General features: G+C 37.2%; 4 protein-coding genes, 1 long non-coding RNA gene and 2 other non-coding genes across 20 annotated transcripts; 4 read left to right on the top strand and 3 right to left on the bottom strand.

Annotated features, from left to right (window-relative positions):
- The first annotated feature begins 19575 nt into the window (after positions 1-19575).
- Positions 19576-23564, top strand: LOC131939721 (heat shock 70 kDa protein cognate 4). Its single transcript, XM_059298195.1, has 9 exons — positions 19576-19729; positions 20397-20611; positions 20718-20923; positions 21143-21295; positions 21402-21674; positions 21787-22069; positions 22256-22458; positions 22670-23074; positions 23182-23564. Exons 2-9 carry the CDS (start codon positions 20407-20409, stop codon positions 23398-23400), a joined length of 1947 nt encoding a protein of 648 aa, XP_059154178.1. The 5' UTR covers positions 19576-19729; positions 20397-20406; the 3' UTR covers positions 23401-23564.
- On the top strand, positions 20951-21051 carry LOC131939901 (small nucleolar RNA SNORD14). Its single transcript, XR_009386494.1, has one exon. It is a non-coding gene; the product is annotated as a small nucleolar RNA SNORD14 (small nucleolar RNA).
- Positions 22498-22598, top strand: LOC131939905 (small nucleolar RNA SNORD14). The gene has a single exon (XR_009386495.1). It is a non-coding gene; the product is annotated as a small nucleolar RNA SNORD14 (small nucleolar RNA).
- A 1139-nt stretch (positions 23565-24703) lies between the features above and the next one.
- LOC131939703 (UBX domain-containing protein 4) lies at positions 24704-39158 on the bottom strand. Of its 3 annotated transcripts, none has more exons than XM_059298176.1 (14): positions 39071-39158; positions 34859-34950; positions 34606-34711; positions 34233-34261; positions 33631-33749; positions 32913-33012; positions 32519-32615; positions 31839-31893; positions 31246-31415; positions 28885-29007; positions 27734-27836; positions 26827-26949; positions 26199-26398; positions 24704-24961 (listed from the first exon to the last, which is right to left on the bottom strand). In XM_059298176.1, the coding sequence occupies exons 2-14, from the start codon at positions 34938-34940 to the stop codon at positions 24829-24831; spliced, it is 1440 nt and encodes a 479-aa protein (XP_059154159.1). In that variant the 5' UTR covers positions 34941-34950; positions 39071-39158; the 3' UTR covers positions 24704-24828. The 3 variants fall into 3 exon arrangements, with proteins under 3 accessions (XP_059154159.1, XP_059154166.1, XP_059154149.1); XM_059298183.1 differs by having other exon boundaries at positions 39098-39116; XM_059298166.1 differs by having other exon boundaries at positions 38953-39111.
- A 3985-nt stretch (positions 39159-43143) lies between these two features.
- Positions 43144-99915, bottom strand: LOC131939691 (uncharacterized). Its single transcript, XM_059298155.1, has 12 exons — positions 99843-99915; positions 95799-95910; positions 60884-61218; positions 59351-60485; positions 57710-57976; positions 56128-56995; positions 55533-55709; positions 51414-51654; positions 51204-51285; positions 50774-50908; positions 50156-50336; positions 43144-49222 (listed from the first exon to the last, which is right to left on the bottom strand). The coding sequence occupies exons 3-12, from the start codon at positions 61099-61101 to the stop codon at positions 48813-48815; spliced, it is 3714 nt and encodes a 1237-aa protein (XP_059154138.1). The 5' UTR covers positions 61102-61218; positions 95799-95910; positions 99843-99915; the 3' UTR covers positions 43144-48812.
- Positions 99916-111181: 11266 nt separating this feature from the next.
- Positions 111182-129758, bottom strand: LOC131939676 (NK-tumor recognition protein). 2 transcript variants are annotated; one of them, XM_059298145.1, is made up of 23 exons: positions 129717-129758; positions 125128-125203; positions 124890-124964; positions 124698-124805; positions 124413-124457; positions 124205-124292; positions 123842-123871; positions 123557-123702; positions 123146-123326; positions 122659-122832; positions 122461-122548; positions 122134-122354; positions 121384-121484; positions 121113-121296; positions 120255-121022; positions 119737-119823; positions 119452-119630; positions 119010-119212; positions 118844-118903; positions 118521-118618; positions 115795-117156; positions 115324-115380; positions 111182-115205 (listed from the first exon to the last, which is right to left on the bottom strand). In XM_059298145.1, the coding sequence occupies exons 2-23, from the start codon at positions 125186-125188 to the stop codon at positions 115073-115075; spliced, it is 4449 nt and encodes a 1482-aa protein (XP_059154128.1). In that variant the 5' UTR covers positions 125189-125203; positions 129717-129758; the 3' UTR covers positions 111182-115072. The 2 variants fall into 2 exon arrangements, with proteins under 2 accessions (XP_059154128.1, XP_059154120.1); XM_059298137.1 differs by having other exon boundaries at positions 129652-129745.
- A 2576-nt stretch (positions 129759-132334) lies between these two features.
- Positions 132335-140678, top strand: LOC131939649 (uncharacterized). Of its 11 annotated transcripts, none has more exons than XR_009386452.1 (5): positions 132335-132466; positions 139387-139504; positions 139672-139814; positions 140150-140214; positions 140529-140678. It is a non-coding gene; the product is annotated as an uncharacterized LOC131939649 (long non-coding RNA). The 11 variants fall into 11 exon arrangements; XR_009386444.1 differs by lacking the exon at positions 132335-132466 and adding an exon at positions 132481-132650; XR_009386446.1 differs by lacking the exon at positions 132335-132466 and adding an exon at positions 132482-132659.
- Positions 140679-144179: the final 3501 nt, after the last annotated feature.

Raw genomic sequence — 144179 nt, 5'->3', positions numbered from 1 at the left:
CTAGTTCACGAACAACCAAACTAGGACAGGACATTATTAAAAATTATTTTAAACAACTTTTGGCTAACTTTTTTAACCCTATAATTATATAATACTACGTCAAGAGGTATGCTTCACTGAAATGAAGATTTGTTTCTTCGATCATTCAAGTGTTATTTTAACTTCGCAACAGAGCTAAAAGAATAGCTCTCTTGTACGTCCGAAAAGGTAAAAACGTAATTAATCTTATTATAGCTCTCTTGCACGTCCGCACCCTCAGATCTTATAAGCAGGTCTACTCGAACAGATCGAGGCGTTTCAACGCCAATTCGACACGTTGATCACCTGGCGTCGAACTCCTATCAGGTGTGTTTGGCCATCACTGTCTAGACCAGATGTACTACATAGACCGGTGTGTTGAGTACCACCAAGTGCTTGATTTGTCTACAGTTGACACCGCACTCTGAAAATTTGGGTATATCAACCCAGCTCTATCGGTGTGTTTTGGTTGTTCGGATATTTGGAAAGTTGTCGTCGTGTGGTACGCTTTGTGTTTAATTCCAAAACGGCACTACACGACGGCAAATCTACAAACATTCAAGCGGCCTCAACATATCGATAGGGTTTTTTTTTTGTTTATAAACCAGTAATTTCTCGGAGGTCCGCGCATCATACCCCACAATGCTAAGCGTTGCTAGGGTTTTATTTACGCAAGCGCAACAAGTTATACAACGATTGCTTGTTTGTTTACACACGTTTATACATTTGTAAATAAATCTTGCCTACACGCGAGAAAAAAAAATTTAAACTTTTTTACTTTCTCGTATATACGAAGTATAGAGAAAGTATTGTAATCGTGCACAAAAATCACTTGAAATGTTAACAATTTTCACCGTATTACACCTCAGTCCTTCATCACATCCGAAGTATAGAGGACTTATTTTAATCGGGCAAAAATTATCAATCCAGATTTATCAAAATTAAGAGGTTTTATGCGTAATCCAGTCTGAAAAACTGGGCTTTGCAATTCTGTCCGTATGTCTGTGTGTCTGTGTGTGTCCGTGTGTAAACACGATTACTTGAGTACCGTTATAGCTAGGTTGATGAAATTTCATATATAAGTATTTTATCAAAATCGTAGATCCGTATCAACTTTTGAGCGATTTCCGATAACCGGAAGTGGTACTTTTCCTACTTTGAATTTTTCAAAAGCCTATAACTTGAGTACTATTTCAGATAGATAAATGAAATTTCACATGTAAGTAAAAGATCTAATTCTCTACCTTCTGTTAAATTTTGATTAATTTCCGTTGACCGGAAGTAGTAATTTACGCTACTTCCGATTTCTCAAAAAACTAATGTAAATTTTTAAAGTACTAATAATATTGCGCGCTATTGTGCACTTTTTTATTTGGCGTTCACTAGTTCACTTGGCGTGCAATTATTTTGTCTACGAGATTTTATTCTATTTTAAAACTTTAAGTATTTAAAATGGATTAAAAATCATGTCAATAGCCCGAGTTCCCATCCCCTGTTGTTTTATATAAGAATATTCGAGAAAGTTTAGGGGAGATCACTCCCGGTTTATTTTTTTACTTAACAGCTTTCCTCAAACCTCTTTTTTGTGAAGTTTGGCCCAATAGTGAAAATCTTATGATAATGTTACTTATTTTACCATTTAATACATTAGTTGTACAAGAAGATATGTTTAGTGTGGTTGGAACAAATGTTTTGTTACTGGGTAAAATAATTTAATGTCTACCAACTGATGCCCTTACATTTAGGTGCTGTAACCTAACCTTCAGGTATAAAAAAGGTGAAACACTACAACTAGAAATTATCTAATTAAACCAAGAAAATAAAAACAGCTAGTATATGATTTATTTTTATTTTTTTAAATAAAATGTAAGCGTCTTATTTTGAAAATATCTGTTCTTAAAGGGATGCTACTCATTTGTTGAAAGACGAAAACATTAATATTTGAATTACCTCCCCTTGACGTCTTAGATTATTTTTGAAACAATTTTTGACCGTTTTTGATCATCTAAACTCGCTTCTCTAGGTTTTTTTTTTTTTTTTTTTTTTTTTTTTTTTATAAGCCATTGTAACCGTTAGGCTTTAAGTTAGTTTACGGTTGATATTATAGGCTAGAGTTTTTGTTATATTTGTGAATGAAGTAAAAATGCTAAATATATTATTAAACGTGAGGGGGTTGGTTTTATCATTATGTATTACACAGTATTGTTTGGGGAAATCGTGTTGCGCATTGTTACAAATCACTGCCTTTGGTATTTTTTTTCTCTAAATTTTTCTAAAATGTCTGCATGTGTCTGTCAAGGTAAAATGAGGAATAGCTGACACTCCTGACTGACACTGACACACTGATTCTGTAACACAATACAACGCTGTGTCCGTGGAACAAGCAATGTTTTTCTTTTTTTTTAAATTATGTAATTCCCAAAATCTACTTTTTAAAATTCAAATATTTCAGCAACAAATAATAATATCGTGAAACCAGGGTGGGAGGGAATAGAAATGTAATGTTATGTGATGTGTTGGTTCATAGAATTGTAATGTTATGTGATGTGTTGGTTTATAGAAATGTAATGTTATGTGATGTGTTGCTTCATATAAATGTAATGTTATGTGATGTGTTGGTTTATGGAAATGTAATGTTATGTTCATATAAATGTAATGTTATGTGATGTGTTGGTCCATAGAAATGTAATGTTATGTGATATGCTGGTTCATAGAAATGGAATGTTATCTGATGTGTTGGCCCATAGAATTGTAATGTTATCTTATGTGTTGGCCCATAGAAATGTAATGTTATGTTCATAGAAATGTAATGTTATGTGATGTGTTGGTTCATAGAAATGTAATGTTATGTGATGTGTTGGTTTATAGAAATGTAATGTTATGTGATGTGTTGGTCCATAGAAATGTAATGTTATGTGATGTGTTGGTCCATAGAAATGTAATGTTATGTGATGTGTTTGTCCATAGAAATAATGTCAAATGGATAGGAGGTAAGGGTGGATTTCCAATCACTTGGTTATAATTCGTGTTGATGTTACAGTATTACAATTTAGGATTAGATGGGACTTAATTATGTAACGGTATGTTTAATCGTAGTTTATCATTATGTGCGTTCTATTCGTACATTTCTTTTAATTTGTTCCATTAGAACCTTCTAGAACTAGCACATGACCTCTAACAACAAACGACGAGGGATAAATATAAAGGCCGATTCTAGTCGGAATAAGATACACATGCGATACGCATGCGCAATGGAGAGAAACTACGACTTAGCGGCGATGTTTTCGATGGTACTGCGCATGCGTGTGTTTACAACCGCAGAACCCTAACACCAACCCTAATCCTATCCCTAACCCTAATCCTATCCCTAATCCTAACCCTAGCCCTAATCCTAACCCTAGCCCTAATCCTATCCCTAACCCTAGCCCTAATCCTATCCCTAACCCTACCCCTAACCCTCATTCTAGCCCTAACCCTAGCCATAGGTCACTGCGCATGCGCAGAACTATCTTTTGCCGAAACATCTTATTCCGAGTAGACACTTCGAAATATAAAAGAGAAACTACTAGAAAGTGGGAAAAGAATGGGGAAACTGAGAATGTTGGGTAAGCATCTAAAATAGAAACGGGAATTCCCTTTTGAAGTCACCGAAAAGCCGATCACGCAAAAGAAAATGCGAAAGAAATTTATAACGCAGTTAAATTTAGATCTAATTGGTTAAACTTTTGAAAATAAATATTAAAATATATGATAAATATTAGAATTGATATTTATATCAGTAGGTCTGTTCGTAAGTACCATTTTTAATGTAAAATCAAATCAGCTGACTCATCCGCTCAACTTCCGTCAGAAGAAAGGTGTGACGTTGTTGACGGTGTGTAAAATTATTTTTTTTAAACAGGAAGGTGTTTTTTTTTACAAGCTTTTATTTAACTCACTTCCTCGTCAGTCGACAGTCGACAGTCTGTCTGTCTAGACGGAAACGCAGGAGTGAAAATTCGGACAGTTCTACTTGACCGACACGATTCACAGTTGGCACATGGGTCAAGACATGAAGACAATGCAATCTGAAACTAAATTTGACTTAATTGGATGCCTAATTGATTTTTTATGAATTAATTAAAATTTGGACCGAATTAGTAGGCATGTCTAGCCAACCACACCACACGCGTCATCAATAGCTGCGCCATCACGACCACGTAATGGCTGCGTTCAAAAACCATTGCGCGCCTACTGAACGTGATATTCAGAAGGCGCGCAATGGTTTTTAGTCATGTAACTCTATTGTAGATAAAACATGTAAAGTACTGAAAAAAAAATTCATAAAAAACGTTTTAATAACAAGCTTTTATGTAATGATGCACTAAAAAGTAGAAAATAAATTATAGACTACTATTTAAATAACTATAAAGAAAAGCGTGGGTGTCTTCCTTAACATTAGTAAAGGTATCCAATAGATACTAAAGTGACCCACGCTTTTCTTTATAGTTATTTAAATAGTAGTCTATAATTTATTTTCTACTTTTTAGTGCATCATTACATAAAAGCTTGTTATTAAAACGTTTTTTATGAATTTTTTTTCTAGAATGTAATGATCTTGTTTCCTGGACAGCTACATGCAGCTGAGAGTGGGTGGGTGGTTAAGTCGGTAGTGCGGATGACTCACACCGTAATGGTACGAAAATAGCATGTCTGCAACAGCTGTTTAAATACGTCTGCGACAGCAACTTCAATCGTAAACTGTAGGAAAGGAAAGTTTACTCGGTGTTTTGGTGTGGGTAGGGGGTTGGTAGGGTAACAGTAACTGGTCTGTAATGTTGCTGGTGTGGCTTACAGAACATATTTGTAATGGTCAGCGAAAGATGGATGGCAGAGAACGAAAAATAATTATGTGCGCCCCCCCCCCCCTCCCCGCAGAGTTTCTTCCAGGCATCTCTTCGGGGGGGGGGGGGGGGCTTTGCCCGAACGAAATGACATTTATATAATTTATATAGAAAATATATACTTTTAACAGTGTCCGCCCCCCCCCCCCCGAAGAAAGTCTTCCGCCCTCCCCCCCCCCCCCGAAAATTTCAAGTGCCCCCCCCCCCCCCGGGGAAAAAAGTCTGGAAGAAACACTCCCCCCCCCCCCCCCCGACATGCGGGAGGACTGTCTGGCCATCTTAAGACATCCACACCATCTTGGGTCAGACAACGGATATCGTCGGTGTGGGTTGTGCGATGTCAGACTAACTTTGATGGTGTGTACTCGTCACACACCACACCACAGTGTATTCCAACATGACAACATCATTCCTTCAGTAAACAAATATGTATTGCCTATGAGCTGCTAAACTATTTGTTGATGAACTTTTTTACTCATGTGTTAAATTATGTGTTAATTAGCTTTAATGTACTAAGTACAATTGAAGGAAGCATAAACTAAGACGTGTGGTGTGTGGGGGGGGGGGGAGGGGGTTATGTAGAGTCTCGATGTAGAGTCTCGCCATTGTTAAACTAATTAGTTGGATCAAGCACGTTCCAAAGTGTTTGTCTTGGCAAGAATTGCGCATCGACAATTATCTGGCAATTATCCCCCTCTCCCCCCCCCCCCCACCACCACCCACTCAAGCCCCACCCCGAGTTATGCAACAGCTATCTTGTGAGGGCAACACATCCTAGTTACTGTAAACATTCAATAACTGTCAGGTGACTAGAGAGCTGTTGATATGAAGAGAGCCTTTATACATGTGTTATTTGTTTGAATAACACACTACACACATACACGCACACGGGGCGTGACTTGATGTTCTAGGTCCTTCTGCCACTGCTACAGCGGGGTGACGTCACCAGTCAATGCTTGATATCGTTTAAATGCCAACCTGCTGTCAACCCAAAGTTACAGCTTACAAGATAACACAACACTCATTTCTGAGACGAGGCGTGACCATTGGGAAGAGTGGGGGGGGGCAGTGTTTCTTTTAGGGTTTTTTTTCTCCCGAGGGGGGGGGGTAGCATTTGAATTTCTTCAGGGGGTAGGGCAGACACTGGTAAAAATATATTTTCGAAATAAATTATATTTTGTTCGGGGGGGGGGGGGTATTTGACATCGATTTTTCAGACAGAGAAACATCAAACTTAATCTGGTGCCATGACTCTGCTGTCACTGCGCCGACAGTTGTAGTTGTGGTCCCAACAACAGCATTGCTCGCGATGTAAACTCCCCCTGAAGTTAGCAACACGCCTGCGCGCGAGGGTGGCGCCCCTTCTACTCCCCCCTTGTAACGCCTCTGTTAAAATAAACGGTATAATAATAATGACTAATCAACACGTTTACAAATAATATTTTCATAACCGTTTATTTTGGAAGCAAACTATTTGTTTAATAAGAAATATAATAATCTAAAAGAAATCAGTGCGTTATTTAATAAGCTAAGTTATAATAGTCGATCTGGAGTCCACTGATTATAATTAGCAGTATTATTCAACAGTTTTTGTATTTTCTTTAAGCACGGGTTTAACGAGACTCACAACAAATGAGTGGAGCTGTATGGAATGTACACGTCGGCTACAAAATTCTTCCTTTTTGTCTTGAATGCCAACTTTTTAAAGTGCTGAGATTTTCTCTGGGAAAATATGTGGAACTCAATTTCGCTGCTTACATTTTTTCTTTTTTTTTTTGAAACGATGAATCTTAAAGTTCAAGTCAGTTGAACATAGAATCACCGAGATTGTAAAATATTGTAAATAATATTCTGATATGTTTAGACCTAAATAGTGAAAAAAATAATGTTGATTGTGTGATTCTGGTCAGGTCTAATGTATCGATATTTAAAAAATGTGATAGCTGCTTATATTTTGTAGCACCACATATGGTGTCAAGTGTAGTCTAGTGTAGAGATGATCAATGAGGTCAGCACACGAATTACTGCACATTATGTTTATGGTAATGAAGTTATGACTTTACACAAACTACTGCACATTATGTTTATGGTACTGAAGTTATGATTTCACACAAAGTTCTGTACATTATGTTTATGGTACTGAAGTTATAATTTCACACAAAGTACTGCACATTATGTTTATGGTACTGAAGTTATGATTTCACACAAAGTACTGCACATTATGTTTATGGTACTGAAGTTATCATTTCACACAAACTTCTGCACATTATGTTTATGGTACTGAAGTTATGATTTCACACAAAGTACTGTACATTATGTTTATGGTACTGAAGTTATGATTTCACACAAAGTACTGTACATTATGTTTATGGTACTGAAGTTATGATTTCACACAAAGGACTGTACATTATGTCTACCATTCAGAAGTTATGTTCCCACAAAAACTGTTGCCAAAATTACGATGGTAGGATGTGCCATTGTGTATTTGTTTAAAACGGATGTGTTTGTTTTAAAATAAATGTGTTCGTTTTAAAATAATGTGTTCGTTGTTTTTTTTTAAATGTGTTTGTTAAAATAAATGTTTTTTTTTTAACAAAATGTGTTGGCAGTATTTAATTTAGACATTGATTTTTCTCAAGGGAACAACTTCTAATAAATCTTTTCTATAAAACGTTGTATACTTTCCTATTTCTTCGGACGGGACAGTGGCGTAGCTACCGTAAAGCTAGCGTAAGCAAGGCATAGGAGGGGCCCAAGGCAAATAGGGGCCTTTTTTCAAAAGTTTGAGGGGGGAGGGGTTGCAAATCGAAAGTCTGAGGGGGGGGGGGTGCGAATCGAAAGTCTGAGGGGGGTGCAAATCGAAAGTTTGTCCCCGGTCGCCGGGAAGGGTTGCTACGCCTCTGAGGGGCCCACTAACACTTTTTGCATAGGGGCCCAAAAATCCTAGCTACGCCACTGGGACGGGGGTGCGAGGGGGAGTGGGATGTCCTCGTTGGAGGACAGTGCCTACCCGAAGAGTTGCCAAAAAGAAACGCTGTATTTGTCTAATATAAATGCCATTGAAATATTTAGAACAGTGCCCTTGCGGGGTGAGAAGATCCATATCGATTCTATTTTTTTCTGGCAACATCGGCCAATTTCTTAATAGCTGCAGGGGCAGGGTGTGTGTAGGCTGGGTGAAATAGGTCAGTGGTCAGTACACGCGTTTGGCACGGGGTTACAAGGTTAACCTTTTGACCACAACTAGCCCGAGGGTCAAGTTTTCTACCTCACCACAGAAAAATGTACCACGTGTTGCCGATTACACACCAAAGCTGTGTCAAAGTACTGTACAAACACACGTGAGGGCTAGTAACACACGTAACCTACACGTGAAGGCTGGTAACACACGTAGCCTACATGTGAGGGCTGGTAACACACGTAGCCTTCATGTGAGGGCTGGTAACACACGTAGCCTACACAATTGAGAGCTGGTAACACACGTAGCCTACATGTGAGGGCTGGTAACACACGTAGCCTTCATGTGAGGGCTGGTAACACACGTAGCCTACACAATTGAGAGCTGGTAACACACGTAGCCTACACAATTGAGAGCTGGTAACACACGTAGCCTACACAATTGAGAGCTGGTAACACTCATACTTGTGAGAGCTGGTAACACATACGTGTGGGCTGGTAACACACATACTTGTGGGGTGATAAAACACATACGTGTGAGGGCTGGTAACACATTCACATGAGAGCTCACAATACATCACGTGTGTGATGAAAACACAGACAGGTTACATGTGTGAGCGGATAGCACACATACATGTGTTTGCCGCCTACACAAAGTTCTATATGCGTGGTGTTACGTACCCCCTTCTCTAATCCTTTCGAACTAGTCAGGGGATCGTAAACAAGAAGAAGAAAATAAAAATAAATAAAAGCCAACTTCAGTAATCTCTATTTATTCGCCACAAAATACAACATCTAACATTAACCCGCCACCACATGGAACACAATAGGAAAAATACACAACTATCTACAACAACTAAAGTACTTAGTACGACTACCCTACTTGTCCCTAACCGTCTAGCCTAGCCTAAGTCTAAAACATGTCGTGGCTTTCCACTAGCTCACAGAGACGACCCCATGTCTGTCTCCCCTAAACCTAGCTATCCGAGACGTCCGTCCGTCTCCGTGTGTGTCCCCCGAGAGTCTGTGTCGAGTGTGTCCTAGTCTCCTGTCTACCCTCCTAATGTACTCAAGTCGTCCCAGACTAGTGTGGGAACCTTGTTAATCGAGCCTGACCCCAAGGTCAGGTCAGGTCAGGACATGACCGTCCATCTCGGCCCTGTGCGATCTGGAAGGTTTTCCCAGCCGTAAAACACGAGTTCTTGGCCACGTTAATAGCTCGGACCCCAAGACACCAGGTATGCACCGCCCACAGCGTGGTAACCAATCCGGTGTGGCCGTCACGGCCCAAAGGTTCTCACGGCCAGCACTGGTCAGCCTCTGACCACCGCCAGGTTGATGGATGAGCGTGAGATCGCTACCCCAACATACGGGTCAGCCCAGGTTAAACACCAGGTGGTCGTAACACCCCCACCCTTCAAGAAATTAATTCGCCACCACATGGTGAATTAATTGAACCTCTCTTACTAGACAACCATACCAATCTCACAATTCCTCAAAAGTCCCAGAATAAACCTAAATGGGACTAAATCCATTTAACATAATCATTACTAAAAAGATAAGAAACGTGGATGATTTAGTCACAATAACAAGTTTGACTAAATACCCCAAACACAATGTCATCAAACATAGACATCAAAGTAAATAAAACAGCAAATCTGCAACACATGTGTCACTGTCGCAAATAATGCTAAGATTGAAAACCAACAGTCTTCGTTTTACTGATAGTTACGTCATCAGTCAACAAAACCTGTCAATACAATTAAAAACTGTCACGAATTCATCATCATGTAAAACATCAATAACACATTTTTTTTTTTTTTTTACAAGACATGTAAAAGGTACATTCTTTAAGCCTGAAAACAGTTCATTTTGATTAGAACACTTGCATCCTGGGAAAACATGAAACAGTCTATCTTGGAAACAGTTCTAATAGGTTTGAAACAAATTAGTTTTCCGTCTTTCGGGTCATCATGAGTCCGTTACCATAAAACTTAAGCCGAACTTTATACCGGCGCAGCACAATTTTAGTGACGGAGTTATTGTCCGTCCACAACAACAACAACTCGCACATGTGGCGTGGTTTCACAGGACTACTTGCACTAATGTAGCCATGTTTTGACACGATGTTAATCCTGAACATCGAGTCACACAAAAAGGGAACGATTACACGCCCTGTCTCCGTGAAAGCGATGGGGTGTGCGCTCGCTTGTACGCACCCTCGGTTGATAGAAGTAGCGTGACCCGCTGAGGTCACCGTCTCCGGGTTGTTGGTCTTGACCGGGTCGGTCAGAGAACCGTAAATCACCTCCGTGATAAGGGGAGGGAAGCCTGAGTTAGGCTCAACTCCTAAACAAGAGGTAACAACTACGCTTGTCACCGACGTTGACAAAAGATTCGTCGTCTCCTCAAACTCGGGATGTAGAACACCATCCGCGTGACCTCCAGGTGAGGTCATGGCCTCCAGGTTGCTGGTCTTGACCGGGTCGGTCAGAGAACAATAAATCACCTCCGAGATAAGGGGAGGGAAGCCTGAGTTAGGCTCATTTCCTAAACAAAAGGTAACGACTTTGCTCGTCACCGCTGACAAAAGATTCACCGTCTCCTCGATCTCTGGATGTAGAACACCATCCACGTGACCTCCAGGTGAGGTCATGGCCTCCAGGTTGCTGGACTTGGTCGGGGAGAAATCAAACACTGCTGTGATAATGGGAGGACAGCCCGTGTTAGGCTCACCTCCAAGACAATGGGTAACGATTTCGTCCGTTACTGCGGCTGGCAGAAGATTCGTTGACTCGTCTATCTCTGGATGTAGAACACCATCCACGTGACCTCCAGTTAAGGTCATGACGCCTTCAAGACCACAAGTAGTAAGGTCTTGATCAAATACAGTTACTGGTTCAGGTTCAGACGAGGACAGCCTGTTCTCATGGGTATTCACTCTCTCGGTGGTTTCCGTGATTTCAGCGGTGGTTGTAACCACTGGTTCTGATATTGACTGCCCCTTTTCATGACTGGTCAACAACAGAGTGGTTTCCGTGATATCATCGGTGGTTGTATCCACTGGGTCAGATATTGACAGCCCCTTTTCATGACTGGTCAACACCAGAGTGGTTGCCGTGATTTTATCTAAACCAATAACTTGCTGAATGCCTTCAGTACTTGTCGGCACACAACTCTCAACTCGTAAGCTATCAGCACGTTTTGACGTTTGTGCTGGTCCTGCTAGGTTAGAGTCGACTTCAGGGACTGAGCCAAAGCTAGTGGCAGCCTTAGTCTGAGACTGACAAAACTCACTACCTACTCTATCAGACAACGAACTATCTTCATTTCTATACCGATCCTCGGAAACTACTACACTAGCCTGAGAGAAAACAGAGACAGATTCTGGAAAGTCAAACAACCCACTAAGCTGCGCCTCTTCCCATAGCCTAAGTAAATCCCGTTCCCTCCTGATCTCTAATAGTTTAACTTCATGTCCGAACAGTTTCTCTAAACTTTTAATGTTAATTTCCTTCCAAGATTCTGACATGAATATATCCCTCCTGATCTCTAACAACTTATCCTCTTTTCCTCTCGCGATCTCTAACAACTTAGCTTGATACTTCCTCTCAATTTCTTCAACCCTAAAACGTCCTATCTCATAATATTCTATCGAGTCTAGACACTCCTCCTCTAATCTACCTGTATTTACCAACTCAACACAAATATGATCTCGTAGAACTCTATCTCTATCCGAGACATCAACCTCTAGTCCTAGCTCCTCAACTAGACGCAACAACTCTACGCGACAAAACCTGTCTAAAACTTCTAGAGTTGGACACTCCATAAAACTCATTACGTCCATGATTCACACTTACGGAACTTATCCAGCTAAATGGTGGCGGTTAACTACAAAAAATATGGCTCACAACAAACACTTTAACTTAAACATTAAAAGTACGGCTATCACCTTTGACACTTTAAACAGGTAGACACCAGCTATACTGGGCCAACCAAACTAAGATATCCAGCTACACTGGATCACAAACGATTCACTCACGTATACTGGGAATTGACCCTCCAGCTATACTGAGCAAACCAAACAAAAATTACGAATTTATTCACGTACCTGGGAATGACCCTCCAGCTGTACTGAATAAACCCGAACACTCCAGTTCCACTGGATCAAACAAAAATATTCGAGTATACTGGGCATTAATCCCTCCAGCTATACTGAATCAACCAAAAAAAATTCCAGCTCTACTGGACCAACATAAAAATCAAGCAAAATAAACTCAGTGTCAATACAAAGGTGATAAGCTCGCTACTTACTCAATGTTTGGAAAACTCTCCTGATTCCGTGAACTTTACTCTCACTACTCATAAAACTTAAAACTAAAACACAAGCTCGTGAGCCCCCAACTGAAAATGGCATCAAAAGAAACTATTCAACTCGTTGTCTGTCCTATCCCGGACGAGCCCCCAATTGTTACGTACCCCCTTCTCTAATCCTTTCGAACTAGTCAGGGGATCGTAAACAAGAAGAAGAAAATAAAAATAAATAAAAGCCAACTTCAGTAATCTCTATTTATTCGCCACAAAATACAACATCTAACATTAACCCGCCACCACATGGAACACAATAGGAAAAATACACAACTATCTACAACAACTAAAGTACTTAGTACGACTACCCTACTTGTCCCTAACCGTCTAGCCTAGCCTAAGTCTAAAACATGTCGTGGCTTTCCACTAGCTCACAGAGACGACCCCATGTCTGTCTCCCCTAAACCTAGCTATCCGAGACGTCCGTCCGTCTCCGTGTGTGTCCCCCGAGAGTCTGTGTCGAGTGTGTCCTAGTCTCCTGTCTACCCTCCTAATGTACTCAAGTCGTCCCAGACTAGTGTGGGAACCTTGTTAATCGAGCCTGACCCCAAGGTCAGGTCAGGTCAGGACATGACCGTCCATCTCGGCCCTGTGCGATCTGGAAGGTTTTCCCAGCCGTAAAACACGAGTTCTTGGCCACGTTAATAGCTCGGACCCCAAGACACCAGGTATGCACCGCCCACAGCGTGGTAACCAATCCGGTGTGGCCGTCACGGCCCAAAGGTTCTCACGGCCAGCACTGGTCAGCCTCTGACCACCGCCAGGTTGATGGATGAGCGTGAGATCGCTACCCCAACATACGGGTCAGCCCAGGTTAAACACCAGGTGGTGAACTTTACTCTCACTACTCATAAAACTTAAAACTAAAACACAAGCTCGTGAGCCCCCAACTGAAAATGGCATCAAAAGAAACTATTCAACTCGTTGTCTGTCCTATCCCGGACTCTAGCCACCAATTGTTACGGAATCGGAAACGAGAAGAAGAAAAATAAAAATAAATAAAAGCCAACTTCAGTAATCTCTATTTATTCGCCACAAAATACAACATCTAACATTAACCCGCCACCACATGGAACACAATAGGAAAAATACACAACTATCTACAACAACTAAAGTACTTAGTACGACTACCCTACTTGTCCCTAACCGTCTAGCCTAGCCTAAGTCTAAAACATGTCGTGGCTTTCCACTAGCTCACAGAGACGACCCCATGTCTGTCTCCCCTAAACCTAGCTATCCGAGACGTCCGTCCGTCTCCGTGTGTGTCCCCCGAGAGTCTGTGTCGAGTGTGTCCTAGTCTCCTGTCTACCCTCCTAATGTACTCAAGTCGTCCCAGACTAGTGTGGGAACCTTGTTAATCGAGCCTGACCCCAAGGTCAGGTCAGGTCAGGACATGACCGTCCATCTCGGCCCTGTGCGATCTGGAAGGTTTTCCCAGCCGTAAAACACGAGTTCTTGGCCACGTTAATAGCTCGGACCCCAAGACACCAGGTATGCACCGCCCACAGCGTGGTAACCAATCCGGTGTGGCCGTCACGGCCCAAAGGTTCTCACGGCCAGCACTGGTCAGCCTCTGACCACCGCCAGGTTGATGGATGAGCGTGAGATCGCTACCCCAACATACGGGTCAGCCCAGGTTAAACACCAGGTGGTGAACTTTACTCTCACTACTCATAAAACTTAAAACTAAAACACAAGCTCGTGAGCCCCCAACTGAAAATGGCATCAAAAGAAACTATTCAACTCGTTGTCTGTCCTATCCCGGACTCTAGCCACCAATTGTTACGGAATCGGAAACGAGAAGAAGAAAAATAAAAATAAATAAAAGCCAACTTCAGTAATCTCTATTTATTCGCCACAAAATACAACATCTAACATTAACCCGCCACCACATGGAACACAATAGGAAAAATACACAACTATCTACAACAACTAAAGTACTTAGTACGACTACCCTACTTGTCCCTAACCGTCTAGCCTAGCCTAAGTCTAAAACATGTCGTGGCTTTCCACTAGCTCACAGAGACGACCCCATGTCTGTCTCCCCTAAACCTAGCTATCCGAGACGTCCGTCCGTCTCCGTGTGTGTCCCCCGAGAGTCTGTGTCGAGTGTGTCCTAGTCTCCTGTCTACCCTCCTAATGTACTCAAGTCGTCCCAGACTAGTGTGGGAACCTTGTTAATCGAGCCTGACCCCAAGGTCAGGTCAGGTCAGGACATGACCGTCCATCTCGGCCCTGTGCGATCTGGAAGGTTTTCCCAGCCGTAAAACACGAGTTCTTGGCCACGTTAATAGCTCGGACCCCAAGACACCAGGTATGCACCGCCCACAGCGTGGTAACCAATCCGGTGTGGCCGTCACGGCCCAAAGGTTCTCACGGCCAGCACTGGTCAGCCTCTGACCACCGCCAGGTTGATGGATGAGCGTGAGATCGCTACCCCAACATACGGGTCAGCCCAGGTTAAACACCAGGTGGTCGTAACAGTGGTCTAATATTTTCGGCAACACATGAGTGTCGTTACATATTTTAAACTAACACAGTGTTATCTCCATTACTTGACTATTAACACATTACGTATAAGGATATCTCTCAGCTTAGTCACTTAAGACCAACAAATGACCACAATGAATTATGTTACCCTCGTATGGCAGTAGATTATAACATATAATTCGGTATTGTACATACAAAAGTTGGACTACATGAGTACAGTAAAACCTATGTACACACAAAAGTTGGACTACATGAGTACAGTAAAACCTATGTACACACAAAAGTTGGACTACATGAGTACAGTAAAACCTATGTCTAGACGACACGTGTGAAAAAAAAATTATGGTACAAATAATTTATTTTTAAATCAAAGTTTGGCCTATTTTTCCTTTTGGCACACTGGGATTAGATCCACGGCCCAGTAGTACAGACCCCTGATCTCAGTAGCGTAGCGAGGGGGGGGGGGGGCGGGGACATATGTCCCCGGGCGCCGACCTTAGGGGGCGCCAAAATGGGTTGGAAAAATAAATTGAAAGGTTGAGGGGGGTGCAAATCAAAAGTTTGAGGGGGGGGGGGGTGCAAATCGAAATCTCGAGGGGGGGGGGGGTGCAAATCGAAAAGTTTGTCCCCGGGCGCCGGGAAGGGTCGCTACGCCTCTGCCTGATCTACACCGACTAGCTATTCAGACCCAATCTATTAATGGCATTGTGTATTTAGAGTCAACAACATACAACACATGCGTTTGAATTTTAGACACGTATTTTCCTTTGTTTTATACCATTGAGATGAGATATATAGTATGCATACACGTATTCTATATTAGAGTATCAACAGATTCCATGCTAATATATATATATATATATATATATATATATATATATATATATATATATATATATATATATATATATATATATATATATATATATATATATATATATATATATATATATATATATATACTTTTTTTCTGTGACTTTTTTTTCTCTGCATTCGAGTTCCATACCCTAGATATGTGCTGCAACATTTTGGGTTCTTATTGATTGGCCACATACCCGATCAGCTAGCTACAGCCGATAACGTTACACGGGCTTTGTATACACGTGTTCGGTTAAGGGTAATAAATAATGAATTAGATGATTACGGTAAAAAACATTTAAAGTTTGAACAATCAACGGTGGGCATGTTTAAGTGGAGAAACTGGTTTTTTTTCCCACGTTTTCTTTAACTTGCTTTCTCTGTGTGTTTATTTATTTATTTGTTTGTCTTTCCAATCCAATCTTGCGATCGAAATTTCTGGCACTTCCCAGTTAGCTAGCGCGCTGAAATTTTCAGGGAAGCTTTCTTTTGGATGACCATTGAATATTCAATTGTTATTATTACTAAATTGATCAATGGAAACATTTTATTGAGCAGTTTAGACCGCTATATAATCTATATATATAATTCTCCTCTGCTAGCCATTACAAAAAAAACCAGCGACGCGTACCTCGCGCGCAGTGAAGCGAACGATCACATGTCGCCACAGGCTTAGGGGCAGAGAATTTAGCTTGAACCGAGTTTAAACTTACAGGAGGTAGGCCAGTTTGGGGGAGACGATATGGTCGAGTGGTTGGGCACACGATTGCTATCCCACTCGACACGGGTTCAAATCTATGTGTTCTAGTCAGTAACGTATTCAAACAACGTGTTTTTTACGAGTTGTCTTTTTACGAGTTGTCTTTTTACGAGTTGTCTTCGTTTACCCAAAAAAAGTGAAAAGATAAAATCGATAGCAAGATTTTAATGCAAACAAACAGACAAAGACTAAAAAGTAGAAAATAATAATCATTAAAAAAGTTTTAAAAAACCCACGTTTTCTGATTGAACTAAAAAGTAGAAAATAAATGCTATAGGCCCTACATCACAATAATGCAAGCGATCACTCTACTATAAGCGAGCAAAAACGTGGGGCGCCGTGATTTTCTTACAGTTTCTAATACTGTTGACTCTCTACAAGCTCCCTAATAAAAGTCAATAGTATTATCTAATCAATAGTAATATTACTTCTACTTCGGCGCCCCACGTTTTTGATCGCTTATAGTAGAGTGATCGCTTGCATTATTGTGATGTAGGGCCTATAGCATTTATTTTCTACTTTTTAGTTCAATCAGAAAACGTGGGTTTTTTAAAACTTTTTTAATGATTATTATTTCTCGATAAGTTTTCTAGGAAATGAGCTGATCGCTATCTCAACTATCCGTGTTTAGATGTTTGGCCATTTGCCAAAAATAAAACATGAACCCAGTACACTTGCATCGACAGCCTACAAGGATAGAAAACAAAATCAATGATCACATTCAAGCGGTCTGTTGTTGGGTTGGTTTGTCTCTGGCTTCTCTCAGAGGCACAAACCTTCCACCGACAAAGCACATTTTATAAATGCTTGATTTTAATAGAAACTATATTCTTAAACCACAATAGTTGCTGCCATCCCCCCCTCCTCCCCCAACATGTCGTTGCACATCAATTACATTCCCTACACACTGAGCAGCTATGACGACACGAACACACCATCCCATGTCATTGTTCACCTCCCAGCCACGCGCTTTATTTTATTGACCTAGTTTATGACACGCGAGGGTTTCCCGCCTTTAATTCTGTACACAAAGGCGACAGAACATATTTCTGCTAGGGCTTAGTCATGGTTGATGTCGGAAATGTACATACTACTTAAACTTAAAGCCTTTTTCGATACACCGCCCCGTTACAAAAATAGATGTAAGAATTAGGTTAATCGGTTGTATGATTTAAAGAAAGTAAAATTATGTGCATATTATACACACCATGGCGCGCAAAAATAGTGACAAGTAAGGACATGTATTGTTGTAGGTCGTCTTTTGAGAACCCCTCGGTCTCTTCCAAGAAAAATAACAGGCTAAAGTCCTTTTTAAAAAATAAATCTTTTTCTAAAAGGGGTCGGCTTGCTGTTAATAAAGGGGAGATATTTTTTGTGGGTTTTCACGATATTATATCATACGTTTGCGCTTTCATCGTTCCCCATCACATTGCTTGATCTAGAATAAATGGAACGGAAATTGATATTTTCACAATTTTTGTCTTCAAGTTTTGAAAAGTACTACATCTAATTGTAGGCATATTCTAAGGTTAATTCTCCCTCCTCCCCAGCGTACCCCTGAGCTCATTGTCACGGTTTCTAACTTGAGGCTAGACAAACAACATTAAAGCTTAGCAGGGGCGTAGCGAGGGGCGGGGGGTGCGGACCGCACCGGGTGACACCATTTAGGGGGGTGACACCAAGGCAAAAAATAGCAAAATATATAGAGAAAAACTTGAGGGGGGGGGGGTGCAAATCGAAAGTTTAAGGGGGGGGGGTGCACATCAAAAACTTGAGGGGGGGGGGGGTGCAAATCGAAAACTTGAAAGTTTGTCCCCGGGAAGGGTCGCAACGCATCTGGAGGGGGGGTGACACCATTAAGTGCCGCACCGGGTGACACCCGACCTCGCTACGCCACTGAAGCTTAGCACTAAGCATGTATTTCGTGGACTATATAGATATAGCTAAAATATCACCTAAAAAGTTTATTTTGCCTAGCTTAAGTTTCGCTATGTAATGAATACATGTGATCTTATCTTCGTCCTATTGAATTAAATGCCAAAAATTGCCAGTTAGCGAGAATCAAAATATTTCCCTTGAATGGCTTTCTAGAAGAATCTTAGAACGTGTTTTCATTAACTAGTCACTGTGTCGTCTGTGTAAAAACAAGATCCCAAACCAATAATTCGTGAATAGTTTCGTTAAATAATTGTATAAATTAGGTCTCTATTATTATTATTCATCGTATTATAATAAAAATAACGACCGTACCCCTAATAATTTTTATAATATAATTATTAATAGATCTAGATATTATATGCCTGTGTTAATCTAAACAATGGGGGTTAAATAATATTTGTATGGGGAAAAAAACTAGATTCAGAAATGTAGGCATAATGAAAGCCCATTTTTGACCTAGTATGTAGATTAATCTAGATCTAATAATAGAATAATGAAAGGTCTGTCCTGATTCTCAAAGTGAAATTCTATAATGATACAATTTAGTTTTTGCAAGTAATCCTACAATCTAGAACTAGGGCCAGCAGATTAAAAAAAAAAAATCAAATGTACGAATCATATGCAGATCTAGCGTTAAGGTTGGATAGATTTTTAAAAAAAATCATCTTTATAATACTAGTGACTAGGTCTAGATCTAGGTCTACAATGAAATGTGTAACAAAGTTTATTGAAGGAGGTTTCTAACGACGCTTATTCACGTGATGTAGCGCTGATCAACCATTGGTCGATGAATTACTGAAAATGCGTTCGAGAACTTTCTAGTAGTTTTATTTCGTCACTTCCTACTCTTCTTGGGCGATATGAGTAGAGAGTATCGATACTCAAATAAATTAGCTTAAGTTGGCTTAATTGAGATAACTATTTAAAATCAGTTTGCATAATTAAATATAATTTTTTTGGGTGGGCACAAATCTGAATAGTTTTAACCTAAACTTCTGTTTAACTGTTTAAAATAATTTTATACGTTTTTTAAAGAAATAACAATCAGTAGCGGGACTGCGATAAAAAGTATCGAATTTGAATTTACACATCTGTACTAGAAAAATCTTCGGGATCCGCCCTCTCTTTCTTGGTTATTTAAGAGCCTTCCATACTCCTCTCTAGAAGTAAATCTGAATTACTGTGCGAGTCTAGCCGGGTGATTTTTTCTGGTTGATGCTGATATAGACCTCTATTAGTAAGTAGTTTTAGCCAACTATTTTGTTTATGCATATTCGATAATATTGACACCATTTGTAGGTTTAAATTATTAACTAAGCTGGGACTTAATGTAGATCTACCCAGAGAGAATCTAGAGAAATCCTCGATACCGCATTTTACTTTTAACACACCGGTTTGTTATAATTATTATGATATTATCCATGTTTTAGTATAATCCACGTTTTAGTATAAATTAAATAAACTAATCGTTCTTTAATTTCACTTGACCTTAATAAAACACCGTTAAGATTTAAACTGGATGAAGTTTTTTAGTTGCGGATTGTTGCCGATTGAAATATGTCAGCTCTTATCTTGTTACAATGTAGATTCTAGATCTCTACATTAAATTGTTGGATCTAGAGAGATCTAGAAATCTAGATCTACAATCGAGATCTGTTGATATTCTAGATAGTAGTCTAGATCCATCAAGTTCAAATGGAATGTAATCTCTGTTTAAGCCCATGAATTAAGCAGTTATTTATTATTTAAGCTCTGGCTATTGCAGCTAATAATATAAATGTTCAGGAAGCTGGATTCATTTAGATTCTAGACTATATTAAAAAATATTTGTCTAGGAATAATTTATTTGGTCACTTGTATATATTCAATTGCATGTAATCTATATCTAAGACTTTTCTTTCCAGCACATACAAAATGAGTAAAGCACCTGCTGTTGGTATTGATTTGGGAACCACATACTCCTGTGTGGGTGTATTTCAACATGGCAAAGTTGAAATCATTGCTAATGACCAGGGCAACAGAACAACTCCAAGTTATGTTGCTTTTACAGACAATGAACGTCTTATAGGTGATGCTGCAAAGAACCAGGTAGCCATGAACCCAGAAAATACTGTATTCGGTATGTATTATTTTGTGCAATTGATTAACTTGCAGTAAACACTTAAGAAACATTTGTCAAATAGCCTATTTGGATGATTTTATTCAATTTCTTTTCAAATTTTTAGATGCCAAAAGATTGATAGGACGTCGTTTTGATGACCCAACTGTAGCTTCCGACATGAAACATTGGCCATTTACAGTATTAAATGAAGCAGGCAAGCCTAAGATCAGGGTTGAATACAAGGGTGAAAACAAAACTTTCTTCCCTGAAGAAATATCCTCAATGGTTCTTACAAAGATGAAGGAAACTGCTGAGGCATATTTAGGAAAGGTAAGTCAGAGACAAGTTTTAATAAAATGGTGATGATGAAATTTCTTATCCAACATTCGCGGTTTCCACCAGAAGAATTGCTTGTGTTCTGAAGATGGCATATTGTCCTTCCTTGGATGTCTGAACCATTGTTTAATAGATAATCTAGAATATGTAATGTTGTTTTTTTTTGTTTTTTTTTTTTTTTTAAATTTAATTTGTCCTTTGTTTTACATTCAGACTGTCACAGATGCTGTTGTTACTGTACCAGCCTATTTCAATGACTCTCAACGTCAAGCTACCAAAGATGCTGGAACTATTTCTGGTCTCAATGTACTTAGAATAATCAATGAGCCAACAGCTGCTGCCATTGCCTATGGTCTTGACAAGAAGGTAAGAGCATACTGCCTGTTTAACTGGTACTTGTCTTTGCCACAACTTCATTTTGCATTAACATTGTGCAGTTGGTCCATTTGTAATTTGAAATGCTTGTCCTCAGGTTGGCGGTGAACGCAATGTACTCATTTTTGACCTTGGAGGTGGCACCTTTGATGTTTCTATTCTTACAATTGAGGATGGCATTTTTGAGGTCAAGTCCACAGCTGGTGACACTCATTTAGGTGGTGAAGATTTTGATAACAGAATGGTCAATCACTTCATTCAGGAATTTAAGAGAAAACACAAGAAGGATATTAGTGAAAACAAGCGTGCAGTACGTCGTCTAAGAACAGCTTGTGAGAGGGCTAAGAGAACTTTATCATCATCTACTCAGGTGAGTTAATTTAAGTTGGAATTGCATGTCACATAAATTAAATAGGGTTGTAGCGTTGTTAATGTTAATTTTTATCTTTTATCAAAATACTAATAAAAATTGTTTCTTTCAGGCTAACATTGAAATAGACTCTCTGTTTGAGGGTATTGATTTCTACACCAGTATCACCCGTGCTCGCTTTGAGGAGTTGAATGCTGATCTATTCCGTGGCACCTTGGAACCTGTAGAAAAATCATTGCGCGATGCTAAACTTGATAAAGCTCAGATTCATGAAATTGTGCTTGTTGGAGGATCAACTCGTATTCCAAAGATCCAGAAACTATTGCAAGATTTCTTCAATGGCAAGGAACTGAACAAGAGCATTAATCCAGATGAAGCAGTTGCATATGGCGCAGGTATTTACTTAAATCAAGTCACTATAAAACCAGTTGTTGGCTAAGTTTGGTTTTTGATCTCTATCTTAGTAAAGCATGTAGCCTACACAGTCGTTGCACATGTGACTTTAAGTAAATGATGATTGTATTTCCCTTGTGTGAATTTACTTTTTTACTGGTGATTAATCATTTATTTTTGTTTTCTAGCTGTACAGGCTGCTATTCTACATGGTGACAAATCTGAAGAGGTGCAGGATCTTCTGTTGTTGGATGTTGCTCCTTTGTCACTTGGTATTGAAACTGCAGGAGGTGTGATGACTGCACTTATCAAGAGAAACACCACTATTCCTACAAAACAGACTCAGACATTCACTACTTATTCAGATAACCAACCTGGTGTGCTAATTCAGGTAATTACTGCTGAATATCTTTTATTTCATTCAATTTTTTGATTATGATGAAGTTTTATTCCATACATTCGCGGTTTCCACCAGAGGAATTGCTCTTGTTCCTAAGATGGCCAATTGCCCTTCCTTGGATGTCTGAATCATGACCTGCTAATTTATGATTAATTCATGATTTGTATACTGTGGTGTAAATGGTTCAATTGCTGTTTTCCAGGTTTATGAAGGTGAACGTGCAATGACAAAGGATAACAACTTGCTAGGCAAATTTGAACTGACAGGTATTCCACCAGCACCACGTGGTGTGCCCCAGATTGAAGTCACTTTTGACATTGATGCCAACGGTATTCTAAATGTATCTGCTGCTGACAAGAGCACTGGCAAAGAAAACAAAATTACCATCACCAATGACAAAGGTCGTCTGTCCAAAGAGGAAATTGAAAGAATGGTTAACGATGCTGAGAAATACAAGAATGAGGATGAAAAACAGAAAACTCGCATTTCAGCCAAGAATGCTTTGGAAAGTTACTCATTCCATATGAAGTCAACTGTTGAGGATGAAAAACTGAAGGACAAGATCAGTGCAGATGACAAGAAAATTATTATTGACAAGTGCAATGAGGTAAGGTGTAGTTTTTTCTTCTATGAGCATAGTTTTACCTATTGTTTTGTGGGGCAGTTTTAAGAAATTAACCTTAAATTTAATGTCATTGCAATTATTTTTTTCAGATCATTCACTGGCTTGATGCAAATCAGTTGGCTGATCAAGAGGAATTTGAGCATAAACAAAAAGAAATCGAAGGAGTTTGTAATCCAATCATCACCAAATTGTATCAAGGAATGGGAGGTGCTGGTGGCATGCCAGACTTCACTAGTGCTGCAGGTGCTGGTCATGGAGCATCCCAAGGTACAGGAGGCAGTGGACCAACCATTGAAGAAGTTGATTAATCTGTATAAAGACCTAGTCTACTTTATAGAACTTAGTTAAAAAACTTTTTGGCTATTTTGCTACGCTGAGCACTAATATCATCCAAAATTTTTACAACTATTTATTTCTATCAACACAATTTAGCTGTTATGTTGCAAATTTGTCATTAAAACATTTGTTTCTATACACTGTTTTGTACCATTTCTTGTCAAATGTACTAAGTGTTAAGGTTGTCATGTCTAATGATTTTATAAAAAGTAGGATTACTTGTGTTCAAGTCAAATTTCTTACTCTAGTGCTTTCTAAGCATAAAATATTGTTACATGGCAAATAGCCAGCTAGATCAATTGTCATTGATACTGGCTTGAGATTCTACTACATCGAATAATTTTCAATGGTAATAGCCAATTAAACAACCAGATCCTTCAGTCATCTAGAATTTGTAGAAAATTATGCGACTGATGTGAGAAATTGATTCAATAGCAGAACAGAATGAGTAGCTCAACACGATACATTAAAATTAATAACTGGAGACTTCTGCAGCGATGGCAGAGGCTATCTTTTAATGGAACACTTATAATAGTCTGAAAAGTTTGACTAATGACGTGTTGCAATGTCTCCAAGTTAGCGATAAAAAAATTTACGTGCATATTACCTGTATTATTATGTAAGGCAAAGTTCTGTTTTCTCCAAATCTGTCATGACAAACCATTATAGTGGAGTTTCACGTTTTTTACATGCAAGGCAAGTGTTATAGCTGTGTACTTGATATATTGTTTAAAGTTGTCATTTTTTGGTATTGAGGGTTTACAGGGTTTAAATATAAAATCATTAATTCCATATAATAGACCTTGTAAACTATACTGGTACCCAATTTGGCATCTGGAAGCCAAACTATGCTCTAGTCTAAACTACAGAGTTACTCTCAACACCGAAATTGTAAACTGTCACGGATTACACCACCCAATGCTACCCCCTTTGGCCATCCTGGGAATTAGTATTAGCATATTTTGACTACCCTTGGGTCTAATTTACAAAAAAAAAACTTATCTAGAGCCTCAAGCAAAGGAAATTGAATGGCTCATGGGCATGCTCTTGCCAAAAAGATACTTCATTTGCTGATCAAGTCACTTGCAAATTTACTGCAGGCTGCCTGCCTCATACTGCCAGTATCTCTGAAGAATCACAGCGGTGCTGAATTTCCCAAACATGTCTAATTCACATCCCAAATGCTTGTCATACTTAAGAGGCCTTTTTTCTAGGGATAAGTGTACCCATACAAAAAGTACCGAACACCAGAGGTAAGAAACACAACATGTGATGTAATTTTGGGATCTTTATTTAGTTAAAAAGAATACCACAGCTCCAAAATTAACTGATCATAAGTTAAACTGCAAAATAATAATTTAAATTCAGGCATATGAAAATAAAATGCAGGCCAACACTATTCACATCTGCTGGGTAGAGTTGCCATTCCATGTGTTGCCATCATCATCCTTATCGTCATCTTGGGAATTTCTGAACCTTGTGATGGGGCCTTCTTGTCTGGAACTTGATGAACTTGCTGGCCTTTTCTGTGCACTGGAAATGTACACATTTTAATTTAAAATATTAAATGATCTTAACTTTGGTTATTTATATTTTTACTTTCTTGAATACAGAATATAGCAACTACTGTAATCATGCACAAAAATCAAAATAGCTATTGACAGTTTTTGCTGTTATACTCCTCTTAACTGTGTCCTACAAAGTGTAGAGGACTTGTAATCATGCAAGAGTCTTACACCTCCCGAGTACTTAAGCAATCTTGTCCCACCTTTCTGTGTGAATGTTAACATGACTTGAGTTACATACGTTATCTTTGACTTGGATTACTTTATTTCTGATTTCTAAAATACTGATGACGCCTTGAATACTGTTTCAGTTAGGTGGATAAAATTTCATACATAGGTGTAAGTACTATAAGATCTAATTAACTGGTTTTTGTCAATTTTGTGTGATTTCTGGTGACCGGATGTAGAACCTAATGCTATTTCCAATATCTCAAAACCAAAAGATTAAATAATTTCATATTTGAGAAAGTTTAGGGGAGATTGCTCTCCGCTTTATTAGTTTCATTTTGTACATATTTTTCCCCTTACTTTTGTAGTATAAAGAATATGTAACAAATGTTTATCATAGGAAACAACTAAGTAAAGAAAATATAATAATAGAAAAATACTGCATACATATGTGAAAAATCAGAAAAACCAGAAGATGGTGCTCAACAGAGGTATGTATCTCATTTATATGTCACTCACCCCCCCCCCCCCCCATCACTAGGTACCAAACAATACTCCCCCCCCCCCATCACTAGGTACCAAACAATACTCCCCCCATCACAAGGTACCAAACAATACTCCCCCCATCACTAGGTACCAAACAATACTCCCCCCCCCCCATCACTAGGTACCAAACAATACTCCCCCCATCACAAGGTACCAAACAATCCTCCCCTGATCACAAGGTACCAAACAATACTCCCCCCATCACAAGGTACCAAACAATACTCCCCCCATCACTAGGTACCAAACAATACTCCCCCCATCACAAGGTACCAAACAATACTCCCCCCATCACTAGGTACCAAACAATACTCCCCCCATCACAAGGTACCAAACAATACTCCCCCCATCTCATGAGGTACCAAACAATACTCCCCCCATCACAAGGTACCAAACAATATCTCCCCCCATCTCATGAGGTACCAAACAATACTCCCCCCATCTCATGAGGTACCAAACAATAGTACCCCCCCCCCCCATATCACCAAACTTACTTGCGTTGGTTCCTCTCGCCCCCTGTAGCAGTAGACTGAAGTTGAACAGACATGTTTGGCCGCCTGGTTTGTGAGGAGAAACCAAAGATTGCAGACAGGAACTGCCAGATGTAGAAGAATGGTGCCAGGACAAAGCTGGACATCCTGCTGACACTCAGGAGGGGGCTTGAGCTTCTGACCTCAGAGGTTGAGATACCACCCTAGGGGAGAACAGTGGCTCAATTATGGCTTACAGTAATATGGTTTACAGAAACATGGTCAACAGCTTACAGTAATATGGTCAAACAGCTTACAGTAATATGGTCAAACAGCTTACAGTAATATGGTCAAACAGCTTACAGTAATTTGGTTTACAGTAATATGGTCAAACAGCTTACAGTAATATGGTCAGAAGTTTACAGTAATATGGTCAAACAGCTTAAAGTAATATGGTCAGAAGTTTACAGTAATATGGTCAGAAGTTTACAGTAATATGGTCAGAAGTTTACAGTAATTCGGTCAACAGCTTACAGTAATAATAAGGTCAAAGTTAGCAGTAAAATAGTCAATAGTTTACTTACAGGAATGACAAGTATGACAGCCAAGTTTACTTACAGGAATGACAAGTATGACAGCCAAGTTTACTTACAGGAATAACAAGTATGACAGCTGATGGTGCCAGCTGTAGTTCCTGTAAGGTCAAGTTGTGGTCATCTGGTGTGAATGTTCTTCTTGGAAAAGCCATTGAGAGGCTTACAGTAGTTCCCATATGCTAGGTGAAACAAAAATATAAGAGGTAGGGTTATGGAGAGGCTTACAGTAGTTCCCATATGCTAGGTGAAACAAAAATATAAGAGGTTGGGTGATTGAGAGGCTTACAGTAGTTCCCATATGCTAGGTGAAACAAAAATATAAGAGGTTGGGTGATTGAGAGGCTTACAGTAGTTCCCATATGCTAGGTGAAACAAAAATATAAGAGGTTGGGTGATTGAGAGGCTTACAGTAGTTCCCATATGCTAGGTGAAACAAAAATATAAGAGGTTGGGTGATTGAGAGGCTTACAGTAGTTCCCATATGCTAGGTGAAACAAAAATATAAGAGGTTGGGTGATTGAGAGGCTTACAGTAGTTCCCATATGCTAGGTGAAACAAAAATATAAGAGGTTGGGTGATTGAGAGGCTTACAGTAGTTCCCATATGCTAAGTTAGTGAATTAGAAACATGAAGTCCATTCTAAAAAAATATACTTCAAGCACAACATTCTCATAAATGAATGTACATGTTTGGGTTAACATATTATGTGGCTGATATAAGTCAAACATAAATTGCTTGAAATATAACATTGTATTTGCAAAATCCAGACAGAAGAATATATATGTTTCACAATGTGGCTGCTATTGTACTGTTATAATATTTTATAAGCATATGATTAATGAAATGAATAACTAAACATTTTAAAACTAACTAAATTTAAATAAAACTAACGCTAGTAGCTAGACTGTCTAGTGTGTGCCAATGGTCAGTGTGTGCCCATGGTCAGTGTGTGGCTGGACTTACCTGTGTGATAAACTGGTGCAGGGTGGCAAACCTTTCAGTTGCTGGGAACTGCTGGGTCACAGAGGAGCCATCAGGGAGGCGGAACTGTATCCTAGCTATATCACTGGGGTGAAGATATGGAACAATTTATATTCTAGCTATATTACTGGGGTGAAGATATGGAACAATTTATATTCTAGCTATATTACTGGGGTGAAGATATGGAACAATTTATATTCTAGCTATATTACTGGGGTGAAGATATGGAACAACTTTTATTCTAGCTATATCACTGGGGTGAAGATATGGAACAACTTGTATTCTAGCTATATCACTGGGGTGAAGATATGGAACAATTTATATTCTAGCTATATTACTGGGGTGAAGATATGGAACAACTTTTATTCTAGCTATATCACTGGGGTGAAGATATGGAACAATTTATATTCTAGGTATATCACTGGGGTGAAGATATGGAACAATTTATATTCTAGCTATATCACTGGGGTGAAGATATGGAACAATTTATATTCTAGCTATATCACTGGGGTGAAGATATGCAACAATTTATATCCTAGCTATATCACTGGGGTGAAGATATGGAACAATTTATATCCTAGCTATATCACTGGGGTGAAGATATGGAACAATTTATATCCTAGCTATATCACTGGGGTGAAGATATGGAAAAATTTATATTCTAGGTATATCACTGGGGTGAAGATATGGAACAATTTTTATCCTAGCTATATCACTGGGGTGAAGATATGGAACAATTTATATCCTAGCTATATCACTGGGGTGAAGATATGGAACAATTTATATCCTAGCTATATCACTGGGGTGAAGATATGGAACAATTTATATCCTAGCTATATCACTGGGGTGAAGATATGGAAAAATTTATATTTTAGGTATATCACTGAGGTGAAGATATAGAAAAATTATTATTCTAGGTATATCACTGAGGTGAAGATAAGCTACAATTACAACATTTGTAATCAAAGAGAGGCTGAACTTAAAAAGAACTTACAGCTTGAGACATGTGAACAAGACAAAAATATTCAAGAATCCTAACACAACAGCTTGATTATACTCAACATAAAAGTTTTAAAATAATTAAAAAGACAAAAATGAGAAAACATTTTGTTTTAACTTAAGACAATCCCAACCTTCTTCTGGCCTGTTCCATGGCTTCAGCTGCTTGTTTTTCTTTTAATTTTTTCTTCCTAGCTTCTTCCTCAGCCTGTGATTGGGCAGCTTTGTCCTTCCCAAATCTTGCAGCCTTCTCTTGTCTGGTTGTCCATCAATGGAAATACATTTTAAAATGGTGAACAAATTTAATTCAATAGACAAATGGTCATCAATGTAGTATAAATCACATTATTCGGTTACACAAAAAACATATTTGCAAGTATTTATCCGTTCATCTACACAATGTAAATGTTGAATTAAAAAATTATTTTTGCATGTCCCTCATCTTTCTCTATATCTTTATCTATCTTTACCTGTCTTTCTCTATTCCATCTTTACCCGTCTCTCTCTATCTCATCTTTACATGTCTCTCTCTATCCCATCTTTACCTGTCTTTCTCTATCCCATCTTTACCTGTCTCTCTCTATCCCATCTTTACCTGTCTCTCTCTATCTCACCTTCACCTGTCTCTCTCTATCCCATCTTTACCTGTCTCTCTCTATCCCATCTTTACCTGTCTCTCTCTATCCCATCTCTACCTGTCTCTCTCTATCCCATCTTTACCTGTCTCTCTCTATCCCATCTTTACCTGTCTCTCTATCCCATCTTTACCTGTCTTTCTCTATCCCACCATTACCTGTCTTTCTCTATCCCACCATTACCTGTCTCTCTATCCCATCTTTACCTGTCTCTCTATCCCATCTTTACCTGTCTCTCTCTATCCCATCTTTACCTGTCTCTCTCTATCCCATCTTTACCTGTCTCTCTCTATCCCATCTTTACCTGTCTCTCTCTATCCCATCTTTACCTGTCTCTCTCTATCCCATCTTTACCTGTCTCTCTCTATCCCATCTTTGAATGCTACCGTTCCCTGTCTCTCTCTATCCCATCTTTAATGCCACCATTACATGTCTCTCTATCCCATCTTTACCTGTCTCTCTCTATCTCATCTTTACCTGTCTTTCTATCCCATCTTTACCTGTCTCTCTCTATCCCATCTTTACCTGTCTCTCTATCCCATCTTTACCTGTCTCTCTCTATCCCATCTTTACCTGTCTTTCTCTATCCCATCTTTACCTGTCTCTCTCTATCCCATCTTTACCTGTCTCTCTCTATCCCATCTTTACCTGTCTCTCTCTATCCCATCTTTACCTGTCTCTCTATCCCATCTTTACCTGTCTTTCTCTATCCCACCATTACCTGTCTCTCTATCCCATCTTTACCTGTCTCTCTATCCCATCTTTACCTGTCTCTCTATCCCATCTTTACCTGTCTCTCTCTATCCCATCTTTACCTGTCTCTCTCTATCCCATCTTTACCTGTCTCTCTCTATCCCATCTTTACCTGTCTCTCTCTATCCCATCTTTGAATGCTACCGTTCCCTGTCTCTCTCTATCCCATCTTTAATGCCACCATTACATGTCTCTCTATCCCATCTTTACCTGTCTCTCTCTATCTCATCTTTACCTGTCTCTCTATCCCATCTTTACCTGTCTCTCTCTATCCCATCTTTACCTGTCTCTCTCTATCCCATCTTTACCTGTCTCTCTCTATCCCATCTTTACCTGTCTCTCTCTATCCCATCTTTACCTGTCTCTCTCTATCCCATCTTTACCTGTCTCTCTCTATCCCATCTTTACCTGTTTCTCTCTATCCCATCTTTACCTGTCTCTCTATCCCATCTATGCCTGTCTCTCTATCCCATCTTTACCTGTCTTTCTCTATCCCACCATTACCTGTCTCTCTATCCCATCTTTACCTGTCTCTCTATCCCATCTTTACCTGTCTCTCTATCCCATCTTTACCTGTCTCTCTCTATCCCATCTTTACCTGTCTCTCTCTATCCCATCTTTACCTGTCTCTCTCTATCCCATCTTTACCTGTCTCTCTCTATCCCATCTTTGAATGCTACCGTTCCCTGTCTCTCTCTATCCCATCTTTAATGCCACCATTACATGTCTCTCTATCCCATCTTTACCTGTCTCTCTCTATCTCATCTTTACCTGTCTCTCTATCACATCTTTACCTGTCTCTCTCTATCCCATCTTTACCTGTCTCTCTATCCCACCTTTACCTGTCTCTCTCTATCCCACCTTTACCTGTCTCTCCCTATCCCATCTTTACCTGTCTCTCTCTATCCCATCTTTACCTGTCTCTCTATCCCATCTTTACCTGTCTCTCTCTATCCCATCTTTACCTGTCTCCCTATCCCATCTTAACCTGTCTCGCTCTATCCCATCTTTACCTGTCTCTCTCTATCCCATCTTTACTTGTCTCTCTCTATCCCATCTTTATCTGTCTATCCCATCTTTACCTGTCTCTCTCTATCCCATCTTTACCTGTCTCTCTCTATCTCATCTTTGACTCTCTGTCTGGCCAACTTCTCTTCATCTCTGTCTTTCTTCAGTTCCTTCTTGGCCTCCAGAATCTCAACTTCTTTTTGTTTCTCCCTCAACTTCTGTACTCCCTGACCAACATTTCTCCTCTCTAATTCTCGTCTTCTCTCCTCCTTCAAAATCAAACAAGCTTTAAACATGTACTTTACTCATTTTAAAAAAAATACAGTAAACATTAAATGGTGTGGTTGAATGGTAGAGTGTTTGGCTGCTAGACCCAAGGTCTCAAGTTTGGATATTGGTTTGGACTAGTGAATGTATGACGTCAATGGAATGTCCCTGAGTTCACCCAGCTCTGACGGGTACCTAACGTATGTAGGGAAAAGTAAATACAGCTGGGCATAGTGCTGACCACACTATCTTTTCTAATGCCAAGGTCATAAACATATGAGCTTTACTTTATCTGCCCAATGGGTCGCTAGGTCTAAAGCGGAACTTTACTTACTAACTTATACATTTTAAACATTGAATGTACATTTTAGCTTTTCACTGATATAGCCACAAAAACCACTGAAGGGACCACCACAGTTACCTACCTCAGCCTCTTTTCTCATCTTTTCTCTTTTCTTTTCTTCCAACAACAATCTTGCTCTAAACACAATGGTTGTAAGTTTTGTTTTATATATATATATGTAATACAATCTTAATAGTTTAATGTTGTTTTTTTTTGTATAAAGCTAGCAATTAATTTTTAGAAGCTTTTCTTTAGTTCACAATAAAAAAAAACTTAATAATAATGAGCTTTTAAATGCACTGAAAATCATAATGATATTAAAACAAATTTGATTTATTTAGTAAAAACTTGGGTTTCTCATGAAATCGCTTACGTATTAAAGTGACAGATAGTTTTACTAAGGAAACCAAGTTTTTGTTTCATTTTTTCAAATTTTCAAAGCATTTAAATGCTAAACATTATCAAGGTTTTAACACACCTGATTCAGTCATCTCTACTACTATAAGCCTTCTCTTATTACTGTTGTTATCAATAAACTGAATTTAAGTGGCTAATTACATTTAAAAATAGATATTTTTGTTATCAATACAGAAACTTTGAAAGAAATGGCTCATTTAGAAATGGTTTGACATTAAGTGACAAGGTTTGATCACAAACAGACCAACAACCCTTTTGACCAAAGAGAAAGCTTGTAAAAATAAAAATGGCTTAAAATGAGGTACTATGAAAACAGCAAGAAACAAATATCTGAATGTGCCATACTTCTCCATCCTGGCCTCAAGACTTTCTGATGGACCTCCACTCTCTTCTCCTGTGTCATCTTCCCTCCCACCTGATGCACCTGCGACATCAGCCTCAACTGGTGAAAAAACATGTCACATTGATTCACATTGTACTACAGTCATATTGATAAACTATTGTTGGACAATTTATAAAATTAGTTTAAAAATTTTATGAATTTAAATTTATCTTAAAAAAGTGTTTCATGATTTGGTAAAAACTAAAAAGAAACAAAATATTTAATTATTAAGTTGTAAAAAATTTATTTTGTCTAAATGTTTCAATTCTATGGAAACAAATATTTAGGTAAAAAAAAAAAAATTTCTTTTAAGTAGCAAAGTAAAATAATTTGTTTGCTTTTATACTGAGTAACTACCAGCAGTTTGTATGGCACCCTTGACTTCCTGTGTTGGTGGTGATGCTTGGGACGTGGATTGCACTGGTTCACCCACAGACGCTGAAGATTTCTTCTGGAGCTTTTGTTGTCAAAACATGAAAAAATACATTATAAAAACATTAAACAATGTCTACAGAGCATCTTGAGAATTTAAAAGTATGTTTACATTTGTCTAATATTTCAGTTTATTTTAGCACTTTTCTCAAAAATTTGAAAATTGTAACAGTGTCTAATAAAAGAACAATGAAATGTAAACTAACAGAAGGAACTTTGAGGTATGACAATTATTACTTGTGTGTTGAGATATAATGTGTGCACTGTGTATTGATTTACTCAGTCCCCTGCTTAGTGCTTAACATGTCAAAATAAAAAATAAAATCTGATTTTTTGTCTTTCTTTGTCAGCCCATTTCAGGCTTTGTGTAAAATACTGCTGGGTTTTTCAATTAGTTAGTAAAATGTGTAATGGGTATTCATGAGAGAGAGGTAGTAATTACTAAACTGAAAAATTATAAGGGGGAAAGGAGGTTAATTGACAGAGGATTAATGTTCTTAACATTTTAGTTATTTAACAATGAAGCAAGTTATATTTCTGTTCAAATAATAATCCTCATAAATCACATTCACCATGTTTTAAAATGTGTTAGACAATGGTGTTAGGTAACAATGGAACAATTAAAAAAAAGACAAACTCTTACGTCTATGGCATTTTTAACTTTTGAAAGAAAATCCTCATGAGACTTGCACTCTCCAATCACCTCCAAAGGAACACCGGTGTCTCCAATAAAAAATGTAGAAGGGATAACAACAACAGGATCTGGTTAAAACTAAGTTAAAGGTCTTGACAGAAGTTGTTTTTTAAATATTTCAACTAGCAAAGATCTTGACAGAAATTGTTTTTTTTAATATTTCAACTAGCAAAGATCTTGACAGAAGTTGTTTTTTAAATATTTCAACTAGCAAAGATCTTGACAGAAGTTGTTTTTTAAATATTTCAACTAGCAAAGATCTTGACAGAAGTTGTTTTTTAAATATTTCAACTAGCAAAGATCTTGACAGAAATTGTTTTTTTTAATATTTCAACTAGCAAAGATCTTGACAGAAGTTGTTTTTTAAATATTTCAACTAGCAAAGATCTTGACAGAAGTTGTTTTTTAAATATTTCAACTAGCAAGTGCATCAGAGACAGTCACTCTTGACTGAGTGTTGACATTACCTCATGTTAAAAATGTTTACAAGAGTAAATCTACTGGCTCTCAATAGAAAAGGACATTATTTTAACTTGAAAAGCAAAGGATACATATCTGGGAAAAAAACTTTATCTCATTGCTGAAAATAAAAGTAAAACATTGCTTGAGTTAAATTAATACCAAAATTTTTTAATGCAGTCTTATCTTAAAATGTAGAGTATTGAAACTGGGGACTCCAGGATGTCACTGAGTCCACCCAGCTCTGATGGGTACCTGACACAGTGGGGAAAGTTATGGTGGATGGCATAACATCCCTTCATATGCTTAGGTCAAGAAACGTGAATTCCACTTCATATACCTTATGAATCATTAGGTCTTACAGAGTAACTATTCTTGTGCTGTATCATAATCAAATATATTCAAGTTATGGGGATGCTAAAGTGATAGCTTGCGAGTGTAAATGAATTATAGTTCAAGACACACCCATTAGATGTAAGTTTGATGGCAACACATCTGTTCTCCTCACACAGTTGTGTGACATCATCTTTGTGTAGGTAGGACTCCATTTCTTGGGATTTTTCATCTTCCCCTGAAAAAAACCCACAATTACAAAAGTAATTATTAGTTCATTATAAGACCTAATTAGCGTATACTAATTCCAGCAGCAAGACTTTATAGAATTTCAACAAACAATATATAAACATACAAGACTACCACTATGAGATATCAAACTTACCACAGATAAAAACAATAAATACAGACTTTTGAGCTTTGGCTGCCTGAATGGCACTGGGGATCCCCTCTTGAAACCACCTCATACTTGACAGTCTAGGAGGTGAGAAGTTTCTCAGTTCATTTAAATATACTCAACAATAAGTAGTTATAAAATTGTATGGATAATATATAAGTAAACAGCTTTGCTAAAGAATTTACCAGACCATGTTTAGAAAAGAAATATATGTGATAGACAACCAATTATTGAGTTTTGACAAAGTGAAATCAAAGACTTAAAAAAAAAACTTTATATAATTTATTTAGCTGTTTCTTATTGACAAAATCTCTAGTAGGCCTACTTGAAAAAATAATTTACAAAGCACAAGTATTTAAAATAAAGATTAATCTTCATTCAGAATTATTTTAATTTTCCCTAAATTAAAATTGATTTTGGTGTGTTTAAATTTAATTTGTAAATTTTTGTAAAGATGACTAAGCAAACAACCAGAAAGATACGAGGCAGACTGAATTTTTATATTACTAGGGCTGATACCCTTATGCTATGCACTTAGCAGAGTGATCACAGCCTGTCATTTAGGCCAGAGAGAGACAGTGACAGAGAGGCAGTGTGTCTGGCACAGGAGTTTTCTAAAGTCTATTAAAACAAAAGTTCTGTCAATTCAAACTGGCAATGCTAATGAGTCGGCTATGAAAGAAAAAACTTGAGAAATTTGCAATGGAAACATGACGACTATTCATAAGTGTTATTCTATCTTAATTTTAAAGTAGTAATTGAATAGCATTGTGACATACAAAAGTGATGCATACATATTTATTTAAAATAATTAGCCAACTTTTGAGTGCAAAAACATAATTATTAATTAATTCTGTAGCAGAAATGAATATAAACTTAAACTTTGAAATACTTTTCTTATAAATCTATGCCTAATAATATAGGCCGGGCAGTATATAACAATATAAAATAAATAGCATCACTCTCTAATTCAACCTCTTTCCCCAGATATGCTATTATAAAATTATATTGTAAGTCATTATTCCCAATCTTGTATGGCACAAAATGATACCCAACTGGGAATAGTCTCATCCATTAAATTATTAAGCATTGTCTAATCTAAATAATTAGGCTACACCAATTTCATTTGAGAAATCTCAAAAGAATGATTGGAGTACAAGTAGGTAGGCTATCCTAAAATGAATTTCATCCTGAGCATTTATAATTTTGAATTAATATTAATTATGGCCAAGGCTATTCCCAGCCGACTGAGAATAGCCCCAATACGGCTATTCCCAGTCGGCTGTCATTTCATGATAAAAACGACTGGGAATAATATCTTACAATAATAAAAGCATTAATTGTGACTGGTGAGTGAGGTATAGATTAAGAGAGAAGTGCTATTTTTATTTTGTTATATTTTTATTTAAAAAATTATGGTTTAAGTTTAGTTTAGCTTTTAGGCTCATATCAGACGTCTGCTACAGACTACGTGGGTCATAGAATAAGATGATCAATTATGCACTCTAATTAAATCTATACTAGACTAATAGATCTAGTAATTTTTAAATAAATAATATTATTTATGCATCAGTTTAGCTAGTTGTTCACTTTGCTATTCAACAGTCAATTACCATTTAAAATTCACATAGAATAAATATCAGGTGAAATAGCATGTCCTTTTTTTATCAGCTATCATTCAGTTTCCATTACACTTTTCCCAAATTGTTTTTTCTCTTAGCAAAATTCTAAGGGACAGCAGGTTTTTTTTTTTTGTTTTTTTTTGCAGAAATGCCAGCACTTGCTTCACAAATAGAAAAAAAAAATAAAACTAGGGAAAAAATATTTTGATTACAAGGGCATTAAGTGACAAAGTGTCACAAACGGATAAGGCCTCAGATGGGTTCGAAACGGCACCTACCGGCACGACAGCAACCCACATGTCCCCCAACCACACGTCTTCATGCCAATTTGGGTGTTTTTTACATTAAATTATGATTAAATAATAAATATAGAATCTATCAAAAACAGTCATGACTGTGAATAGCCCTAATAGTAATACAGCTATTAACAGCGTGAGCTGACTGGGAATAGACACTTCGATTAGTTATTTTAGAGTCAGTAGAGTTTCTCAGTTTATGAGTTTTTATGGCTATTATTTATTAGGTAATAATATTATTTAGGCTTGGCCTAATACAAATTTATGTATTTAGATGGCTAGTCTAGCTAGAGTAAGAATTTATATTCTAGATCTAGCAGAGCCGGCGTTAGGGGTACGCGGGGCCTATGGCCAACCATCCGCGCGGGGCCTTATATTTTTTTCATTGGTGTATAATTAAAACATGTACAGTGAGGCGTTTTTTTTTTCTTCTCAACGCGAATTAATATTTATAACGATATATATGGTATTTTTAAGCTGCTTATCAATGTCGTATTAACATTAAGACACTGATTAACAAACAATTTGTTTACTTAGAAGTGCTTTTGAAACGTTGCTTGTTTCTGTTAAGGCTTTTTGTTTGAAAAGTAAAAAATAAAACAGATATAAGTTTGAGACACGCATTAAAGAGACGTGGATGCCGGGGAAAATAGCAAAACATTGATAGATTTTGGAATAAGCTCGAATCGTGAAAAACACTGTTTACGGCTATAGATATCCAAATGAAATCACTCTCAAATGTAATCACGGACGCTCAGTAGGGTGGAACACTGGGGTGGGTGGCAGTTGGTGGGGTGATGTGAAGGATAACTGTACATATAAATCTATGGGATGCCAAACCCTAAAAAAAATCAGTTCGGGTACTACGTTACTGGATCTCTGACCGCAGCCATTCAAGAGAAGGTGCATGTTTATAGAGCGTCTGCGTATTACATTACAGTTTAAGACCGCGTTCTCACAAGGTCCGTGTCTATAATTAGAAAGTGAACCATGTGACAGCCAGCTTCATCTTATTAATGAGTTTCGCGACGGCATGCTCGGACTGCCGGTAATTTAGACGTTTTAGAAATCAGGAGAACTTTACCATAAAACAGTCTCGGCCCGATGTATCAAACACTATAGACTTTATAATTTGTTTAGTGTGCCTACACTATTTTAAAACAAGAATCACTATGGCCTTAACTATTATACTGAATATCCCTACAATTAATTAAAATAAACATGTGCTTAATCACTTTACGAATACGGTTAAAGTTTACCAAAATGAAAATGGACATAATTACTGTATAAATGCCCTTCAAAAATATAAAAATAAATACAAGTATAATGTATTTAAAGATGACCTGACAATATATAAAATGAATATGAACATAATTACTGCATGGATGCCTATCAAACGTATCGTGGTGAATAAGCACAAAAGATGCCCATACAGTGTATAAATTATGATTTTAGGGATAAATACTCTGGATTTCCGGAGCATGTCCCCATCCGCTCTCTCCCCCTCCCCCCCCCCCCTCCTCTGCAAGCCATCATCAGGTCACTGACTGTTTACTACAGGCACCCCCGCCTGCTCACTAAAAAAACGTCTTCAACAGTCCGCATACAATAGGGTATCTCTTTACGTGTTTTTCCCGATTTTACCTCCCATGTCAGGTTGGGGGCTAATTCGCGACCACCATCTCCAGTCACCTCAGGACAATAGCGAGTCGACCGTGTCAGCGATGTGTGACACTAATGTCTTTCTTTAGAATAACGGTCTGTCCCAGTCCATGTAGAGGATAACTCGCTAACATCAGCCGTGGCCTCAATTTTAACATCCAACAACTTCGGCCATTTAGTTGTTTTTTTTTTTAAATTTAATTCAGCAAAGATTATTTAAGTTTACAAACTAATTCAGACAACAATGGCGGTGCTGAAGCGCGGGGCCCCTTCAAGCGCGGGGCCTGGGGCGACCGCCCCGTTTGCCACCCCCTAACGCCGGCTCTGAGATCTAGAGCTAAAATGCTCTTATCTGTGTCTAATTCTAAAATATTCTAAATCTAGAATTTATTATTATTAGGGCCTATTATTTTAATTTTTAATACTTTGACTTGTTTGTTGTGCGTGCAAGGTAGGAGGAATCGCTTCATTTTATAAAAATTTAATTTCACACTGTTATTACATTTTAAGACCGACGTTGGAATCTCTAGATATAGATAAGTGTAATCCGTCTTCGGTTCAAATATATAAGTAGATTCTTGATTGGTTATAAAAATAATCCTAGGACTTAGTCTTAGTACCTAGATCTAGAATCTAGATCAGCTTACATATACTAGTGTACTTGTCAGTACGACGGGACCAAAACAATGACGCGACATTATCGATTATGAAGCATCTACTTTGTACTCTTTAAAAAAAACTTGAATTAAGAACCGAATAAATACATTTATATCTAGATCTAGATATTTTTAACCTTCATTTTTATTTTTCAAATTTGAGGTTTTATGATTTTGCAGATTTTAAATCAAAAGTTTTATCGAGTGTGTTAGGTTAGTGTTCATACAATAGAGATCTACATTGATAGTTTTTTCCAGGCATTCATTTTGTACATTGGGGGGGGGGGGGGGGGGGGGGGGGGTGGGAAGGGGGGGGGGGGGGTGAGCACTTGAAATGGGGGGGAGGGGGGGGGGGCAAACACTGGTAAAAGCATAAAATAGTTAATATTCAGTGGTTTTTGAAATAGATTCTCTTCAAGATTTAGTGGATTTAAATTACATTATCTCTTTCTTAATTTAAATTATCCTACTGTAACTACTTAATTAAATAATAAATAGACTGAATATTACTATCTCGCCCCCACCCAGAGGCGTAGCAAGAGGGGGGGGGTGCGGACCGCACTGGGTGACACCATTTAGGGGGGTGACACCAAGGCAAAAAATAGCAAAATATATAGAGAAAAATTATAATTCCACTTAATTAAGTGATCAATTTGAGTGTTAAATAGTCTTTTAAGAGGAGCAAATCAAAAGTTTGAGGGGGGGGGGAGGCAAATCGAAAGTTTGTCCCCGGGAAGGGTCGCTACACCTCTAGAGGGTGACACCATTAAGTGCCGCACCGGGTGACACCCGACCTCGCTAAGCCACTACCCCCACCCAAACCTGTGCATTAATCAATCATCAACTGAAATCTTAATGATTGTCTTAGTAGACTGTAAAAGCTTTGACATGACAATAATGACCACAACAAAGAATCACCATACAGTGAGGTACTTGTAGCCTAGATGAGTGTCTGAAACCATGTTTACACTCCCACGTGTGTAGTATACATGTCTAGGAAAGAAAAAACAACTGCCAGAAGTTAATTTTATAGGAAAACAATTTTTCCCACAGCACATGTATACTTACTAGCTGCTAGTTTTTTTTCTAGCCATTTAAAGTATACACCTCCCACCCGTAAACATGTTTAACTCACACCCTAAAGACAAAACTCACTAACCATTTTACCTACAGAACAGCTAAAGTAGGAGATAATTTCTTGGTACTTCAGGATGATTTATTACACACTGACTCAAGTCTTAACTATTAACCACTAATAAAGACAACAAAGCAGCATAAAGAATTCAGTTAAAAAGAAAGTAAAAAAAAAAAACAACAAAAAAAAAAGCCAGTAAAGATTTCAGTTTATTTTGTGATGTAACCACATAAAAAATTACAACAAAATCACACAAATAAAACAATAGCGTTCCAAATTTTCTGCTGAAAAAAAAAACATCTTTGTTGTTTTTGATGCAAATAGGATAATTTATTACAAATAAGTGCATATTAGATATTGGAAGGAACTAATGTTATAACAAAGAACACCAAAGCTGAATTACGAAAAAATCTTTCAAATGACTTTTCAGTGCCTCATAATATTGACTTCCCAAAACATTTTAACTTACTCAGTCTTACATAGTTTCAAAGACTTTAAAAAAATTCTTAACATGTTGAGTAGTTTGTTTAGCAAAACAAAAAATCATTGATTTACTGTGGGTTCTTTATTGCTAGTCTAAGCTTACACTTGACTTATACCTTTCCTACCAAACGCATAAGAATTGTAGATAAATGTTACAGTCAACAAATTAGCTTTCAAGTCTAAAATCTCTGGCCATGTTAAAAAACTACTTTTCCTCCACTAGAACAGTGACTGTAGTAAAATGATGAGACTTCAATTATACTACTGCAATTTTTCTGAGTATAGCACTTTATCATCATGTCTTTACCAAAATGTGATGTTTTAAAACTATATGTCCTCTACACCTAGAAGGCAAACCACAATAAAATCTGTTAAAATATTGAGATTGTACAAACCATAACCCCTGCATTAGAGATTATGATAAACAGTCCAAACATTTCTTAGAGAAAATGATTATTGCCTAACTAGACTTGATCTGCATATCTTAATACACACTCAACTCTCCCCTGAGGCTGTCTGTAATGCCAATCAACAATTTACGGCAAATACCAAAACTTTTATTAATGACCGCAAACACTAAGGATACAACAACAAAGTAGAAAATAAAATAGCTAAGAGCTACAGAGGAATAAAAACCCATAGAATATCTATAACAAGATAAGAAACCAACAACCATGGTACATCTAAGACACTAAATAATGCTAAAATACAATACCACAACTACATCAAGAACTAGTAAAAAAATCTAGTAAGAAATGTTTTCTTTACAGAAAACAAAGGCTATATGCCCATAGCTACAATCAGAAATGCTACAACTAAAATTCATTCAGGAAATATTACATACAAATACAGTAACCAACAGCATCTAACAATCGTAGGACTAAAACCAGTTTTTTCCCCATCAAATTTGTTGCTATTTTCTGCCCGCGCGATACATTTTTTAAAACACAAACTAAAATATGAACAAGTACTGGTAATAGTTATGTAGTCACCTTAGTGAGGATAAATATTTAAAAAATACTTCATTAAAACATGTCAATTTTGATCAATTTTTTAGTATTATCACAGAAATGACAATAAAATATACATATATATATATATTGATTTATTTATTGATATACATAGATCTATTTAGTGTGAAAAACAACACCAACCCTGGAGAGCTCATGTAATAGAAGTCTCTGATTTAACATCTACATCAACTCCCAATGATACTCTATAGAAGGATACAAATACACATTAGTGGCTACCACTAAGGTCAGCTGCCCGCTAGACGCCAGATAAAACAGGACACAAACAAAATGGTCCCCTCCACCACCAGACTGGTGGGTAGTACATACACATACTGCAGGTCTAGTCGTACAAGACAACAGCAAGAGCTAGTACATACACGTAGTACAACACATACTTGCAGGTCTAGTCGTACGAGACAACAGCAAGACCTAGTACATACAGCTTCAAGTTTGATTGTCTACAAGTAATCTACATTACTCTCTTAATAATAGAATCCTAAGTCACTATACCACAAGCTACACTATAAATAGCAACCACTGCATTTACAAAGAAAAGTTGATCAAGATAATAAAAACATATTTTTAAAAAAAAAGAAATATTTACACAATTGTATTAAAATAATTTCTTGGCTTTGCAAACTTACATTTCTAGAAACTAGTTAGTTAATGAATAAATAAATCCAAATAATTTATTTCCTAAAATGAAGTTTTATAGCTTGCATTACACAACGTCACTTTTGAAATCCACCAAATAGAGTAAGCTCTTAAAATAAGTTCAATAAAATTAAGGTTTTTGGCTGAATAAATGTGCTTATATTGAGTTTGTATACTCTTTTCTATAAGTTGATATTGATATTTCAAGTTTGATCTGCACCAGTATATTGGCTGATTGTGAAAGCAGCTACTTGAGTAATGCACATGATTCTCTATTGATATTAAATTCACTGGGTTTAATTTTTTTAAATACCAATCGAAATGGCAGCAATATTTAATTGGTTTGACTGACTGTTGTATTTAGGCCTAATAAATTTCTATTATTATAAATCTTATAAAATAAAACATAACCCAATGTGAAAAATAATGGTAAGATGTAAAAGTCATAAACTACTATTGACAGAAGAACAATGAGACTTTGTGCATTTCAAATGCTTATTACTGATACTAAATTTAACAAGCATTTAGGTTCAAAAGACTCAATTTCTTTTATATCTTTTCATTTTAAGTTATATATTTTTAAATTGAATATAAAAAACATTTAGGACTACTAAAAATTTTCATGAATGTAATTCTTTGAATTTTCATCAATATATATTTTAACTTTTATCAAAATGTATTATATTTTATCAAGAAAAATCTTATTTTACAAATATTTATTTCACAAAATAATTACATTTTCGTGCCTCAAGATCTAACAATTTTTTTGGATGAAAATACTTTAAATGTTGAATTCATTTCTTATTTAACAATTGTCGTAACTAATTTACTAAATTAACAATGTAGATAACAGTTTCACTAAATGAAAATTTATAAGAATGTATGTAAGTCCTTTTACTAAATATAAAGACTACATCACTACCTATAACTACTTTCTTGCATAGTCAAATAGTCAAAGGAAAATATTTTTTAATGGGTTACAGTTACTAGAAATTAAAATAGCATTCTGGGTAAAAAAAATATTTTGAAAATGCAGATTTTGTATGAATCTAATAAAAAACAAACACAAGAAGAAAACAAAATGACTACCAGCCACCACCACAAAAGTGGGCGTGATAACAAAATGTGAGATCATTCCAATATTAAAACTCTCGTCAAAAAACCACACATTTTTCTAAACTATTTTTCATCAACACTAGGTCGCATTGTTGGGGTAGAGCAAAATATAAAGGGTAAGTTCACACAATCAAATGAAAAAAACATTTCCTTTGTAGAGAAATGGAGAAAAAAAAAACAATTTTATATCATATATCAGTTAGAGTCAGATCAGTGTATACAGGAATATAAATATAAACATGTTTATTTTTATTTTGCACATAAAATTTAGATTTTTATACCTCTGAATGGAAATATCTTTCTTTCTATAAATTGTAAATATAAAGGTTAACAAAAACATAAAACATTATCTAAAAGCATTTGTTGGTTTTAATTATTTTTACATTTACATTTAGGGGTAGAGAAAAATGTAAGTTTTAAACTGTCTTTAGTTTAAGCTGAGTGTTTTGGCAATCTTAAAATTAGACCTTTAAAAAACGTGTGAAAGGTCATACCCTTAATGTATATTTCCAAGTGAATCAGGGGAAATAACTCTTCAAAGCCCTGAAGGCAACACACTGAACAATATACTAACTTCACTGTGTAGACAACAGGATATAAAAGTTTTCAAGTCTTAGAAAAGAGAGGATGATGATAAAACCTGTGTGCATAATGTTTACTAAGACAGGGGAAGACATAAGCTATTTAATCACAATCTTTTTTTTAAACAGAATTTGATCATATAAAATATTTTATTTTCCCAAATTACAGCTAGATCAACTAACTAATGGCCATTTATCTCATCAACAGATGAATTGTAGGAAAATATATTTCAAACATATTTCAAATTTTTAAAAACATTTCTTTAATGTATATAAGGTTAGAAAGTTTGGAGAATAAAAAATAGACACACCTCTGGATTATGTCTAAGTAGGTCAAATATAGACAGGGGCAAAGTTGACATTTTGATCTGTATCTCCAGCTGAATCTCTGAATACATAGTAGAGAAAGTTTATTTCCAAAATTAAAATTTAAAACATTTATTCAGCAAGCAAGTTTAATTCCTAAACTTAAAAATGAAATTATCGTTTTTTTCAAGATTACTTTAACAAACTAAATTGCTGGGTGCCTATAAGCATCGTTCTTAAAATCAACCAGCAACACTGATACAATGTTTTAGTAATACTTCATCATCACAGGTACTTAATAACAAGCAAACAATTTCACAAAACAAATGGAGACCTTGATCCATAGAGAAACAAATGGCAAGAACCAAAATCAGGGAGCGCCACAGTGAACATTGAGCAAACTTAAGCTAGAATAAGAATGCTTTCCTCAGTGATTCAACATGAAATCATTACAAAAGTTAAGGAAAAATTAGGCACAAGGCATGGTTAACATTTTTTGTACCACTATTGTCTGTTTACAGGGACACCACCCAAATGACGAACTTTTCAGTTCGTTATTTATTAAACTAGTTTTTAAAAATCTAGGTAATCTATCGTTTTAGGTATGTAAAATCGCCCACGGCTAGTAATGTACGAAAAAGTTACCTCATTGTCAAGGCTTTAATAGAAGTATATTGTGATATATTTGTGTCAAATATTATAGATCAATGAATAATAAACCTAAATCAATGGCTAAATATATCAATATAGGCAAGAAATTAACTTTAAACAGAAGTGTTTGCGAGCAGGATTTGCTATATAAAAAGCGGCCATCTGTAAGTTAGAGTGGCTTCCCCTAAATCTTGCGCTATAAGTTAACAATAAAAAGAAATAAACAAGATGGCTGCTATAGTAAATGAGCATGGTTGCATCTGTTGGAAACATCGCTAGTCTTCATTTATTACTGAAAAGTTTTAATTCAATTGTTTAAAAACAGGTACATAAATGAAACAAGGAAATATTTTTGTATTTTTCAAAACATAAATCCTCCCAAAAATGTGAAATAATTATTAAAATTTAAGGAATCACCTGTTTTTCACATTACTAGTCGCGGGCGATTTTACCTACCTAAAACGATAGATTACCAAAATCTATCAAATGTAATACAAGTAAAAAAAAACATACACACATTTAAAATAAACGTTAAAAATACTTTGTACTTTTAAGTGAGAAAAAAAATTAATGGCATAATTTTTAAATAAATAGATATTACTAAATTACATACTTTGTATAGCACTTCACAAATTCTATTTCAATTTCAGTATTATAGAACAACAAAATGAAAGTTTACAGTCTACATCTAGATTCCAATGACTAATCTATTCTTCCACCATGGACCTGAAACATTGTTTAATATATCGAAATGGTATGAATGTGCACAATATAAGTAAACTACGTCCTGACAATGGACTAAAAAGTAGTGAAAAAAAAACTGAAGAGAGCATGATCAGTATGAAAGTTATTACCCACATAGAACACCATTGTGCAGAAAGACAACGTGTGTGAATTAGTTAGCAAGCATGACAACACTTTGAGCAGGTTATATACACACAGAGACTCAGGGCTAAAGCATCCTTGACAATACTGTTCAAACATCTCATTTGTAGTTTTAATAATAATTAGAACCCCACAAACTTCGGACCAATTGTTTTGTCATCCTAGTTATAAAATACAGATATATATAAAGCTGAAGATTGAGCAAAAATGTTTTTTTCTCTTTCTAAAAGTTGTGTTTATTGTTCAAAAGTTGTGCACTTATTTTTTTTAACATTGACAAAATATATTAGGTGCAAAAAAATAATTTTGAAAAACATTTAAAAAAATTTGTAACTAATACTTTAAAAAAAAAAAAGTAATTTAGTTTTTCAGAACCAATCAACTAATTGTTCGTTGTGGTGAGAGGTCAGACTAATTAAGGGTTTGCGACCAACAAAAGGTAGTTGTTGAATTTATAATAATTTATAAAATTGCACTTTTTTAAGTTAAATGAAAAAAAAAATTTGGCATCATTAGTTTAAATAGAAAATAAAAACTTGATTACAAATTTTCTAAAGCTTTACAACTATTCCACTTTAATATCATGATTAAAATTAGGATTATCTTCTAGCTACTTAAAGTATGAGCTATTAACTACTTAGATTAATGAGTTGGCTTTAATCTATCTTGATGAAAGCATAAACTACTACGTAGAATGACTAAGAGTAAAAAAAACCTGCTACTTTAGTTTTCAAACTTGTATTGTATTGTCAGAAATGTAGTCCAGCAAAGTGTGAACCTTACAATATTTGATGAGATGAAAACTATGATCTCTACGAAATAACGTATTAACAATGGGAGCAAGCTTGTATTCTACAAGATCAAAGCTATTTTGTCATGTGACTTAAATAGACTCAATGTACACTAGGAACATTTAGATCCTACCATGCAGCAAAATTCTAGCATAATCTCTTGTTTTGAGATAGAGAGTTAAACAAACAGCAAAACACTTTATGAAAAGTATCCAGTTTAGATTTAAAAATAAATTGCACAGAAGCCAAAATAAATAGTTGAAGCTTGAGAGCTAAACACCAAAACAGAACAAATGAACAACTAGGAATTTAGATGACTTTGTACTGCTATCACAGATCAAAAGACAAGTTCTAATGATGGTACATCACAGAATAAGTTACATTAAAGCTGTCAGTTCTCTACAACCTGGGCCATGACTATGTCAAACACAGCTAAACAACAAAAGCCAATCACAAGTGTGAGATCAGAGTTCTGATATTTGTAACATCAAATAAATATCACCACAAGTATGTTTCTTGTAACATGGGAATAAGGAGAAGTAAACAAAATTTAAACATTTACAATCTTCAACTAGATCAGGTGCACATTTCTCTAAATCAATCAAATTTCTTGAACACATTCAACACTGTAATGATAAATATTTTTTTCCTGCTAATTTACAATCAGGTTTGACAAAATATATTTAGTTAAAACTCTCCTTAATAGGCTGCAATTTAATCAATGATGATGATTTGTGAGTCGACTGTCCAAATGTTATAGTATATTTGTATTATTCACAACCCCTTCGTACCAAAAATATCTACTTAGAAAAAATATGGTTGTTAAAAAGCATTCAAATGCGCATGATCATGCATATTAAAACTTTTTGAACATGAGACCATTATGACATGATATGTACAGAATTGTGACTTAATACGGGCAAAAATGTAGTGAATTTTTTTCACCATCACAACTGAATAGATTCTTTCCACAAATAAAACATAAAAGAAAGGTATTCAATTTTATTCTTGTGCATTAACACAGGTAAAAATGTAACATTGTAAACCAACACACAGTAAAAGGTTATATCTGGCATTCTAAACTCTGACGTTAAAAATAATTTTTACCTTATTCTAGAACACACTTTGTAAACAAGCACTGTACTGTAAGCATTCTAATCCCAACAAGACTATTCCAGCCTTTTTTTGGTCAACAAGCACAGTACTGTAAGCATTCTAATCCCAACAAGACTATTCCAGCCTAAAAACAGCAACTACTGAACAACAGAGCAGAGGAATGCGGAGGGTAATCTACTCAACACACAAGTTTTACTTGACTGTGTTAGTAGAGATTCAAGCTCAGGAGAAATATTCTCAACTGGATAATCTATTTTAAAAGTCAGTCTTTGTGGACAAATGGTTTAACTAAGGTAACAACTTCAAACGTATAGAATTACTCTACTGTAAAAAAGTTCTTTGCAAAAAAAAAATATATATATATATATATATGTATAGTTAATTTATCAATTATCCTGTTAACAGCACCAATATAAAACATCAAAGAGAAGATAACTGAAAAAACACCTATAGCCATAAAAAGTAAGAATTATCAAACAGCAAAAACTCCTACTCGTTTATTTCAACAAGAGAATTTAAAACTAAATGTTCACATTCTATATTGTCTAAAAGGTTTTTAGAAAACAAACTACATTAAAAAGTCACAAGTATTTATAAAAATATAAGTACTATCAAAACAAATGTACTATACGGAAGTGCAACTTCTAAACCTGGGTAAAATATGAAGTGTTAACATTGGAATGTCTAGAAACTTAAAGTAGAAAAAAAAATACATTGTAAAACTTCACTTGTGATTATATATATATCCAATTATATATAAAACATGTGATTAGAAGCAATAAATACTTGCATGAGACAGTACACATAACACAGTGTTTTCTTTAGTTAACATTTCATACACTGCAATGCTAGACTTTACAAGTAGAACACTCTAAGTTTCTAAATAACTAACTATCAAAACTTTGTACCTCTAAAATGTCTGTATCACAAATTTAAAAAGCAAACAAGCATGGAAATTTTAATGTACACTTGTCATTATCTCTCATCATCATCACGTTTCACGTTTTCTTGGATTGCTGTATCCAGGTCTTCAGTTTCTTCTGTTTTCTCTGTACCCGTTTCATCAGGGTCCAACTGTTGAACTGATGTGGGCTCCACCTCACAGACTGGCCCAGCTGTCTTATCATCTAAGGAAGGCTCCGCTGTCCTGACATCTGAGGAAGGGTCAGTTATTTCTTGTTTGCTGACTGAGTCTTCCAATACAGGGCTCATCTCTGAAGGAGATTTCAGGTAGGGGCTGATGTCCAAGCTGGCATCAAACTCTGGCTCCTGTAAGATCTTTGGGTTCCCTTTGTCTGCCATTTGTAGCGCCACCCACTGGGCAGTTCGTGCCAGACGAGTGTGGCAGGACAGGTTGGCGATGCTCACAGCCAGCGCTGTTACATCTGAAAGACAGGTTCATGAGTATTTTAATGTTACATCTGAAAGACAGGTACATGAGTATTTTAATGTTACATCTGAAAGACAGGTGCATGAGTATTTTAATGTTACATCTGAAAGACAGGTACATGAGTATTTTAATGTTACATCTGAAAGACAGGTTCATGAGTATTTTAATGTTACATCTGAAAGACAGGTTCATGAGTATTTTAATGTTACATCTGAAAGACAGATTCATGAGTATTTTAATTAGGTTTCATCTAGTTTTGACATATATATATATAGCAACCACTTATAGTGTAAAGCACTAACAACACAGCCCCTTCTAAAACCAATATACAGTAAAACACCACCTGTGACAAACACAATGTTGTACTTTGGTTTTATTGGGCCTGGATACAGTTATCTTATTATCAGTCCATTAGATTTGATTGATGTCTGATACAAATGGAGGTTTGGTTTACAATTCACAAAAGTCAATTTTTATGACCAATTTGGTTTTCAATTCTTCACCTAATTCCTATTTATAGTATATTGCAGCAACAGTAATTCAATGGTACAAAAAATATTTGAAAGATATTTTAAACAAATGTGTAATACAAATATAGGCCTACAGATCAAAAGCTTCAAAGCAATTATTAAATTTTTCGTAGGTGAATCAAAATAAACATCATCAACAGTTGAGATAATGAGAACAACAGGTGAGATAATAAAAACAAAACAATGGCCACAGGTAAGATAATGAAAAGAACAGCAATAGGAGAGATAATGAACAGAACTGCAACAGGTAAGATAATGAGGACAGGTGAGATAATGGAAAGTACAGCAACAGGTAAGATAATGAAAACAACAGCAACAGGTGAGATAATGAAAAGAACAGCAACAGGTGAGATAATAAACAGAACAGCATGAGACAGGAGAGTGAGAGCAAGCTGCACCTCTATCATCCGGCTGTCTGGGTACTCCAGCCCTCTGCCTGTTGGCTGAGTTGACTATCTCGTCCTTCCTGCTGGACTGGACCTTCTTGATGCTCTCCAGCCACTCGTTCATGGTAGCGTGCACCTTGGGGTGGACACTCAGTGACCGCAGCTTCTCCATCTTCTCAATCAGGGTAATGATCTAGTTAATTAACAAAATAATTAGCAGGGGCTAAAGACTTCATCTTCTCATTGAGGGTAATGATCTAGTTAATTAACAGAAATATTAGCAGGGCTAAAATCTCCCAGCTTCTCAATGAGTGTAATGATCTATTTAATTAACAAAAAATTTTTGAATGTATTCTTCTATACATCCTTTACAAAATATGCATTTAAAAACAAGCTACTACATAAAATTACAGAAGAAGTGCGTAGTTATAAAAAAAAGTTAAAAAACTTTTATCTCAAACTGTTGATTAATACCAAACTGCACTCAAGAATCTAGACACATAGTGCATGTTTACTGATGTAGTAAAAACATGTCCTTAAAACCATTGAAATGAACTGTACACTTAATGGACGTTTATTGATGTAGAAAAACCAATAAAATAAACTACAAAAAAGCTGAAAGTATGTTACCCTGGCGTGTTCACGAAATGAATCCACAATCAGTCTGTCCACACGAGAGGGGCTGTTGGGTAGCCTGGGTATGGGTATAGCGTTGGTGCTGGACACTTTCTTGCCTGGGTTCTGTCTGGCTAGCTCTGCTTCAGTCTGAGGAGTCAATAGATATGTAGTAGGACATGCAATGGACATTCTAATAATCGACATGTAAATGACATTCTAGAAATTGGCATACAAATGATATTTTTTAAAAGTTTACTATTGACAATCTTGTTATTAATGGAATAAGTTTATTAACAGACAAATATAAATGACTGTTTAAAATTTTCTGTTACATAGGTAATGTTCAGGATTGGTAGGAAATAATTTTTTTCTTTAATATTAATGCTGTTTTTTTATTTTATTGTAAAGCTCTAAACTACAATGGCAAACTGTTGACACATACTTTTTTTCTTTCCTTTTCTATAGCTTTGAACTGTTCATAACACTCCTCCAGCCGGCTGTGCAATTCATTTGATGGTCCACTTCTGAAATAAGTTTTACAATACACATACAATATATAGGCTCTATTTTATTTGAATATAACAATAAAAATAAAAAAAGATATCCTAACAACCTACTGAACTCTGTCCAGAATATTGATTTAAAACCTGACCTGAAATGTCTGAAGTTGGGCACAAACGGGTGGACCCCTAGCAAAGGAAAGCTGGATGAGTCATACATCAGGTCGCCCATGTAGGGGGATGTCAGGTGGGTCAGGTGGTCCAGTGGGATAAAGTCAACGCTGTCTCGTCTCAGCCCGGCCTGGTGTACGGCAGCATTCATCAGTAGGGCGGCAGCTGCTGGGTGCATGGAGTTGAGTACAGGCCCATGGGCACCTAGGCCAGCCTGGTAGCCTAGATACAAGCAAAAATAGATTGGTTACAGGCATATGGCAGCATTCATCAGTAGGGCGGCAGCTGCTGGGTGCATGGAGTTGAGTACAGGCCCATGGGCACCTAGGCCAGCCTGGTAGCCTTTAGATATAAACAAAAATAGATTGGTTACAGGTGTAGTTCCATGGGCACTTAGAGAAGTTATGGATTCTATTCATTATTTTGATTTTTTTTTAAAAATGAATAAAATCTAAATCTAGGCCAAATTGTATTAACATTATTTTTTGTTATGATAGGAGCAACAGTCAATGGGCGATTAGAGAGAAAAAAATAATGTAACAATACAGAGCCCAATAAGTGACAATTATTCATGTTATTGAAATAGCCCACTAAATATTTGATACAATGTGCGTCCAATTAAATTGCAACACATCCTTTTTGTAGCACTTGTAGGGCCAACTTTTTGTGGGTAAAATAAGGAAATTGGCTAGGCTTAAAAAAAACCAACTGTTGATGAATTAATCATCAAATCATTAAAATTGTTGTTAACAGGTTAAAAACTTTTTAATTTAGAACTTAAAATATGTATGCATTTAATTCTATGCTACTGATTGTAGATTTAATTTTTTTGTAATTTCCTTATCTGATTAGTGCAATAAATAAATCAGGGAGGTGGGAAATAATGTTAGTTTTTTTGGTTCTTTTAATCTGGTTTGTTTAAATGTTGGGGGTGGGTGGGGGGGGGGGGGTTTGACAAGACAAATAATACAACTATCTGACACAAAGCTTTACCGCCTCACTCCCTCCCTACCTGCAGGATTCTGTAACAAAGTCTGGTGTAATATCTGATGGTAGGCTCTACCCCACCTACCTGCAGGATTCTGTAACAAAGTCTGATGTAATATCTGATGGTAGGCTCTACCCCACCTACCTGCAGGATTCTGTAACAAAGTCTGATGTAATATCTGATGGTAGGCTCTACCCCACCTACCTGCAGGATTCTGTAACAAAGTCTGATGTAATATCTGATGGTAGGCCACCCCTCTACCCCACCTACCTGTGGGATTCTGTAACAAAGTCTGATGGTAGGCCACCCCTCTACCCCACCTACCTGCAGGATTCTGTAACAAAGTCTGATGTAATATCTGATGGTAGGCCGCCCCTCTACCCCACCTACCTGCAGGATTCTGTAACAAAGTCTGATGTAATATCTGATGGTAGGCCGCCCCTCTACCCTCTACCCCACCTACCTGCAGGATTCTGTAACAAAGTCTGATGTAATATCTGATGGTAGGCCACCCCTCTACCCCACCTACCTGCGGGATTCTGTAACAAAGTCTGGTGTAATATCTGATGGTAGGCTCTACCCCACCTACCTGCAGGATTCTGTAACAAAGTCTGATGTAATATCTGATGGTAGGCTCTACCCCACCTACCTGCAGGATTCTGTAACAAAGTCTGGTGTAATATCTGATGGTAGGCTCTACCCCACCTACCTGCAGGATTCTGTAACAAAGTCTGATGTAATATCTGATGGTAGGCTCTACCCCACCTACCTGCAGGATTCTGTAACAAAGTCTGATGTAATATCTGATGGTAGGCTCTACCCCACCTACCTGCAGGATTCTGTAACAAAGTCTGATGTAATATCTGATGGTAGGCCACCCCTCTACCCCACCTACCTGTGGGATTCTGTAACAAAGTCTGATGGTAGGCCACCCCTCTACCCCACCTACCTGCAGGATTCTGTAACAAAGTCTGATGTAATATCTGATGGTAGGCCGCCCCTCTACCCCACCTACCTGCAGGATTCTGTAACAAAGTCTGATGTAATATCTGATGGTAGGCCGCCCCTCTACCCTCTACCCCACCTACCTGCAGGATTCTGTAACAAAGTCTGATGTAATATCTGATGGTAGGCCACCCCTCTACCCCACCTACCTGCGGGATTCTGTAACAAAGTCTGGTGTAATATCTGATGGTAGGCTCTACCCCACCTACCTGCAGGATTCTGTAACAAAGTCTGATGTAATATCTGATGGTAGGCTCTACCCCACCTACCTGCAGGATTCTGTAACAAAGTCTGGTGTAATATCTGATGGTAGGCTCTACCCCACCTACCTGCAGGATTCTGTAACAAAGTCTGATGTAATATCTGATGGTAGGCTCTACCCCACCTACCTGCAGGATTCTGTAACAAAGTCTGATGTAATATCTGATGGTAGGCTCTACCCCACCTACCTGCAGGATTCTGTAACAAAGTCTGATGTAATATCTGATGGTAGGCCACCCCTCTACCCCACCTACCTGCGGGATTCTGTAACAAAGTCTGATGTAATATCTGATGGTAGTCTCTACCCCACCTACCTGCAGGATTCTGTAACAAAGTCTGATGTAATATCTGATGGTAGGCCACCCCTCTACCCCACCTACCTGCAGGATTCTGTAACAAAGTCTGATGTAATATCTGATGGTAGGCCACCCCTCTACCCCACCTACCTGCGGGATTCTGTAACAAAGTCTGATGTAATATCTGATGGTAGGCTCTACCCCACCTACCTGCAGGATTCTGTAACAAAGTCTGATGTAATATCTGATGGTAGTCTCTACCCCACCTACCTGCAGGATTCTGTAACAAAGTCTGATGTAATATCTGATGGTAGGCCACCCCTCTACCCCACCTACCTGCAGGATTCTGTAACAAAGTCTGATGTAATATCTGATGGTAGGCCACCCCTCTACCCCACCTACCTGCGGGATTCTGTAACAAAGTCTGATGTAATATCTGATGGTAGGCTCTACCCCACCTACCTGCAGGATTCTGTAACAAAGTCTGATGTAATATCTGATGGTAGTCTCTACCCCACCTACCTGCGGGATTCTGTAACAAAGTCTGATGTAATATCTGATGGTAGGCTCTACCCCACCTACCTGCAGGATTCTGTAACACAGTCTGATGTAATATCTGATGGTAGGCTCTACCCCACCTACCTGCAGGATTCTGTAACAAAGTCTGATGTAATATCTGATGGTAGTCTCTACCCCACCTACCTGCAAGATTCTGTAACAAAGTCTGGTGTAATATCTGATGGTAGGCTCTACCCCACCTACCTGCAGGATTCTGTAACAAAGTCTGGTGTAATATCTGATGGTAGGCCACCCCTCTCCCCCACGGCCACCCCTCTACCCCACCTACCTGCGGGATTCTGTAACAAAGTCTGGTGTAATATCTGATGGTAGGCTCTACCCCACCTACCTGCAGGATTCTGTAACAAAGTCTGGTGTAATATCTGATGGTAGGCCACCCCTCTCCCCCACAGCCACCCCTCTACCCCACCTACCTGCGGGATTCTGTAACAAAGTCTGGTGTAATATCTGATGGTAGGCTCTACCCCACCTACCTGCAGGATTCTGTAACAAAGTCTGATGTAATATCTGATGGTAGGCTCTACCCCACCTACCTGCAGGATTCTGTAACAAAGTCTGATGTAATATCTGATGGTAGGCTCTACCCCACCTACCTGCAGGATTCTGTAACAAAGTCTGATGTAATATCTGATGGTAGGCCACCCCTCTACCCCACCTACCTGCGGGATTCTGTAACAAAGTTTGGTGTAATATCTGATGGTAGGCTCTACCCCACCTACCTGCAGGATTCTGTAACAAAGTCTGATGTAATATCTGATGGTAGTCTCTACCCCACCTACCTGCAGGATTCTGTAACAAAGTCTGATGTAATATCTGATGGTAGGCTCTACCCCACCTACCTGCGGGATTCTGTAACAAAGTCTGATGTAATATCTGATGGTAGGCCACCCCTCTACCCCACCTACCTGCAGGATTCTGTAACAAAGTCTGATGTAATATCTGATGGTAGGCCGCCCCTCTACCCCACCTACCTGCAGGATTCTGTAACAAAGTCTGATGTAATATCTGATGGTAGGCCGCCTGTGTCCTAGGATCCCTGAGCAGAAGCTCCTCAATCAGACGTTGCTTGTCTACAGCAGACTTGACAGCCTCACTGGAGTCACCCTGGGGCAGGTGGTTCATGTTCCTGGCCGCGTTAATCTGAGCACCTGCCACACACAAATACATTGGTAGAATCATTGCACACATTACACTTATATCTAATCATGGGAAAAGTAAATATTTTGTTCTTAATATATTTTCAGATCTATTATTATTTGAACATGATTTTAGATTGATGTTAATATAAATATAAAATCTATTTGAAAAACACTATTTAATATATGTAGATTTTATGTAAAAATAGTGAGAATTCTGAGCTTATATATGCAATGTAAAGCAATTTTAAAGTACTAATTTTTTTAAAATTTTGACATTTAGCATTATCAAGAAATTTAATTGATATAATTATTTAAAAAAAAAAAAACAAGCACTATGCATTTTAGAAGTATTTCTTGAAAAGTTTGACATATATTACTTTAGAAGAAAAAACTAAAAGAAAATGTGTTAGAATGTGCTTGAACCCACCTGTCCCGTAATGGTGAGCATGTGAAGCCAAGTTAGCCCTCGCCTGGCCCAGGTTCATCATACCTACGGCGCCATTGACTCCGCCTGGACTAAAGCGGTTGAGACCAGGTATGTTTGAGAAAACCGGTGGCGCCGGGTTGATAAATGCAAAAGGGTTGACAGCCTGGTTGTAAGAGATGGGGCCGTGGTTGAGGAGGTTAGTCACCTGCATGGGGTTGCCCAGGTGAAGGTACTGCTCAGGTAGGTAGGGTTTCCTCAGCCCACCTTGCTTGTGGTGCTGCTGTAGCCGGATTTGTTGCTGCAGGTGCGAGGCCAGCTGCTGTTGTTGCTGCTGCAGCTGGAGTTGGTGCAGCTTTTGTTGCTGCTGCTGTTGCAGCTGGTGCACCTGTTGGTTGTTGAGGCGCTCTCGGATAATGGCTGCGGCGAACGTGCTCTGGTCGACCGAGGCTTGCGAGGATGACATGGGACTGCAGCTGTTGTTGGTGGAGACTGATGGTGAGATGCTGTAGGATAAGGTCCCCCTGGTGTCCCCGTTAGAGCTGGACTTGGTGTAGCCATCACTGTTGTTGTTGGTGTCCCCCATTGTTTTGGTCATGCCAAGCTTGCCTGCTGCGTCGGCCTCGACTGAGGAAACATCCAGGCTAGGGGTACCACGGTACATGTAGATGGACTGGTTCCTGTCTAGGCAGTTGGGTTTGTTGTTGTTGGTGGTGGTGGTGCTGGCCGGGATGTTGCCGTTGTTGAATAGAGCAGGCGAGGCCAGGTCGGACCAGCTGCCTATGGTGTTGTGGTGAGACGTGGCAGGTGTGACCACAGGTGTTGGCATACCTGTGTTGATGTGGAGAGGCTGTAGGTAGTTTGATGACATCTGGGGATAAAATAATTTACTACTTTTATATTACTTAAAATACATGGAATAGTGTGGTTAAGTGGGTAACAACCACTATTTTATTATATATTGTTTTCAACAATAATCAGGTGATGACCAGAAAATCTGGCCACCGGATGTATAGGTGAGATGTAAATCATCAATGTGTTTTTTAAAGGGGTCTTTACTTGATACCTGTTTGAGAATGGCTGATTGCCTGCTATAAGTATGATGGATGCATGAATGTGATTGTTATTCTTTCTATGGACTTATTATTATAGACCTATTTTGACTGCACTCATGTTGTATGAGAATTTTCTTCAAGTTACTAAATGTAAATAAGTAATTGAAGTTGCTGTAGGATTGTAATGATTGTGTACTAAAAACTCAGAGACAACTGGTGTATAGACGTGCCATTACAGGTGGTAGAGCATGAGACTGTTAATCCAAGTCTCTCAAGGTCGGTTCTCATGTTCAAGAATGAGGAACATACTTAAGTCCACCCAGCTTAAATGGATATTTGGCAGGGAAAGTAAGGGTGTTGGGGCAAAAGTGCTATAAAAAGGTCAAACAGATAAACTCTACTTCATCTTCTCTATGGGCTACCAGGTCTGAAAGGGTAGTTTTTAAAAATATAAAGTAACTCCCATGTAAAGGCACATGAAGGATATTGAAGAAACCGAGCACACACATAGAGACAAATCTAGTATTTACCTGAGAAGATGGCGCTAAATTGGTTGGGGAACTAGTCTTTCCCATGCTGATGTAGGATGATGTTGATGATGAAGATATAGATGAAATAGGGGAGGGGGAGGTTAGGTAGTCTGGGTTGTAGTTAAACTTGGCCGCATCCTCCTGCGCCTGTTTGAATGTTGAAGAGACGTAGCTCTGGGGTGCCCCACTACTGGGGAGTGTTGAATACTGGGGGTCTGATGTCTCATCCATCAGGAAAGATGACATCTGAGATGTGTTGGATTTCACCTGAAAGTTTTGGGTTTAATTCAGTTATTATAATTATGTGTCAATTCAAAGCAACAAGCTATCACAGAAATTAGAATGTTAACTGTGAAATACAGTAAACATCCATTTGAATTTAAAATATTTGAAAATTATTGCAGTATTTTAGAAGTAGTTTAAATTGTACAATGGAAATTTATGTATTTTTACAAGCTTTTATTTAACTTGCTTCCTCTGTCCGTTGTCAGTCTGTCTGTCGTCATAGATTGAAACGCTTGAGAGAGATTTCGGGTACTTCTAACTGACAGATTCGTTTCATAGTTGGCACGTGGGTCAAGACATGAAGACAATGCAGTCTGACATTAAACTTGACTTAATTGGATGCCATATAATTTTTTATGAATTAAAATTTTGTCCTCATTAGTAGGCTGTCTTATCCAACTAGTCCGCATTATTATACGCACAATATCATGTTCATTAAGTGCGCAATAATTTTTTTTTAGTCATGGAGTGTAAATAAAAAAAATGTAAAGTACTGAAAAAAAAAATTCATATAAATCGTTTAAATAACAAGCTTTAACTATATATAATAATACACTAATATTTAAATAACTATAAAGAAAAGTGTGGGTCTCTTCCTAAATATTAGTAAAGGTGTCCAATAGATAATAAATTTGAAATTCCTTTTGTTTTTATTAAATATAATGAACTTCTATTGTAAACAAACCCCTTGTGTGTATGATATTTTTATGAATGCAGTTTACAATGACAAAGAGAATTTGCTTTGCCATCACATGGGTCAGTTGCTTGAACTGGCTTTTTCACAAGATAGACCTAACCATTACAGAATGGTATTATATTCTCATTTTGTATTATAGCTGTATAATATTATTTCTTTATTTAAAATTTTTTAGTGCTATATTACTGCTATGTCTTTACTACTCAATTGTTTTTTTGTTTTGTTTAAATACTGTTAATGTTTGTTTTTTTTAAAAATAGGCCAATATAAAAAAGGCCGATGTGCCTACTGTTGTTACCGTTATTGAATAAATAAATTGAATAAACAACCACATACTGGGCTTTGAAGAATGACTTTATCCCACTGTATTAGTTACAATATGAGAAGGCATGGTCAAATGGTAGGGCATTCGTCTGCTAACCAGAAAGTCTCAAGTTGGGTAACTGGTTAGAGTTTTGGACATCCCTGGGTCTACTCAGCTCTGATGAGTACCTGACACAAGTTAGGGAAAGTAAAGTCGAGTAGGCATAGTGCTGACTACACTATCCCTTTATATGCCGAGGTCACAGAATCAGGTGAACTCTACTTCATCTGCCACCAGGTCTGAAAGTGAACTTGACTATTAACTACAATATATCTAGGACAAGTGTACTAGTTACCTCATGAGGCAGGGGAATACGAGGAGGTACAGGTGACAAGAGCTGTGGAGATATGGTCCCTGCTGATGAAAACTGCAGGCTGCCTGTCCTGCTGGGTGCCACACGGACTGACAGGCTGGGGGAGGGAGACAGCATCCTCTGGTACGGCTGGTCATAGTCAGCGGAGTACGTTGTGTTGTTGTTGGGGGGAGACAGGAACTTCCTGCCTGTGAAATCCTGCAGCACCGAGTGGCTGGGGCCAGCCTGACCTTTTCTTCGCAGCGGTGGCGACATTGTGGCCGTCAAAGGCGACGCCTCAGATTTCATCAACTGGGCGCTCAGGCACTCCATGCTTCTGGACATTTCTGTCTTTGAAAGATTCTGGTTCCCGAAGTATGTTTTCCCCAGGCCTGGGATGTCCAAGGTCGTGGGTTTGTGTGGCTGGGGGTGCTGCGGCTGGTCAAGCTGGCGCCACTGCTGGTGATAGTCAGCCTGTCGTTGTTGGAAATTGTCAGGGCTGTAGTCAGACCCCAGGGGAGAAGAAGCTGCCATCAGGTTGGACTGCCGGCTGCTCATGTTCTGCAGTGCTGACGGGCTCCCTGCAGCGTGGTTGTTGTTGTTGATGTTGTAACTGCTAATCCCGTTGGAAGGAGCTTGTGAAAAAGATGATGGAAAAGAATTTGTATCCTCAACCCCGAATAAAAATTTGCTATCATTTTGTTGGATTTCCTCGATGCATTTTTGTAGGAAGTCTTCAGAGACAACAAGGTCAGGGACGTCTGGCTGGGCGTCTAAGATAAAACCTTCCCTGAAGGTGGCGCTGCCGTCTAGGTTGGATATCAGGTTGCTCTGCTTGTAGGGGTTGTTGTTGTTGTTGTTGTTCTCAGTCAGGGTTGCCATGCCAGGCATGCCCAGGAGGTCGTAGTTCGTCTGGTGCTTGTTGCCGTTGGTGTCCCAGTAGGGGGACTGGAGGGAGTTGATGCGGTGGTCGCTGGAGGTTTTGGAGGGGCCGAGGGTGGAGTTGTAGTTGAATGGGGAGCTGGGGCAGGAGGCGGGGTAGTAACTGTGGTTGGGTGTGGAGTGGGGGTGGAGCAGGCCGATGCTGCTGGGTTGAGGTGAAAGAGACGCAAGCCTTGATCCCCCAGGAGGATATAACCTAAAAAACAAAAAAAAATTAATTAGATTTAAGTAACCAATTTCACTTGTGCATTAAGCCAAATACCCAAATAATTAACAAATAATACAAATACAACATTTAAAGATAAAACACTGCTAAGATATAGAGTATCAAATTGAAAACAAAAAATCATGTTAATTTTACATATGATTGTGTGGTGTACAGAAAACAGTGGGAAGATTGTACTTTTTCTGGGTTGTTGAAAAAAAAATTAATATAAAAATTTGATGCCAACAAGTAAGTAGGCTAGATAAAAGCTGGAGTTGCCATTTAAAGCATTTAAAATAAAGATGTGATCTAAGTGTGATCTATTATAAAGGACTGTTGGTCCTATTCTGCTTAGGGAAACAACAAGAGGAAGAATGCAAAACACTCACTGAGATCCCAGCCTCCCAGAATGTTCCACCCCAAAGAGCTCATTAAACCCCAGAGAAGCTGACTCAGCAACCTGGCTCTCATCATCCACAATTTTATTTACAAAGGCATCAAACGCTGCAAACTTGTCACTGGATGCACTGTTGCCTAGGCCAAAAGGGTCAGAGGTCGAAGATGGCATCACATCTGCCCCATCATACCCACAGCTGTACTCCTCCATTTTTAGGGTGAGAGGTTAACTCCCTTGCTGACCAGCACTAATGTGACTTGACTTTGTTGAATGGATGCTTCACACAATGTGCACAAAGATGTGGACACTTGCATTTTCTTTCATTAGCTGGAAAATAAAGAGAGAGAAACGTCTTGTAACATGGAGGGATTAGGGGGGTTAGTTTTGGTTCATTATAACTAAATTCTCAAATATATATCAATGTCACATAGCCATATATCTATATAAAACATACATATTGGTATAAACATATATATACATACAATATATATATATATATATATATATATATATATATATATATATATACATACTATATATATATATATATATATATATATATATATATATATATATATATATATATATATATATATATATATATATATATCCTTATATGAGTTCATAGAGAAACAGGAGATGGGGCAACAAAGCTGTTGGCAGATGAGGTGGGGGCATGACAAATTCTCCCCCTGCCACCACTCCCCCCTACATCCCCCCCTCCCCCCAGCCCCCTGTAGAGCAGAGTATTGATCCTTGGATGAATCAAAGTCATGAAAACTCCATGGAATATCCCAGAGATTGAATACAATTTTAGTTGTCTTTGTTTATAAGGCCAACATTCTTAAGACAAGCATGAATATGCATGATTGTGCATTTTCTAATATGCCATAAGCCATGTAGTAATATTAAGGTTACATAATATAACAATTTTATAAGATCAAATATCTACTGCTAAAATTCTGTAATTTAAATGTTTTTTAATATATTTGATGTGTCATCCGTTTGGGTAGCCCCTGAATTAACTTGAGTTAATGAAATGACTGAGTATCAAAGTTAAAACACAGTGACGCAAATCATGAGGATAACGTTGAAACGTTGTGAATCTTGAGGCCAAATTTGGAAAGTTTGTCCCGAAAGTTTTCATCAAGACATTAGGCCTACTTGTGATTTGAGGGCTTCCCCGCTACGTTGGCTGGGCGGTGAAAAAGGCTGGAATGGTTGCTTGAAACGGAGGGAAATAAATGACACGAGTTGCCCGATGTACTCGGCCAAATGTAAGAGGCGCCGATCGATGTTTGCTACAGTTAGAGGGCGGTGACGTCACGTGCCAGATGCTGGACATGAATGGAGCCTTGATGGCCACCAGCAAGACGCTTGCAGTGGGGATCTCTCCACCGCGGGGCTGGTGGATCCATCCACCACAGGGGTGGTGGGTCCCTACTGATTCATCCACCGCAGTGGATACCTCAACTGCGGGGGTGGTGGATTCCGACACCGCGGGGTTTGAGCGTTTAATTAAACCTAATTAAACTTTCTAAAATGGATGTCAATTAAAAGTGGTAAACGACCGAAACATGAGTTTGATTTGGATATGTTTGTCTAAGTGATTGATCGGATTGAGGTAGGGAATAACAAAAGGATGGGGGTAAAGGGCTAGCTCCTCCCGTTGTAAAACACGTCAGGCGTACTTGGATGTATCTCACATTATTTATAAACAATATGATAACATGAATGTCACATAAGGGAAAACATAATGCTCCAGTAAACAAATGTTGAGATGGTGACCTATATTCGTCTTTCAGCAACTGTCCTATAACACTGAAAAACAAAAGCTAACTGGGTTAAATAAAAGTAAACCTTGTAGCACTCTCACACTACGAGGTAGCCACGTTTTCGTACAATGTATCACTCTCACACTCTCACACGTGATAGCCACCACACATGTAAAACTATCACATATCGTAGCCCTATGCCAGTGATCGACAAAATGCCTCAGGAAGCCACATAAGATCTTTCAACTCAGCAAAACTGTAGCTTTAAAAATTAGATTCAAGAACTCATTAAAACGCTCAGGGATAGAAACGTTGTAAATAGACCTATACTCCTGTTCTGATATAGGTTCAACCATTTGGCGAATCAGAACAGTTACATAGAGAAATACATTTTCATAATAAGTTATAACTTTATTTATTATAATTACTTTAAATCTTGATTTAACTAGACCAGGATGCTGATCCCGACACATCCACTTGAAAGTCTGATGTACCTTCCGCAATGAAGCATTAACGGCATCCTGAAGTGTCGATAACCAAGCAGAAATCACACAAATCAATACACTTTAAAATCAAAGAACGAAACGGACACCTGAGTACCCGCCCCTATCCGTTTAAACACAACAGCTGAGGGTCCCAGCGTTGTTTTTTTTCTCCAGAGCGCAAGAGTTATTCACCATTCATTCAACAAACAATCCATAATATCTTCACGCTGCATCTCGTCTTTTATTAGATTGTCAGGCGGGGATGATATTTTTATAATATTATTAGACGCAAGAGCTTAAAATCCCCATCAACCCATCCCTGCGTTTGACAAAGATTTGAAGTAGTGTTAACTAGCCTTCCCTAATTTATCCAATATTTTGACCAATGAACAATTTATTTCCTTTAATATTGAATTGCACCCGTGCGTCCCATCAGTCATTGGAATGTGGGAAGACAGCTTATATTGGTCGCTCCACTACAGGGGGTGACAGCTTATAATGGTCGCTCCACTACAGGGGGTGACAGCTTATAATGGTCGCTCCACTACAGGGGGTGACAGAAGTGGTAGCTCCACTACAGGGGTGACAGCTTATATTGGTAGCTCCACTACAGGGGGTGACAGCTTATGTTGGTAGCTCCACTACAGGGGGTGACAGCTTATATTGGTAGCTCCACTACAGGGGGTGACAGCTTATATTGGTAGCCCCACTACAGGGGGTGACAGCTTATATTGGTCGCTCCACTACAGGGGGTGACAGCTTATATTGGTAGCTACACTACAGGGGGTGACAGCTAAGATTGGTCGCTCCACTACAGGGGGTGACAGCTTATATTGTTCGCTCCACTACAGGGGGGTGACAGCTAAGATTGGTCGCTCCACTACAGGGGGTGACAGCTTATATTGGTAGCTCCACTACAGGGGGTGACAGCTTATATTGGTCGCTCCACTACAGGGGGTGACAGCTAAGATTGGTCGCTCCACTACAGGGGGTGACAGCTTATATTGGTAGCTCCACTACAGGGGGTGACAGCTTATATTGGTCGCTCCACTACAGGGGGTGACAGCTTATATTGGTAGCTTCACTACAGGGGGTGACAGCTTATATTGGTCGCTCCACTACAGGCGGCAGCTAAGATTGGTCGTTCCACTACAGGGGGTGACAGATGTGGTAGCCCCACTACAGGGAGGGGGTGACAGCTAAGATGGGTAGCTTTACTACAATTGGAGGGGGTGATAGCTTATATTGGTAGTTCCACTAGAAGGGGGGGTTGACAACTCAAATTGGTAGCTCCACTACAGGAGGTGACAGCTTATATCGATCGCGCCACTACAGGGGGGAGCAGCTTATATTGGTAGCCCCCACTACATGTAGGTTGACAGCTCAGATATGCAGCTTCACTACAAGGGGTGACAGCTAATGGTAGCTCCACTATAGGACACATATTGATAGCTCTAATCCTAATATATGAGGCCAGCTTATATCCGTAGCTACATTAGAAAGACAGTCCACATTAAATGACTCTAGTATCTTGTTTATCACCAACATTGGTTGACCACAGGAGAACCAAACATTGTTTCCCCCAACTTTAAGAAAAGCCGCCAAGACATAGAAAACATGAATCTATCATAGGAACCACGCAGCTATCAGATGGTGTAACAAAAAGCCTCCAATTCCTGCATGTCCTGTTGTCGAGATGACCAAGCCACTGTGAAACCTGATAGCACTAAGTGCTGGTCTAAGAAAACTAGAGACCCTGCCTGCAACAGACTGAGCAATACTTTTGAGATGTACTTTCTTCGTGAAAAGTAATAGTGTTCAAACCACAATCTCCACATATTAGCCAACAACCCCCAATCACAATATCTACACCCCTAACAACAATCACCAATCATAATCTCTACACATCAGCCAACAATCCCCAATCATAATCTCTACACATCAGCCAAAAGACCCCCATCACAATCTCTACACGTGAGCTAATGGCCCCAATCACAATCTCTACACATCTGCCAAAAGTCCCCAATCACAATCTCTACACATCTGACAACAATCCCCAATCACAATCTCTACACATCTGACAACAATCCCCAATCACAATCTCTACACATCTGACAACATTCCCCAATCACGATCTCTACAAATCTGCCAAAAGTCCCCAATCACAACCTCTACACATCTGACAACAATCCCCAATCACAATCTCTAAACGTGAGGTAATGGCCCACAATCACAATCTGTACATGTCTGACAACAATCCTTAAACACAATCTCTACACGTTAGCTAATGGTCCCCAATCACAACCTCCATACACCCTTCGAGTGAGCACTTCTTAGGTCTCCAAACTCACCAGTTTCCCGACACCCCCACCCCACTCACTCACCCAGCATTCATTAGGCGAACAAGGTGGAGGGGTGAAGATGGGGCGGGGGGAATTAGAAAAAAAATGGCGTCGTCGTTATTTCCGCAATGTTAGAGGGTCGTATCGTCTTATGAGGTTGTCGGGTTAAAAACAATTGCATGGTGTAGTTTGGTTGTTCAGTAATACAAAACTATGTTGTTATTTTGTTGGTGTTGTTCTACAGTAAATAGGTAAGTCTAATACAGGCAAATGCAATGATTTAGTTGATTTAGAATGTGTTTTACTTTATTTTCAAACAGCGAGTCAGTAATTTGTCTGAATCGTCAATAAGAATATTCTGTAGTAAGAACATGTCTAATAGTGTAGGTGCTTTAACCACATTGGCTTTGACCATAGGCGAATTGACCACAATAAATATCTGATTTCATGAGCTCATAATTTTCTAATTTAGACTTAATGCGGTCACTACTAGCCAGTCCCTGAACTGGCCAGCCCAGGTCCGAAATTTAAAAAAATTTCGGACTTTGGCCGGTCAATGGGATGTAATATTAGCCAATACGCGGATTGGCCGGGCCTATGTTTATGTATACCGACCATAAAGAGTTTACCTACCATTTATCTGTATGATTAAAACGACACACATTCGCACCACAGTGGCCACAGTTTGTGAACGAAGAATAGCGGGCCATTTCAATACTTCAGTCAAACAAATTCATCTCTGGGACTAGTCGTATCAATTCATAAATAAAACTTCCCTCCTATCCCCGCTAGACACGCGAACATGATTACTAATTCCAAACATCGATATATCGATCATCTAAGTAAGCATCCAAAAACATAGCTACCATTATGTTCGGCTTGGGTTTAAAAAAAACCCCACATTTCTACGTTCAACATAGAAATCGAAACGAAATAATAATTTAAAAAAAAACAACAAAAAAAAACCGAAATATTTTTTTAAATGTGAGTCTACACGTAAAAATAGTTTTAAAAGTCGTTCAGTACTTCAGTGTGTTATGAATATATTAACACATAAACACACGTGGATTACAATATATTTATATATTCACTAGATAGGCCAATCTTGCAGTAATTTATGGAGAGCTTACAACCGGGGCGGAGAAAATAAAATGTACAATCGATGATACAGAGATGATGTCATACAGGAGACCTTGGAGATGGGAATGATTGAATAAGACCAGTTTGGTGTTCCATAGATTTATGGATTGCACAACCAGAGTATTTAAACACACAGGGCTAGTGGTACTACCTTACATGTAGCTGACGTTCCTGAATTAGTACTCACTGAATCTTTAACCAGGCACTCGATGATACTGCATTACGGTCAAGTACGTTAGTTAAAAAAATCAATTTCAGGAGCGTTCAGTATCAGTAAAAACTGAACCGATTTTTTGTGTGCTAAATCTTAAGTCTAATAAATTGAAAATTGAAGCTTCCGTGGAGTTATTTAAAATTGAATACGATATATATATATATATATATATATATATATATATATATATATATATATATATATATATATATATATATATATAAAAGCCTATTAAAAAGTAAGGGTGACTCATGCTTGACAAATCAATGTGATTTAAATGTATGTATACTCAAGTAAAATAACCGACCCTCCCCGGCGTTAGAGATTTAGCTTTGTGTTGATATAAAATAGGCCGCTCTCCATTTATCGGTTATTTAGGGTCAAACGTAACGCCTTCTTTTGGCTCCTCTCCCCACTAGATTGCCACCAGCACAACGCTGTTCATTGACACATTGATCAGTCGGCCAAGTTTAGCATTTCACACCGACGGGGTTTTTTCCCCTGCGTGTTTTTAGTTTTCCCAAGCTCCGCAGAACACTAGGACCATTCCGTAATTTAAGTTATTTTTATCAACGCTCATTCAAGTAGAAATCGGGGGAGGGGGGGGGGGGAAGGGTTAGGGGCAATTTATATTCCGAGAGAATAAATACACCAATAGATTTAAAAGATGAAATGATTTACAGGGTGATGGAAAGTGTAGATAGATGGAATAAAAAGTTTGTAATTACTGTGATGTACAGACCGATATTTCAAGATAGGTTAGGTTGGGATGTATAGGTTGACAAAATACAGGTTTCAAGTCCGGATAGACAAGATAACTAAATGCAGATATTTTAGTTCTGGATAGACAAGATAACTAAATACAGATATATTAGGTCTGGATAGACAAGATAACTAAATACAGATATATTAGGTCTGGATAGACAAAATAACTAAATACAGATGTAAGGTCTGGATAGACAAGATGACTAAATACAGATGTTTTGTCTGGATAGACAAGATGACTAAATACAGACAAGTTAGGTCTGGATAGACAAGATAACTAAATACAGATGTTAGGTCTGGATAGGCAAGATGACTAAATACAGATGTTATGTCTGGATAGACAAGATCACTAAATACAGACAAGTTAGGTCTGGATAGACAAGAAAACTAAATACAGATGTTATGTCTGGATAGACAAGATGACTAAATACAGACAAGTTAGGTCTGGATAGACAAGATAACTAAATACATATATGTTAGGTCGGGTAGACAAAATCACTAAATACAGATGTAAGGTCTGGATAGACAAGATGACTAAATACAGATGTTATGTCTGGATAGACAAGATGACTAAATACAGATGTTAGGTCTGGATAGACAAGATAACTAAATACATATATGTTAGGTCGGGTAGACAAAATCACTAAATACAGATGTAAGGTCTGGATAGACAAGATGACTAAATACAGATGTTTTGTCTGGATAGACAAGATGACTAAATACAGACAAGTTAGGTCTGGATAGACAAGATAACTAAATACAGATGTTAGGTCTGGATAGACAAGATGACTAAATACAGATGTTAGGTCTGGATAGACAAGATCACTAAATACAGACAAGTTAGGTCTGGATAGACAAGATAACTAAATACAGATGTTAGGTCTGGATAGACAAGATGACTAAATACAGATGTTATGTCTGGATAGACAAGATCACTAAATACAGACAAGTTAGGTCTGGATAGACAAGATAACTAAATACAGATGTTAGGTCTGGATAGGCAAGATGACTAAATACAGATGTTAGGTCTGGATAGACAAGATAACTAAATACATATATGTTAGGTCGGGTAGACAAAATCACTAAATACAGATGTAAGGTCTGGATAGACAAGATTACTAAATACAGATGTTAGGTCTGGATAGACAAGATAACTAAATACAGATGTTAGGTCTGGATAGACAAGATAACTAAATACAGATGTGTTAGGTCTGGATAGACAAGATAACTAAATACAGATGTGTTAGGTCTGGATAGACAAGATGACTAAATACAGATGTTAGGTCTGGATAGACAAGATAACTAAATACATATATGTTAGGTCGGGTAGACAAAATCACTAAATACAGATGTAAGGTCTGGATAGACAAGATTACTAAATACAGATGTTAGGTCTGGGTAGACAAAATCACTAAATACAGATGTAAGGTCTGGGTAGACAAGATAACTAAATACAGATGTGTAAGGTCTGGATAGACAAGTTGACTAAATACAGATCGATCTGGATATGTCTGAAAAGATTAATGAAGAAACATTTCTTAGATCCATAAGATCTGGATAAACGAGGTGACATTACACATAATAGCCTGATCGGCATTTAGGCAAATTGAAGAATATACACACTGGCACAAGCACAGAAAAAAAACCCTAAAAAACATGTTTTAGAAGCACCACAAACGAGAAAATTATACATTTTCTTCAGCTTAAAAGCTTTAATAGTAAATGGCTAAATGAAAACTTAAAAAAAGGATAATAATTAAAACGATGTAAGCAGTCCAATTTTTTTTTTGTCTTTTTAACTAGATGCGCTTGAATTATTAGCCTTCCGGTACTTTAAGGCTCCTTTTGGATCTCTGATCTAGGCTCTAAGATCCAAGCTTTTAGCTTCACTTGGATCTAGACACTTAGATCTAAAGATCTTGGATTAGGCTTTCGGCTCTAAGGCTTTTGGATCTAGACACTTAGATCTAAAGATCTTGTATTAGGCTTTTGGCTCTAAGCTCTAAGACTTACGGGTCTAGACACTTAGATCTAAAGGTCTCGTATTAGGCTTTTGGCTCTAAGGCTTGTGGATCTAGACACTTAAATCTAAAGCTCTTGGATTAGGCTTTTGGCTCTAAGCTCTAAGACTTACAGGTCTAGACACTTAGATCTAAAGATCTTGATTAGGTTTTGGCTCTAGCTATAAGACTTACAGGTCTAGACACTTAGATCTAAAGCTCTTGGATTCGGCTTTTGGCTCTAAGCTCTAAGACTTACAGGTCTAGACACTTAGATCTAAAGCTCTTGGATTAGGCTTTTGGCTCTAAGCTCTAAGACTTACAGGTCTAGACACTTAGATCTAAAGCTCTTGGATTAGGCTTTTGGCTCTAAGCTCTAAGACTTACGGGTCTAGACACTTAGATCTAAAGCTCTTGGATTAGGCTTTTGGCTCTAAGGCTTGTGGATCTAGACACTTAAATCTAAAGCTCTTGGATTAGGCTTTTGGCTCTAAGCTCTAAGACTTACAGGTCTAGACACTTAGATCTAAAGATCTTGATTAGGTTTTGGCTCTAGCTATAAGACTTACAGGTCTAGACACTTAGATCTAAAGCTCTTGGATTCGGCTTTTGGCTCTAAGCTCTAAGACTTACAGGTCTAGACACTTAGATCTAAAGCTCTTGGATTAGGCTTTTGGCTCTAAGCTCTAAGACTTACGGGTCTAGACACTTAGATCTAAAGCTCTTGGATTAGGCTTTTGGCTCTAAGACTTACAGGTCTAGACACTTAGATCTAAGCTGTTGGATTAGGCTTTTGGCTCTAAGGCTTTTGGATCTAGACACTAAGATCTAAAGATCTTGAATCAAGACTGTTGGGCCTAGCCTGTTGACTCTAACCTGTTGGCTCAAGCCTCTCGCTTCTTGCTTTAACATGTGCCATCAGATTTGTCCAACTCCCAGGAACTCCAAGATCGAACTGGGGTAAGGGACATTATCTCAGCACTATTCAATAGCCGGCTGTCTATTTTTAGAGAGGAAACGTCACACCCTGTAAAAGCATTGGCTATGTTATGGGTTTCGTCCTACCAACTGGAGGGGGAGGGGGGATGCGGCGTGTACTCGATAGCAAGAAGATTAGTAGCCCCGTCTGCCCGGTGATTAGGGATTCCCTCGTTGGTCACGATCTCGCTACGGGAGGGAGATGTCCAGCCATCTAATTAGGGCCAGGCTTTGGGTTTTTTGTTTTTTTATTGTGTCGTCTGGTGATAATTATTTACTTTCAGACCTGAATAAACAGGTGTAGGCTTGCCGCATAGTTGGTCGTTTCAGGGTGGTCAGGGTGTGTTACTTGAGGGTACTTTGTAATCGGTTCTAGGCTATTACGGTTTGGTATAGTGTTACTTGGGGTGGCGTGGCCTAGCGGTAGAGAGGTAGACTGCTAAGCCGAAGTTCTAGAGTTCGAATCCAGGTTAAAATTCAGTATACTGTGTCTGAGTCCGCCCAGCTCTGATGGGTGCCTAACAGAACCTTTACCAAGGTACAACAGCAAACTTTGTCAACGTACAAAGAGAAAACTTCACCAAGGTAAAAACAGCAAACTTTACCAAGGTACAAACAGCAAACTTTGCCCAGGTACAAAAAGCAAACTTTACCAAGGTACAAACAGCAAACTTTACCAAGGTACAAACAGCAAACTTTACCAAGGTACAACAGCAAACTTTACCAAGGTACAAACAGCTAACTTTACCAAGGTACAAACAGCAAACTTTACCAAGGTACAAACAGCTAACTTTACCAAGGTACAAACAGCTAACTTTACCAAGGTACAAACAGAAACCTTTACCAAGGTACAAACAGCAACCTTTACCAAGGTACAAACAGAAAACTTTACCAAGGTACAAACAGAAAACTTTACCAAAGTACAAACAGAAAACGTTACCAAGGTACAATAGCAAACATTGCTTCCCTAGTTGTCCACAAGTTTTTGATTTAATCAAATAGACAAGCACTGATGTAAGAGAGGAATCAAAAATGGCTTCATTAATTTGGTTTTTTTTTCTCTAGGATTGATCAAGTCCAGGACATGAGCTAAAAATATACATCACGTGGTTGTTGGTTTTTTGTTAGCCTCGACAAATAGAATAGAACATAGAGTGGGTTATACAGTAGGCCTATATGTATACATATATATACGTAAATGTATACACGTGTGTATATATATATATATATGTGTATGTATATATATGTATGTATATGTATGTATATATATGTATGTATATGTATGTATATATATGTATGTATATATATGTATATATATGTATATATATATATATATATATATATATAATATAATATATATACATATATACACATATACACATATGCATAACTGTTGCTGTTTCGCGCATAAACTACTTTTTATACTTGTGATGTATTGTGTGTTGGCGTCGTTGTACCCATATAATCAAGACTGCCTAGTTGAACACGATCTAGGAACCCCTGAAAGTGTATCACAGAAACTTGTCACCCCTAATTCCCAGATAGAAAAAAAAAACCTTCCTCCTGAAAAAAATAACGAACTAGAGATGCCATTGCTTTTTGTGGGATATTTCCTAAGCTTAAAAAAAAAGTTTCGAGACGATTTTTGTCACGAAGTGTGTAGATGCCCTGGCCGATGTTTCCTGAGAGGTTAGCGATCTGTTGCCTGGTGACGCGATAGGAAGTGGGCGTGGTTTCATTGAAATATCGCTACAACATCATGTGAATAACAATGAATATACTGACTGCATTACTCACCCTTTAAATTTTTTTTATTTAACAGAGGTCAATTCAAATGTAAAGTTACACTTAGTTTTAGTAGTTTATTTTTGTATTTACTTTGCGTATATCTCATGAACAAGCATTAGCATACTATGAAAAGTGATGTACATAAAGCAATGTCTTCATATAGAAATACATGTCCCCTTTTTCGTTAATTTTTACAATGAAATACCAATGTGATTTTAATATTAAAAAAAGCTATCACTGTTGAGTTTATTCTAGCAAAAACAAATTGCAATTAAGTCTAATCGTGTTTGGACGAAACATAGAATAATTAACATTTAAACCGTTCTTTGTTTCCACTAAATCCGAGTTTTGAAGATGACTAAAAACACAAACACGGCTGATTGAATTATCCCCGGGGGTCGGGGAGGCGAGTGGAGGGAGTCTCCGTGAAAATACTCCAGCTTTACTTAAAGGATAATGGAATGGCAGAAATCCCATAATTCCACGAGCAACTTCCGTAGCAACATTAATGGCGGGGATATAAGTTCACATCAAACGACGTCCCTAATCTGATTCAGTTAAAACGTTCGATAAGCGCACGGGGGGAAAGGATGGGAGAGGGAGGGGGCTTTCTAATCTGGGAGAATAAAACAAATCATGACATTTAGGGATTCAGGTTACGGGGATATAAGAAACAAATCATGATATTTAGGGATTCAGGTAACGTGGATTTAATAAACAAATCATGACATTTAGGGATGCTGGTAACGTGGATTTAATAAACAAATCATGACATTTAGGGATGCTGGTAACGTGGATTTAATAAACAAATCATGACATTTAGGGATGCTGGTAACGTGAATTTAATAAACAAATCATGACATTTAGGGATGCTGGTAACGTGGATTTAATAAACAAATCATGACATTTAGGGATGCTGGTAACGTGGATTTAATAAACAAATCATGACATTTAGGGATGCTGGTAACGTGAATTTAATAAACAAATCATGACATTTAGGGATGCTGGTAACGTGAATTTAATAAACAAATCATGACATTTAAGGAGTCTGGTAACGTGAATTTAATAAACAAATCATGACATTTAGGGATGCTGGTAACGTGAATTTAATAAACAAATCATGACATTTAGGGATGCTGGTAACGCGGATTTAATAAACAAATCATGACATTTAGGGATTCAGGTAACGTGGATTTAATAAACAAATCATGACATTTAGGGATTCAGGTAACGTGGATATAATAAGCTAATAAACAAATCATGACATTTAGGGGTGGGGATTCAATAAAAAAAAACATGACATTTTACTTTCTAAATTTACACCCTTTATATATAGGGCGCATCTGAACAATATGTGTCTTATTTTCTCATTTTAAAATATGCTTAATGTGACCTTGACATTATAGTAAAAATGTCATCGTTGCAAAATACCTGTTCTAATTTCGAAGACCGACTTTCTGGTGATGGGTAGGGGGTGGGAAGTGTAAAGTTGTACATCGTTTTCTATAAGATGACGATTAAATGGACGGTCATGTGAAAGTTGTAGCCAACTAAATGGACGGCCATGAGAAAGTTGTAGCCAACTAAATGGACGGCCATGAGAAAGTTGTAGCCAACTAAATGGACGGCCATGAGAAAGTTGTAAAGTTGTACATTTGGTCAACTTGAGCCAACTAAACGGACGGCCCCGTGCAAGATGCATCCAACCAAATGGACGGCTCGATTGAAGTTGTAGCCAACTAAATGGACGGCCCCGAGAAAGTTGTAGCCAACTAAATGGACGGCCCCGAGAAAGATGTAAAGTTGTACATTTGGTCAACTTGAGCCAACTAAACGGACGGCCCCGTGCAAGATGCATCCAACCAAATGGACGGCTCGATTGAAGTTGTAGCCAACTAAATGGACGGCCCCGAGAAAGTTGTAGCCAACTAAATGGACGGCCCCGAGAAAGATGTAAAGTTGTACATTTGGTCAACTTGAGCCAACTAAATGGACGGCCCTGTGAAAGTTGTAGCCAACTAAATGGACGGCCCCGAGAAAGATGTAAAGTTGTAAAAAGTTGCAGGTGGTCGATAACCTTTCCCCGCAGCGGTAACAAAGTTGTTGGAACAGACAGATCTGCAGGCAGCCTGGCCAATAAATCGATGACCTGCCCCATAGAACCTACGCCCCTGGAGAAACTCATTTCAGGCGAAAACAATCAAAATTTATTCACTGTATCACTCTAGGCCTGGCGGGGAGGGTGGTCGACCGTGGGTTTTTTTACACAATCGAAACTACAAGCACCGTTCTAGATACTGATAGCTACCAAGCCAGTTCAGGTAACACCGTGTTTTACCTGATTTCCTGCTGATCTAACAAAATTGATCATCTATTACTATAATTACTTACGTTCGTATTTAGTAGAATTTTATTTAGTAGCTATTTATTAAAACACTAACCCTATCCTTAACCTGACATGATACCCGCTCCTAACGCTGGTTACTATTTGAATGCAGAACCTACCACAATACTAATTCGCGGAAATGATATTACATCACATCTGTGTTCCATTAAATATGGGTTTCATTATAAATGTGCAATTTTTTCATTACAACGGTGTCCCATTTCAACCATGTTTTACTACAAGTGTGTTCCATTTCAACCTTGTTTAATTTCAACTTTGTTTCACTACAAATGTGTTCCATTTCAACTTTGTTTCACTACAAATGTGTTCCATTTCAACTTTGTTTCACTACAAATGTGTTCCATTTCAACTTTGTTTCATTTCAACTTTGTTCCATTTCAACCCTGTTTTATTACAACTGTGTTCCATTTCAACCCTGTTTCATTACAACTGTGTTCCATTTCAACCCTGTTTCATTACAACTGTGTTCCATTTCAACCCTGTTTCATTACAACTGTGTTCCATTTCAACCCTGTTTCATTACAACTGTGTTCCATTTCAACCCTGTTTCATTACAACTGTGTTCCATTTCAACCCTGTTTCATTACAAATGTGTATCATTTTTACTGTTCCATTACAACTGTGTTCCATTAAAGTGTGTGTTTGCCCACTTAATCCATTTAAGATTTCAACCCATTGAAACCTCAAGAAAGCAACACAGAAAACATTGGCCCAACGGCACCAAAAAATGTCAAGGCTACACTACCTCATTCTTTAATTTGAAAAAAAAAGTCCATTTAATCTACGAATTTTAGCTCGGGCAATCTAAAAACTACGAAGGCAAAGAAAAACAGCAAGCCAACTCTAAGAAACAAAACTGTATGCGTCATCTCCTAGATACCCCCAAATCATGATGTTCGACAAGTAACAAAACTAGCCGTGTTTTTAACTAACTCGGGAAATGAAGTTTTCAGACAAGGCAAATAATACGCCATCGATTTTTATCATGAAAGCAAATCTCAAATGTCGCGCCAAAGATGAAGACAACATTGGGCAAACCTTACGTAATTCAATAAGTACCCCCGCGGTTGATTAAAAGGAAACAAAACTTATAGAAATAGCAAAAGTAATGGATCTTCTTTTTTAAAAGAAAAGTTAACTCGCTGACCAAAACATATCGCATTTTTGTTGTTTGTTGTTGCGTTGATGTATTTTGGTGTGTAGTTTTGTTTATGGCTACAGAATATTTTGCTAGAAGCAAAAATCAAAAGATCCAGCCACAATAAATGTCTTAATTTTATTTTTTTTAAATCTGCACAAAATTCGTTATACTTAGAGTTAAAGCTCTTATAATTTATATTTACACAGTCAAATGGAGTGACGGCTTTTAGTAAAGTTAACCATGACATGCGACAACTGAAATTTTATACATTTTCAGGGATATCTACATGCCGTAGTTTGTAAGAATAATCACTCAACAAGACAGCACCCTAAGACATATCCAACTTTCAGCCTCTACAGCCCTAGCACGTCCCCAACACAGCCACACGGAGAAACACAGAGTTCCAGTGGACATAACCTAACCCGGGCCTCAATATCAACTCCTCAATATCGTGCAAGTTAAAACAACGTAACAAAGACGACATTTTTTGTAACAGAGAGAATGTCTGTGTTTAAAAAAAAGGTTGATGACATTAGAAAGGCAGGCTAGCGGCAATAGGATATTGATCACATGTGTTCACGGCAGACAATGAGTTGAGAACATTTAAACATTTTTTTTTTAGGTGAAGACATTGCAACTGGTTAAGCTGAAATGTTGAAATAAAATCTGGCATATTTAAAAGGTAAAAATTCAAGTCTGGAATAGTCTAAATGAAATTGTTTATAGAAAAAAAAAATCAAACAGTTAAAAAGCAATCGATTACAAAAATAAAATCTGGCCTCATAAAATGGTACAGGTTCCAACAAAAATCTGACATCTAGCATAATTAAAAGAGTAAAGTGTAGGGGGTTTGGCATAGTTTAAAAGTAAAAATTTTTAGGGGTCGGGGCTGTAGCAATATGAAAACATACAATTTTAGGAAAATATCCGACCTAGTTGGAATGTATCGAGGAAAAAAAATCTGGCATAATGAAATGTTGACAGTGAAAAGACCAAGACTTGAACGCGTTATGTGTACTTTGTACTGCTGGTATTTCCATCCCAGGCACTCGGCACAGACTGGTGTATTGTAGGAACTTCAACCAGCAGACAACAATACAGTGGACGGTGACAGGTCTGTGAGCTAAATATGGGATTATTGGATTTCTATCCTGGGGATACATTAACGGGGGGGGGGGCTGAGTGGGAGATCAATACCCTACGAGGACGGGCGTCGACAAATCAGTTCAAAGTTTTAAACATACATATTTGATGAGTTATATTGTAGGCCAGGAACACACTTAGATCTAGAATATGTTTTGCGCTATTTACAACAACAAAAAAAAATAACTTAAGTTAGTATCTTTTTTTTTTAACAAAAGATCATACAGTAAATATAGGATAGTCAGGATAAAGGTGAAATACAAATTCTAAACAAATTTTAATTAATTCATAAAAAAAATAATTAGGCGACCAATTAAGTCAAATTGAATGTCACGATGCATTGTCTTCATGTCCTGACCCACGTACCAACTACGAACCGTATCTGTCAGTTAGAAGTGCCTGCAATTTCACACGGGCGTTTCGATCTAGACAGACAGACCGACGAGGAAGTGAGTGTAATAAAAGCTTGTAAAAAACATGTATGTTTATAATAATGTTCTTTTTGCTACAGAAAAAAAAGAAAAATAGACGGTGGAAAGAATGAGAACACTGAATTGATTAGGGAATCTGTCTGAGGTAACATCTCCCCGTCCATTATCTCAGGCCATTACACTGGACTGACGGACACAGAGCCATGCTGACCTTCGCCTGGCCTGCGTGCATGTTGATACACGGCCGCATCACGTGGTCCCCGTACAATGTACCTGATACTTCTCAATTCACTCCTCCCGTCCCCTCATTAGTCAAAGCGCTCACGCAACCCCGGCAGAGAGCTCTCGTTAACAGGCTCAGCGATGACATCTTCCTCGTGTCTCGCATACACACGGCTGTTTATAAATATCTATCTACACAATCAAGCCGGGCACGCCGTCCGTGTAATCAATCACTGCACTAATCCACACACACACACACACAAATCAACATCCTCTTCAAACGGCGTTTTGTTCCGGTAGACCCGCAAAAGCCGGGCGACAATGAATTCGATGTTCGAGATATTTGTTTTCATCTCTGGTGAATACACGGATTTTATGGAGTGGGGGAAGAGAATGGAGGGGGGGGGGGTGTACAAGCTATTCGTAATCTGCAACAAGACGGAGAACTAAATTTGGGTTTTCATTGGTTAGGTCAACAAGATTGATATAGCCAAGCCACGATGAAAATAAACTACATAGAAGACTTTTACGGCCTGGGAATTACATTTGGCACATATAAAGAAGCAGTTTATATGTTTCTTTGGTAAGGCCGTATGAAGGGTTGTTGCACTAAGTGCTATGATGTAAAGATTGCTGAAGATTGTTGTAGGCCTACTTTTGATGGAAGGCGGGTATAAAAACAGTCTGAGATTGCACTTTTAATATACCAGAGGCGTAGCGAGGGGGGGGGGGCGGGGGGACCTTTGTCCCCGGGCGCCAACCTTAGGGGGGGCGCGCCAAATTGAAAGTTTGAGCGGGGGTGCAAATGAAAAGTTCGAGGGGGGGTGCAAATGGAAAGTTTGAGGGGGGGGGTGCACATGAAAAGTTCGAGGGGGGGGGGGTGCAACTCGAAAGTTTGTCCCCGGGCGCCGGGAAGGGTCGCTACGCCTCTGTAATACACACATTGTATTGTGGGGTGGGTAGCAGGAAATGACATCATAAACAGAAAATGTAAGTATGCATGAAGGATCGTTTTAAGAACATTTTCAACAGATCGTTAGAAAATTAAAAGAAACCAGAAGACAAATACCTTGTGCAAGCAGTTTACAGTTTCCTTGTGTGTATCTACTAGCTGGTACAGTTGGACCAGCTAAGGAGCAAACATCAACATGCTGTAATATAATACATTCATGCTTGGAGCGTCTATCCATTCTATAAAATCGCTCGGAAATGTAGATAGTGCATAACGAATCACTCGCGAATGTAGAATATGTAAATATTGTATAACGAAAATGTAAGTATGCATGAAGGATCGTTTTAAGAACATTTTCAACAGATCGTTAGAAAATTAAAAGAAACCAGAAGACAAATACCTTGTGCAAGCAGTTTACAGTTTCCTTGTGTGTATCTACTAGCTGGTACAGTTGGACCAGCTAAGGAGCAAACATCAACATGCTGTAATATAATACATTCATGCTTGGAGCGTCTATCCATTCTATAAAATCGCTCGGAAATGTAGATAGTGCATAACGAATCACTCGCGAATGTAGAATATGTAAATATTGTATAACGAATTTTTGCAAGCTACAGATACGTATAGATTCGCGTCAGAAATGTAAGTTGTGGCAGATCTACGAGAGAAATGTTGATCGCAAACCGCAAGCCATAATTACAAAAGGGCGTTACAGCAAATATCGGTGAAGGGCTGGGTAGGGTTGTGATGTTCAGGCCTATAAGGGTCATGCTTTCATATTTGTGCTATAAGGTAAACAGAAAGCGTATCGGGGTTTACATTCAGTGGTCCACTGTTGTTTTGTTTAGTCGTGTGTACATGAAGGGCAATGGGTGGGGGAGCTCGATAAAAGGGATAAGGGTGGTGGAGGTCCATAAAAAAAGATGGTAGATGTCACGTGTTCGTGTACCTGTATACAGGTACAGGTCGATTAGGTGACGCGTTAAGCTGGGATTAGGATTCAGTTCTACTCTGTTGGGTTGTAGAATATGGGGCAGTTCCATCACGTGACAGGTTTAGTGGGCTACAGAACCTAGGGCAGTTCCATCAGTTTAAACAGGTCAATAATTTTACCCATGGTTAAGTTCCACTAGATCGGTGGTCAGTTTTATATAACGTCGGCGCTCATTGTTTCATTAGGTCGGTGGTCAGTGTTCCATGAAGTCGGTGGTCAGTGTTCCATTAGGTCGGTGGTCAGTGTTCCATTAGGTCGGTGGTCAGTTTTACATTAGGTCGGTGGTCAGTGTTCCATTAGGTCGGTGGTCAGTGTTCCATTAGGTCGGTGGTCAGTTTTACATTAGGTCGGTGGTCAGTTTTACATTAGGTCGGTGGTCAGTGTTCCATTAGGTCGATGGTCAGTGTTCCATTAGGTCGATGGTCAGTGTTCCATTAGGTCAGTGTTCTATTAGGTGACTATTTAAGAGATTTCTGACTATATCAATGTGATTTCTGACAGGTTAGGTGATTATATGTGGTTTCTGACAGGTCAGGTGACTATATGTGGTTTCTGACAGGTCAGGTGACTACATGTTATTTCTTACAGGTCAGGTGACTACCTGACAGGTCAGGTGACTACATGTGATTTCTGACAGGTGAAGTGACTACATCTGAGATGCTGCAGGTAGATGAAAGGCCGACCTTTATGACGAGACGAGGGGTCACGTTTCTCACACTGACTGTAACGGTGACAAATTTGTTTAAACAAGCCAACATTCTCCAAAGGACACTGGCTTTTAAAACATCCGCCCGAATGGCTAAAAGAGATAATTAACATGAGTCATGATGAATACGCCAGAATAGAAAATACTCACGCATTCTAACTCTTGCAAACATAACATGAAGCTAAAGGCAATGGGTTTTTTTTAAGCTGGGTATTAGATCTCAAGAACGACAGGTCTGTTTTTGTTTTGTTTAAAACCTTGACAGTATCTTTTAAAATCTGACAGCTAATTTTTTCTTAAAACCCGACAGCAAATTTGTTAAACTTGACAGTTTGTGTGAGACAATTTGACAGTATAATATAGATACTAGCAGTAACAAATCTGACTGTTATTTTGTTTTCTAAAAAAGTAGGATCGAGGCTGAGAAATAATTGAATTGACGTCAGCCGAGATGTTATTTTTAGAGGAAAGTACTTGTGTAACCATGTAATGGGGGTGGAGGATTTCTCAAGAGCCAGACGGTGTATGAAGGGGACTAGCACACAAGACACAAAACCCGCACACAACACCGCCATACAAGACAACACCAGCACACAAGACACAACACCAGCACACAAGACACAAAACCCGCACACAACACCGCCATACAAGACAACACCAGCACACAAGACACAACACCAGCACACAAGACACAAAACCCGCACACAACACCAGCACACAAGACACAACACCAGCACACAAGACACAACACCAGCACACAAGACACAACACCAGCACACAAGACACAAAACCCGCACACAACACCAGCACACAACACACAACACCAGCACACAACACCAGCACACAAGACACAAAACCCGCACACAACACCAGCACACAAGACACAACACCAGCACACAAGACACAACACCAGCACACAAGACACAACACCAGCACACAAGACACAAAACCCGCACACAACACCAGCACACAACACACAACACCAGCACACAACACCAGCACACAACACACAACACCAGCACACAACACCAGCACACAAGACACAAAACCCGCACACAACACCAGCACACAACACACAACACCAGCACACAAGACACAACACCAGCACACAAGACACAACACCAGCACACAACACCAGCACACAAGACACAACACCAGCACACAACACCAGCACACAAGACACAACACCAGCACACAACACCAGCACACAAGACACAACACCAGCACACAAGACACAACACACAAGACACAACACCAGCACACAACACCAGCACACAAGACACAACACCAGCACACAAGACATAACACCAGCACACAAGACACAACACCAGCACACAACACCAGCACACAACACACAACACCAGCACACAACACCAACACACAAGACACTACACCAGCACACAAGACACAACACCAGCACACAAGACACAACACCAGCACACAAGACACGATACACAAGACACAACACCAGCACACAAGACACAACACCAGCACACAAGACACAACACCAGCACACAACACCAGCACACAAGATACAACACAACACACAAGACACAACACCAGCACACAAGACACGATACACAAGACACAACACACAAGACACAACAAAACACACAAGACACAACACCAGCACACAAGACACAACACCAGCACACAAGACACAACACCAACACACAAGACACAACACCAGCACACAAGACACAACACAACACACAAGACACAACACCAGCACACAAGACACGATACACAAGACACAACACACAAGACACAACAAAACACACAAGACACAACAAAACACACAAGACACAACACCAGCACACAAGACACAACACCAGCACACAAGACACAACACCAGCACACAAGACACAACACCAGCACACAACACCAGCACACAAGACACAACACAACACACAAGACACAACACCAGCACACAAGACACGATACACAAGACACAACACACAAGACACAACAAAACACACAAGACACAACACCAGCACACAAGACACAACACCATCACACAAGACACAACACCAGCACACAACACCAGCACACAAGACACAACACAACACACAAGACACAACACCAGCACACAAGACACGATACACAAGACACAACACACAAGACACAACAAAACACACAAGACACAACACCAGCACACAAGACACAACACCAGCACACAAGACACAACACCAACACACAAGACACAACACCAGCACACAAGACACAACACAACACACAAGACACAACACCAGCACACAAGACACGATACACAAGACACAACACACAAGACACAACAAAACACACAAGACACAACAAAACACACAAGACACAACACCAGCACACAAGACACAACACCAGCACACAAGACACAACACCAGCACACAAGACACAACACCAGCATACAAGACACAACACCAGCACACAACACCAGCACACAACACCAGCACACAAGACACAACACAACACACAAGACACAACACCAGCACACAAGACACGATACACAAGACACAACACACAAGACACAACAAAACACACAAGACACAACACCAGCACACAAGACACAACACCAGCACACAAGACACAACACAACACACAAGACACAACACCAGCACACAAGACACAACACAACACACAAGACACAACACCAGCACACAAGACACGATACACAAGACACAACACACAAGACACAACAAAACACACAAGACACAACAAAACACACAAGACACAACACCAGCACACAAGACACAACACCAGCACACAACACCAACACACAAGACACAACACCAGCACACAAGACACAACACCAGCACACAACACCAGCACACAAGACACAACACCAGCACACAACACCATCTCACAAGAGACAACACTAGCGCCGCATTGATTCCCCCAACCCAAGACCGCAGCAACAAATACTGGAGTGACACCCAGAGCCCCGAGACATGCATGTATACCTGGGATCTGATCGCAATTACCCAAATGTGATTTGTTGCTTGACTTCGATCTCTGCGTGCATGAGACGGCGGGGACGATGACATTTGGAGACGTGGCATGCACAGGATGCAGTCGGTCTAACGAGTTTACATTATGGTTTTAAGTAGGGTGAGAGGCGGTCTTACACAATAATACACTAGACCTATTGTAATAGGGAAATAGTTTATGTGTTGCAAAGTAATAGTTCCGACATAGCGAATCAAGAAAATAATACAGATGAAGATTTAACAAAGGAATACTACAGACGTAAGAAAGCAAAAGCTCCGACATAACAAATTATAGATCCGACAGTGAATCAAGAGCACAGATAAAGCTAATAAATAAAGCAATATTACAGATGTAACAAAGCAAAAGTTCCCACATAACAAAGTACAGATGCCACATACAAAAAATCCCCCCTAACCACGCGAAAGTACATATAAAACCAAGAAATAATTCCGATATAACAAACCAATAGTTCCAAAGAAAAAAAAAGTATGGCTTTATAAACGAACTCCACTTCAAACATGGAATAAAGTTAATACACTTGCAAAGTTAAAACGTGAAATAAATAATGTGTATGTCGAACACTTCAGCATGCCGCGAGCCATAACAATCAACATATACATTGCCGTATACTCTAGTGTTCTTATACTAGTAGTTAAACCCTTTATTGGACGACGCCATTTAGGAATAAAAGGTTAGAATACAACATATAGAAAGAAATATCGACTTCTTAATGATGTGATTGTTGGCCTAGGCACATGAAATGACGTTCATTGCCCGGAGTCTTCTTTAACTGAACACACTTATCCACAGGGCGCCATAGAAACATTTTGTACGTGCAAGCTGTGGAAATCTTGTTGCTGTAGAAATTCGACTGTGCAAACGGTGGCTTAACACTAACATCTGAGGTACTCAACATTCGGACAAGAACTCTTTTTATTTTCTAACATCCACGACACACACATTTATAACATTGAATTGAGGCAAATATGTGGTCAGAAGTTCATGTCATACTAGCTTCTATAACATAACATTATTAATGCATATGTATATATATATATATATATATATATATATATATATATATATATATATATATATATATATATATATATATATATATATATATATATATATATATATATATATATATGTTGGGAGAGCTGGGAGAGTGTGGTCGCGCGTAGTGTGGGATCTCCATGACAGTGTTGCGCCATTTCTTAACTGTAGCGGAGCACGGGTATAAGCTAGTGTATATACTATTATATACGTATATATATATATATATATATATATATATATATATATATATATATATATATATATATATATATATATATATATATATATATATATATATATATATATATATATATGCACGTTGCATAACATGTTTTGTAGCCACCGTGTGATAGAACCTGTCGAGTAGGCTTCACTGTTGTGGCGTGACCCACAGACAAATTAGATCCGCCTAAATTGAACTACCGCATCGAAGCGTGCAACTCTCGCGTTATTTCTATCTGCAGCACTTCTAGTGCGTTTAGCAAACTGTAAAAAAAACAAAACCTTTTGCTCTGTCTTGCCGGGTATTGATTTTTAAGAGCATCATTGAGCATGGAAAATATTGGAGTCTCCATTATTAACACAACTAAACTTACATTCATCTTGCAAGGTGGGATCGATGGATCGTGTCGTTACGTAGGTGATGGGTGCTAGGTTGAGAAACAGGTTTAGTCAAAGGTGGGATTCGGGTTCATAGAGTATTGAAAGGTGGGATTCGGGTATATAGAATATTGAAAGGTGGGATTCGGGTTCATAGAATATACAAAGGTGAGAATGGGGTTTAAAGAATATTGAATAGCGGAAATCGGGTTCATAGAATATTGAAAGGTGGGATTCGGGTTTAAAGAATAATAAAAGTTATGTTTTTAGAATACTAAAAAGTGGGATATAGGTTCATAGAATATCGAAAGGTGGGATACAGGTTCATTGAATATCAAAAGGTGGGATTCAGGTTTATAGAATACTGAAGGTGGGATTCTATGATTCATAAAGGTCGGGCAAAACAGGTTTACAGTAAGATGAATGGTGGGGATGACGTGGTTGTTACTGTAATACCTTTTCTCAAGTCTAAGGCCACGCCTCTGAAAAACTACAAGCAAAAAAAAAAAATTTCAGGTAGAACGAAGTAGACTCATTAACGACAAGCCAAGTAAAGTAGTTTATAGACTGGAATAGAATCATTCATGTTACGCCCAGATAGTTTGTAGAACGAAACCGAATCATTACCTGCTGGTCAGAAAAAGTAGTTTGTAGATCGAAACCGAATCATTACCTGCTGGTCAGAAAAGTAGTTTGTAGATCGAAGCGAATCATTACCTGCTGGTCAGAAAAAGTTGTTTGTAGACCAAAGCGAATCATTACCTGCTGGTCAGAAAAAGTAGTTTGTAGACCAAAGCGAATCATTACCTGCTGGTCAGAAAAAGTTGTATGTAGACCAAAGCGAATCATTACCTGCTGGTCAGAAAAAGTAGTTTGTAGGTCGAAGCGAGTCATTACCTGCTATAGAGATGAAGTCGTTTGTCGAGCGAAAGCGAATCATTACCTGCAAGCCTGTTAGGGCAGATAGGATTATTGCAGTGTATTGGGTGTCCATCGATTGCTTTCACTCACTGTTAATGGTGATCCGGGCCAAGTCCCGGCGTGGCGAGCTCGTGAATTACAGAAACAAAGGAGTGATGACAAGGGAGAAATAGTGGCTTCAGGTTGGTGGGTTTTTTTAAGTCTGGCCTTGTAAGTATCAGATCGCTAAATGTCATTAACACGGGGGGAAAAGATTTAAATTAAGGAAGAGAGAGTTGTGATTATGTGTGCTGATGGTAGTTTTTTTTTCAAGCTTAAAAGCTGGCCAATAGGCAGTGGAGTAGCTAGGATTTTCGGGCCCTAATGAAAAAAATTATCAGCCATTACGATACAAATAATGGAGTTAAACGTGGCCAGTAAAGAAATTGACTACTTGTTTTAAAAATATAAATATTCTGTAGGCTATATTTTGTATTTTATACCATTATACTTATACATTCTGATTGTTCATTTTTATTGTATTTTTATTGTATTTTTATAGTATTATTGTGTAGTAGCTTACCCTAAAAATGTTATAATTGTATTAATTTTTTTTTTAAATTTCCAAAGTAAAAATGTACCTTAGTCAAAGGGGCCTGTTATGTTCCCAGGGCCTTTATGCCTCGCTTAATCTTGCTAGGCCAATGCCAATAGCAGAAGGTGGTTGAAAGTTGGCTCGATTAAGTTCTATGTGTGATAAACAAAACTATGATAGAGACCTACTAGCTCATGACACGGCAGTCAAGTCGTTGGTGAATCACTGTGTGGGATTAAGATTTAATGTATTAAAACCTTACATGAGCTATGAGCACATATATTCAAACAAATATACGCACGCTAATGTAGGAGTTGTTTCCCAACGACTTTAATTTAAAAATAAATTATATTGTAGCACTAAAAAGAAAAAAACTAGGAAACTATTTCCTTATAAGGTATAACAATTCCCTTGTGTCACTATTATGACGGAATTTGTGCAATGTCAACGAAACACATATGGAAGATGGTTGGTTGGGGGCGGCAACATTGAATGAATATTTTACAATGCCCTCCAATTATTTGATTGCATCGCCACTAGATAAAAATATTAGATGGGATTTTTTTTTTAGAGCTTCCTCCGCCAGATTGAAAGGGACTTATTTAGGGTACCATCGCGTCCGCCAATTCTCTCCTGACCCGGGCAGCCGGAGAAAAAAAGTCATTACCGTGAGACAATAGAACAATTTCTGTGGGGCGGGCTTGGCAGTGTCGACACGGGGAGACATAAAACGACACTTTTCATTGGATCTTACGCTAAGATGGCCGTGGCGACACGGGGAGACATAAAACGACACTTTTCATTGGATCTTACGCTAAGATAACTTTGTTCTTAATCACGGCTAGTGGTTGGATGGAAGGTAAAGGTATGGGGTGGAGAGGCGGTCACTTATGGTATTGGTCTCAACGAAAAAAAAATCAAACAATTAATATATTGATCTGAAAGAAATTATTTTAAGCATTAACTTAATGATCAATTAATTATATTAGTTTCGGGTGTTTTGATTGTATAGAAATAAAGAAGAAGAGTTAAAAATAATGTTTAATTACCGGGATGAGCCTTTAATGACTTAACATGTTTGACATTTAACATGCCTCTCTTCTCGCTCAGACCGAACAGAAGAATGTTTGAAGCACAGGTTTAATTATACACGCTACTGCTGTATTAGAGAGGTTTTTGTCAGAGTGAGATGGATTTTTGTTGTGGTAAACAAAGTGAGCTCAAGTATTAATATAATGGACGGGGTGGGGAGTGGGGGGGTGGGGGAAGACAGGGAGGGGCACAACAAAGTAAATGTTGGGAATGAAGACGAAAAAAAATTGTAGTGAGATGATAGAGGAGGAATAAAGGGATCCTGAAGACACGAGTAATAGGGCTGGTAAGTAGGTCACCAACCAGTTCTATGGCTCATGCAGGTTTTATTGAGCCGTAGAGCTGGTTGGTGACCTACTTAGGTAAACTTGAGTGAACAAAGTGGGAGTAGGTAAACTTGAGTGAACAAAGTGGGAGTAGGTAAACTTGAGTGAACAAAGTGGGAGTAGGTAAACTTGAGTGAACAAAGTGGGAGTAGGTAAACTTGAGTGAACAAAGTGGGAGTAGGTAAACTTGAGTGAACAAAGGGGGAGTAGGTAAACTTGAGTGAACAAAGTGGGAGTAGGTAAACTTGAGTGAACAAAGGGGGAGTAGGTAAACTTGAGTGAACAAAGGGGGAGTAGGTAAACTTGAGTGAACAAAGTGGGAGTAGGTAAACTTGAGTGTTTGTTAGCTTTTGTTCAAACTGCGCTCCACAGCTGGGTAAACAGGTCAGGAAGTACCGGGTCCACTTTGGACCGGCTAGAAGAATGTATGTAGGGAGACTTTGGCCTATCTTATCAGCTGCTGTAACCATTCGGAGATGTTAGAATAGAAGGCGCTAAATCATACACAGACGCTAGATCACACTGATGGTAGAACATACACAGATGGTGGAACATACACAGACACTAGATCATACATGGACGATAGATCATACATAGACGCTAGATCATACACAGACACTAGATCATTTAAAGCCAATCCCAAGTGAGAACAAGCAAGTCAAATTTTACTCATCACTGGCATTTGAATCAAAAGGCTGTAAGATGTACAAGGTAACAAAGACAGTCATCTCTAGTCTTACTATTGGTCCTGTAAGGTGTACAAGGTAACATAACAAAGACAGTCATGTTCTAGCCTTACGAATGGTCCTGTAAGATGTAGCCTACAAGGTAACATAACAAAGACAGTCACTCTCTAGCCTTATGATTGATCCTGTACAGCTGCACTAGGTCACTAACTATTGACTAACATAGCCAAAACTGCATGCTGTATGCCTAAAGAATATACTGAGCTATCGAGTATTACTTTAATTAACCTTACCATAAGCATTTTTTAAAAAATTGAACGAAACAAAAGATCGAACAACGCTGCAGTCTTCAATGGGGCAGTCGGGCGGCATATAAACAATCTATTTATAGGTCAATGACACGAGGCCATAAATAACGTGCGCAATAAAGACATCACGCAGCAAACGGCGACTGTACAGGCTTAATGAATAGCCAGGTTAATATACGGTTTGATTAATACTAAGAATGGAATCAATGAAGATTGAAAAGCAATAGAGAAATCGTGATGTATTTCTAAACTTAACGGGTGAAACGAAATAGTTCACAAATGGTGCGGAGTTTCAAGTGAATAATCTAAGCCTTGAAATTTGTTTCTTCTATCCTAAACCCCGGAATGTGAACACGAAGGGTCGTTTAAATGTGATACACATGCGATAGGAAGCAGTTGTAATTCCCATCCAAGGACAGCGAACACAGCTTAGCCTAATCCCTGCACGGCGAGCAGAGTCACAGAGAGATTGGTGAACTTTCCCTAGGGAGAGTTCTGCATAGGGCTGTTCTTTTGTCAGAACAATTTATTCTTCTGGTGCTTTAACTAGTCTAGCTCTAGTGGAATAAGGGTACTAGATCTACATGGACGGATCTTTTGTCCCAACAATTCATTCTTCTGATGCTCTAAATAGTCTAATTCTAGTGGCATAAGAATACTAATTTTGCTCTTCAGAATAATGCTTTTACTTTATGCTATTGCGTAATATTAGAGTTATACTTGGGCTGTTCTTTCTTCAGAAAAAATGCACTCATTTTATGCCTTTGTATGATAATAGAAATATGGAAAAGGGAAAGTATTTTTTAAAATATTATTTCTAAAACGTGTAGAGGTATCCAAAAGTTTAAGTTAAATATGCTTTAAATCCTTGGTTGATACAGTTTATCATACAAACCACATACAAAAACTTAGAAGAAAAAAAACTATATTAAAAATATGAACACCTTGTACAGACGACACAAACTTAGATTTTAGCAATCTGCACGATATAATTGAAGATTTTTCGTATATAATAATAAATAATTTATTGAGTAGATGTTTAACGCAAACAACTCAAGTAGGTGATGAAGGTCTAGTTACAGGGATTCTGATGTGACCTGAATAAACTCTATCAGCTGGGAAACTGTGGCAGATCGAACGCAACAGGACTTAGTTCACACAAAATACCATGCTGGTAGCCAACTTAAGGCTACCGGTGATATGAACGGACGTGAAAAGGTGTAATCTCATTGAATATTGATAACGGTAAACCTCCAGAGACGTGTGCATTCGGAGGGAGATTAGTTTTGTCTGAGACTGAAAAAAAAACCGCAGCCAAAATGTGTTTCTTTGAAGAAAATATGATGTGGCTTTGTAACTTAAAACACTGAAAAGGTGAGGTTTTGATTATTTGATTGCGTGAGATAAATGGTATGACCAGAAATATAATCAATACACCGATACCTAAGCCCCAACCATAACCACTAACTTCGCTATACGGACTAACGCAATAGCCGGCAGTTGGTATCACATAACGGAAGTCCCAAGATCAGTGTTTCTTCCAGACTTTTTTCTCCGGGGGGGCACTTGAAATCTTCGGGGGGGGCGGTAAACTTTCTTCGGGGGGGCGGACACTGTTAAAAGTATATATTTTCTATATAAATTATATAAATTTCATTTCGTTCGGGGGGGCGGTAAAAAATTTTCGGGGGGGCTTCGCCCCCCCGAAGAGATGCCTGGAAGAAACTCTGCCCAAGATGGGGAAGCTGAAGAAAGATAGGCAGAGTTTCAAGCGAGACCTGAAGAATGAAGAAATGAACCAAGAGAAGCTGTGGGTTGTAGGCTACATGTCTGTAATGAACACACATCATTACAGCTCCGGTGTTTGGACAATTTCGTTTGTACAAATAAACTTCTGCCCGACTTACAGACGGCGGTGTTGTGTTATTTTTTTAACAAGTCACATATTTTTGGCTTAGTCTGACTTGACTAATCTCACGTACCTCATTTGAGAAGGAGGATACAATTATGTCTGTAGGTGATTATATAGGGGGGGGGGGGGGTGGGGGTGTACAATTTGGAATATGAGCGACAACGCGGATAGTGGGAGATTTCAAAACTATAACGTCAGTTTCATACGGCACGTTTAAACTTAAGTTGGGAGTAGTTGCACACATGATGAGTTTAAGGTGAGCTGGAATTGGCGAGTCTTAACTAGAGGGTTTGGGGGCTTGATAGTATAGATCAGTGTTTCTTCCAGACTTTTTTCTCCGGGGGGCACTTGAAATTTTCGGGGGGGGGGGGGGCGGTAAACTTTCTTCGGGGGGCGGACACTGTTAAAAGTATATATTTTCTATATAAATTATATAAATTTCATTTCGTTCGGGGGGGGGCGGTAAAAATTGCCTGGAAGAAACTCTGGTATAGATACGCCACTGATATCTGCACCTTTCATTGTACTGTGTATAATACCTAGGCTTCCGGTATAAAGAATTTAAACAAACACGACCAAATTCCAATTTTTAAAAATACGAATAAAGATCATGAAACAAATCCACCAGGGTTTAGATCTAAGTTTTCTGCTAAGCGGACCAAAATAATGATAATCCCTATAAATCTGCTATCTAAGCCTAGACTCAATGCACAGGAAGGGGAGAAAACCGTGAATGGATATCTCTACGGTAGACAAATGAGGTAATAAAACAACAAGTCGGCGAAACAATGAGGTGTCGCGCACTAAGCTCACGCAACATTAGGGGCGGGGAGGGTGGAATAAAAAAAACAATAGGCCATAACACGGAACAAAGTATGATTTTAGGGGCGGGGAGAGGGGTATAAAAAACAATAAGCCAAAACACGAAACAAACTATGATTTTAGGGGCGGGGAGAGGGGAATAAAAAACAATAAGCCATTACACGGAACAAACTATGATTTTAGGGACGGGGAGAGAGGAATAAAAAAACAATAAGCCATAACACGAAACAAACTATGATTTAAGGGGCGGGGAGAGGGGAATAAAAAACAATAAGCCATAACACGAAACAAACTATGATTTTAGGGGCGGGGTAGGTGAATAAAAAAACAATAAGCCATAACACGAAACAAACAATGAAATGTAAAACAGGGGAGAAACAACAGGCGGCATGTATTTCTATTCAATACAACGACGCCAGTATCCAATCAATACTTTGTGAAGAGGGCTGATAATTACAAGGGAAGAGGGCGCTTGAGATGGAGCAGAATAGCCTATTAAGGCAAGCGCCCAGGGGCTCACTCCTAATGGGACTAATTTCTTAGAACACACACAATCATACAACACTCGCTAGGAAGCCATTTTCGCTGGAGAACGAGTTTTGGCTTTGGCCCTGATGCTCAAAGTAGCCGCGGTCGTCCCCTGGTCAAAATATTGGTGGATTTGTCACTCACGCCGCTGGGGTGAGGCTATGGGCGTGTGGTCAGCGTGAGTGATGTCCCTCTCTCGCTCCTTGCCTCACACCCACTCTCACACACTCTCTCGCTTCTTTAATTAAAAGTGCTTGACTCTCCACGGTAACAATATGGTGGTCTTTGTTAACTCACGCCAAAAGTAACAGCAAATAATCACTCGTTGAATAATAATGTCAAATAACTAGTGTTGGACTAGTATTAGTAATGCCAACCGACCAACTTCTGTATGATTTACTGGTTCATATGAGACTATGGTAGTTTAACTAATATAACATCAAAGTTTCGAATCAATACAAATGCACTGGGTTTTTTCTTTTACATTGGATTACTAGCAGAGTTTCTTCCATGCATCTCTTCGGGGGAGGGGGGGGGGGGGAATATATATAATTTCAAGTGCACCCCCCCCCCCCCCTGGAGAAATATGTCTGGAAGAAACACTAATTAAAAGAAAGCCTAAAAATAAACATAAAATATTTGGGAATTACACCCTTAAAATTAACCAAGGTTTCTGAATTAAGGAAGGAATAAAAAATCTGGTTAGTTTAAGGAATTTCGCCAAATTAGTAGTGACCAAAATATTTTTCATGGAACCATTTATTTAGCACAGGAAGTAAAACAATGAGAGAATGCAACCATTAATATTGAAACCACCAGCGGTAAAACTCAAGTCTCTTATCCCTTCCTGCTTGAGTCCATCCATTATGAAGTCTCCCTGCTCAATGGAACCCAATCTGGTCTCCTCATAAAGATTGGATGTGTAATCCTCTGCCAAAATCTTTCGTCTAGATTACATTCTATGCCATTGACATCAATATTTAATTAGAAAACATTTTTTTCCGCCCCAGCGTAAAGAAACAGAGCATCAATCATCACAGGAAAATTATCTCTGCTTTTGTTTTAAGATAATTAAAGGAGCTGTTTGAAAAAAAAAATATAGGCCTAGAGAGAAGTGAAAAAATGGATTCACAAAACAACTACTCGAATCTTAGTTTAAAAGGTTAATTTTTAAAAAATTCATTACACAACAAATACTATGAATTGAAAAATGTCAAGTGAGAATTCAGCAGGAAATAAATAAGTATTTAAATTCTTACTAAACAAGATTAACATACATCTTAGACTCTTCACTAAGGGCTCAAGCTACTTCTTAACCAACACACTTTATTCTAAAGCGCATAGATATCTAGATATATATTAAAATATATCTAAAAGCCGTCAGAATGTCTATAAAAACTCACAAAGGCTATAAAATAAATGGCAAATTTGTAAGTGTGTTTAACTTGGTAGTCCACACAAGACCACCATATGCCCAAAGTGAAGTAATATATCTAAGAACCCATAAAATCTCTAAAATCTTACAACTTATTGTAAATAAATCAATTTCTTTAAAACGCAACACAATTTCATAAAGCCTATTGAAACTGAAAATGTCTCTGTTACAGTACATTGTCAGCGGATAAGGTATGATTTTAACTGTTTAATTTTTTTTTAATTTAAACAATGTACTTTTAAAACAGGGAATAAAGTGAGATGCCACTGAGTATAAAAATTCTGAGTTATCACTAAATGTCTGCCATCCAGTCAAGAAATTGAATATTGTTTATCAATACTCTGGCAGATGAGGTTCGTTAGCTGGGGACAGCCACTCCTCTAGAAGAGAAAACTCCAAAATCAAACAACTGCTGCCTTGTAGTTTATTCTTAGTTGGACAAAGGCTATGGAAGTAAATCCAAAATGATAAGCAGGCTGAAATCGAAGTCGATGGACTCAATGGCGCATAACCAGTTGACACGTAATACTTAATAGTGTTGGAGGGTATCCTTCCAACACTAAAATTAAGAACGAAGAAGAAGGAGTTTATCAATACAATCTTAAAGACAGTGGAATCGGTGCAGAAAACACATATTGTTGTTTCTATTTGAAGCTACCTCTTGTCTGTTTAGGTGATCTAAATTATTAACTGCATTAATTCTGTATTTGTTATTTTCTTGTGATGCCATTACAAAGATGGGCTAGGGTAATGTTCACAGATTAAGTTAAAGGATAAGTCTGTATCCAACACAAACAAGATGTACTGATTAGGATAAGTCTGTATCCAACACAAACAAGATGTACTGATTAGGATAAGTCTGTATCCAACACAAACAAGATGTACTGATTAGGTTAAGTCTGTATCCAACACAAACAAGATGTACTGATTAGGATAAGTCTGTATCCAACACAAACAAGATGTACTGATTAGGTTAAGTCTGTATCCAACACAAACAAGATGTACTGATTAGGTTAAGTCTGTATCCAACACAAACAAGATGTACTGATTAGGATAAGTCTGTATCCAACACAAACAAGATGTACTGATTAGGATAAGTCTGTATCCAACACAAACAAGATGTACTGATTAGGATAAGTCTGTATCCAACACAAACAAGATGTACTGATTAGGTTAAGTCTGTATCCAACACAAACAAGATGTACTGATTAGGATAAGTCTGTATCCAACACAAATAAGGTATTTAATTACAACATGGGACTGTAAAATTGCAGGTCATAGAGGAATTTTGCTTCCTTAAACCCAAGGTGAAAGGTCATAAGCATAGGATCTCTTGAGGCTAAGGCAGGGGTCAGAGTTGAGAGGTCTTTGAGTATAAGAAAATATGGAAACTTCAAAACCCTGATACAAACAGAACAGTCTATAAGAAAGTATGGAAGCTTTAAAGCCCTGATACAACTTTATCTTAGTTTACCACTGAAACTATTAGCTTGAATATTGAGTTCCATTTACAACTACATCTTAGTTTAGCACTGAAAACATTAGCTTGAATACTGTGTTACATTTACAACTACATCTTAGTTTAGCTCTGAAGATATTAGCTTGAATATTGAGTTCCATTTACAACTACATCTTAGTTTACCACTGAAAATATTAGCTTGAATATTGAGTTCCATTTACAACTAAATCTTAGTTTACCACTGAAAATATTAGCTTGAATATTGAGTTCCATTTACAACTAAATCTTAGTTTATCACTGAAAATATTAGCTTGAATATTGAGTTCCATTTACAACTAAATCTTAGTTTACCCCTGAACACATTAGCTTGAATATTGAGTTCTATTTACAACTACATCTTAGTTTGCCACTGAAAACATTAGCTTAAATATTGAGTTCCGTTTACAACAATCTCACAAGGCGCCTAAAACATTTTATTGACACAAGGTAATGTGAATATCATCATTTGTCTGTGTCACGAGGTGAAGTTTTTAATGCAGATGTTTTTGTTGCAACCAAATAGCCCATCCATACCACAAATAAGGACCAAAGTTCTTGAAATAACAAGCCAGAAGAAAATGTTTTTTAAAAATAACCTTGTCAAGAACAGAAATGTCCCAACCATATTGATACAATACCATGCATGCATAATCAGAATATTTAAGAAGAAAATGTTCATACCTTATTCTGGATTTCGTAAATATTTTAACCAGTTTTCTCCTTTGTTTCATATACATAGGAGCTAGCCCATACTTTTTAAAACTTGTATTGTGTTAATAACGAAATAATTTTCCTGGAAGAAAAAAATATAAAAAGATCGTTAGAAAATTTGAACCAAAATGTGTGCATGGTTTGTAATGTTATACAAGGTTCTCAGCATAAGCCCACTGTCTCCATCCAGGCTTAAAGTGAAAAGCTGTTTAATCAGGAAAAGGTGTTGTTGATGTTTCTGCTATAACAAATATTAGCTTCATCACACAGTTTAAGCAGTTGAAAATGCCAGTGGTTTTTTGTACAGGGAGACAAATGCAGCTGGTTCAACAAACTAAACAGGAAATGTTGCTGATCAATTATTTTTTTTTACAACTACAGTTGTAGTATAATAATAATGATAATATGAGCTAAATGTACAATGTAAAAAAATGAATAAAACAGAATTTCTAATAAGATTTTTAAAAATCTAGAGGGCCTAATCAGTGATTAATCACTTCTTAATTTGTACTCCAGCTAAATTATTTCTTAAGTATATACATTTAAAATGTGACCTGAAGTCATTTAATTTTCACAGTTGCCTATATATATATATATATATATATATATATATATATATATATATATATATATATATATAAACCTATATAGACTATAATATAGTAAAGATTCCTCTATAGTTCTATATAGTTCTATAGTTCTATAACGCTCCCCTGGGCAGATGAAGTAGAGTTCATATGGTTCTTGACCTTAGCTCATGAAGGGATGGTGTGGTCAGCACTATGCCCAGCACTTTTACTTTCCCCAACTCAAGTCAGGTACCAATTACATAAACCTATGTTAAATCACAGCTTTAATGATCCACCTGCTATTGATATCTCATTTTTTTAAAGGCTGTAATTAACATCTCCAAGGGTTAACTACTCTATAAATAAGGGAAGATGTGTGGGGAGAGGGGTGGCGGAGCAGGTGGGTCTATCAATCTTCTACTGAAAGTGAGATTACGTTATTATTATGTTAGCTTATATATGTACTGATGAATTGTCCCTAGGCCTTCAATCCATGTAACAAAGCCTTCATCACCAAAATGGAGGCTCTTTCGATAAAAGGTTGGTGATGATTGAAAATGGTGACAAAATGTTTGTTTACTAAATTGTTTAAAAACTGTGATATAAATTAAAAGTTAATCTCCATTATTTCTTATTATTGTACTAACAGTTCAACATAAGAGCGAGGAATCATGCATATTGACTGTAGCATTAAAAATTTGAGAATTTTACCCCCTACCCCACAATGTCATATATAGGCCTATATATATATATATATATATATATATATATAGCCTATATATATATATATATATATAGCCTATATATATATATATATATATATATATATATATATATATATATATATATATATAGCGCCTATATATATCCTGGCTGTAGAGCCCTAGATTGCTAAACTGAAATTCTGAAGTTCGAATCCGGGTTCAAGTTACTAGAAGACCCTGAGTCCACCTAGCTCTGATGGGTACCTAACTCACATAAAAAGAGTAAAGGCGGCTGGGCTTAGCACTTATATGCTGAGGTCACAGAATCAGGTGAACTCTACTTCATTAGCCCAATTAACTGTCAGGTATGAAAAGGTAACTTTTAGGCCCATATTACATGATAATAATTATGTTCATAGGCTTAAAAAATTATATTCCATATCTACTTTAAGAACATAAATTTTTAAAAATAATATTCAACATTCTGAAATGGTAAAATAAAGTGACAAAGTGTAGTGTTGTTTAACCATCAACATGAGACAACTCTAACTCTGGGTTTCGCAGGGTTTTAACACCCCCCCCCCCTAAATATTGTAGGATGAGTAAGTCATAACCCCAAGTGATTCGACAAGCTTTTTAAACATTAATTTATATGCCTATTTTATTTATTATTGCTAGATCTATATCTAAGTATAAAAATAAAATAATAAAATATGGGCCCAATTATTTTCCCAAGAACTGGATCTAGATTCTAGGCTACTAAACTATGCTAAGTCAAAGTCAAAATTGTGTTTTCTTCGCTTATGACTATCCTCATATAGAAATCTAGATCTAGCATATATTTTCCTATAAAAGTATAGGGCCTAGAATTTATATTATAGATCTGACTCTATACTCTAGATAATTGTAAAGTATAGTATAAAAGTATAAATGTAAATTTACTAAATAGGCCTAGATCTAGATCTAGATCTATATTGAAGTATATTTTAGTATATTGAAGTATATTCTTACTATCAGGAATAATGACTATTATTAGGCATTAGGCCTATACTATAGTATATAACTATATAATGTAGTACTAGATCTAGTAACTAGACCTAGATTCTAGATCTTTGTGTATGAGTCTGTATAACAACAGTACACAGTGTTGTCACTGTGTCACTGCCAGGGTTACACCGTAACACTAACAGTCACAAGTACAAGTTAACAACAATAATATTTATTATTTAATAACATTACAACTGCAGAAGATGAAGCACCCACTGTGACTAGATCACCTAGCTAGATTAAGATCTAGAAATCTAGGTCTAGAAATCTAGATCTAAAAAAAAATCTAGATCTAGATCTCTATCTATTAATTTACCTACCCAATAACACACAAGTGCACTCAGTGCAGTAGATAGGAATCACGAAACGTTTCTATTTTTAGACTGTGCGTAACCTCTAGCAGCTAGCATCAAAACAAAAACTTTCGTCACACATTCACGTATTCATAGGCTAAAGGCCTAAAGCGAACAATATATTATATTAGATTCTAGAATTGTAACACACTTCCGTTTAAATACGATAAAGAAATAAATGTTGGGGAGAATGTTTACACCGGTGTCTGATAATGGAATCTTCTTTTAAAAAGGGGTGTTAGGTTACTGGTAGTTAACTAAATACACACATGGCTGGCTAATGTCAATGCTAACCCTGTCCCTAACCCTAACCCCAACCCTGGTCCAACCATATGCCTAACCCTAATCAGAAAATTAGTCGAGATTACAATACTACTAACAACCCAACACCCCTTTTTTTAAAGAAGATTCCATTATCGGACACTGGTATCTATAATCATCCAAAGAAAATGTCAAGACTCCACCCTTGCAGGGCACAGCATGGCGGATCGCCAAGTAACCAAAACACATAATCAACATCTTGGCTTGACTATAGCGACCGATTTCGTTGAGGCTAAAACAACGCGAAGGCAGATATTGGGCGCTAGGGTCAACTCTAAACACATGAATGGATTTAATCAATTTAATGGGTTGTTGGCTGACTGCGGTGTTTGTATTGACACCAGTCGTGCATTTAGTTTTTAATATTAGAATCTCGTCTCTTCTTAGACTTCTGTGACAGAAAAATAGGCTAGGCCTAAATTTTTAAAAAATCGTTAAGCTGATTGAAAGGAGTTTCATCTACAAAGCTGGATTCTAGATTTTTCTATGGATTGCACCCCTTATACTTTGGTTATAGATACGTTATATCTACAATCTACAACTAATTAGATCTAGAATCTAAATAAATCTAGATCTAGATCTTCTCTACATTTATTTTTTTTGTACTATTTATCCTTTATTATTCTAGATCTAGATCTATTTTGATTTCAAGGTCTTGTCTAGCTAGGCCCTTAATGACTTAATGCTTAAAATTAATATCTAGATTTAGAATCTAGATTCGGATCTATTTTAGAATCTAGATGATCTAGATCTATATCTAGACCTCTATATCTCTCTTTAAAATTCTGGACTTTTATTTATTAGATACCATGCATTAAGCCTAGATTCTAGATCTAGATCTATTCTATATTAATATTATAACTATATATAAGCAAAAATATTTCTCGCGAGTTCTACCTAGCTTTAGACTTTAGTTTTTAAGTTCTATTTTTAGACACGATGTTTATGTTAGTTAGGAAATAAAATCTGGCAATAACAAAACGAAAGAAGCAAACTACTGTAGATTTGTTTCATGCTTACCCCTTTCGAAACAACAAAGCCAAACCCAGTCATGTCCTCGACTGACGGTTGGAGCGGGTCAATCGACGTCATAACAGATCAAATGAGAACCGCCATTGATGTTTATTTTTGGTTTTATGCTAATGACGCGAACTGACTGCGAGCGCTAGTCTGCGTTTGTCGTCTGCTGGCGCATAGATCTAGATTTCTAGAGTCTAGATTTATGATCTTTTAAATGTTGAGGGTTAATTTCTGAACATGAGTTCTGATACTAATAGTAATAGAGGTTTGACATTATTACTGAAACTGATTGCCGTTGAAATAAAATATAATAAATTAATCTCCTTTTAAAATTTAATCCAATTTCGCCACATTAAAGGATTCCTATTTAAATCAAGTTGTTAGAATTTATTTAATGTCAAAAGATTTTAATGAATCGCAGACATAACTCAGTTTAATTTATTAATGTACTTTTAATTATTTTTAAAAAAGTTCTGGTGTGTTTATTTTCAACAATGGCCGAATGCACGAAGCATGTACCAGAAGCAGGTTGTAGATCTAGTCGTGAAACACTGGCACACAGATTACTGACACATTGTTATGTCAAAGCAAAGAGACAGTCGTTTGATGGTGACCAGTGTTTCTTCCAGATTTTTTTCTCCTCCGGCACTTGAAATTTCCGGGGTGGGGGGAGGGGGGGGGGGGTGTCCCAATTAATCTGTCTTAGAAATAAAAATAATAAACAACTTCTTGATTTTCGTCAAAATTATCGATGTTCTACGGGAATGAGTTGACAGCATAAGATTAGGGAGTCTGGCTTGTTTTAAGATGATGATGTATGGGGGGGGGGGGGGGGATTAAGCGCGACGTCAATTTATGGTAGCTATATATATATATATATATATATATATATATATGTGTGTGTACGGTATGTATGCATGTTTGTATGTATGTGTGTAATGTGTGTATGTATGTATGTAGGTATGTATGTATGTATGTATGTATGTATGTAGGTATGTATAGCATTATCTTGAGCCTAACCTTTACTCTAAGATGTTACAGTTACAGTCCTAAAGCAAGGGTGGTGCACTACCTGGCATCATCCAAGGGGTTGACACCAGTGTATCTATCAGACTTTTTCTCCCCTGGGGAAGGGCGAGCAGAGGTGTCGCGAGGCGGGGGCGGGGGTGCTGGTAAAAGTATATTTCTAGGGGGGGGGGGGGCGAATATCCCACACTTGAAGAGGCGCCTGAAGAAACACTGGTTATCATCGAAACGAAATAAAACTCATTTTAATGAGAAATGTTTGCTTTTCCTGTCTGTATAAAAGCTTATTACAGTTATACAATCACGGTGTGACACCACCAGCGTTGGGGCGGTCACCAAACTGCATACAGTTTCAGCATACCATAAATATAGTCGTTACGTCTCCGGGTGTCACCCGACCTTGTGACGCCACTGGTGATAGCCAAATAATAAGTACACAAATAAAAACAGATTTTATATTCATTATTTTTTATTGAATTCTATTCTATTCTATTAAACCTTTATAAGATGTAGTAATGCCTTTTTTACTGTTTTGTTTATAAATCTAAGAAAACAAAGTAGAAGGAAAAGTCAAGAAGGAAAAACCCGGGAGTGACCACACATGTAATGCAAGTCACGCCCCACGGCTATAGAAGACGAAGCCTGGCGTGGGTTGAATGGCTAAGATATCCGCATGGGTTTTTTCCTCTTGTGGCAGTCAGTGGTGTCACTTGGTGCGGTCACTGAGAGTGTTGTCCTAGCACCCTCCAACAATTTAACATTTTCGGTTTGGTGTCACCCTCTACTCAACAGTTTAATTATTTTAACTGGATAAAACATTGTATTTTGACGCTAAATTTTATTATTTTTAATTTAGTCTCACATACTAAATGGTGTCGCTCGATACGCCCTGCACCGCCCCCCCCCCTCCGCCCCATCTTGTAACGCTACTGGTAGCACCCACCCTCTTTTTTTATATACCTTCAATAAAGTATCCAGATAATAATTTATTTTTCTTTAAGTTGTTTCGAGTACTTTCTGTTACACATTAAGTAAAACTATTGTAATTTATCTCGTTTAATAAATGTTAAAGGTCTAAACTAAGAGAATTGATTAAGAAAAACTAATTATCTAACGATTTTGTGTGTCCGCTTTTGAGAAGACAAGAAAAATATAACTTGGCTTCACGTTGCCTCACAAAGTAATTCTGTACTGGTAAAAGCTAGGGTAGGTTTTTGTGTTGTAACGTGTATAAAAAAAATACAATGGTTTAACTATTTGAGGGGGTCAGAGAAGAAGTTAGGGGAAGGGTGTGGCCGCCTCGTGCGCTACTTTAAGGGGGCGCCAAACTGGGTAAAAATTATTTAAAATTCATTCTGAGTAATCTGAGCTACATTACTGAATGATACACAGTCGAAGTTAACAAAATAGACTACTGCTTTGCTTCCTTGACTTATTTAACTTTACAGTTTTGTGACATCATACGTAGCGTAAATTTGTAGTTCTTCCTGTGCGCTGGAATGAGTCGCTGCGCCTCTGGAGGGGGTGCAAGAAAATCCGTTCAGTTTTTTTGTTTTAAGTACCTGAGTAAACTTTGGCCTGTCAACACGTTAGTGCTAATCTGTTGCTGGGTCATACCTGGGTTTGGTTCAGGTTGACAGAGGTGGGTCATCGTCTTGGTGGTACCTGGCTCTGGTACCTGGGTTGTGTTCAGGTTGACAGAGGTGGGTCATCGTCTTGGTGGTACCTGGCTCTGGTACCTGGGTTGTGTTCAGGTTGACAGGTGAGTCATCGTCTTGGTGGTACCTGGCTCTGCTACCTGGGTTGTGTTCAGGTTGACAGAGGTGTATCATTGTCTTGGTGGTACCTGGCTCTGCTACCTGGGTTGTGTTCAGGTTGACAGAGGTGTATCATTGTCTTGGTGGTACCTGGCTCTGCTACCTGGGTTGTGTTCAGGTTGACAGGTGAGTCATCGTCTTGGTGGTACCTGGCTCTGCTACCTGGGTTGTGTTCAGGTTAACAGAGGTGTATCATTGTCTTGGTGGTACCTGGCTCTGCTACCTGGGTTGTGTTCAGGTTGACAGGTGAGTCATCGTCTTGGTGGTACCTGGCTCTGCTACCTGGGTTGTGTTCAGGTTGACAGAGGTGTATCATTGTCTTGGTGGTACCTGGCTCTGCTACCTGGGTTGTGTTCAGGTTGACAGAGGTGTATCATTGTCTTGGTGGTACCTGGCTCTGGTACCTGGGTTGTGTTCAGGTTGACAGAGGTGTATCATTGTCTTGGTGGTACCTGGCTCTGCTACCTGGGTTGTGTTCAGGTTGACAGAGGTGTATCATTGTCTTGGTGGTACCTGGCTCTGCTACCTGGGTTGTGTTCAGGTTGACAGGTGAGTCATCGTCTTGGTGGTACCTGGTTCTGCTACCTGGGTTGTGTTCAGGTTGACAGGTGAGTCATCGTCTTGGTGGTACCTGGTTCTGCTACCTGGGTTGTGCTCAGGTAGACAGGTGAGTCATCGTCTTTGCGGTACCTGGCTCTGCTTGGTGGCTCTATTAGATACCTGTATCCAGAGGCGTAGCGAGGGGGGGGGGGGGTGCGGAGCGCACCGGGTGACACCAATTAGGGGGGTGACACCAAGGCAAAAATAGCAAAATATATAGAGAAAAACTTGAGAGGGGGGTGCAAATCGAAAGTTTGAAAGTTTGTCCCCGGGAAGGGTCGCTACGCCTCTGGGGGGTGACACCATTAAGTGCCGCACCGGGTGACACCCGACCTCGCTACGCCACTGCCTGTATCTAATGTGTATTCGACTCGAATATGCAGTGTTTCTTGATAGCATTTTATTGCCCCCACCCCCCACCCACAGAAACCCCTCACTCCTATATTATAATTGACGTTGTTACATTTCTTTCTCCTCGACCGTATAACAATGAACAATCAACTCGTTTATTTTTCTTCCTCGCCGATGAAGATGCACGGCGCATTAATACCACTCTGATATACAGTCACTTTCATAAATGCGCATAATCACGCTGCCAGCGATTGTGTAAATGCGCTGGCATTAACAACAGAAACGAATCAATAGACCAAGGTAATGCCGGCCAGGGTTATATATAAACTCAACAAAGTGATGTAACTATTTAAATTTAGACAAGCTCTATCGACCAGCCCTACTTGTTTTTTAGAACTTCCGAACTTGAAATACAATTACCTCCCTTGTGCTGGCACGAATCAATGTCTCGCAGTTCAACTCATCGCCCAGATAGATCTAACCACGGACCGGTCCATTAGGTTTGACAAGACTAGCAGGATTTACCGTCTTTGTTTATGTGTTTCTTAACGTGCGTCTTTTTAAAGCAAAGGCGGGGTTAAGTAGATGGGTGAGGGTGTAGTTTAATCCTTCGTCTCTACATGTTATGTCCTGTAAAATTACTTTTTCAAACCTAGCTGTGCATGTGGCAGATGGAGGTAATCAAAAGCGCTACTGTGAACTCGGCATATGAAAAGATGGTGTGCCCAGCCGCCTTTATTTTCCCTAACTTGAGTCAGGTACCAAAAATACCTGAGTGGTCTCATTCACGTTCTGCAGACACGAGTCCGGGTTTGGAGCTCGAGACCTTTGTGTTGGCAGTCGTGCGTTTTACCGCCCGACCACGCCATCCATACTCAAAGTCAAAGTGAATTATGGAGATTTGGGGGAAGGGGTGGGGGGTTGGAGTCATACATCATTAAACACTTCATTATAATTTCCCACTCCCTCTGCACTTTGATTGCGAGTTAATTACTTAATATTCCTTAATTTATGGCTTTAACAACAAGCAGCTCTTTAAAATAATACCCGCGTATATATATATATATATATATATATATATATATATATATATATATATATATATATATATATATATATATATATATATATATATATATATATATATATATATATATATATATATATATATATATATATATATATCGGCAAAACAAATAATAATAATTTACAGAATTTTAAAGAGAATTTTTTATACTTTTTAGGAGTGTCCAGAACATTTATTTCCTTAAATGCCCCATTTTCCGATTCACCAAGCGCTTCTTCCTTTTCCGTCGCGGCAAAAATGAAAATATATGGGGATTTTTTTTTTTTTTTTTTTTTTTTTTACAAAATATTTAAATCTTTCGTTTTCTGGCATTTATAGACCCCGATGCCCATTTCTGCAATTCAGAGTTGACACACTTCTTTTCATCTAAAGGAATTTGTTTAAACTTAAGAAAAAATCTCTGAATCCACTATCTACATGGGTTTCGTAGATGGCTGAACAAAACGAGCGTTCACACCAACATAAAGAGTAGGCTAACCCAGGGACGTAGCGAGGGGGGGGGGGGGCGGGGGGTGCGGACCGCACCGGGTGACACCATTTAGGGGGGTGACACCAAGGCAAAAAATAGCAAAATATATAGAGAAAAACTCGAGGGGGGGGGGTGCAAATCGAAAGTTTGAGGGGGGGGGGTGCAAAATCGAAAGTTTGAGGGGGGGGGGGGGTGCAAATCGAAAACTCGAGGTGGGGGGGGGGGTGCAAATCGAAAGTTTGAGGGGGGGGGGTGCAAATCAAAAACTTGAAAGTTTGTCCCTGGGAAGGGTCTCTATGCCTCTGGGGGGGGGGGGGGGTGACACCATTAAGTGCCGCACCGGGTGACACCCGACCTCGCTACGCCACTGGGCTAACCACTATCTCCTGCACGTATAGTCTCGAGTTTGTATCACTCACATTTTATTTAACATCAGGCTTATGTGCTGGATACATGCATGTGTAGCTTATGGGCACTTACATGTGTAGCCTATGGACACATACTTGTGTAGCCTATGGACACATACATGTGTAGCCTATGGACACATACATGTGTAGCCTATGGACACATACATGTGTAGCCTATGGACACATACATGTGTAGCCTATGGACACATACATGTGTAGCCTATGGACACATACATGTGTAGCCTATGGACACATACATTGTAGCCTATGGACACATACATGTGTAGCCTATGGATACATACATTGTAGCCTATGGACACATACATGTGTAGCCTATGGACACATACATGTGTAGCCTATGGACACATACATTGTAGCCTATGGACACATACATGTGTAGCCTATGGACACATACATGTGTAGCCTATGGATACATACATTGTAGCCTATGGACACATACATGTGTAGCCTATGGACACATACATGTGTAGCCTATGGACACATACATGTGTAGCCTATGGACACATACATTGTAGCCTATGGACACATACATGTGTAGCCTATGGACACATACATTGTAGCCTATGGATACATACATGTGTAGTCTAGGGGCACATACATGTGTAGCTTATGGACCCTCCCATTTCCATGGAGCTTGAAAAATCACTTATTTGTTATTAAATAAATAAATAAACACACATACACACACACAAACACACACACACACACACACACATATATATATATATATATATATATATATATATATATATATATATATATATATATATATATATATATATATATATATATATATATATATATATATATATATATATATATATATATATGGTCCAAGAACGTACGAGTAGAGAGCAAAAAATCGATGTGTGAACTATCAATGTCGTTTTGTATCTACAGCACTTCCTTGTCAAAGTTCTACATCACCAGCCTAGTGAAGGACCTGACGTCAAACGTATATCTATGGTGATGGCGCATCTGGTTGCCTGGCGACGCGTCCATAGATGTGAAATGTGAGAGGTTGTTGCAAAATCTGCACAGCTTCAGCGGTTGAAAAAAAAACTTTCCCGCTGGTATTCCTGTCCCTTTAAATGATCGATTTTTTTTTGGCGTTGAGATTGAGTATTAGTTAATCGATTTGCATTGAAATTTATAGGATTTCTCAGCAAATAGATAGAGTGCTGTAGATTTATATACGTGCGTTGCCTCTGCTTAGTCTATGAGAGTTTTAATATAATTAGTTCTTAATCTTATCATTTATCATTTAAATAACTTTAAAAGAAATATATTTTGTTGATGGTAGATACACTACTCACCATCAAAACTTCACTTGCTTATAGAATTAAACGAAATGAGACGATTTCTTCAATTATTTAATTATTTATATGACTATATGTATATATATATATATATATATATATATATATATATATATATATATATATATATATATATATATATATATATGTGTGTGTGTGTGTACTTAGGCTTAAATATACAACAAGAGAAGCAAGTAATTGAGTGATATGTAGGTTGCTAATTGTTTTAAATCAAATGTGTTTACATTGTGAGAGAAAAAAAAATATTGAATAATATGACACCCACATAATGACTAGCTCATGAATGACATATAGGCTAAGACTGTCACGTGATGGCTCAAAATTACTCACAAACAGGCCTAATAATTTAATCAAAATAATTACTGCCAAGCATATGCTAATTATTAACATGACCCCCCCCCCCCCCCCCCCAGAGATAAATGTTTGGAAGAAACACTGTAACTGACACGACTGCTATAGTAACTCACATAATTTCTGCCATAAAGTCTAAAGATGTTTCTTTTTTTTTCGCCAGACGTCAACCGCTTTTTATCGTTTGGTAGAAAATGCTTTCAAACGATCAGTTTCAGTTCATCAGTTTGTGATCCCCCGTCTTAGTCTCGGTCTGTGACTAACACGACCTGCTGGGTTCACAGCCGACATTTAAAAACTTGGTACGGCACTCTGAAGCCACCGAGTTCATTTATTTTTCGGTCACCACAAAGGACAAAAAAAAAATAACTTTAAAAATTACCCTTATATTTAGAGCACATGTTAAATATTCAAAATCTAGATCAATATTTAAAAAAATTGTTAGATAACTTAAGTTTAGGGGACATTAAAAAAATCCAATACAGTTAAACAAAACCCAAAAACTTTCAATATATGCAAATATTTTACCGGCTAAGCAGTGGCGTAGCGAGGTCGGGTGTCACCCGGTGCGGCACTTAATGGTGTCACCCCCCCCCCCCAGGGGCGTAGCGAGTCTTCCCGGGGACAAAATTTCAATTTTCAATTTGCACCCCCCCCCTCGAACTTTCGATTTGCACCCCCCCCCCCCCCTCAAACTTTCGATTTGCAACCCCCTCCCTCAAATTTTTCTCTATATATTGTTACTATTTTTTTCCCTTGGTGTCACCCGGTGCGGTCCGCACCCCCCGCCCCCCCCCCCCTCGCTACGCCTCTGCGGCTAAGTGAAACATTCTATAAAATGACAGATGTTTTCTGACGAAGTACGAGCTATCTCCAATATTAATGCATATTACGTACAGTTACAATGTGTAGTTGCGAAATTTTTATAGAGTCTATAGCAGTGGTTCTTAAAGTGTGTTCGATCGAACCCCAGGTGTTCGGTGATTAAGTCTCAGAGGTTCGGTGGAGGTCAAGACACACACCCGACTCATGTGATTCACGATCGGATTTTGTCAGTGCCTCAGTGCGGACGATAGAACTATTAAGAAGGGTTCAGTGAATGCGCATATAAAACTGGTGGGGTTCGGTACCACCAACAAGGTTAAGAATCACTGGTTAATTGTTTTACCAGACATGTCATCTGTTGTACATTCCATAGAGTTTCTTTTCAAAATGATCATTTTTGCCCTTTGCCAGTAAATTGTATAACGCTTAGACTACTCAACAGTGGCGGCACTAGGTCGGGTGTCGCGTCGTGTAGTAAGTGAGGTTGTCAACTCCCACTCTCTAATAGTTTTACATAATCGGTTTGGTGTCACCTTTATCCCCCTTCCTTTAAAAAAAAATTATATTAAACAGATAAAACGTTCTGACACTATATTTTACAATTTTTTCGAATTGGTGTCACCACCTTAATGGTGTCACGTGGCAGTAGCGTAGCGAGGGGGGGGGGGGGGGGGGAGGGCGAGGGGACATATGTCCCCGCGCGCCGACCTTAGGGGGCGCCAAATTAGGTTGGAAAAATAAATTGAAAGGTTGAGGGGGGTGCAAATCGAAAGTTTGAGGGGGGGGGGGGGTGCAAATCGAAAGTTTGAAGGGGGGGTGCAAATCGAAATCTTGAGGGGGGGGGTGCAAATCGAAAAGTTTGCGATGGGAAGGGTCGCTACGCCTCTGTCACGTGGTGTGGACCACACCCCCGCCAGCGTCATGTGACGCTATTTATTCAATAGTTTCCGTGAAATAGACGCAGCAGCAGCAACTAGAAATCAGAACACATCTTTTTTAAAGATGTAGGTGATATTTTATAAGCTGCTCTCAAGGGAGAAAACTGTGTTTTTTTTTCTAGGGGTGGTCACTCTGTTATTTATAACTGGGAGACTCGGTTGAATATTTTGTTGCAAAAACAATAGGACTAAACATCATAGTCTAGTGTGTAGAGACACCTAATTGATAACGAGTTCCTTGCTCAAATGTTTTATTTAATATTAAAAAAAATACTTATTAACTATTAGTGTGTGTGTGTGCGGAGGGGGGGGGGGGGGTGAGTTTAACGCTTGCGGGTGCTAAAGGCAAGTTATAATGTGTGATGTGGGGGTCTATCTTATTAAGGTCCTTATGTATTCATTATTAAGCATTTCCTACATGGGCAAAAAACTTAAATTTAAAAAATACAATTTTTAAAAAAGCTGAAGTTAAAGAGCAGGGATTCAACGCTCCCTCCACATACCCCAACCCCCAGTTGTTACATACATACTTGACGTCGAGAGAACGGATATAAATTCAAAACGTTTTCCCTTAAATAACTCACCCCTCCCCCCCATCTCCACAATGCAAATCTCCACAACTCTAAAAAAAGAAGAATGTCAATAGATTCATCTTTTATCTACATAAATTCTCCGATTTTCCAACAGAAATAAATTTAAAAAAAATATATTTCCAAGGCTTAGACATCATTGATTATTCCCAGACGGAGCTCGCCACAATTCTTATGTCAACAACTTAGTTTTATTTTTGAACTGTCACCATGTTCGCGGGGGGATTAAACCGCACGAGTGGAATTACATGTTTAAGATCGGCCGGTGATCGAGTGGATGGCAGGGGAGGTAAGCCAAGTAATACGAGCGTCAAGAGAGATAACTTTACAGTGCATTAGGAGGCAGGCGGTACAAGGGAGATAAGAAATCAGGCGCGTTAATGGACATTTAATTCAGGAAAAAATGAAATTACATTACATTGATGGTTTTTTAAATGTATTTTTAGTTAGGATCAATAAACCATTTTAACAGTTAAAAATGTGTTAAGCTTACATCCCTCAATGGAAAACCTGTCAAATTTTCATTCATTAATACACGTTAAATTGACAATAAAGATCGAGTCCTATACTTTAAAGAAACAACTGTGTTTATTTTAATGAGATTGCTTTTTAATTTCCTATCTGTCTGTCTGTCTGTCTATCTATGTATCTATCTATCTATGTATCTATCTATGTATCTATCTATGTATCTATCTATGTATCTATCTATCTATCTATCTATCTATCTATCTATCTATCTATCTATCTATCTATCTATCTATCTATCTATCTATCTATCTATCTGTCTGTCTGTCTGTCTAACTAATTTATTTGGTCATTCAGCCATTTTGATTAAAATAATTTTCCTCCTCTACCCCACCCCTCCCACCCAGTTAAAATTAGACAACACAGGCTAACAACTGCATAGTTTAGGTTTACATTTTAGTAGTAAGTTTTTAAAAAAAAAATACATATTACATTCATACAATTTGTTAATTTCATAGCCTGTTGTCTGTTACACAAGGGGCATCTAAGGCAATTGACACATTACACAAGGGGCATATAACTTTATAAGACAGGTTACATTTTACACAAGGGGCATATATATATATATATAAGGTAAGTGACACATTACACAAGGAGCATATACATTTATAAGGCAGGTTACATTTAACACAAGGGGCATATAAGGCAAGTGACACACAAAAAAGGGACATATAACTAAACACAACAAGAGATGTAAACACAAAACAGCTGATCAACAGTGAAGCAGCAGAAGCCTCATTATGCCTTGTGTCAACCTTTACCAACAGATCACAAAAGCAAGGGTAAAAACCACAATGCTAGGAGGAAATAATTAGGAAATAAATATTCCTTAAAGAATGAGGTCTATGTTTAAAGCAAAATGTACTTTGTACTACATATTTTCTCTCAACTCCCATAAAATAAAAATTCTGTTTCCAAAAATTTTTAACCACCAATTAAATTATCCAAATACTCAAGGCTAAATATTGATTCAGGTATAAAAATAAAACAAGAAAAATTCCAGACTTTACAGTACTTCCTTTAATTTTTTTACAACTCCTACTCGATCACAGTGTTAACAACAAATTTTTGAAACTGTTCAAATCTTCAGCCAAGTTTTATACCGCTCTCATACAATGATAAATCAATGATAAAACACCAGTCATAAAAGTAATTGGGTTCTGCTTACTTTGAATGATAAATGTAATGGTTACACAGGTCTTCTATGTAATGAGTTTTGCTTACTCACAATGCAACATGTAATGGCTACACCAGTTTTTTCATGTAATGAGTCTTGCTTACTTACAATGGTAATGTAATGGCTACACATCATTCATGTAATGAGTCTTTCTTACTACACTTACAGAAATGACATGCGATGATATGAAAATGTATACAAGAAGTGGTTATCATAAAACAAGTATCCCATTCATAACTACACAAACAACTGAAGAGAAAGTTTGAACAGGGTGACTAATGTAGACTGGTGATATGATAAGCTCACACATTTTAGATAAAATATAAAATTAAAATAACACCAATATTTGATACTAAGCATGTTAAACATCAAACGCAGAAATAAAAAAAGAACATTGCAACACACAGAGGGGAAAATGTAAGTAGAAATGGTAAAATAAAAAACAGAGAACTCTGCCACAGGAATATTCAAGCAGTTCACTCCCTTGATTTCCCAGTCTTCAGACAAAGAAATTAATTATTTAACCATAGCTTTTAGCATGGGTTAAGCTAAGCTAAGACACAGAAGATGTTAGCTATCGAATTGAAATTCTAGAAGTAACCTTTAATGTTTTTATTAGAACATTTTACGTGCTTTACTTTCGACAAATTAATAATTAAGTGACTGTACAGTACAACTGACATTAAGGTAAAAAGTTTAACATCCAGTTAGTATACATTGCTCCTTCAACAAGTGAATTATGTGAATGCTGTAATACTGAACCAGTGCACGATTTTGAGTAAAATATTAATAGACATCTTATTAACTTTAATTATTTGAGCATTTAATACAACTAATTTCAATAGTAAACTTAAGCAAAAAAGAAATTTGATATGCCTGTTATATTTGTTTCTTATTTTTTAGCCTGGTTAAGGTTTTGCTTTTATTGCATTATTACCATGAAAATACAGACTCTGACAATCAAATTGAAATATTTATTACTCTGACCTAGGCTTCATAAAATATTACAGGCAGGCCTATTTCGTTATAGGTATTGTTTTATTTGTATTTCTGTGAGTAAAACAAGCTTATTTAGCCATTTCATAAGCAGACCTGTTAAATTAAATACAATTTTTTATTTATTTGTATGAGCTATTATGCATTTTGACAAAAACAAATACTTAGATAAGAATAAATAATTCTTTAGAACTAACAAAAACACTACTAAGAATTGAAAATATTCAAAGTTTTTTTTTTCATATATACATTCCCAGGTAAGCACTTTAGATTGACATTTTTTTTTATTATTGAAAGCAATATAAGCTGTACGACCTTGGTTGAACATGCCTTTACTCACTGACATTGAATTTACTATGTCATTTAATTAATCTTTGATTTTTTTATTGCAACACAAGGGTCACATCTTTAGGTCTAAGCAACTAAAGAATTTCTTTTTTCCTCATATTAGTATTATAGTAGTATAAAAACCTATCTACCATTAGGATTCCAAATAAAATGTAATACTCAAAACAATCCTATGAAAACTATCATTTTTTAAAACTACATATATTTCATCACCATTTTATTTTTTAAAATAGTATTTTGATTATCAATATAGCCTACTAGATCTAGTTTCCTACAGATTAAATCTGTTAAAAACGCAACATTTAATATTCAAAAAAGATAAATATTTTAAATTTTTTATACTTAAAATGTGCATTATTTTAAAAGTAACTTTAAGATGCTGAATCAAGACTCAGTTCCAGTGATAGAAAATTAGGTACTTCCATGAATAATGACAAGACAATACAACAATGTAGTTATTTTCTGCCTTTTAAGGTTAGAGAACTATGGTGGTGATACCAGCACAAAAATGAGGTTGGCTTTACTCGGTAAGAAATCATGCAAAAGTACTGTTTATCAAGTACAAACTTCTGAGAAAAGTAACTTAACAACATAAAAGATCATTGCATAGAATGTTTGAGCAAAAGATTGGTTTTATTTCCTGTTTTAGATTATGTGTGTGTATATATATATACATATATATAAAGTAAAAATACATTGTAACTCCAAAACAAAGAGTGGAATAATTTTGTTTTAAAATGTATCAGTTAAAATTTTAAAACACCTTCCATTATTTCCCCCTATGTATTATTGGGCTTTTCAAATTACCTTTTGAAGTGCCAGAGTACCTATTGGACTTCTAAAGTTTACAAAATTTAAATCTGATTTAGCTGTTTTTATTTAGCTAGACTTTACAAAAGTGTCATTTTTAACTTACATTCTGCTAAAACTGGGCAAATCAAACAACACAACCAAACAAACTGAGCCATTTGAAAAAGAAATACCATTAATAGACAAATAATACTTTAATCAATGTCATAATTACATGAATAAAAAAACAATGCGTAACAAAATAGATGGATCAACACTCAGCATTATTTTTCTAATTAAAATGGTCAAGACTGCCTAATAAAGACAAGCACTGCTAACACTAAGAACACAAGCCTTCTTTACTTAGTGCCAACAAAATCACAGCTTGTGTTTTTACAGGTGACCATGTAGCATTAACATTTGCTTAAAACAAGGACTAAAACAACAATCAATCAGCACTACAACAATCAATGTGAGAAACTAGAAAAAAGACTAAGCTCAACAGATTTCATTATGTAGACAGCAAGAAAGAATTAGGCTTTTAAAAAGTATGACCACAAATGTCAGTGATTGTTGGGAAAGTGTAAAAAAAAAAGGTACCAACTGAATCTATTTGCTTTCTTTTACCTGTTGCAAATTAATTCCTTTGATGTAAAATCTGACACAAAATATCAGACAAATTACTGTCTACACCTCTAACCAAAGACCTTAGTTATAAGGTTCCTCAACTATGCCAATGTTGTTGCGTCTAGCACTAGTATCTCAATTTGGATAAAATCATTAGTTAAAAATCATCTTAGGTGAAGCAACTACTAAAAATATTTACATTTAAAAAACAAACCTGAAATATAAATAAATTAATTACAATCTGGTAAGTTACTTTTCTTAAAGTGTTTACTTTCTGTGAAAACCAGTTTTTATCTTAAACACATTAAAAAAATCTATTTTTAACAAATACAATAATGTAATGTCTGCTGTTTATAATAAGGGTTTTTTAAATAAAAAAAAAACAACAAAAAACTTTTTAACTTCATTAGACAGCTATCCAACAACTACAAAGTTAGCTGTTTGAACATAGACTGCTCCCTATTTCAATCATTTTTATCAAATATTAACAGGCTCAAATATCTTAAAACCGTTTTCAAGTCTTGAAAACAGTTGTCTATGTTTTCACCATGCAATTTGCATCATATCAACAATACATTTTAAAAGTACTTAATGTACCAAAAATAAAATAAATATCAAAACACAAAAGATCTGGAAAAATATGCACAATATTAGGAAAGCATGTTGCTTTGTATCATAGACTTAAGATGTAACTACCTCACTGTGTGAATTATCAAGTGTCTAAGTTTTTGACTATTCTACTTAAGGAACAAACACACTAGAATTAGACAAAACAAAGAAGTCAACTTCTTACAAATCCAAAAGCAATGGAGAACAATATGGCTTATAACCCCAGACAAACAATGATCTCACAGAGAGTAGATCAATATACTGTAGTAACCAGCATATACAAGTGGATGTAATAAGAAACAAGAAAACCAAACACTAGAATCAACAGAACACACCATTAGTCACTGGAGGATGATGAGGATCTCCGTTTGGATCTGCTGCTGCTGCGACTACTGTGACTGCTACTCCTTGAGCGGCTGTCAGATCTTCTGGCGCCACGACGGCGGCGGTCCCGACTACGTGTTCTAGACCTAAAAGCATAACATTTTTTTCAATAGAAGGCAAATGTTTTTTAAATAATTAAAAATACTAGTTAATCAGGTTTGGGATGGTTCAAATGTCATGTGTAAAAATTTAAGAAAAACTTACCTGCGCTTTCTAGGAGACCTATCATATCTTCCTCTTTGACGACTAGCCCAAGATGATCTGCAAAAGAATTTTTTAAAATTCAAAATCTAAGGTCTCATTTCTTATACACAATTATTATGATCAAGCGTGAATAGGATCAGTAACCTGTTTATAATAAAGAACCAATTCTAAAGTTTTTCTGCAAAAATTTATTTATGTCTTTGAATTTTTATTTTACTTATAATTATTTAAGTGGCGGAAACTACATGTAGCATTTCTATGTTGAAGCAAAAATGGAACTATTTCTAAGAACTGAGATGCAGTTATTCATTCAAAAAGCTGCATCTATAGAGATCTAGCTCTTAAATTTACAAACAGGCTACAAACGAATGAACACACCAAACTTGTGAAAAATTTAAGTTCTTTTCAAGCAACACAAGGGAAATAACCCAACAGAAATAGCAAAAACAGACTTAATTTTTTTATATTTACCTGAAAGGTGACCTCCTCCTAAAAGACCTAGATCGTGACCTTCGTCTAGGTGGTGACCTACGCCTCCTGGTTAAGGACCTTGACCTAGAGCGATGTCTTGGAGATGGACTGGATCTTCTAGTAGATTTAGACTCCTTGGAGCGTGACCTTCTCCTGTCTCTTGCAGAAGACGCACTGCCTAATTTAGACCTTGATGACTCCCTATCACGTGAAGATTTTTCTGAAGGTTTTCTCTCAGTCTTCTTCTCTGCCTTCTCATCTTTAGACTTTTCTTCTTTTTTAACCACTGTAGTTTTTACAGGTGAACTGTCTTTCACAGATTTTGAAATATCTGCTGTTTCTTGTACTGTTTCTGGTTTTGCACCTGTATCTGAAGTTTTAGCTGTTTCACCTAAATCACTAGCACCAGGAGCCTGAAGAGAGGGGGAAGATTTTTTCTTCCTTTCCCTAGAAGATGAATGTGAAGATGAAGATGATTCTGAAGAGGATCTGGCCTTGTCAGAATGGCTATTACTCCTACGTGATTTTCTGTCAGTTTGTTTCTTCGGGGAGCTGTCTGAGTTAACAGGTGTCTTTTGTTCAGGTAAAGCGGCTTGACTGGCTTTGATTGGTGTGGTTTTATCTGGGCCTGACTGAGGCTTCAAAGGAACCACTGTGCTGATCTCACCAGGCAGAGGAACCTCAGACAACTGAAACATATCAATGTTTGCAGCCATTCGTATTTCTATGGGCGTCACTGGTGAAGGGATGGTTGGCTGAGAATCTGGCAAAGGAGGAGGTGGAATAATCAATCCAGGTGATGGCATGGGCGGTAATGGAGGTTGATTTAATGAAGGGTAAGAAGTCACAAAGCTTTGCTGTGGCGGGGGTAATATGCCAGGGCATACTGGCACTGATGGACTGACAGTCAGGAGCTGGTCAGAAACAGTTTCAGGTGCTGGAGGGTGGGGTGGAAGAGGTGGCTTTAAACTTGGTTCACTGTGGATGGAAGGTGCTGTCTCCCTCTTAGCCTCACTGGCATCAAATCCCTTTGGGGGCACGTCAAATCTGGAGCGATTCACTCTTGGAATTACTGGCGGTGGTTCCGGAGAGGAAGATGAGGATGACATGGAATTTTTCACATCTTCAGAAGTATCTTTACTACCCGTTTCTTTCTTTTCTGGACCCCTAACAACCGTTTCATCCCCATCTTCTGTTCTTCGCCTTCTCTGCTCTAACAGTGTTGCTCTAAGACGTGAAGGGGATTCTGAGCCTGATCTAGATCTTGACCTGTCTGATTCTCGTCTTGGCGAAGAAGAGGAGGAGGATGATGATGAAGATGATCGTTTTGGCTTTTCTGGCTGTGTATTCTGCTCTTTTTGCCTAAGAAAAGCAATGGAATACATTTTATAAAATCTTTCATGGTTAAACTTGGATTAATAAACATGAACATTCTCAGATATCCCTACCCCTTGCAACCAAAAATAGGAATAGTCATTTGAAAACAAAATGAGTTTGAAGCAAAAGGAACATTCACATGTATGCTTTGTTGCTAAGCAGAAAATAAATTATTAAAAATAAAAAAAGGCTTTAGTCCCTATACTCATCTATATATATAATTCTCTTCTGCGAGCCGCTAGAAAACAAGCTGTAAACGCGCTCCCTACCTCCCCACCCCTACATGGTCTTAGTGAGCTGTGTGCACTCTAAATGTTTACAAGCAGAGCCAACTATTTTAAACGTAGGGGGGGAGGAAGAGGGGGAGGGGGGGGGGGGGGGGGAAAGGAAGTGGGGGGGGGGGGGGTTATGGCCCTTAACGAGCTACTTATAGTGTTTTAAAGAATTATTTTCAGTGTCAGCGTTGGTACTGTCGAATTCACAAATTATGAATTACTGAAAAGTAGAAAATAAAACAACTAAATAGCGGCATATGTTATGCCGCGGGCCGGCTCGTTATTATAAATAGGTTTATTATAGTTTTATACTAAGTTAATATTTGAACAACATCTAAATCTATAAACTACTGCATAATTTCAGCTTACTTTAAAAAAAAAAGTGAACCCCACACCCTCCATTTAATTATAATAATACCACAGCTGTAGCTGTTACAACATTATTAATTAGATACAACACAAGAGTAGTACAACAATCAGGAACTATTATAGATTATTTGGTTTGCTTTCCAAGCTCCTGTGTTCCTGACTTGTTATGTAGTAGACTTGTACTTGAAAATATGAACAACAAATGCTAAAGCTTCTTGTCGTATTGTAATAATTATTATTAAATACAGTAGTAATATTTTTAGCTAGTGTGCTCAGTAGGTTGCTCACGTTCTATTTTTGCTCATTTTATTTACTGTATAATTTATTATTACAAATCCCAAAAAGAACTTTTTTTTTGGTGTTATAATGATCATTTTTCTATTTGAAATATAGGGCTAAATAAGTTAATCTATACATAGACTAAATATTGAAATGGAAATGAATGATGAAGGCAAATAAGCAAATTTCCTCAATTTTTTTCAATTTGATTTATTTTTTAAAATTGGACATTTTCACTTATTTTTTATTTTGCTGAAAAAACTTCGAAGAAAGCGGAATGGCAAACGAGACGTGATTTTTGTTTAAAAGCTGTACATTTCGGCTTTAGGCGGGACAGTATGTCTGTTATTTAAAATAGCGAGATTAAAAAACTTAACAAAAACAATAAATAATGACTATAATGAGATGAAACAAATGTAACCTTACTTGTTATTTTCAAACATTTTATCCAGAGTTGGTAAGCCAGTTGTTTTGAGTTCTGGTTTCCTATCTGTATCTGGTGCCACAGCAGGTTTAACAATTGGCTGAAGGAATAAAAAAAAAAGATTGAGCTAATTTATCACATTAAAAAAAACCCAGAAATAATAAAATTAAAAACACAAAATAATTTCAGCAGTTTTTGAAATATGAGTAGGGTACCGCTAATTGGTAGCAGTTTTAGACTAAAATGTTTAATATATGAACTGATAGAATTGTTAGTGATGATATGTGTATACATAAAAAAAATGTGGTGAAAATTGTTAAACTACCTGAATATCATCATCTTTCTCAACATCTTCAGGTTCAAAAGGTGGTTCCCATTTCTTTTCCTTAAACAACAAGCAAAACAATGTTAGTAGATGTATATAAAGAAAACTGTTGACACTCATAGTAAATATTGGTCATAAAACTAAGTTTCTATAAAATGTTCCTCACTTCCACAAATCTTTTTTGTTTTTTCTCATGGCTTGATCTTTTGCTATTTTTGGACTTGGAATCTTTAGAGCTTGATCTAGAGCGTGACCTGGAAGATCCAGAGCTAGAGGAACTGGAACTTGATCGTGACCTTGACTTAGCAGCAACTGGCAGAGAACGTGTAGAACCAGCAGCTAAATCAGACTTCCCACCAGTGGAGTTGACTGTTAAAAAAAACAACAAGAACTTAATTTCAAATTATGTCAGTTAATGTCAGTCAGTGATAATCTAGTTTTATTTAAGTATTCTAAATTTGCCCAGGTAAAAAATGACAATGTAAACTACAAATCTTTATTTTGGTTTACAAAATGTGCCACAATATTAAAATAAACTTTTAATCGATTAGAAAACCAATGGTAAAGTAACAGATAAAATGGATGAACTAAGAACTAGTGTAATATACCTGTAGTGACACTATATTGTATCTGTTCTCCCCCATCCAACTTGTATTGAATCTTGGCAGCAAGAGGTGCAGGAGTTGTGAGAACTTCATCAATACTGTCAGCTGCCAGCTGGGCTTTGATCATGGCTTCTGTCTCTTGAAGATATGACAGAGGGGCTTCATCTAAAGAATTCTTGAGCCTTCAAAAAAGTTAATATCAAATTTTTTAAACAAAATAAAGCATGAATTTAAAAATCTAATTTTTAAACTTACAACAACTAACAGCTGTTAAAGTTGGTGACTTACTTGTCAGCTTTATTAGTGATTTTGGCAGGTTTGGATCCTGGTTTCCAATGAGTGGGAGGAGGACTGTCAGATTTTTTCCTCACAATACTGAAACAAATGCATAAAGTCACATTTTATTGAACATGTATAAATGTCAAACCTAATTTTGAATGTGTGATGCTACTGCATTAATCTTGAAGAGTGCAAGTTCAAATGTTAGCCTACATTACATATATAGTGTGATTTAGGCTGAAGAGTTTTTCAATAAATTTACAATAGACAGAGCTAGCAAATGTATACCTTTCCTGTTAACTTCACATTTTTTTTTGTTAGTAACAGAATTTTTTAAGAAACTGTAGGTAGCTGGAAATATTAAGATATTTAAAATGTCTCTGTAAATGTTGCATGACTGATCGACTAGTGAAAAATCTTGCAACTCATATAAAATAGGCGTTATCAAATTCCTGGTTTACAATATATTAATTATAATAGTTAATTTTAAAGAATTCAACATTGAATTGTAAAAGAAAGATGAATACCTCAACTTCTTCCACCTAGTTTCTTTCATAGATTGTTCATCCTCAGAACTAGATGAACTCTCACGTTTTTGCCTTTTATCCTTTTCTTTTTTACGCTCCACACTAGAATCAGACCTCTTGCGGCGTCTAAAATCAATTTTATTTTTATCTTGGGGTCTTTCATTTGAACTAGAATCCTTCCTTTTCCTGTCTCGTGATGTAGATCTCTCTTTTGAACTTGAATGCTTTCGTTTTCTTTCTCTGGAGGCAGACCTTTCCTTTGAGCTTGAATTTTTTCTTTTCCTTTCCCGAGAGGCTGATCTCTCCTTAGAACTAGATTGTTTTCTTTTTCTGTCTCGAGATAGTGACCTCTCTTTAGAACTAGAATGTTTCCTCTTTCTATCCCTAGAGGCTGACCTATCCCTGCGATTGATATGTCTCTGTGGTGACCTCTTTCTCTCATCTGTTCTAGACTTCTCTTGAAACCTTCTAGAGGGTGGAGATGACCTGCTGTCTCTAGGCTTTTTAGATGTATCAACATCACTTTTATCTGAGCTCTTAGAGCGCCTAGAGTCTCGCCTACGATGATTTAAGTACTTACTACTTTCTGAATTTTCTTCCCTAAGTGAGCGATTTCTTGAGTCACTTATATCTCTCCGACTGTCTTTTCTGTCAGTAGAATGAGATCTTCTGGAATCTCTTCTATTGTCTCTCCGTTGTTGAGGTGGTGATTTTTCCCTTGCTCTTACTTTCTTATCTCTTGAGGTTTTATCTTCAGGAGATGAGCTTCTACAAACAGACAACAAACAGAAAGTATAGATTTTAAAAGTTCTGAGTCTGTTACACTCTTCAAATAATAGAAGCCTAACTATAGTTTACCTGTTTTCAGACTTGTTGCGCTCACTCTCTCGTCTGTTCCTTGCTTCTCTGCTCCTTTCCTTTGCCTTGTCCTTCTCCTTTCTACTCCTAACTTCAACATCTTTACCTGAACCAGTCTCTATGTCACTGTCTTCTGACTGATCTCTGGGGCCTTCATTTTTCTCCTTTTTGCGCTTTTTCTCTTCTGCAAATGTTTAATAATGTGATTAATTCATTATATTTCTTTAAGTCATTACAACAAGAAAAGAAAGCTAATTTAATATGATCTAACCTTTCTCATCACCACTATCTTCAGTTTGCGGTTTCTTCTTTCTTTCAATCTTTTCTTCCTCATCATTCCCCTGTTTTTTATAGCGACCATTTTCTAGTTTCCTGAAGATTTAAAAAAAAAAAAAATGCAATGAGTAGGCAGATCCATCAGTAAAATTTAAAAATTCAGTGAATTCATTAGTATCAGAGATGTTAACAGCCCGCCTAAGTAATAAGTGGGATGGTGGCTGTATATTTTCTCAATATTTAAAGGGCATTTAAAAAAGGTAATTAAAATGTAAATTTAAAAATCATCAAATTACAGCAGGCCTAAAATCTTTCTTGTTAATCTTACACTAATCATTAAGTAAACCATTTCACTGTCGCCATAAAGGCATCCAAACATGGAACACTTGAGACGTTAAATCTAGGAGTTTTTCATTTAAATAGCACTACATAAAAATTAGACATTTTAATAATATAGCTTGAAAATCTAAGACAGACTGAAGATGGCCAAGCGAAGCAAGTGAGGGGTGGTTTGTTATGGAGATTAAAGTGTTGGCAAATTTTAGTAAAATATAATGACAACTGGCACATTTCTGTTTCATATACAAAATAACCCTTACAATAATATTTTCTATAATAAGAAAATGGATTGGCAGAACATTTTTGGCTTTAAAAAATAAACAATTCTGATGTCTTTAAAATCGGAAATGGCAGCATCTCATAAAAAGCGGAGAAGTTACATCTCAGCAATTGTATCTGAAATTACCTGTCATCTTCAGCATCTGGGTCTCCCCTACCCCTGTCAAATCTACCAGCAGGTGCATTTCTTCCTCTATCAAACTCTTTCTTCCTCTCAGGTTTCTCAACTGTCTCCCCTTTACTCCATCTCCTTTCTGCAATCTTTTCTGCCTCACTCAGTGGTATAGCTCTTCTTTGTTCTTGTTTCCAATGAGGTGGAGTTGTAGAGCGAGACCTGCTGCGGAATCTCTGCACAATAAACAGCAGAATTTTAAAATACAATTCAAAGAAATTATAAGCATAACTTAAAGATACTAAAAGATAAAGCGATTTAAGAACTATATCATTGACATACGATAGCGCCACGGCCTTTTAATTTACGTCCTGAAGCTGAGACTATAGGTCTGTTATTTCTGTTGTCTCTACGTCTAGGAGATCTATCTCTGAAATTAAATATAAAATATATTAAACCAAAAATTAGTTTCAGAAACTAAATCAGCCATAAAAAATAATCAGGTTAAGTGGCAAAAATAAACTTTGCTTTTACAAATACCTCGGCTTTATATCAGCTGGCTTTTCTTTGTTGTTTTCATCGACATTTTCCTCCTTTTCTTTCTCTTCATCTTCTTTCTTTTTCCCTCGGTACAAGAAATTTTGGAAGGGAACTTCAGGAATCTCATCAGAACGAATGTCAGCAAATACAGAAGTAACCTCTTCCTTCTTTTCCCTTCATAACAATTAACACTAATAAAATTATCACTTTTATAAACAAGAAAAATTTTTGTTTTTGCATTTGTTTTGTTGTAAGTTTATCTCATGTTTAATATATATACTTTAATTCATTCCCTTGTCAATAAAAGTATTTTTATGTATAAATTTCTTATCCAGACTGAAAATACTTATATATTTCATAGTAGCTATGGACTTAAAACTTTGATATATCGCTGAGGTAAAATACTTTCTATATCCATAAAGTATGTATCAGAATACAATCATCAAATTAATAAATTGTTACACTTAAAAAAAAAACCAATACATACTCTTTCTTTCCTTCAACATCTTCTTCTTCATTTTCAGAATGAGACTTCTTGTCCTTCTTCTTTTTCTTGGAATCTCTCTTCTTGTGCTTTCTTTTGTGGTGGTGCTTTTTCTTCTTGCTTTTCTTTTTTGTTTCTTTCTCAGAATCAGAACTGTCAGATTCTGCTTTAGCCCTCTTTTTAGCTGATCAAAAGTGAGAAATAAAACCGTAATAAACTTCTCAGTAATTTGTTTACAAAAATGTATATTATATAAAGAAAAAAAAAATGAAATAGATATATAAAATAGTTTAACCATTAGCCAGCTCACGGTCAAATTTATTCCTATCATATAAAATGATAATAAATAATAACATAGAGAGTATTAAAAATAATTAATAAAAAATGGAAGCACTTAATTTCAGCTATACTTACATTTAGATTTAAGTTGTAACACTAATTCTCCACAATTTGTTATTTTCACATCAGAGGTCGGACGACTTTTCCCATCCACTGGTAAGTTTTCAACTGTCCTCACTATGTCTTGTCCAGACAGCACATGACCAAATACAACATGGACACTAGAAAAATATTTTTAGCCATGTTCAATTTAATTTTTTTTTAAAAATAGATATAAGCCACATCTGAGACAGGGAAGGTAACAATCACACTTAACATACAATAAGAAAGCATCTTATCAAAATAAATTATATTACTTACTTGTCTAAGTGAGGGGTAGACTTTGTTGTGCTAAAAAAAAATAAAAAAATATATGAAATTAAAACAAATGTTTCAAAAGACTTTTAAAAATTAAATAAGCAACCAATTAAGTCAAATTGCATTGTCATTGGGTCTTGACCCACAAGGCCAAGTTTCAGAGAAATTAGTTTGTTAGAAGTGGTCAAAAATTTGCTCCCTAGTTTCAATCAGTGACAAAGAAAGAGGAAGCAAGTTAAATTAAAGCTTGCAAAAAAAATTTATAGGGCAATTCATTTTTCTAACTATCTACAATTTAATAGCACACAAAAAGCAAACATTTTAATATAAATAACAATAAAAATATAAGTTACTAAATTTACTTACATAAAGAATTGGCTTCCATTAGTGTCTTTTCCCTTGTTAGCCATTGACAAAAGAAACTCTTTGTCATGTTTGAGCGTAAAATTTTCATCTAATAGAAAGACAAATATTTTTTTTAATGATTGTCCACAACTAACTATATTTTTATGAGTGAAATGACTATCTACATAGAAGATTTAATGAAAGAATTTTTTAAATTAAGTAAACAAACCTGGAAAGACACCACCATAAATGGATTCTCCACCAGTTCCATCAACTGTAAACAACGAATAGAAATAATACATAATCATTGAAAGCATTATATAGTAATTCAACTGCCTTGTTTTAAATACACAACAGAATTAGTAGATAAAATTAATGTTTTGGAGCAAAAAGAAAAGTGATACCAATGAGTAATGTAACGGTAAAAATACACCGACTTTTTAACAAATTAAACAATTTATGTTGAGATAAATAAAATTGGGTCAACAACTAAATGTCACCAGACCATACTTACATTTAGTAAAATCTCCACCTTGTATGACAAAGTCTTTCACTACTCTATGAAATAAGGCTCCCTTGTAATGTAAAGTGTTTCCAGTTTTTTCACTTACACCCAGTTCACCTGCAAAAAGTTTAAAAGAAGTAGTTAATATGACGAAGTCAAACAGGGCTAATATAACTAACAACTTAAAGCACAAGAACTCACCTGTGCAGAGAGCCCTGAAGTTTTCACATGTCTTAGGAACTACATCAGCATACAGCTCAAAAACAACACGGCCAACTTTAAAAAAAAAAAGAAATATAAAAGTGTTATGTAATGAAATTGTGGATGGATACATTCACATTGGTTTAATGATAATCTAGTAACCTAACTACCTTAGTACTAGTGTTATTAAAATGAAATTTGGCAAATCTATGTAGTTATTGTTTATTCTATTATTTACCTGGCTGGTCTCCAATGCTAATGTCAAAGAAACAACGTGGACGATGACTGCCCACAGTCATTTCTAAATTATGTTTCTGAAAAATATTAAGTAGGATTGTTCTTAATATTTTTGAATGATGACAAAGTGTTTTATTTCATCGATTGTCATACATTTCATTTTTATTAAAACCAACGTAAACATAATTAGAGAATTTACTTGTTCAGCCAGACTTTGATTAGGCTGATCTAAATTTAAAGAGGATTGGGGCAACTGACTGTATGTTGTTTAGGCCGTCAAGTACCATGAATCAATCAGTTTTAAAAATGATGTATGTTAGCTTGTATACTGAATAAAATAAACATTTTAATCTAGGTATTTTGTATCTAAATATCCATGTTTTTTCAATTCATATATGCTTTGATATTACTTGATTCAGAATAAAAAAGCTGAAACAAAAGGAACACAGGAAACAATAACTAATAGGCCTATAGTAAACCACTTATTTTAGTGGTTGGCTTGCCTGACTGTATGTTCTTATTTTTCTGTTATTTGCCGGACATTAACTGTGTTATTGATGGTTTTTTAAATTAAATTACTTCAGAGGCTAACCTAGTTTGCTGTTTAATAAACTTAAAATGAATAGGCCTACTTTTCAAGAGAATAGGATTAAATTAGGAAATAATGTAATTAAAAATTACACACAAAATTAAACTTTCCAATTGCACAAATAATATTTTCTGCAATAGTTAAAATCATGCCAGTATTGTTGCAAAAGTAATGTACTTGCAAAAGTAATGTACTCATTAAAAGACCATGAAACGGTCTTTGAGATATTGGTGAAAGTTAAGGTATTGCTGTAGAATTAAGAGTTAATTTACTGTACAGGGATGTGACCAGGCTCTCAAAAAATATTTGGAAAATTTTGGGCAAAAATATACTATATCAAGAATCGTGCGTGACGCCAAATATTGGATATCCTTTTAGTACTTATACAAAGTGAACAGATACAGATGTAAAATGTATATTTGATATAAAAACTGCATTTCTCTATCTTTTAGACTAACATATTTTGCTTGGGCAGACTGTTAAAATGTGACTTAAGTATTTTGGGTACAGGCATTAGGTGCCAGTCCATAGACAGCCGGTGTTGGTTTAGGCTCTGCAGCAGCCTTAAGTTCTTTTATATTACCAAAAAGTGTTGGTAGTCGTTGAGAAATTCTTACAGCTTTCCTAACGTTTTCATGCTTTTTGACATAGCATGGTGTTTTAGGGTATATTTTCCGCCACTTCCGTACTTAATTTTTTCCTTTCAAAAAATGTCAGGCTCTTCAATTTTCCTAATATATTAAGGCAAATAATTGCAAAACGATCTTTTTCTTCTAATCAAATCCATTTGAAACGGTTTTTAATGGTCTTATCAAGCTTGATGGATGCACTCTATCCACAATTTTAATAGTAACAGACATCTGCTGCATAAACACTAGAATTTATTAGATTTAAGTCTAGATCTATGAGAAACTACACTACAACAATTTAATAATAACACTTGACTTATAGTTTCATAAATGATTGTTTACGACAGATGAGCAGTTGAGCGTGTCCAGAATGTATGAATTGATCGATGAACACAATGAATAGCATTTACTAGAGATCCATGAATTGAATGTATCTTGACGCAGATTCAATCTAGAATCGTCAGAACAAAACAATACGTATAGAATCTTGACCTAGATCTAGTTTTTGACGTAGTATTGGCCAACCGTAATCAATAGTAATCCACAGAGGTCATTTCCGTTTTTTTTTCTTCAAATTTTTTTATAACTTCGACAAAATCTGCAAAAAAAATAATTGAAAAATCTGAAAAACATTCGAGGAAAAATCCGGAGAAAAATTTCAGCAAAATCATAAAAATCGGATTTCCACTAAAATTTGGAACAGTAACATCCCTGACTGTAAAACCTGTCAAAGACACATTAAATTGACATAGATTGGAAGATAATATGGTACTGATTCTCAAATTTTTATCATGATGTTTAAAAAACAAGCAGCTGTGTTATCTTGATGATCTATACACCAATGTACAACTCTTCCAAATGTGTGTATTAGGTTGCTAGTAGTATTGTAATCTTGTCTACTTTTATGGTTAGTTTAGGGTTAGGTGTATGGTTGAGGTTAACTATTACATTAGCAATTCATGTGTGATTAGTTAATACATGTAACCGTACGTCCCTTTTTAAAGAATATTCTATTATTGTGCCATTATTGGACACTGGACAAAGAAATCCACCACTTTTCTTTATCCTAGAAAAGTACCTTTTACTTGTCTTATGGTTGAACTTTGCTCAAGTTTAGTTTACAGACAAAACCAAAAGCAGATCTTGCCAACCTATTTTTAGGATTAGAAAATATTTCCTCTCTGCATCTATGATGTATCAACAAGACCAGATGTGCCTTCAATTCACTACGCCCGATATAGAATTGCACACCCTCGTCACCAAAGAGCAAAATGAGAAATGTTAAGGCAGTTTGGAGACCTGGAGGGTTACAAAAACAAATACAGTCAAGACATATCCTCAAGAAAAGAGCGCCAGACAAAATATCCAATAAAGAACTGGCAAAACACCAAACAACAGCCAAAAGACAGGGACATTAAAGCCCGCCAAATGGGGGGATGGATAGGGCATACCCAAGAAGGGGAGAGGATAATATTGCGAAAAAAAAACATCAGACTAAAATCCCCAAGGCAAAAGGAAATAGGACGGCCAAGAGAATCCTGGAGAAGAACAGTAGAAAATGAGACAAGGCTGCCCATCTTATTTGGGTGCAAATAAAGATAACCGCTCAAAACCAAGTCCGGTGGAGAAGTGTGGCTGCAGTCCTTTGCTCCTTAGGGGCCACAAAGGAATAAGTCAACTCAAGTAAGTCATCATAGAAGTGGACAACAAGATTTAGAATAGATCTAGCAAACAACAAAATTAATGTCAAGAGCTTAGGTCTATTCTAATTCTAAAGCTGTGACTTTGAATGGTAAGGTAGCTTATTTAATTAGTATTACTCGCTACCCAGGAGGCGTGGCTGGTTGCTAACAACAATATGGCATCCAGACCAGATGCATGATTTCCGACAATTTTTCGACTAAGTTCCAGTGACCTTCTTAGGATTATTTAAAAAAATGTTTAGCACGAGAAAAATTGTGTTTTTTTTACGTTATAAAAGCAAGCTATAGGTGGCAGGGCTAAATATGCCAGAAAAGCATTTTAATATTTGCCGATGCAAGCTGGAAAAAGATACGCATGCGCAATGGAGAGAAACTGAGACTTGCCATTGCAGCTGTTTTCGATGGTACTGCGCATGCGTGTGTTTACAACCGCAGAATCCTAACACCAACCCTAATCCTATCCCTAAGTCACTGCGCATAGCTATCTTTTGCCGACTAAGTGGAGACGTTGGGGAGAAAAATCTTCTTCCAAGGTCACTTCATTTAAAATTTGCCTTGGAGAATGATGGCTAAATTTAAAAGTTGATGTCATTAAAAATAATAGAATTTTTAAAATAGCCCTGGAAGTACTGTAAACCACAATTTATTTGGAGTCATGCAAAACGTTTAAAATTTGGGTATATTGATTTTAATTGCGTGTTAAATACCTACTGTTTAACTAATCATTTTGTTTTGCTAGTTAGGCCCTATTTCTTTGAAGTGATTCTGCTAAATAGTTCTGCTACTAAACATTGTTCACAGTGACCCCTCCACTAAGTCTTGTGTGTGTGGAGTCATGCAAAACGTTTAAAATTTGGGTATATTGATTTTAATTGCGTGTTAAATACCTACTGTTTAACTAATCATTTTGTTTTGCTAGTTAGGCCCTATTTCTTTGAAGTGATTCTGCTAAATAGTTCTGCTACTAAACATTGTTCACAGTGACCCCTCCACTAAGTCTTGTGTGTGTGTGAGGGGGGATACCGGCAATGGAGGTGAACGTAAAGCGGGGAATAAAATGCGCTAAAATGGAGTTTTACCTAGGGTTAGCATTACATTAGCCAGCAATGTTTGTATTTAGTCAACTACCGGTAACCTAACACCCCTTTTTTACAGAACATTCTACAAACGGACACTGGTATAAAAATTCCCTCAAAAAATAAAAACATTAATTTACTACAATCGACTAGATTCTATATTTATATATTTCAACGATGGTCAAAGAAAAGTTGGTAGTTTACCGAAACTTTAGTTTACGAAACTCAACAAACATTACCAGTTAATTTCCGATGCTGAACTAATGTTTTACCAAATCATTTTACAGTTGCATTCTAGTCCTAGACTAAAAGTCTATGTAATTGTAATGTATTCGTATTTTCATGGAGTTGTTTTTGTCACCAACATTGATTGAACAACTGATTTATCAGCATCAGGGCAAGCTCAAGATTCAGGTCGCTGCAAAAGCAAAACTCACTCCTAGATTTATACCCCAGTTACTATTGCTTGGTGAATTCACCAGCGGTCTAATTTGTTCATTGAATCTTTAAAAAACCAATTAAACATACGTGAATTTCAATTTATGGTATTCAAATTAGAGAATTCTAATACAACAGCGTATAAATTGCGGTACCAGCAATGCCGCCAACGCCGGAAGTGCTTCGACAAGATGAAATCTAAATATCTCGCACTGCAAATTGTCTAACAAATTTGCAACGAAACAAATTAAAAAAAAAAAATCAAGCAATTTGTTTCATTAGTATTACTCCTAAAAAAACGTTTGTTTTCAAGCAAGCCTAGAGGCGCATTATTTTTTATTCACCTTACATAGTAATGGCCCTTCAGTTTAACTAGTCAGACTACCCCTTAATTTGAATATGTTATTTACTATTTAGGCTACCTAGTTACCCTAAAATTTTACCCCTTTTGAATGATTTTGACTAGGAAAACCTAATTAATTTTTATCTAGATCTAGATCTAAAATACCCACTCAACCTCTCTCAAATATTTTTTCCACCAATCAGAGTTTCTTTCAGGCATCTCTTCGGGGGGGCTTTGCCCCCCCCCCCCCGAATTTTTTTTACCGCCCCCCCCCCCGAACGAAATGAAATTTATATAATTTCATATAGAAAATATATACTTTTAACAGTGTCCGCCCCCCCCCCCCCGAAGAAAGTCTACCGCCCCCCCCCCCCCGAAAATTTCAAGTGCCCCCCCCCCCCCCCCGGAGAAAAAAGTCTGGAAGAAACACTGCCACCAATTTAACATGTAAAATGAAAAAAAATGGTAAAATTAACTAAAAATATTGATTTTACAATTTTCTAAATTAGTGCTAAAATTAAAATAGCACAAGCAACATTATTCATAGCACTCATATGACAATAGACTACTACTTTATCGCCAGATCTAGACCTAAATAAAGAGACTACGTTACCCAAGGGGTCATCCATAAATGACGTCACGCTTTTTTGACGATTTTTACCTCCCCCCTCCCCTCCGTCACACATCGTAACAAAAAGCCTAAAATGACGTCACGCCTCAGTCTACAACCCCCCTTAAAATGGCTGTTGATTTTTTCTTAAAACATCGATATTTTTCCAAAATCTTGTCAGAACTATGTCAACATAGAGTCTGTTGATGAATCCCTATTACAATTTATTAAAAACCGTTTTGTAAAACGCGAAATAACTGCTAAAACTCGTTTTCTGACATTGTTTTTTATAATGCTAAAGTGTGACGTCAACCCATCTGAACCCCCCCCCCCCTCCCCCTCATCACATACCGTCACAAAATAACGGACCCCCCCTCCCCCCTACGAGTGTGAAGTCATTTATGGACGACCCCCAAGTAGTCAAAAAGCATAATTTAAACCTATGAGTCACTTTTTGTAGCCATAATTCAGTAATAACAGAATGTGTAATGGATAAAAAATGTCACAACATTTTGAAGTTTTGCTCATCAGAAAGAAAATACAAGTTAAAAAGTTGCTGTGGTACCAGAGTTTATTCCAGGCCCAGGCCCCAAGGAGCCATCCGCCCCCCCCCCCCCCGAACGAAATGGAATTTATATAGAAAATATATACATTTAACAGTGTCCACCCCCCCCCCCCCCCGAAAATGTCAAGTGCCCCCCCCCCCCCCCCGGGAAAAAAGTATAGAAGAAACACTGTGTGCTACAAAGGTGGTGAAGAGGCTTAATTTAAATAGGCTCTATGTTTTGTGTCTCAAGTTAGAATTAGAAATTATCAACTGCAGTTTTTAAAATGATATGAAGGTTGAAAAAAAAAACTTAAATAAAAAGCCTTTGTTTGTAAAAAGAACTCAATTTTTCTTAAGAAAACACGTTTTTTACAAACTTATTTCCCTTATCTCAGTGAATGTTTTTACCGACAAGTAGGCCTAATTCGAAGAAAGCGTTATTTGTTTAGCGCTTTAAGCGGTGTTTCTTCCTGACTTTTTTCTCCGGGGGGGGGGGGGGGGGGGCACTTGAAATTTTCGGGGGGGGGGGGGGGGCTTGTCCCCCCCCCCCCCCCCCGAAGAGATGCCTGGAAGAAACTCTGGCTTTAAGTAGGGATATAATGAATCACGTCATGCTTATATGTTTAAAGTCAAAAAACAAAATAATGTTTAACTTTAAAGGTTTCTTGTGCGAGTTGTTTATATATTTTTTGGATGGCTTGATTGGGGGTGGGGGCGGCACACATACACGTAATCTCATGTAACACGATCGGGGCTATACAAATTTTAACTAACCCTTATTTCGCTCGTGTTGTCAAAGTTTGCATCATCGCCTATCAGGAGTAAAAAAACAAACCACAAGCTTTTTGAATGAATTGTTATGCCATTTCACTCGTTTGGTTATTTAATAATGTAATAACTTAAATAATATAGCATATTTTTTTTTTAAATCGATCTAATATTAAATAATTAACTTATAATGAATGTGGGTCCGGATGCTCAACCGAGGTTCATTTTTAACGATAGCTAGTATTTAATGTTGTCTCCCCTATCATTATTGTATTCAGTCGTTTTTAAATTAAATTTTAATAACTAACCTAATTGCTAACGAGATTTAAAAAAAATAATAGATATCCTTGCATTGCCATCGAAGTATAATATAGCTGCAGAGTTTGTGTGAAATAGCTTCATTTTAAATGGGTTAAAATTCCACATGTATCTTCCTTTACGTAAGTGGACTATATTTCATTAGAAAAAAAAACACCTCAAAAACACCCCATGCGGATCATCTCAACGACAGAATCGTTGAGCCTCTCTCCGACTGTGTCGCTGAGAATAAAACCCTTTGGTGGTTTCTCAGTCAACACTGTCGTTGAAAATAAAACAATAATTAAACATGCTCTCCACAATTAGGAAAGCATAAACTGTAGGTGTTTTGAAGCTAATATTCCAGCCATTTTGTTTTGACGAGAGCTAGTCCAGATCTAGACTAGATCTACTTGATCAACGATTTACACTGATGTAAAACCTACGTAAATCAAATCTACAAGATCAGGATTTACATTTAGATCTAGAAATCTACATTATTGACTAGAGAGAAAAAGTTAAAAGTATGCCTAGTGCGTCGAAAGTAAATGATAGAATCTAGATCTAGACAATCTAGACTCTAGTAATTTTTCAGTAGCACTAGATCTAGTCTAGAATCTAGATTGACTAGATAGAAAGATAATTATTTCTGTGGCATAGCTGTCCTTTAGCATTTAGGATCTAGATCTACTCAATTTTAAATCTCTTCTATTTCAAATTGTTTGTAGATCTATATCTACAAGATTAGGCTTAGGTCTAAAAATATAATCTACTAAAGTTAAAGCTACACATTACACAAGTACACATCATTCCTAAACTTAATGCCATTAATGGCTAAAATTCACTGAGCATTGTTGCACTTAAGACTTAAACGTAAGGCCTAAATACTAAATAAAATTATTACGTTAGCTTAATTTTCGTGACAGCTTTTCTCTTCTTTTTTGCCATGCTTAATTTAAGTCACTTTCATGTGCTGGTAGCTTAAAATAAAACTTGTTTAGGAAGTTTATTTCTTTCTCCCTTTCATAATGCTGCAAATATGAGTAAGACGCTTATTATAATTAAATAGCTGCGATAAATAATCATTTGCATCTTTTTGGGGGTATTTCTTTTACATGAACTGTGAAATACGGTATCTCAAATTTTGCGCGTAACTCAAAGCGAAATATTACTCGCTCAACTGCTCGTATTTAAAAAATCTGGTATGTCGAGGCACTAGAATGTTGAGGTACCACAGGATCTACTATGTATTGAAAGAAAACATAAATTAATTATAGAATAATAGGCAAATATAGTAATAAAGTAGGCCTTATAGCTTTAGATTTTATTCAGCCTACTAATAAATAATTAAATAGGCCTAAAGTAGTACTAGATATTAGTTAAATCACTAGTATTGTGTAGGGTTATTTTTATTAAAAAAACAGATCACATCTTATACATTAAGGCGGGCTCAATAAAATAAAAATAATTTATTTAGGACCTAGGCCTATCTTTTGGAGATCTAAAATTCTAAATGAAAAATAAATTATTAATTAGACCAACAATAGGCATAGTATGCTAAATCTATTTTAGTATTTAAATTTAAGGCTCGGCCATCTACTAAAAATTTTATAAATGTCATAAAATGGCCTACTTAATTATAATTACTAATTACTATTAGGCCTAAGTTTAAACTAGAGATAGCCTATTTTATTAGTAGAAAAAGTATTAGTCATAGTTAAGATGGTATAGCCTTATGTAAATTAATGTAATCAGTGTTAGATATTATGATATCGATCAAGCAATTATTATATAATATCGGAAAGGGGCCTAGCACTCTCTTAGTCATTAGTCTATTAGGTCTTACAAGTAGTTTAGCCTATTTATATATTATAGGGCCTATAGGCTGTTATTTAAATTAGGCCAAAGGCTTATTAGGAAAAGGCTTAATAGGCTTTAGTTTTTAATTAGGCAACAAGGCAGAGGCTTAATGTTGCTTATAGATTTAATTTGAAATTATTATGATATACGCTACTCTGCGACTATCACTATAGACTGCTATAGAGTATATTATAGCATAGGCCTATCTAAATAAAATAATTCAACTCACTTAGCTTACTATAATTTTTAAAAATGTTTAGTTAAGTATTCAGCTCTCTATGTCAGCTAAGGCCCATAATTGTAATTATCCTACTGTTAGATCTATTAATTATTTAATAATTAGTAGGCCTAATTATAGGAATTAGGTCTGATACATTAAGTCCTATACATTGGTCGTAGAGTAATACTATTGGGCTAGTAATTATATACAATATCTATACAAGCCTACTTATCGTTAATTTGGAAGTCTTTGCATTGACCTTAGTTTTCAGATGTAGCAGCAGGGGCGTAGCGAGGGGGGGGGCGGGGGGTGCGGACCGCACCGGGTGACACCATTTAGGGGGGTGACACCAAGGCAAAAAATAGCAAAATATATAGAGAAAAACTTGAGGGGGGGGGGGTGCAAATCGAAAGTTTGAGGGGGGGGGGTGCAAATCGAAAACTTGAGGGGGGTGCAAAATCGAAAGTTTAAGGGGGGGGTGCTAATCGAAAACTTGAAAATTTGTCCCCGGGAAGGGTCGCTACGCCTCTGGGGGGTGACACCATTTAGTGCCGCACCGGGTGACACCCGACCTCGCTACGCCACTGTGTAGCAGCCTAATTTTTATCAGATTATGTAATAGATTGAGTTAATTGTGAGGTCAAGGGAACTCACTCTCTGTATTAGTATTATATTTATATTGTTATCTTGAGTGATGTCCCTTACATGTTGTTATCTATAAATAGTTCTCTCTCGCCACCTGCTTCCTCTTCCTCTCTTTGCAACATGGCGTCTGTACATAATAAAGACTGTTAACAACCAACGCGGCTTCTCGTCAGTCATTACAATCCACGTCATTTGGCGACGAAGGATAAACATCTACTAGAAAGAGCACCTACTTACGCAAAAAAGAGGTTTGCTAGAGCTTATTAGCTAATTATTTCTAGAATTATGGCGCTGTATGGCCAAATAAAAGAATTTGATGCGAATGATGAAATCATTCAAGATTACCTAGAGAGGTTAAGCTTTTACCTAGAAGCTAACGACGTGACGATAGAAGCCAAAAAGAGAGCTGTTTTGTTAACGGTCATAGGGCCTCAACAATTCAGGCTACTAAAAGACTTATGCGCACCAGCTAGTCTAACTACCAAGAGCTTTAACGAGCTGAGCAAATTGCTAACAGACCACCATGCGCCTACCCCATCAAAGTTTCTATGTAGAGCTAGATTTGACAGTAGGACTCGTCAACCAAACGAGTCAATAACAGAATATGTTGCTGCTTTACGTCATTTAAGTAGATTTTGTGAATTCGGCGATACGCTGTCTGACAGACTATGTGAAAAGTTTGTGACAGGTGTAAACAGCCCTGATATTCAAAGAAAGTTGCTGCTCGAGTCAGATCTAAAATTGGAAAATGCAATACAACTTGCAATGTCATTCCAGCAGTCATCAGATGCGGCGAGATCTTTAGCACCTTCAGAGATCCATGCAGTAAACAGCAGGTTAGTCAATAAACATCAACCCCATCAGAGCATTCCAACTTATGCTAAACAGCCTGCTCGTTCAAATCCTAGATCTAAATCTAGTAATAATTATCAAAAATGTCATCGATGCAAAGGTCCCCATGCATCTCATCGGTGCAAGTTCAAGTCTGCAACTTGTTATAAGTGCGGTAAGCAAGGTCACATTGCCAAGGCCTGCTTTGCAAAGTCTTCGTCTGTTGCTAAATCTAGCCAGTCAAGACAGTACCGCAACCAAAAGCAGCACTATGTTAACTCTCACCAAGACTACCTAACCCAACCAATGAACCACTCTACCTGTGAAAATGCTCAAATTGATTTGCAGCCGGATTTCAACCTGTTCTCTGTTAAATCAATAAGTCATGCTCCCATCAATGTACCAGTTAATATCAACGGTAAGAGCATCAGCTTCCAACTTGACACTGGAGCATCTCTAACAGTAATAACGAAGAAAGATTTTGACGCTGTCACAGGAGGATCAGTGTCTCTACAGCCATGTCACAAGTGTCTAACAACATACACTGGTGACAATGTTCCGGTAATAGGAGAGTGTATGGTTCATGTAAGTTATAATGGTCAAAGTGTTAAACTTCCTCTTCTTGTGGTTGAAGGAAATGGACCGCCATTACTAGGTAGGAACTGGTTAAGTGATCTTAAGTTAAATTATGAGAGTATTTGTTCATTGAGGAATGTAAAAGAATCTAGTCTTACTTCACTAGATAAAGTAATATCTGAAAATAAATGTGTTTTTGGTAATCATGGATTACTAAATGATAGAACAGTGAAGTTAAGCATTAAAGACACAAATCCAAGATACCGCAAAGCTAGAGTTCCACCTTATGCAATGAGGAATAAAATTGAAAATGAGCTAAGTAGATTGGAATCTAATGGCATTATAAAGAAGGTAGACTATTCCGATTGGGCGACACCCATTGTGCCAGTGTTAAAGAAGGATGGTTCTATAAGAATTTGTGGAGATTATAAAACTACACTGAATAAGCAAATAGAGCTAAATAGGTACCCTATACCTAACATTGAGGAAATTTCTTTGAATTTGGCAGGAGGAGACAAATTCACTGAATTAGACTTTAGTCATGCTTACACTCAACTAGAACTGCATCCAGATTCAAAAGTCTATACGACAATAAACACACATAAAGGACTCTACCAATATGAAAGACTATGTTTTGGCATATCATCTAGCCCTGGAATTTTCCAAGCTGTCATGGACAGTATTTTTAAGGATATTCCAAATGTTTGTGTGTACTTTGACAATGTGTACATAACTGGTAAGAATGACACTGAACATCTTAAAACACTAGATAAAGTATTGAAAATTGTTGGTGAAAAAGGTTTAAAGATAAACAAAGATAAATGTCAATTCATGCTGACAGAAATTAGTTTTCTTGGTTATATATTGAGCAAACAAGGCATCAGACCTCAACCTGAGAAAACAAAAGCCATTAAAGAAGCACCCAAACCTGAAAATACCCAACAACTAAGAGCTTTTTTGGGCTTAATAAATTACTATGCAAAGTTCATAGGAAATCTGTCTGGTAAACTATCACCACTGTACAAGCTGCTACAGAAAAATGCAACTTGGCACTGGGGTAAACAACAAGAAGCTGCTTTTAATACAGCAAAAGAGGCTTTGTCTACTGACACCTTACTAACTCACTATGACCCAGGGAAAAGACTTGTATTGACATGTGATGCTTCACCAGATGGTGTAGGAGCAGTCTTGTCCCACATGGATGAGAAGGGTGACAGACCCATTGCTTTTGCCAGTAGATCTTTGAATCAGGCTGAGAAAAATTATTCTCAGTTAGATAGGGAAGGCTTAGGCATCATTTTTGGTGTTAAGAAATTTCATAAGTTTCTGTTTGGTAGGAAGTTCACCATCTTTACAGATCATAAACCATTGCTAGGTTTATTTGGAGAAAACAAAACCCTACCTGAGCATGCCTCACCAAGAATTCAAAGATGGGCTATCACACTAACTGCATACAATTATGAATTGAAATACAAACCTGGATCTGAGAATAGTGCAGATAGTCTTAGTAGATTACCTTTAAAAAACCAAAGCCTGAGCTATGTACCAGATGTATTTGTTCTCTTCACTATCATGGATAACTCCAATATAAATGTGAATGATATTAAAAGAGAAACACAAAAAGATGAGTGCTTAATAAAAGTATATGAGTACTGTAAGAATGGTTGGCCTGAAAAGTCTGTGAATGATGACTTAAGGCCATATTAAATAAGAAATAAAAACCTTTGTGAAGATAATATAAAAGATGGAGAAGATGCAGTCCATTATCAGTCAGAGCTACCTAAACAAAGTATTTGTAACTTAATAAATGATTATGGTGATATGGCAATTTCAAATGCTTTAAGTAAGAAGGAATGTGATCATCAAACAACTTTGCTAACATCATTAGCACTTACAGAAACTAAAAGGGTAACATCAAAAGAAAAGAGAAAAAGATTTTTGCCATTTAATACTTTCAGATGCCAATTCAAAAAGTCAATCATGACAGAACACCCATTGAAAGAGAATTTGGTATTAATGATAATGTGTATCTAAGAAATTATGGGAGAAAGGAAAAATGGATACCAGGTCAAATTGTTCAATGTACAGGACCTGTGCCTTATAAAGTTAAAAATAACTTGTGCAGATAATAAGTGTGAATCTATCAATCCCACCAAATCTGAACAGTTCACACCAACTCAGTTTGTTCCACAACCAAGTTCTGTTGATATGAGTGAACCAGGTTGTCTGGAGTCAGAAAATGTAAATTCTGGAGTTAATGATTTAAATCCTAGACCTCCTGAGATAGAGAATCCAGATGGTCAGAATCTTGAGTCACCAAATCAGAAGCCACTGAGAAGGTCAAGCAGGACAATCAAAGTCCCAAATAAGTTAGACCTATGATTCTAAAGGTCAAAAGGACTTTGACATTATTGTTTTGTATTTTGATTATGTTGTAGCATATTGTGCATTGTTTGTAAGGATGTAATCTACCATAGTGTTCATGTTACAATATAATTGGTGATTTTAGGATACTATCAATTGTTCTATTGAGAGATGTGTTATTGTGTTCTAAGGGTAAAGGGATGTAATAGATTGAGTTAATTGTGAGGTCAAGGGAACTCACTCTCTGTATTAGTATTATATTTATATTGTTATCTTGAGTGATGTCCCTTACATGTTGTTATCTATAAATAGTTCTCTCTCGCCACCTGCTTCCTCTTCCTCTCTTTGCAACATGGCGTCTGTACATAATAAAGACTGTTAACAACCAACGCGGCTTCTCGTCAGTCATTACAATCCACCTCAGATTATACCATAAAATCAAAAGTAGACTTGTAGATCTTTTTAAAACAAGGCATGAAATATTAATTTAAATAATATAAATTAAACAAATAGCCTAAATAACAACTACACAAAGTTAAAGTCATAATAACTTTTTATAAAGGTATCTTGAATTTCAACTGGAGGTAGTTTTGATAAATATTAGTATTCTGAACATTAAAATAGGTAGACTTAACATACATTTGTTCTGAAAACATATTTATAAATTGGTTTTAAAAAATGAGGTTAGGATTGGGGTGATAACTAGTTGAGGATTAGATATGATATTCATTGTGTTTATCCATGTTGTAATTTCTCTTTTACAGGTTCATCCAAAAAAAAGGGAAGATCTGATTTTTACCAGTAATAAGACTACAGCATACTAAATGACACAAGATGTTCTTTCTCTATTACCTCTTACATTTGACATAAAAGTAGGAAAAGGTATGACAATTATTAATAAGCTGCTTTAAATTTTATAATTTGTTTTTTTATAACTTAATTGTACCATTTTTATTTCCAATAATGATAAATATAATTTAGTGTCATTTATATTTTAAAATATTTATATTATACTAGATATAATTTACTTCTATAATATTACTATCCAGGTTTAACAGTCTATGCCTACAACATAGATCTCCAGGACTAAAAGTACACAAAATGGCAATCAGTATATCACAAGTGTAATAACACATGCATCTAATCTGCTTCAGTGGCGAGAACTGGGTGAATCCTCTCAAACATTAATCAGGTAAGTTATCACAAGTTTGCTTTGGTTTATTTTGAACATGTTGATTGAGATAGGTTTTTATTTGTATAAATATTGTATTTAAAAAAATATTTTACCTAGTAAAACCAAGTCAGTGGTGATGATTGATACAATATCATTATGTATTTTTTTAAATATTTGTTTTGCAAAATATGCTGATTTGCAGGAAGGATATATATATATATATATATATATATATATATATATATATATATATATATATATATATATATATATATATATATAAAACAGTATCATTTAGTGGTTTGTCTTACAAATTTGAATTATTTACTTAATCTGTCTTAACTGCTCAACAGGAACTAGGCATACCTAATGAGCGTCAAGCTGATACAGTAGATGTACAGAAGAGTTTATACACAAGGTAAATATTGATAAATTTTAAGTTTTCTTTTTTTAAGGATACATGTAGTGTTTTGGGAGAAAGGAATTAAATTATTTAAATTAGGCCTAATAGTTTATTTCTCTAGCTTATGTTTCACTTAAAATAACTTAAATTTTTCCCCCTTTATCACTAAAGCAAAATTTTATAGATATCTATGCCATGATTCATCTCATTCAATCACTTTTTTCTTGTTTTGTTTTGATGTATTCAACTAATTTAAACTAAAGATTTTTTTTTTGCTAATTTTATTATTTCAGATGGATGATTAAGAAAATCATTTTGTTTTGTTTCAGGAAGTGAAAAGTGATGTAAAAGGCAACTAATACTTCCATCTACCATAGTTAAACAAGAATCTGCAAATGGTGATAATTGCAATAATCTTGATATATTAATGTTTGGCTTTATACTTTATAATTATATGCAATTGTTTCATAAATAAATTATTTCTCAAAATTTGATGTATTTGGTTTTCTTACTTTGTACATAAGATGCAAGTGATTGAAAGCTGAAAAGGGTTGTATGTAGTTATAGTATTCCCAGCACAAGTTGACATTAAAACAGCTGAAGCCCTTTAAAAAAAAAAAAAAAAAAAAAATTAAATAATCTAGGAATGCTGTTTCTGAGCATATATTTGGAAAAGAACTTAATTGTTTACCATAGAATTGTTTACCAGAGAATACTGTGACCCAGTTTGTACTCCAGGCAAAAAGTGCCTATGTTTATTATTATTAAGTTAAAGAAAAGTATCAAACAAACAGGATAATATTAATAAGCAAGACCTCCACACTAGAGAAGTATGGAATTAGTGTTGCATGGAATTCAAATCAACTTTGATGTTGCTAATTGCTACACTGGCCATAATTGGCCTACATTGATGTTTGCTGAGGTAGGCAACTGTTTTTGTTTAACTTTAGATGTCGACTAAATAAAGAAGAAAACTGACACGCCAATACCAAAATCAAGAACTTGTAAAGTTCGTGGTTGCTAAACCGAGAAGTCCTGAGTTCAATCTCCCGTGTAGATGAGGCTCTATAGTTGGGGATAGCAACCTATCTTGGGGATACAACACTTGTTCTTGGATTGACAAAAGATAAGAAAAGAAATCCAGAAAGAAAAGCAGCTGAACGAAGAAGAAAAAGACTGGATATATTCGGTATCAACTGTACAATTTTAACAGACACACATTTCAAACTACACATGCATTTCAATGACAAAGTTCAGTGAAGCCATAATGTTGAGTTTGACTGAATGAAGAACGATATTGTTATTTCAAGCAAAGTTAAGGTTTATTGTCTTAAAGACATTGTCGTGGATTGATTTAGACTAAGACTTCCCTGTTAAATAAGCCGACAACGATGGCTCTTTTTATTTCTCGTCTTTGATGTTGCTTTCAAGAACTTGTATGAGATTAGATTACCTACATACATAAGGCTACACAGTTTGGAATCTTGGCTTTCTAATAGTGGACCTGGCTACATGACATTACCCCCACCCCGTCAATTCCCCCCCCCCGGAGGAGACCCCCCCTCCTGTATTTACCCCCCGGGGCAATTACCCCTTGTCAATAACCCCCCTGGAGAATCCCCCCCCCCCCCCCCCGGCCTCAAGTTATGATCCTAACTCAAACTCTATACCTATGTATTTCCTTAATCCTAATCGATAAAAAAATGACCAAACCCTAAGCATTCACCTCAGCCTAAAACTTAACACATAACCAAAACCAACTCTAGACTTAGGTTTCAGCCTAACCTTGACCATAACACTAACCCTAATCCTAGCCTTAATCCTAACCCTGACCATAACACTAACTCTAATTCTGAATCTAACCCTAGCCCTAACCTTAGCCCTAACGCTAACCCTAACCTTAGCCCGAACGCTAACCCTAACTCTAGCCCTAACTCTAGCCCTAACTCTAACGCTAACCCTAACCATAACCCTAACCTTAGCAAAAACGCTAGCCCTAGCCCAAACTCTAACTCTAGCCCTAACTCTAACCCTAGCCCTAACGCTAATCCTAACCCTAGCCGTAACCCTAACCATAATCTTAACCTTAGCCAGAACGCTAACCCTAACTCTAACCCTAGCCCTAACGCTAACCCAAACCCTAACCCTAGCCGTAACCCTAACCATAACCCTAACCCCAGCTGTACCTTAAGAGGTGTGTGCGTGGGGGGGGGGGAGATGTCCTCCTTGGCGGGGGGTAAATGACAGGGGGTAATTGCTTCAGGGGGGGAGAGAACTAATAATCTGTAAGTCCTACTATTCAATACATTTGGTTAACACAATGTCGTCACACATGTAAAACAAAATAAGCAGTGTTTACAAGCTTTTATTTAACTCACTTCCTCTGTCGTCAGTCGTCAGTCGACAGTCTGTCTGTCTAGATAGAAACGCAGGAGTGAACATTCGGAAACTTCTACTTGACCGATACGATTCACAGTTGGCATGTGGGTCAAGACATGAAGACAATGCAATTTGAATCTAAATTTGACTTAATTGGATGCCTAATTAATTTTTTATAAATTAATTAAAATTTGGACCGAATTAGTAGGCATGTCTATCCAACCACACCACATACGTCATCACGTTCAATCAGGTTTAATAGCTGCGCTATCACGTTCAATAGACGCGCAATGGTTTTTAGTCTTGTAATACTATTGCAAATAAAACATGTAAAGTACTGAAAAAAAATTTCATAAAAAACGTTTTAATAACAAGCTTTTATGTAATGATGCACTAAAAAGTAGAAAATAAATTATACACTACTATTTAAATTACTATAAAGAAAAGCGTGGGTCTCTTCTCAAATATTAGTAAAGGTATCCAATAGGTACTAAAGTACTAAAGTGACCCACGCTTTTCTTTATAGTAATTTAAATAGTAGTGTATAATTTATTTTCTACTTTTTAGTGCATCATTACATAAAAGCTTGTTATTAAAACGTTTTTTATGAAATTTTTTTTTTATTATTTGTATCCTTAAAAAATGCAAAATAAATGCTACGCCATTAACTCAACCCTCTTTTTTCTCGTTACATATCGTCACATAAAGCCACCGCCCAAAATGATGGTGACGTCAATATACAATCATAAAGTGGTCACCCATTAACCACGACTCACTCTTCAGACGATTTTGCACCAAACCCCCCTTCTCTAATTGTAACAAATTTTCACAAAAAGCCAGATCTTCGCTTCCCCCCCCCCCCCCACCACTCTCTTTAAAAACACTACACCTCAACACATAACCCCCTCCGCCGTTCCCCTGAAACTGCATTTTTACTTTCTCGTATATACGAAGTATAGAGAAAGTCTTGTAATCGTGCAAAAAAAAAAATCGAGATTTTTTACAAATCTCGACGTTTTACACCTCACTGATACGGAAAAACATAATTTTGCAATCTTGTCCGTATGTCTGTGTCTGTGTGTGTCTGTGTGTAAACACGATAACTTGAGTACCGTTACAGCTAGGTTGATGAAATTTCATATATAAGTATTTTATCAAAATCATAGATCCGTATAAACTTTTGAGTGATTTCCGATAACCGAAAGTGGTACTTTTTCTACTTTGAATTTTTCAAAAGCCTATAACTTGAGTACTATTGCAGATAGATAAATGAAATTTCACATGTAAGTAAAAGATCTAATTCTCTACCTTCTGTCAAATTTTGAGTAATTTCCGTTGACAGAAAGTACTAATTTACGCTATTTCCGATTTCTCAAAAAAACGCACGTAAATTTATAAAGTACTAATAATGTTGCGCACTATTATGCACATCTTTATTTGACGTTCACTTGGTGTGCAATTCTTTTTTCTACGAGGTTTTATTCTATTTTAAAAAGTTTAAGTATTTAAAATGGATTAAAAATCATGTCTATATCCCGAGTTGCCATTCCCCGTAGTGTTATATTAGAATATTCGAGAAAGTTTAGGGGAGATCACTCCCG

This window comes from Physella acuta, unplaced genomic scaffold, assembly GCF_028476545.2.
Source record: "Physella acuta isolate Inbredline_101_S28 unplaced genomic scaffold, ASM2847654v3 ptg000019l, whole genome shotgun sequence".
NCBI classification, from domain to species: Eukaryota; Metazoa; Mollusca; class Gastropoda; family Physidae; genus Physella; species Physella acuta.
The sequence above is the reverse complement of the archived record's forward strand: the minus strand, read 5'-3'. Positions and strand labels throughout refer to the sequence as shown.

Coding starts and splice junctions, on each gene's coding strand:
- LOC131939676 (XM_059298145.1), bottom strand. CDS start 125,188: ATGACTGTGGGCAGTCATCGTCCACGTTGTTTCTTTGACATTAGCATT. Junction 123,327..123,556: donor GTTACAACTTAAATCTAAAT/GTAAGTATAGCT, acceptor ACTTTTGATCAG/CTAAAAAGAGGGCTAAAGCA. Junction 119,213..119,451: donor ACAATATAGTGTCACTACAG/GTATATTACACT, acceptor TTTTTTTAACAG/TCAACTCCACTGGTGGGAAG.
- LOC131939703 (XM_059298176.1), bottom strand. CDS start 34,940: ATGAGGTGGTTTCAAGAGGGGATCCCCAGTGCCATTCAGGCAGCCAAA. Junction 32,616..32,912: donor GGGTGCCATACAAACTGCTG/GTAGTTACTCAG, acceptor TTTTTTCACCAG/TTGAGGCTGATGTCGCAGGT. Junction 27,837..28,884: donor ATGGAACAGGCCAGAAGAAG/GTTGGGATTGTC, acceptor TCTTCACCCCAG/TGATATAGCTAGGATACAGT.
- LOC131939721 (XM_059298195.1), top strand. CDS start 20,407: ATGAGTAAAGCACCTGCTGTTGGTATTGATTTGGGAACCACATACTCC. Junction 21,296..21,401: donor CCTATGGTCTTGACAAGAAG/GTAAGAGCATAC, acceptor GCTTGTCCTCAG/GTTGGCGGTGAACGCAATGT. Junction 23,075..23,181: donor TTATTGACAAGTGCAATGAG/GTAAGGTGTAGT, acceptor TATTTTTTTCAG/ATCATTCACTGGCTTGATGC.
- LOC131939691 (XM_059298155.1), bottom strand. CDS start 61,101: ATGGAGGAGTACAGCTGTGGGTATGATGGGGCAGATGTGATGCCATCT. Junction 56,996..57,709: donor ATTTAGCGCCATCTTCTCAG/GTAAATACTAGA, acceptor TTTTATCCCCAG/ATGTCATCAAACTACCTACA. Junction 55,710..56,127: donor TGCTCACCATTACGGGACAG/GTGGGTTCAAGC, acceptor TGTGTGTGGCAG/GTGCTCAGATTAACGCGGCC.